Raw genomic sequence first — 138,475 nt, forward strand, 5'->3', positions numbered from 1 at the left:
GGCCCCATCAACAACATGTAGCTCTTAGCCCTGGGTCTCCCCTTGGCTCTGTGCTGATGTTCCTGCGGACACAAAATATAATTTCCATTTGTTTTCATTTTTAAATGTTTGCAGTAATACAAGGCCTGTGTTGCAACCCCTAGAGCTCCTACAGGGTGGGAGCAGAGCTCCTACAGCTCCTATTGCACGGTGTGCTGCCGTCCCTGAGGTGCGGCACGGGGACATGGGGGTCACTGACACACAGCCTGCAGTGCTGGGTGGCTGCAGAGGTGGGGGGAAACCAAAACTGGCTCAGCTCCCATGAGTGGGAGCTTCCTGCACTACAGCCAGTCCCCACAAACCACATAGAGGCACTTTGTTGGTGTGGCCCAAATCAGAGCCAAGGAGTGAACTCAGCAGTCAGCAGAGTGGACATTAGGACTCCAATCCTTGGGTTTATGCCCCGGCCCTCTTATTGAGCAGCATAGATGCACATAGTCTTGCAGTCTATGTATTTTTTCCAACTGTCAATATCTATTTCAAATTTGTATTTCTTAGCATATAACTAATGTCAATCAAATTTATGGCTAGACAAAATGGTGGAATTTTACAATTTAATTCAGCACAATCAATGCTTAGTTGTGACTTGGTGGTCATGAATTCAGTGGAAAGATTTTTTGTCTGACAATGTACTAAAAGACCAAATACTTCATCACTTCATCCACAGTGATTACACAGTTACCTATGTACATTTTTTTCTTGCCTTCTTTTTTTTTGTTTGAAATAAAACACACATGATATGCTATTTTTTATTTCCAAATATCAAGTATTCAAGAGTTTGTTTTGTAAACACATGTTTACAACAGATGCTGACAGTAGATTTCATTAAGTCATGGGTTATACAGCTACAAAATTATTCTAAGCTCTGCTGAGAAATAAATATCAATTAAAAAAACCCCAAACCATACAGAAGCTTAAAGTATGCAAAAAAACCAGCATAAACCAATTATTCTCTTTTTACCACAGCACAGCACACACACACTCATACGGTCAGACATACCCTACAAATTTCCCTAATACTCTACACATTTGCTTAATAATGAGTTTTTTAAAAACTAACCAGTTACAGGCAGTGTGCCCACTCCATGCTCTTAAGATACTACCCAGACTGTTGCTCTTCTGCATAAGTCATTTGGTAGAGGTATGCACTGCAGCCAAGGGCAAAACTCCCATGTGCTCAACTGGGGAAAAGGACAGGTCTTCCTTCTTTTGAGGAAAGCCTTCACTTAACCATGGATCTCACTGACACAAAATTATTTTCTTCTTTTTTTTTATTGAAACTCAGCTCTGGATCATTTTGTACTTCTTGTTTGTTTGTTTTATTTTGAAACTTCCCTCCACAATTTCAAATACAGAGTTTGTTACAGAGGTAAAATTTCTGGCTTGTCAGCCAGAAGTGTAATTAGTGCTATTAGTGCTCTTAGTGCTATTTAGGATACAGATACGTCCTTCTGCATGAGTAGTCCAGGCACAATAACACAAAATAATTGCAATTCAAAATGGGAGGGAAAAAATTTTGTGTTCAAGATTTTAAGCCCCAAACCGTCTGTTTTAAATCGTAGCTCACCTTATAGTCAACCAGATTTGGCCTTTTCCCATTGCTAGAGATAGAATTTACTCTTATTCTATCCCTCCTTTCTGGTATTCCATGAAAGAACATTCATATTTCAGATCTGAATCCTCATTTTAATTCAAACCCTTACTAACATTGTTTGGTTAAGGGGTGCCAGAATTTAGCCTAGTGTTTCTTGCCATTACTATAGAATTTATATTTAGCCTTTGCTTAAGCAAAGCAACTAAATACAGTAATATGCTACAGCAGGATGAATACATTCTACATAGATTTCTGTGGCCTATATAGCTTTTACCTTAGTTATTAGTGCTGGGCCAAATCCTACACTGCCTCCTGAAATTACTCTCCCACAGAAGAGCTAGGTAGGAATTGGCCCACCAGGAATTACAAACACTGTCTTTGCTGGAATAGTCCAGACTTTAAGAACAAAAACACATGCAGTTGCATCACTGACATGCCTTGAACATGTCATTTAAGTCATAGTGAATACATCATAAAATACTTCAGTACCTATTAGCACCACAGTGTTGTTTAGTCATTTGTCCAAAGATTATCAAGCTGTCTTTACCCTTCTCAAGGTGAACAATGTTTTGGATGCTTTTTGTAGCCCTTCATGAATTCCACAGCTTTTCACCTATTCTATATAACAAACAAAACATTGTTACAGAATAACATTGTGACAACTGGTTTGAGATTGAAAAACTAAGAGAATATAGTATACACAACGGGTAATGCAATAATTAGAACAGTAGAATGGAACCCAGATAAATAAGCATCTATTTTGTACCACTTGAAGTCAAGAAAACTTTGGAGCTACTTTGAAATTGTAGAGCTACCTCTGTGTTTAAAAGGCAGTAATAATAGAAAAGAAAAAGCATGCCTTAAGGACTGGAGGGGCGACTGCTAAAAACCGCAGGCATTAACTGTAGTTTAATGTAATGGATATGGCTGCAGGATATGGGTAACTCTGTGACAATGTTTACATGTAACCTTTTTGAATTGCTATTTGTAAAACGAGATGGTAAAAGAAGAAAAAAGAAAGCCCTAATTCTCTACCAAAGAACAAGTCTACCACCATTATATTGACTGCCCATCTTCTAAGCACTTTAAAGTCATAAAAGTGTCCATAAAATCAAGTCCAGTATGTGAAGAACCTGAAATGTGTTGATACAGGTTTAATCTACAAGGGGCAAACACTCTGCCCAAAGCAACTGTGATTCAGATTGCAGTCCAGGTAAATCTCTGTTACCAGGTATTTTAAGCCCTTGGAAAGCAACCACAGCTGGATGGATTCAGCTGGGGGAACCCAGATACTGAAGCAATGCAGCATTGCATCTCCTATGCCATTATAAAAGACACATTATTGAGAAAACAGAAAAGGATAAACTTATTTAGGAAGTTTTTTGTATTTGATCTCTGAAAATATTAGTAGCAACCAGTGAATAGAGTATAAAAGCTAAACAAGCACTTGCTAAAGCTCCAACTTGTTAAATTCCAACTGAAAGTATGGCCCAGTTTTTCAGCCTCAACATTGGACTGATGAGGCTGAGAATCTGGCTCCAAAATAGCAGTAAGACACTTTGGACCTATTTATTTATCTTCAGTTTTATGTCAATAGAACACCATGAAGAGCTGTGGTATTACACACACAGGAAGTGTAGTAAGGCAGCAATTATTCAGGCCTTTTGGGGCAAAACCCCAAAAGAACAGTACAGCAGGTGTTGACCCCTCTCCCAGACATGCTCTCTGGAGTTACACTGAGCAGGCAGTGCTCTGCTCCACTTGTGCGGGATATTGAAAATCTGTCACCTCAACCTCTAGGTCCAAATTCTGTGAAAGGGCACAATTCAAACTTACAGCATCACTTGAGAAATTTCATTGGCTCTAAGGTCAGAAAGATGCCCTTATTTAATCTGTCTCCCCATGTAACACACAGGTTTTCAGCCGGATATTCATAAAATAAGTGAATGGCTGGAAGAACTGGAATGTATCTTGGAGTATGTCCACAAAATATTTTTAATTTGAATTCTACTTGAAAATGAAAACTTTCCTCCATTGCCAGATATATAAGTAGCCACACGTGAATGCCACAGGAGAGTACTCAAGTGCTACTTTGTGCTGTTCTGGTTACAATTATCACTAAATCCATGGGGAAAAAGCTCATCATGGAAAATACTCTTTGGGTAATGGAATTCCTTTTTTAATGCAGATGGGACTCAGTCCCATACTTACATACATACATCATTTTTAAGTGCATTACTTAAGTATATAAATTTACATACATATTAAAGTGTTCTGCTGGATCAGAGCCATAATGAATTAGTGGTTAATAAAAAAACCCAAACAAACGTATTTTTGAAAACAGTATACTCAAGTGTTTGTAACTAGTTTAGGGCCTCTCAAACTTACATTTCCAATACCTAGTAGGAGATCTGTGCCCCTACTCTGCTTACATAACAGCAAGTTCTGAGAAACTGCATGTTACTACACATACTTTTAAAAATACATAGGCTGTCCAAAGAACTAAAAGTTTCCAAATAAATATAAATTGCACCATAATATTCAACGTTTCTTGCAGCTGCTCACACTGTACTGAAAGGATATAAAATGTCACCAGTTCCAAATTATATCCTATTACATCCACTATGCTCATGGAGAAGAAGGGGAACCAAAACCACAGCACTTTTGCCTAAAACGGGAGAAAGAGTCCCACTCTCCAGATTATTCCAGACCCAGAAAGATCTAGGAACCATCTCTGGAGGGTGCTGCACTCTTGAGCACCCAAGGCCATGACTACACATTTACCATTCTGAAGTTTTCTCCTTTTTGAGGAAACAAGGATGAATGGGAGGCTATGCAGGGACGATTATCTGTTCAGTCAAGTCCATATATTTGGGCTACTTCTCCTCTCATGTTCCTCACTCTAAATCAGGAATAAGTGGGGTAAAAGGGAATTAAGTCTGTTCCTGTGAGGGCATGATGGCACTTTGTGGACTTGTAGTAGATCACCAGACATTGTTGTTCCATATTACCACTGGCTGGTTAAGTGCAGGTAGGTGACTTGGGTTTGCTACCAACAGCAGCCTGTGGGTGAACAGGACACCTGCTTTACCTTTTTTTGTACTCACTGCTACCAAACCTTATGTATTTTGGGGTAGAGAGGGAAGGTGGTGGAAATTAATGGAATTTTATATTCTATGGTGAGAGGATTTCACAGTGGGAAGACAGCATGGGCCCCTTCACTGGATGACAGGCAAAGTTCTTTTTTAGTTACTGTGAAGTTGGTTTAGCACCACATGTTGATCATGACTGCTGCTAGGGAGGCACTCAACTTCTCTGGCAATTCTGCTTCCTTCAGCAATGACAACCTCAGAAAATAGTGTTTGTTCAGCAGGTCTCAGTCCATATTTCAGTCAATTACAATGTTGGAATTGACTTCTCTAGGAAGTTAATGTGTTTCCCCTACATGCCTTTATTGGGTTAGTTTAGACTGTTATAGCTTACTCACAAATAAACCCTCCTTCAGGAATGAATCAAAAACTGGCCACAGTTTGGGTTTTCTTTCTTTCAGAGGATGCCAATTTAATTAAGTGATTTTGTAGAAATTTATTCGAATTGTCAAAATTATCTATATCCAAAAATAGTAACAAATTTTTTGAAAAGTAAAGAATTTTGTTTTGCATATAATTTTCAAAGAAAAAGTAAAAAATTCCAGTTTCTCAGACATTTCAAAATATGAATCTTTTTAGAAGTTAAAGGGTCAGGATTTCCTAAAAAAATCAGTGGTCTCCATCCCAACAAGCTCTGAATTCCCTTGAAATAAACTCAGAAGCAGCAGCTGCAGATGTGTCACTTCTCTCATTCTTTGGCATCAATGCCGTTAGTTCCTGACAATCCTAATCTGCTCTCTCTTGTTATTCATGGAACAGAAGCGCACACACAAGGCATGAAATAGAAAAGATCAGGATAAATGATTCATTTCTAGTCTTTTACAATTCCCTAAATGCTCTGTTTCTGAGGTATTTGAAAAGATTGTCACTCCTCACCTCACCCTATGATCATTAAAATGGGGAAGTGATTAAAATGGATGGGTGATGGGCTGCAATTACACTTCGTCCCACTACTTTGCCTCAAATTTTGTCATGGCAGGAAATTCCTGGTGCAACAAGCATTTGAGACTGGAGCAGAAGGAAACATTTATATCATCTATTCTGATCTCCTATAGCAAAAAAAGAAAATTATACCCAACACCTTTGAACCAAGGAAATTTATTTCTCGGGATAAGAAGTGTAGAAAGCCAACATCTCAGGTGGCATGTGCTGACTGAGGACGCATACCTGGTGGCTGCATAAGAGACAAAAACATTTTCAGGCTTCACCCCAAAAACCTGTTAATATGGACAGAATAGTAGGAAATTATAAAAACAATATTCCTCTATGTTGTAATTCAGGGTAGAAAAATCTGAGTTTGCCTACAGAAAGAGTGAGAATTGTTACAAACTACATAAATGGACTAAGACATTCTGAAATAAGCAGCCACCATTTCAAGCAGGGCAAGCAGCCCTGTGGGTAGTCTTATGTGCTGCTCAAGAAGAACCAGGAGATGACAAAAGGCAGTCAGCAAAGGTGGAAGGGGAAACCTACTCTTCCCAGGACAACTCTGTGGATGCCAAGGAGAGTACTGCCTTTAATTTCAAGGACTTGGTTCCATACAATGTTTGATCAATTTACATATTATAAATTGAAAACTTAAATCAGGAATAACTCTGTTCAAAAATATGTAGAAATTATGCTCTATTTATTTTCACACAAGCTCTCTACATGGCAAAATCCAAACCTGACTATCACCGATTCATCTGTAAAGATTGCTTTTAATTTCCTACATTTCTAAGACTTCCCCTACAGGGTACAATACAGCTTTGACTTCCTATTGTCCACCTGAAATCATTCTCTGCCCTTTGAGACATCATTAGTACATCATAAGCATGGTACTACAAAGCCTTCAGAACAAGAAATGAAATGCCAAGCACATTTGATTAGAAAGTCTCAGCGTCTCTCAGGGAGAAAACATGCTACAGTAATTTGGAATAGCCAAAGGCCACAGCAGTTCTTGTGAGTCCACACCTGCTGATAATTTCTATTCTTAGCTCTTCTCCTGGAAGGCCAAAGGAGAGCTAAACTTTGCCTTCCCAGAAGCTCTCAATGAAGTTGAGAAAAGGAAAGGCAGCCACATGTGGGACAAACCACAAAACCAGGACCTCCAGGCCTGTGCAACCAGCCTGCCCAGCACCGGGCAGCTGCAGAGGCAGAAGTGTGGCAGAAATGAGAGGGTCTGAGCCGGAACCCCCTCCCCAGCTGTCCTGGATGGCAGGGTGCACAGTGCCCCAGTGGTGCCAGGAGAGGAGGGAGAGCCTCGTACCCAGCACCACGGTGGGTGGTGCTCTCAGCTCTCTTGAAGGGTTTCTCTACTCACTCCTGCAGCAAGTGCAAACAGCACCAGCCTGAACTGTGTGCCACTGCTGGCTGCAAGGGACCTGTCAGGTCCCAGACTGCCACCCAGACAAGAGACAAGGCCATTAGCTCCCCCTCAGGACTTTTCCACTGAAGCTGAATTATACACAAAATTCTGAAGGACAGCCTAACTCTTCCTATCAAGCTACAACTGGTTGGTTTTTTCTTCAGGAAAGTATGGATTTGGTGCTAGTAACGGCCACCCAAATAACATTACAGAAACATGCACATATCCACTCTGGTATGTGTGTATGATTCCTACATCTTAATGTTACTATAAATTAATACTGAAGTTTTTTACTTCAAGCATTACAGTTTCCTAGCCTGTGTACTTTGTGAAGAATGACTACATCCCATCAAACGAAAATTAATGCACATTTTGACAGGAAAAAGATGTTACAACTCAACATTTGCAAACATTACCTGATGCATAATTCTTGTATGGCTTGACATGATATTAACAGTACTTTAAACCTCATGTTATTTTTTAATTTAATGATTATGTTTGAAAATAGCCCCTTTCAAATTCGGTTGCAGTAATGTCTTTAAAAGCAAACTTTAAACTTATTTTGCTGCACATACAATTATCCAAATAAGTTGCATAGTTTAAATAAGTTCAGTTGTGCTTCATAGCAGAACTCACAGTAACTACTCTCTTAAAAATACAATTTGCGGATATGAAGTTGACAATACATTTAAGCATTCTTGTGAGTCTAGACATCAACAATATGAGTTTTTGTCAGTCTTCCGCTGACTTCTGCTGTTCATAACACCTCATCTTTACAATGATATTAGATCAGAGCACGGACATCTAATGGACACATCTGAAATAATTACAAACACCATTTTTAAAACTCCATTGTTGGGAGGGGAGGAATAAGAACCTGGTTTGGTTTGAGGTATCCAGCCCTCAGGAACATATTATGGTTGTTTGCATCAAGCTTTGTTGGTTTTATCACGTTACATTTAGATTAAAAATAGAAGGCACAGGTGTTTTACAAGGCGCCGTAATTAAGTCAACCAACAAAATTAAATATTACATTACCAAGCCAGGGGTCTATATCTCAGCAGTGACTTCTTCCAACACATTTTCATTTGAGGAATTTATTGCTTCTGAAAAAGGGCCGGGGTATGTCTGTTCTAAGCAGTTCATTCCTTGTGCCACATTGGTGTCTCCTCGGGAACTGAAGGTAGGGCAGGATCTAGTCCGTGCATAGTTTTGTTGGGGTCCAGCTTGTCCAACCATCTCACTCACAGTGTTCACCAGTGAAGCCCTCCATCTCTGTCTCTGCTGTTGTTCTTCTTTACACTTAATGGAATACCAGGCCAGGAAAATAAAAAGGAATCCCACGAACTTGAGAGCAGCTGCCAACCCAAAGTAGACAAAACGAAAGGAGGTGACATCGTATTCCCAGCAAGATCCTTGTACGCCGCAATCCTGTTGCCAAAGCATGCATGTGGTGTCAATAACAGCCCCAAAATAAATCGGAGTGGGAATGTAAGCTGAAATAAAAATAGCAAGAGAAATAATATGTGTTAGTACATTGTGGAAAACTTCTAAAAGAACTATATGCCTTAGCCAAACAGTGTAGGTCGAAAATTTTTGAGATTTCTACACTGCTGTTCTTACACGAAATGTAAAACATGGAAAACTGGTCAGCCAGTCTTTGCACCAACACTACTTTATACACATGAAACCTACCACAAATGGGAGAGAATTTAAACAAAGAAAACAATGCAGGTACAGCTTCAATCTGCTGTCCCCAGATAGCTCCCAAACTAAGTGCACCTCAAAGAAAATTCAGTTTTGCTCTCAGGAAGGGTAAAATACATTATCTCTGTAGCATTACTTGATGAACTTCCACTGCCTGTGAGCTGGGAAAGGTGCTGCTTTTAGATTAAGGAGAAAAAGCACCAAAGACCACAAAATCATTTTCTTACTGAAGATGGATGGAAGTGGTGAGACCACTAAGATTTTCAATTTTCTTTTGAACAGATCTTCCTCAGAAACAGACCTTAACTTCCAAGGCAGCTAAAAATGCAGTCAGTCCACTGAATGTTCCTGCTTTCTCCAGAAATACACCACCTTTAAGACAAGATTGAAATTCCTTCCTCAAACAAAACTTCCAGATGCAGCTATATGGGCTTCTCTTTCTGTTCTCTTAGAATAGTCCTTGCTTGCTCTAGTCATATATTTCGTAGTGGCTGAACACCTGGATTGTTCTTAATAGGCAGGATTTTAGAAGTTCAAGAGCTTGAAAGAAGCTGCTTTGTTGAATAAAGACTTTTAACATGCATCTCTTTTTGCTTTGAAGTACTTGAAATTAAGACATTAAGTAATGAATGCTCCTTATTTTAAAAATGACAAAAACTACTGTTATTGCTGAAAGCAACAAAAATCAGTTTCTAAACAAGAAAAAATTCTAGTAACTATTAATTTTTACGTACAGTTTGAAACTGGAAAAATGTATCTTTTTGGGACAAAAATGTTGTTCTAGGAAGTCAGTAACAAAAAAAAAAGAGAAATAACTGCATTTTCAGATACGATGTTTTCAGAAACTATCAATTTTAGGTTCCTAATACAGTAATCAGGCAATTAGTTCCAGATTTATGGAAGTTTAGTATTTTTATAGTACATTTAAGCTGAACATGGTGAGCTTTTATGGAAATGCTGAGCTACTGTAATACTTACCAAGAGTTCGTAATAAAACAAACTGCATTCCTAGTGCAAAGGGCCGCTCTCCATCTTCCACAGACCTAGCAGGCAAAAAGAAAACTCCACTATAGAAACATCCACAACAGATAGTCATCATGGTATGATCTGGCTCTACCCCATGGGTTTTTTCTGAGCTATGGAAAATTTTTGTCTAAATTTCTTCTATTTAGCTTCTACTATCGTTAACTCTTCTTGCTAGGAAAAAATACTGCCAACCGCTCCTGAACTTGTTTAATCAAAATCGCAATCATGCCTTTTAACCTTTCTTTACATAAGGCCTGAAGAATTTGATCCAAACCCATTAAGGAAATTTAGAGAATCCACCCAAAATGTTTATGGCTTCATATGATAGCTTTCTATTATTTCATATGTCTTAATTTATTTTTCTTAATCTTTTTGATGTAAATTTCAATTAATGGATAACTAAATTTCTGAAAGCTGGACTCAGTTTCTGAATTTAACAGATCTCTGCGTAGCTTTGGAGCTACTTTATGAAAAGTATCAGTAGAAACATCCAAACAGTCTCCTTAAACACTGTTCCTTTTCGATAGAAGTAATATAAGATTCTTTCAATTGGTTTCAAAGGAAAAATGTCTAGCTTACAAAAGACTAAATACAAAGTAACAAGATTCCACAGTGCAACTACAATTTTAATAAACCACAAATTATCTACTGATTTAAAAAATATTTTCAATTCTTAACCTAAAGGTCTGAAATTAAGATAGACAGCTTCTAATGACATTGAAAACATAAGACAAAAAACAACAAAAAGTCTGCAGTCAACGAGGTGCAGCTGTAAAATCAAGGTTTGAAGTCAAGCAATTGAGAAATTGGAGATACAACTTGGACCACAAACCTTGGACTGATGTACTAAGCACAATATGACTGTTCATGTGTGTGGGCCACCATTTTTTTACTGAACACTACAAAATCCTGCTGGAGATCTCCCTTATGCACCTCACTATTGTGAGGCTCACTGCAATATTAATGCTCACTGATTGCAGTTTGCCTTTGTGTGACTGCAATGCAACGACAACATTTTTTTATTAGGATTACTTTATAGGTGGAAAACCCAGAGACAGAAGGAATTAAGTCAGAAGTCTCTGAATTATAATGGTGCTGTGCACACAGTAGTTGAGGTAAAGCTGCATGAGCAACTGGAAGTCTGACATGCCCACCCCCAAGTGCCTGGCTTCACTGTCCTAAGAGTGATCTTTGAACCCATTTTGTAGACTTTTTGAAAAGAAACTGAAAGACAAATTCCGCAGTGTGACATTGCACGTGCCCTCCATGTGTCAGCAGCAGGCTTCTGTATAAACCTTAGCCCTTTGAGCTGAGAAAAAGCAAAAGACTGCTTGTCCTTGAGGGGGATGAGACAAAGATGTCTGCCAGAGGGTTTCTCAGCTGTGCTCACAACTGAGCCTAAGGATAGCAAAGCAAAGTCCTGACCTGCCTCACATTTTCCAAGGTTCCATGACCTATTACAAAGATTTGCCATTATTAGTATTTTATAGAGGACTATTTGTGAGCAGCAGCAGAACATCAGCGGTCTCAGAATATCCAAGTGAAGCTCTTAAAAGACAACACTACCCGGAGAAAATTCCACTGGCTTGGGAAGACCATTCTCACAGTAAGAAAAGGCCCAAGACTGGTTTAAAGAAAAGCTCAATTTGAAGACAAATTTTACACAAAAACAGGACAAAAGGTGTCTCTATGTTAGCAATTAATGCAGCTAAACAGCTAGTGATGAAGACCTGACATGTACACCACAAGCATTTCAGGTTTTGTAGGGATTTACTTCAGATCAGCTCTAACCTGGTCCCAGGGACAGCATGCCCATTTGCATCTGGATCATTTTGGATGTGCTTCTGAAGAGCATCTGAAACACTGGAAGAGGCTTCCTAGAGATGTGGTTGATGCCCAGTGCCTGTCAGTATTTGGCCAATGCCCTTATTAACAGGTTTTCATTTCTGCTCAGTCCTGGAGTGTCAGCAGTTGGATGATTAGAGAGACTATTTACAAGAGCATGTAGTGACAGGACAAGGGGAAATGGCTTCAAACTGAAAGAGAGTAGGTTTAGATTAGATTAGACTGTGAGGGTGATGGAACAGGTTGCCCAGAGAAACTCTGGCTGCCCCATCCCTGGAAGTGTTCAAGGCTAGTTTGTATTGGGCTCTGAGCAACCTGGTCTAGTGAAAGGTGTCCCTGTCCATGACAGGGCAGTTGGAACTGATGATCTTTAAGGTCCCTTCCAACCCAGGCCATTCTATGATTCTATGATCATTGTAGGTCCCTTCCAACTAACTATTCTATTCTATTCTATTCTATTCTATTCTATTCTATTCTATTCTATTCTATTCTATCCTATCCTATCCTATCCTATTCTATTCTATCTTCCAGCTCATCTCCATCTGAAAGGAACTTACTTTCTGAACTCTGAGATCTTCAGCTTCAGATCCCAAACCAAACAGACATCTTCAAACCATTCCCTTTGTCCTTCTGTTACCAGCAGAAGCAATGCTTATCGGTGTGCTTTGTAAATTCTAGTAAGTAATTTTCCTCTAATTCTTTTTCCTTCTCTTTAAACAGCAGCAACATATAATATACAAATTTACTTTAGCAGTATAGCATACTATGTTTTCTCAGCTCGCTTGTCTTTAAAAATCAGGAGAACTTCACTTACAGGTGCCGTATTTTAAATGGACTAAGATGTTATAGGGAATGATTATGTCTATTAAACTAGATGGCAAAGATGGGAAAAGCCAATCCAAAAATCCAAATGCTTTTTTTCAAACTGAAAAATAAATGCCACTGCCTTTTCCTACAAAGACTGTATTGCTCTTTATCCTTAAACGACCACAGTGATGACACCACTACTACAGTAGAAGTTCAAAATTCTGGTGAAGGAAAAAAAGGGAAGACTCAAAAACAGGCATGTGGTAGGAATGAACAATTTTAGGAGAGAGAAAAAGATAATTTTAAATAGTAACCTTTTTTATTTGCATTTGAGAATCCAGACCATTGCTCTAAGAAAACTGAAAATTTTTCAGGAGTAATAATTTTCTTACATGATGTGTTACTTGTTTTTAATTTATAACACCTGGAATTCACTGGTTGCTTCTTATTTCCTAAAGTGGGTTATCATGTTACATATTCTAAATACAAGCAAGTTTCACCCTATCCCTGTCAGCTTTATCCTATCTACTTTTTAAGGATACACGAGCTTGACAGGCACTGGTGACAGCGGGCACAGCAAAAATACTTCAAGACCATCACTGAGTTCTCACCTGAGTGTCACTATAATTGCTGATGGCTGGGCACATGCTGTTATGAGGGTAACAATGAAGAGAAATATCAGGAAGGGGATAAGCGTGTTGCAGGTTCTATCACATTTCCCAGAAACAGCGTAGCCATTCTCATTCAGGTAGGTTTTGACAATCACCAGCCGGAGCTGACTGCGCTGGCCCACTGTGGGTGGAGTGATCACCTGGCGACTCTGGACACAGGCACATTCTGTGTAATTTCTTACCTAGGGAGAGCAGAAAAGAACATTTTCATATGAAAAAACCCACGTAAGAAAGACATTGCACAGAGACATGGTATGACAGTCCATAGTATTTCTCAATCTTGTGCCTTGAGCACTATTACACCAAGTACAAGCGAAGTTACCTCTCCAACTAATTTTAAAGCTGATCGGGACTCTCCATGATGAGATTGTTTTCTATTGCTTTATTTAGTCTGAGCTTTAAAAAAAAAAATCTGGAATATTTTTTGAAAATTCTGCCAAGACAATTTAATTACTTCTGACAGGGAGGCTAGAGAAAAATATTGTTTCTGCTGTACTACAAAAACTGTGAGGAAACACTCTTTAGGCAGCACTGACAATGATGTATTCTGAAATTTGGCAGGCTGCTGACTTTCATATTCAGGCAGCATCTTCTGCCATCTTAATGGAAAGCTACCCAGATCTGGCCAAAGAGCAACGAGCTGCACTTCATGCTCGAAGTCCAGGACCTTCCATCTGGATGTAGGTGTGGATCTGGACAGCAGCAAAAACACAGAATAAGGGGAAAGCAGAGACTCAAACAGTGAGACTGAAGGATATGATGGATTCCTAAAGGGACAAAGAGAATGAAATTAAGAGGCTGAATAAAGAAGTAGCATTTCACAGGCAAAGGGGATTTGATCAAGGTGAGGAAGAGCTAGATCAGAAATAGTCTTCTTTCACATTTATTTTACTTCTGTTTTCATCTAATCTAATGCAAAGGGGTGTGCAGCAGATCAGAATATTCCAGTGGTAGAGAAGAAATAGTTCAGGACCTATAAGATGTTACAGGAAGGAGCTTTTTGTGTCAATTTTTGCATTCATCAAATAGTAGACCACACATGCACAGAAGCTACGAAACCCTCTTAAGTTTGCAAATTTAAGCACTTGGATATCAGGACATATTCAAATCACAGTTGTTTGTCAATTTTAGTGTATACCTTTGTATGCATCCATGCTATGATATAGCCTAACATTTCTTCCCATGGGATTTAGCTGAACATCTTAATATATCTATTTATCCAGGATTTTACCTCCCATTTTCAAAATGTGACTCTAGGTATTTTTTTCCTCACACTAAACAAATTCCACTACAAAGACAGAATGACTCATATTTCACATGCATTTTTCTATCCCACTCACTATTATAGCTTAGCTTTTTCAGAAAGTATCATTTATCTTCAAAACAGTTATGAGATGAGGTATTGATGTTGTTATCTCTATTTTGTAGCAAAGTAACTGAAACAGATCAAAAGTTTCACAAACATGGGTGACTAATTTGAGACAACTGGAATCCTTTTTTTCAAAACGTTTTCCATTAAATACAACTAAATATATTCTAAATGTAAATTTTCATGCCCTCAAATACAAATTTAGGCACTCAGTGCATCTACAAATGGTACTTCTGTTTTCTGTTCATGTTCATCATCCAGAACATGAAGAATTCACCATTAGCTGCTGAGTTAAGACTTCAGGCCATGAAGCATCTTTTCTTAAATCATAGGAGGAGATAGTATGTTTCAAAATCTGTACTGAAGAGCACATACTCCTAAAGTATTTCCCTACTAAATTACTTGGCGCCAGTTTGATATCAAGTGAAATGCAGCAAAGATCAAACCTATATCTTAATCCAGGAAAGCACAAATTAGGTTTATACAGAAACTGAAAGTTAACCACAGGCTCACATCACAGGCTTTTCCATATTGGGCCAAAGCAATTTTCTACTAAAAACCAGTAAGATAATCTAAAAAGAAAAAAAAACTTTAAAGGAAACTAATCTGTTCTCAGTGACATCTATATATGAACCTGCTTTTTCAGATCTGACAAAGCTTAGTGGTGGACCTAACATCCTCCTGCTTCACAGGCTGGCTCAGGACTGCAAATCAGAAGACTGATACTTTATAAAGTAAGCTTTCTGGAAAGCACAATCAAGCCCCGAGAAAATCAATGTTTATATTACTTCTTGTCTTTCTTAATTATCCTTTTTTAAAGGATAGTTCTGAAACAGAAGAATTTAAGAGTTCCTTTTTTTTATGAAACTAGCATGACTATAATGCTCTGTTGATATTTAAGTCAGATTCTACTTTTCAACTGTTTTCTTGTGCCCAGTCCTCAAAACTGCCAAATTTTCATGGCTTGATTTTACCATCAGGATGTCCTTCTCCAGTCCAGCATAATTGAAATACCGGGCTGTAACAGAAAATATATTTCACAGAAAGAAAATGGATTATTAGCATCTTTTAAGTTCTGGTTATTTGAGTTTGATGACAGCCCCTTCCTTTAGCCTGGATGAGGTTTAGAAAAAGGACATGGGAATGGTCAAACTGCTTTACAAGAGCAGAATACATGGGCAGTCTTCACCCAGCTGGACAAACAACAGACCTATCAGTACACTGGTGCAGGTTCAAGAGCTGCTTGTGCAAAATGATGAGGCTGACACAAACACCAATGACATTAAACAGGCCCTAACTAAATTTAAATAGAAGTTTAAATCAATTCCAACAATCTGAAGAGTGAAGTTCTTCCTTCAGTTCAGAGAGGGAGTCAAAAAAAATCCCCAAACTGCTCTAAAAGGTAACACTGAGCTTGAAGAAAGACAGTATGACATGGCCACCCACATTCAGAGAAAGGTGAATTAGATGACACTTACTCAAGGTCCCCTCTCCAAGCCCTGCAGGAACATCAGAAATGCAGGCCACTGCCCTCAGGGATTTTGGGGTCTGTACTGGAAACACCAGCCCTCTCCACCCCATGGCACTCTCTCATTTGGAGGGGTTCACTTGGTACAAATGAACTTGTGCCTCAAATTTGTACACAACTGAATGGAAGAGGGATGAGACCATACAATAGTAGCATTACTAGCCTTTCAGAACATGGAAAGACTCAGAGATGGACAAGTCAGCTGTAGAGCAATGTATCTGAAGCTTAGAGGAGAGATGCTTGAGCCAGAAACTGAGCAGTCTTTGATCTGCACCAGTCCTGTGGTGTTACTCGCGGGTGTGAAGCACTTACCCCTGTGCTGTGGTTTCCACCACTGATGCAGCCAGCTAGACAAGGATTAAAATATGTTATTCCATCTGATCCACAGACAGGCTCGTACTCATGAATCTTACATCCGCAGTTAACATTACAGCTTCCAGTCAGATTCCTGTGGGCCATGGCAAGAGTGGGACTGAAGAAAGGAAAAAGAACATGCTAGTAGAGCAAGCACAGACATCCATATCCTCCTGTACAGAGGGAGCAAACATCCTACTCATTAGCTCTGGAACTTAAGAGTTGATTATCAGAAAAAAACTGCATTAACTCTAGGTTATGCACATGACTTAAACAATATAGAAGAATACTAAAGTCATTCCTGCCATCAACTAAAAACACGATGAAAGATATAATAATAAAGTTTCAAATTTGTATCATATTTGCCTAGGTAATAGCTGTATTTTTCCCCTGTTTTTTTTTCCTTTAAGAGTTAAGACACCGCTATTTTATATGCCTATCCTAAGCTGTTGATTACTAGCGAAAGGCTCAGTGACAAGATGTAAGCATTCTGTGAACTAATGTGAACTAACAGGCATCTCTTCCCACGTACCAACAACTGTTTAGAAAAATTATTGCTTATATTATTCATATGTACACGTGAAATCTACATGAAGCTCTCAAGATCTGGGAGACTGTTCTGCTTTTACTAAAGGTCTGTAAAAGAACCAATGCTCCATTTGCACTAGACCATTCCCCAAAATCTGGCCAAAGCTCAACTTTCTAGGTGCTCCCCTGAAGGGTTTGGTGATATAGAATGAAGGAACTAAAAGGAATTTCAAAGCTGAAGGAGATGTACACACCAAAGAGCAGGTTCTTCACTATTACTGCTCTAGTGAAATCCTGTAGTTGCAATTCAATAAGCCACATCTAATACTAATTAATATAATCACATCTAGTATTACCTGAAGGCATCGTGTCAGAAGGTACCTGAAGGTATAGGAATAAAGTACTATCTTTTATCCTTGCTATTTCTGAACACGCTAGTTCAGGTACCAAAAAGAAAATAACTGTTCCACTTCAATATACATACAGACACACCCTGAAACCTAAGTTATTTGCTGCTGTCATTATGCAGCCAAATTACAAGTGAGATTTTTTAAATGGCCCATATTATATTTTAATCTATTTTTACTACACTTTTCACATTCTCTGACTTGTTTCAGGTTGCTAAATTAATTTTAATAAGTGGTAAAGCAAGACTCCGCAGCGTGGTTTATTGCTGGTTCAATTTTCTGCATCTCATTTGTAATTTCACCTTGGTTTAAAATGCTGTCAGCAACATGAATGCATTAAGGCAATGGAAAAGTTACCTGAATGATCTTATTCATACCAATCTATTGCCAGGTGATGGGGTTGGCTGAAGCTAAGGGCCAAGGGATTTCCTAAATCCCTTTCTGTGTAAAGAAATCATGGCTCCCGAATTCATGGCACCCACACTCCCTCTTCACTGCACAAAGTGATTCCAAGCCACTGAAAACTGAAAAGCAGCTGATATCAGCATTTTCAGGTGAAGCTTCTCCTATTACTTAGGACCCCCTCCACTTTATTAGGTTACTGTCATAGCTGCACTCTAGGATTTTAAGTGCTAAACAGCTGGAGAGAGGGTACCACACAGAAGGTGAGCAATTTTTGTAGCAACCAATTTCCTGACTTCCTAGCAAAAACACTCTGTCAGGCAGTTCTTATCTCCTCCACAATAACTGTTAAACACACTGGCCAATGCTAATAAAGCAGGTATCAGTGGGAAACACACATACATGCTTTATGGATTCAGACATCTTTCAAATGTTTCCTTCCCATCTTTGAGTCACAGCAGTTTAAATACCTGCACCAACATGGCTCCCTAAAACTTCACAAGAGTCTGTGCTTAGTCTCAGAGAGCTCTGGCCAAAATAAAAACAGTAGCTTACTTCACTTCAGTAGTCCTTGAGAATAGGTATGATACTCACGTCTGAGATTCAAGAGTTAAAAATATGCTTAATGTGGGTTTTGGAAAGAATTCACATTATTTCAAACATGTCCCAAAGCTTTCTTCAGCCAATGCACTCCTCTACATTCTCCACAATAATCATAATGTCAGAGACCTAGTTTAGGTCAGAAGACAGGGCCATGCAGTCTGTCATCCGCATGGATTCGTGACTTTCCATAGCTAAAGTGCATAGTAGTTGAACAGGGAAGAAGGTGGTGCTTTGAGAAGGCGGTTTTGGATAATTTTTTATCTTGTGGGTTTTATTACACTGGTATCAGAACCCTTCAGTCTGTCATTACGTTAGTTTGAGAGATTAAATACTTCATGTGTTACCTTTCACCAGTGTTTCAGAGACTGCAAGATGCTGCAGCTCATGGCTACAATCCCTGGTCTCAATCCACAGAGGGGTACAGCTTCTGGATCCACTCCCACAAGACTGGATTTGCCCAGCTCTGTGTCACAAGGCTGTCCCTCCTTCATCTTCCTGCCCAATACTTTTAAACTAGTTGACAGTCTTTTCACAAATGAAGTGTCCACTGCATCATTTTTCCAGCAGTTCACTGATTAGATATAAAAACTCAGTTCTAAAGAATACTGAAGCAATCCATGCAAGACTGAATGCGATAAAGAGGAGAAGTTGCAGGAGTGAAATTTAAAGGCCTTTTCCAGAAATTAGAATGTATGTATGAAAATTCCCAACTCCAGAAGACTCTGCCCTTTGCCTTCTCACACCTGAGTGGTAAGCAGAACTGCAGGCTCCATTGTATTTCTGCCTGCGGTGCATGTGAAGTCCAGTCCAGAAGACCTGAGTTTCTGAGAACAAAAGCCAGTATGATCCCTGCAGAATCTGCAAAACCAGATAGAGCTAAGTACTGAGTTCTGTTGGGGCATGAGTATTTGCACATGCACCATAAGCTAAAATATTGCCTTGGAAAATTACACCGGTATGCACAACCACTCCACACCAGGCACCACACTGTAATATTGAATTAACTGCTCTCAGTACTGCTCAATGGCCATTGCTGTTTAAAACTACCTCAAGTACCTCTACTCTAAGCAGATCAGTAGATACCAAGGGAATTTCAGCACCTCCTCACCCAGGCAGGAGCTGAACAGGAATCTGGATCCTCAAGATCCTGTACACATGCTCACAGCTTGCCATGGCTGCAGAGCCTCACAAGGGCTGCTGTTATCTCGTCTTCGCATCTGTGATGCATGAGCAAGACCACTGTGAAGATAAACAGCTAACATCAGACTTACTGCATTCCAGCTACCCCATGGACCACAGGGGATGTTCTCCTGCTCCCATCTTCTACACCTGACTAGACCAGGCTCAGCTCGGGAGCCACTCTTCGCACAGCAATTGTCATCATGTTGTCTGTCATCTCACCTCCTGTCAGCAGTGACACTAAGTAGTACAACTGCTGCTTAGAGCATTCCACTTGACTGGTTTTCTTGTATTTATATACTACTATTTGCTTGTCTTTCCAGCTGTGCACTTTTGCAGTCAATTAAATATTACTATGTAGCTTTTAAATATTTATTGATTGTCTACTGAGCACACAAACCAGGTTCACAAATTTAGCTCCTGCAGCTACTTTACACTTTATGGTCTAGTTGGATGTTAACCAACTACAGTCTTTCTTGTGCTACAAACAAATAAGGCACACTTTTAGCAACAAATTGCAGCTTGAGCAGGAAATTAAATATCCAAGACTAATATTGGTTATGTTGCCTTCTCAGCTATCAGCTGAAACTTGTCTTATTATATTGGTTATGTTGCCTTCTCAGCTATCAGCTGAAACTTGTCTTATTATATCACACTGGATTTCAGTAAGCAATATGCAGCAACACGTCATGTAGCAACAGACAAGACTTTTCCAGTAATCTCTCAACAGAAATTTTTTTCCGATGGAAAACACCAAATCATCAAAACATTCCTCAGGAACATATGGATTTCAGCAGCACAGTGACAGAAGTTTTTCACACCAACAGGAGAGGCAGCATTTTTGGAGTTTTACAAGATCCTAGTCTGCTTTCTGAGCTGGATGTCCCAAATGCCTGAATATTTGAGGTAAGAAGGGACTCCATGACCTGCCTGGGAGACCCTTGCGCCCACATCCCTGCTGACAACAGGGCTTTACCACACTGCACAGGGACAGGTCCAGGGGCAGGCCAGACTGCCGGGAAAGGTACAGCTCAGATTTCCCTCTTCAACCTATCCCAACCCGTGGGGCACATTCTTCTGACCTCTTATCCCTCCATCACCTAAAACCCTTCCAGCAGCAGATGAGTTGGGTTGTTCCACAGTCAGGAGAGCCCATTCCCTGTCTTGGTCTGCTTATGTAGCTAACTCGATTCAGCTGCACTGCTGAGAATTAACATGACACAGAGGTTAGGAAATCAGCTTAAAAAAAAAGAGATGAATGAAATCAGGCATGCAAGAAATGAGAAGCATGAAACTGGGAACTGAAGTGAGACCACTGTGATAATTTAATCTCAGGGGCATTTTTTTGTTTGGCCCAGAAGAAGACTTAAGTTTACAGATATGCAAAGCAAATATGCTCAAATTAATAACAAGCTACTACATGCTGTGTCTCTCCAGCTTTCACCACCTTTTATACTTCAGCATATCAGTGTAAGGTTTATGTGGGGGATTTCTTTTTGTTGTTTAGAGCAAATGTCTTTAACACAAAGAGGCTTGGTTTTTTGCATGCTTTCAAGAACATGTAATACACAAAATCATATATTAACTGCATTTCCAAAAGTTCATTATAAGACAGTTGTAAGAGGTTCATGATTTCATCTTTTTACCTTCTCTATTCACTCACTGTTCACTCCTCTTTCAATGATGGGAAACTCTCTATTAACACATATCTACATAACTCCATTTTCATCATATAGGATCTACCATATAGCACATATTATAACAGATTTCTTGAACACTTCTTTCAGGAAGGGATCGGGTTTTTTCTTGAAGGTATGTATTTTTCCAGAAGTAAGCTGAACCAAAGTACTCTACTAATCCTGCCTTCTGACGCTGGGAGGCTGCCTACTCTCCACAAAGGAAAATAGAGCATTGATCCCTGAATGACTGCACAGTACATCACAGATTTACCTGCATCAGTCATAAAGATCGGGCTCTTATGGAAATTGCACCAAAGCTACTAAATCCTGCTCATGAGTATTCTAGTTTCACTGCACCAACTGCTTTAGATACACACAGGATGTCTGAGAAACAGCCACTTTGCTTGTTTCAGTGGGTGCAGATGCTGACAACTTGCAACACTGCTGCACCTGAGCTGCCAAGGACAGCTATCATGCACGAGCACACTGACAGAAACCAGCCCCAAACAGAAGCATTTCCTGAACTATTCTTTCAATTACAAACAATGATGCCACTCCTTTCATTAATAAGATCGAACTGCAAGTTTGCTAAATGTGTGCTGGGACAAAACCCAGAATCCCATCTGACAAATTGCACTTATTCACTTCTCAAGGAGACTGTTCTGTGTCTCCATGACACAATACTAGTAAAGCTAATAAAGAGAAGACCTTTATTAGACATGACTAACAATGAAAGGGACTCCAGTTTCTAACATTTTTTTCTAAATCCTAGTCTTCTCTCCAACTATTACTCTGTGGAAGGCTTGTGGTATAGGAGTGAAGTAAGAAAAGCGAAAATAAAAGGTGAGATTTATTTTAGAGCTGTGGTGTTTTTAGAGCTGTGATCTGTTATTTCACATACTCGGACTGAAACCTCATCGTGCCGGCAGTCAATGCACATACATCGGGGCAAAAAAAAGGTGGACCCTCTTCCCATGAGGCTACAATCTAAATGAAAAGCAGTTAAAAAAAAAAGCAAACCAAGCATGTCTGACTATATTTTGGTAACATCTAAACAAAGAATTGGCTTGCACGTGGTTTTATTCATGTTTATTCAGATCACTGTAGTAACCTACAGGACCAAGAAAATACAAAGGAAAGGAGATCACCACATAATTTCTATAATATTAACATTGGGCTATATGATAAAAAGGATTATATTAATTTGATAGCAATACTTTTAGTTTGGTATTGAAGGACATTCTGGATGGCAGAGATCTGCAGTCTCCTTGTTGGCAAGCAGCTGGAATTGAAGCAATGATGCAATTTTTGTGTAGCTGTAAAACAAGGGACCCTCTGACTATGTTAGCTGGAATCTTTCTTTGTGTTATTGTTCTGATCCAATTAGTCACTGCCTTCAAGTTAAGGGAACCCACTGGCTGATTGGACTGAAATAGATACAAAAACTCAAACTGGTGGTACTAGAAGAAGAATACAATTTTTTTTTTATAGAAAATGCCTCAGTAAGTCAATCACATCCTGTAACTACACCTTAATTGCACCAAAACAACAGAAAGCAATCAAAAAGGGTCTGTTTTGATTCATTACATATCAGAAATGTGAGAGATGGAACTGTACTAACCCAGGAATCTGTCACTATGAGTAAGCTCCCCATGGAGCTTGTTTTAGCTGCCTTATACCATAAAAGATGGAAGAGACAGGTCTGAAACAACCAAAGTAGCTGATCTCTGCTATTTCCCCTTTATCCAGCTCTGATGAGGCCACACCTGCAGTTCTGAGTCCAGTTCTGGCTCCCCAGTAAAAGAGAGATATGGATACACTGGAGAGAGACCAGTGAATATCCACTAAGATGATGAAAGGACTGAAGCATCTCTCTTCTGAGGAAAAGCTGAGACTGTGCAGCCTAGAGAAGGCTCAGGGGGATTTCATCAATGCCCATAAATACCTGAAGGGAGGGTACAAAGAGGACAGAGTCAGGCTCTTTTCAGTAGTGTCCAGTACCAGGACCAGAGGTAATGGTCACAACCTGAAATACAGAAGGTTCCCTATAAACACCAGGAAACACTTTTTCACTGTGAAAGTGACAGTGCTGACCAGGCAGGCTGCAGAGCTTCCCTCCTTGGAGCTATTCAAAAACCATCTGGACAAGGAGGCAATTCACTGACTCAGGACTTCCCATCTGGATACTGGTTATGGTGCAAGAGAAGGGATGCCATATTATGGTTTGACATAAGACTCCTTGCGCTGCGTTCAAATATCAAACATGCCCTCAGAGACAAGGTTGGGGCATGGAACACCAGATTCTAAAATGCTGAGATGTATAATACAGAGGTGCCCTTGATCTTCCTGATAACAGAAATGCTGATGACACACCAACAAAAGCAAAACTGCGTGTGCCCAACATAAAACAGCAGAAAATCCTTTCTAATGTATTCTAATCTGTGCATGCCTCCAGGTCCCATCCACTTCCTCACAGCTGGTATAGTTGGAAAAATACTGAGTTATGAAACATACTGAATTATGAAATGTCATTGCCTACTTTACTGAGTACTGGTATGCACATACTTCTGTGTTAACTGAAACCCAGCTTGTCCTTCTCCTCTGTATTGGTTTATGGCTCAATTCATCAGATTAAAACCCCCTACTTTTTAAATGTATAAGAAATCAACAATAGAAAGAACCACATTTGTCCAGAGATTATCCTGCAAGGTATGTCTGCACTGCCAAATGCAGTTGAGCTCTCTGGGTTGCTGCCAGTGCAGGTAGTTCACACATCAGACCCGGCACTGGAGTGTTAAGGTAGAGCATCATGCAGTACATTTATTCCGAACTATGTAGCTGTACTGCTTTTTCTATCTGATCTAGCCTGTTGAACTGGCTTTGATGTCCGTATACTGCACTACACTGGAACCACAGAATGAAGTATGTGTTTTATTAAACCTCAAAATGAAAGCATGCTTTTTTATTACATGAACAATAACATTTTTTGATGTCTGAGCTAAGTTGCCTACTAAGTAAATGATTTGAAACTATCAAATTATTGACCATGAGGATTAAGAGAATGTTTATCATGTCAGATATTCAAGATAAATTTATGTGTAGTGCTGCCTTTTTACTATCATTTTGATAATAAATCTGGATTTGACCTCCATGTTTAAAAAAATCTGGCTGAAACTCCTGAACTATGCTTTATAGCATGCTGATAATTCTCAATTTCTCATGACATCACAGTCTAATTATATTAATTTTTATACTCATTTCAAAGAGTTTATATACATCAACACTTGTGAGAATTTTGCCATTACCATTTCTCACCTCTTTTCTCAATAAGAACAATTAGATGAAGGTAAAGAAGTAATGCTACTGCAGATTTTCACACCACCTGTGAATAGATGCCTATTTCAATTCATGTTATGTATTTATTGCAAGTGTTATTACTTACTGACAAAAAAAATATTAGATACTCTTACAATTCCAGCATGACGGCTATGTGTTACATAGAATAGTATGCTCTGTCTTCAGTTTAGAAATAGATTTGAATCAAATAGGATTTTTTCCCCCAGCAGAAAGATACAGTTTTCTCATTAGCCAGGCAGGGACATTCTGACTTGCCACACAGATCAACTAATTGTTATCTGGAATTTATATTTTCATTCCTAATAATTTTCAGTTTTTCGTCTACACCCACAGGCTGTCACAAACATTAACAGCAGGTGGACACTCAAAGCATTCCACCCGCTTCTTTCCCATCCCTATTCTCTCCTTCAGCCCACTATGCAGATGAGGATATATCACCATGCTACTCCCTTCTACAGACAGCCCCCCATCATCAAGCTTTAACTCTAGATACTAAGAATACAAAGGAGTAAACCAGCTTTCTATCAGCTCATGATTTTCAGTTCCTGGTTTTCTTTGCCCTAAGATTAAGGTTTGACAGCAACGTAGTAACACCCAGAAACAATCCATGCAAAACATTCTCAGTGTAAACAATGTCTATTTTCTTCCTCCCTTGATTCCCACTTTGACTCTTTGTTTTTCACTTCCTAGATCATGGCAACACTTTTTTTTTCTCCATTTGATCATCTCTTTTCCTGCTCCACACTTCTACACTCTCTTCAAAATGTTAAAAGAGTTCAGAGCTGAGCCTTAAAAAGAAGGTAAACAAATGGATCTGATACCCAGTACCTGGTCACAAATAAAAGGCAGATGCATCTCAGATGTAAAAGCAAAGAGAAAAATTGCTTCAGATAGGTTCACACTCCTCAAACACTTACTCTGTTCTTGTTTTTAACCTATATGAAGAAGGCAATTTTGGGGAAAATTTAATGTACAAAATAAGAAAAAATAAAAGCTCATTATAGGGCTTCCAAGGAATCACCTCTGAGTGAAACTCTCAGAACTTTTAGCACACTGTCTTCCCTCCAAATACCCCTTATTTTTTTTAAAATGCCTTTCCGTGCATTTCCTAATGTCACGGATTAAATTCCTCACTCCCAAGTCTTTCCTACATCCACATCTTTTTTCTCATTACAGCCTTCTTCACTTTCAGTGTAACTTTAGGAGACATGATCTGGTCACTGTCTTGATGATGACCCAGCAAGAACTGGAGGGCATTCATACAACTAGTAAGTGCACCAATAATGTTGATAGCACATCCGCTAAGGTTCATCCTCTCAAACAGGGACTGTAGATCTAAGACACCATTATGGTGATAATAAACCCATTCAGAAATAATTTTTATAATCCCTTTAGTATTCTCACAATTTTCATGATAAGAAAATATTTTGAAACATCAACTAAATTCTAAGTAATCTGGAGAGGATCCTATTCTTATTTTTCTGCAACAATCACTGAAGTTCACTCTAATGCATTTCCCCACTCCTCAAAAGGGTGGGTTACTACGTAACCTTCATTATAAAGCAGATGTAAAAAAGAAGTGCCACACAGTAACAGCATGTGTTTATATCACAATACTCACTGAATTCTCATTTGAATATGCGGCTTCTTCAGTACATCAGCTATCAGCATTTTTTACATTTCTAGATCAGGCTTATTGGAAAAAGCTGGGTTTGCCACAGATACTTACCCAGTTGTGTAAGGTATATTTATTCCCCCTAAATTAATGCTTTCACATCCAACAATGAAGAGTGTCGAAAAGCACAGCAGAGATACACCACTGCAGATCATAGCCAACTTTGCAGACTCTCTTGCACCAAGTTTAAGTTTTTTTATAATGTAGCCACCTAGGACAATACCAACACCAGCACTTGGGACAATAATCACACCTGCCGGGAAAAAATTCAAACATTAAAACAGGACCTACAGAAATGGTATAAAACATAAATATTGGTTTCATGCCCTAATTAGATGACTGCTCCATTGTCTGATTCTCTGCTAGCAAACTGAGTCAGACTTTTCAAACCTTTGGAGTGTTGTCAAAGAATCTATAAAAGCCTCCTTATGATATTAGCAGCAGCCAAAGCACTATAAGAGAACTATTGTAGTTCCAAGCAGAAACATTGCTTTGTATTTATTTTAGAATGGGGAGAAAGACTACATATTGGTCCAGTTTAACTCCTGAAAATTTTAAGAAATCTGGACTTGGACATGAATTTTCCTCCTCCTACTCTCATGATTAATTCCAGCGAAGCACAAGTGCTAACCTCAGGCAGGACCCCAGAAGCCTGCCCACCCTGGAGTGCACATGTGAGCCTGGCTGCAAATTCTGCCTTCTGGATACTTTGAACAGCACCTTCCCAGCCAACTAGCAACAGCACAAGAGGAAATGGCCTCAAGCTGCACCACGAAGGTTCAGCTTGGACATCAGGAAGAATTTCTTCACTGAAAAGGGGGTTAAGTATTAGATCAGTCTCCATCCCTGGTTCAAGACATGACGAGATGCGGCACTTAGCGCTCTGGTTTACTGACGTGGTGGTGTTCAGCCAACAGTTGGACTTGATGATCTTGGAGGTCTTTTTCAACCTTAGTGATTCTATGATTCTACGATTCCTACATCAGCACTCCAATTCATCTCAGCACAGAAATGCGGAGTGTAAACTGATCAAATGCAATTAAAGAAATTAGGATTGCATTAGGATAGAATTAGGGTAAGTTTAAGACACAAAAGATGCGCCTATGAAATTTCTGCTGCTCTACTGCTGCAGTTATAAGGTGGCAGTTCAGCAACACATCCCTGGGTTGTCCTCACTTGTCGGGTCCTGAGGTCACGTTAAGTCAGCAAATGTCTTGCACTTTTCTTCCCTCAGCTTTTGCTTCTCACTGACATTTGAGAAGGTCTTTAAAGTAAGGCTTTGCTAATAAAGATGCATTCCACATAAACATGGAATTTGAACTACTTTAGGCAGCTGCATCTACAGAGAAGCTAAACTATATAATCCAAATTCTTAGAAACGTTGGTCTTTCTAAAGAATCCAGTAAGACTATTGCTTACAAATACTTTTAATATTACTGCAAAGCATACTCATTCTCTGTTAATTCATCTAAGTTCAATGGGACATTACATTTATAAAAATGTGGAGATTGTGAAAGTAAGAATAAGAGGTAAAAATAGCTGGCACCTTATTTATATTGCCATCATCAATGGCATTATTGAATAAAATATCATTTCATGAGGAAGATTCTAAACAATAACCCTTCACAGAATCAAAAATATCTTTCTCATAAGAGCAGAAATTAAATGTATAAGCTGCACAGGTTCAAGACATGAAGTCTGGCACATGGTATTTTTGATGATGATTAATGTCAGGTTTGTTTAAAAACAGAAAGAAATTGAGACTTAAATAAAGAATTGCTGCTTAAGAGACAAAAAATTACCAACAAAACCTTTAGATGAAGAGATTCAAGAAGCACATGTACTCAGCCAGCAATGAATGTATTAAGCATAGATGTATAATGTAAATAACATGTAAATTCTCCTTTTGCTAATCAGAAAATTTTTAAACTTGACATGTCTTTTACTATATTAGCCAGTAGCAATCTAATACAAAATCTCTAAGTATCCCTCTCCCTTTTAACCTACCAAAAATATTTATAAAATTAACAACTGTTGACTTTAATACTACATTTAGGAGTTGGGATTGTGTAAGCAGCTCTCACTTGTTCATGTTGCACATCCAGCCTGAGATACTTCTTCTCGTTCATTATAATACTCTTTATCAAGTGATTTATAACAGGGAAAACAACAGACATTAATAACTTCACACCCTGGACAGGGTGACACCAGTTTTACCTCTTTTAATGTACTGGTTGTTAAATATTTTTTCTGGCAAGAATGTTTCCAGTTTATCCTGAGAATGAAGCAAGTCGTGGAGTAGCAATCCTACCAAGACTCATTATAGTAAAACTCCTGTGAGTGTGTAGCTACTCAAAGCTTCAGAGAGCATCACCATCCCATCAACCAATGTTTCTTCCTTATACACATAACACAAGGATTTCACGCCCTGAAGAAAATCTCATCCCAGAAAGCTCTCAAATAGAAAGCACCACATGGTGCTTCTCCGACTTTTCCCCTCCACACTCCAGAAAGATTCCTTGCATTTCTTCCAGCCACTGCAGGTGACAAGTGATTCCCACTTGAAGTCTATGTGTCTTCCCTCTTTCTTCTGCTACTTTTTATCTTTTTCTTGACTGATGCCCCTGGGCAGCTTCACCCCTGTCCCCACAACTCACTCCACTCCATTGCTTCTTCTCCTGCACAGTATCTGAAAGTATGGGGGAGCAAAGAACTACCCAGTCTACCAATTAGCAGCTATCCTATATGGTAAGCACTATGGAGAAGTTAAAAAGATGCTTATAAAGACAAATGTCTTTCATGCAGCTAGAAGAGGAGGAACCTCATCTGCATGACACAGGCCCTGATTCTGCACAATATTTTGGCCTCTTTTCCTAGGAAAGTTGCAACCTCATCCACTCACAGAGCAGCATAAAGCTTAAAAATTTGTGGTTTGTAGCTCTGTTAAAAGTTGGACGTGGCTGTACACTGCTGTGGCAGCAGGGGAAGCGCCACACCTGCAAATAGAGGTCTCCTGAAATGACAGGTGTGAGAGGATTTAGGGAGTTCTCCTTACTAGACCAGATTGTTGTGCACACAGTGTCAATAAGTAAATAAGGAGAAAACCAACAGCCTGGAGGGGAGAGATAACTGAAGGATAGGACAGATAAACAACTTGTCACTGGGGGGAATAAAAAAAGATAAGGATATGTTAAAGATCAAAGAGGAAGTAAAATTCACAGAAAATAAGAACAGCTTTAAGAGATCTTTTAAGGCACACAAATTGCAGCAATGTCTATGGGTTTTCTAACTTGTTTTTGTTCAGTTTTTTTCCCCTTGGAAATATTTTTGGTTCATTCCTACATTGATTCATTCCATTAGTCAAAGCTAACCCTTGCAAGATTACATTACGTGGCAAAACCTTACCAGTGTAGATGCTGGCATTGGAAGCTGGGATGCCAAACTGTGACTCGATGAACTTGGGAATGAAGGTAATAAAAGCTGTGACAATGGCACTCTCAGCTGTGTATGACAAACTCACAAAAAGGAATGTCATGTTGCTTAAGATCCTGACAGCTGCTCTTGGAAGCTCTATAAAATGACAAAAATGACAAACGAATGTTATAAACAATGAGTGAGAAACAAAAGCAAACTGAAACAAGACCAATTGATTTTCCTTGAGACACACTGGCAATAATGGCTTGCTAGCATCTGGTTACATTTGCTAAGCAGAGGGGGAGAGTGCATACTTGGGAGGGCAGCCCTCACTGTCTGCTCTTACCCTATCTCACTGCACTGCCCCAGGGCTGCAGTCCCACTTTGCACAAACACAACTGAGGTCTGTTTTAACAAAACCATCTCAAGAAACAGGGCTTACATAGTAACACTATAATGGAAAGGAAAACAGCAATAAAATGTAGTGATTTGGGAATTATTCTGATGTCTTATTTTGAAATTTTCTATGAGTTAACATATATCACATTGCTGAACTGACAGTACCCTGTTTTGTACTCCATAGGAGGAAAACAGATCCATATACTGCCCCCTGAACCCTCTGCTTCAAAGACCATGCTCGGAAACCTGGGGTAATAAAACTCTCATTTGAAAAAGAACCAAAATATTTTAGCTAAATATTTTTCTACATGATTCAAAAGCATTTACAAAGATGCAGACAAAGCATAATGAAAAAATTACATCAATGATATTAGTGAACCTCAACATATATTACATACAACTTAATATTCTCAGAAGGGATAAAGCAATCAATTAAAAATGAGAGCACATCATTAACTTAAATTGAAAAAGTATTCATAGATGCTGCAATTATTCTCAAATCAAATATCAAACCCCCATGAAATTCAACACTGCATTTAATGAAATACATATTTTTAATTCAGTCCTGTAGTGATGTCAAATTATCATCACAAGATGATGATAACTCTATTCAGCACTTAATTTTTTTCAAATTAATGGTGTAATTTTAAACATGGGGTTTTTTAACTTGGGGCTTCTACCAAGATCAGATTTTCTGTTCAAGTGTTATATCTAGCCTATAATAGTTTAGGTTTTTTTCATTTGCTTTTCACCTGGTACAAAACCGGAATGGTGCTTCAATCAAAGCCGACTGAATTCAAAGAGCACCCATTAGAAATACAACATGTTGATCAAGAACAACTGAGTGAGAATTTTATTGATGCTATAAGTTGTCAAGACAAAAATCTGTCTCACTTTCTCCACTGACTCCAGTAGGTTATCTGTATAAAAGTGAACAGAACTTAGACTCTCGTCTTGTCAAAACTTGTCAGGTTACAAATTAGCACTTAAGTTGTCTGACTCCATCCAGTCTTAGCTTATGCCAGTTGTCAAAATTTATACTGAATTCATTATCAGTACAGGGTTTATAATTTTAATGTAGTCAAATGCTCTCCTGCTGCCTCGATGAAGAAACATATTAAATGTTAAATACAAAATTTGATGGAAATAACTAATGAATAAATCATATTAAGAAGCACTCATATATTTGAATCTTAATGGTTTTTACCACCTACAGGTTTTTTGTTGTGGTTTTTTTTAAAGAGTGGCACTGTTTGCAGTAGAAGGAATAGGAGCAAGCAGTTATGACCATGCTGATGTTGCTGTGAGAAAGGAGTCAGAAAGCAGAAAGAGGGAGTACCAGGATCAGTCCTCCTGGAAACTGAGCTATTTGGCAGCAGCTGCTCACCTGGGCTGCAAACGTGGAAGAAAAATAATAAGGTATCCTCACTGAGAGAAATATCATTTTATTAGGATGATGAAAGGTGTGCTCTTTGTAGAAAGCCCTTGGCCAAGAGCTGAACTGAAGATCTTTGCTAAATCCATTATTTTAAAGAGCCTGATTCAAATATCACAATAGCTGGTACAGTTAAGCCCTTTCTGATAGAACTGAGCTATAGGAAAATGTCTGCTTTAGAATTTTCAATCTAAAGATACTGAAGAATTAATTAGGCAAAGAACTGCAGAGCTAATGAACATTTTGCTCTGGTTTTCATATGTAGAGCTGTACTTTCTGTTGACTCCCACTTGCATCTCATCTGAGCACTCAGGCTAAAGGTCATTATTCATTTCAAAACTAATTAGTATTTTGAAATTGGATTTCTACTGATAAACAGATAAAACTTAGTGCCTTGGAATAAGCACAAGTTCTCTTACATCCATGTGAAGGATTCTTCAAGGAACAGCTTTGCTGATTACTGTAAATTTTGGCATGAAATAAGAGATTATTTCTTCATACCGCACTAATACATGCCACCTGAGAGTTGAAGCTCTTTGTGATTTATAAAGAGCAACTGTCTGGCATACAAGGAAAAGCTGCTATAAAGTAAGAAACTTGGAAATAAAAACACACATTCAGAGTCAAGTTTTCCCTGATTTACTCCTATGATCACCGTCAAATCCTGTGTGACAGCATCTATACTACACTTCTGAATTTAAAAACCTGTGATAAAAAGGCACTATAACTCATATCCTTCAACAAAAAGCAAGAATGCTAAAAACTTTAAGGATCCTTTGTACTACACAATCAATCTTGCTTTTAAAACATTTCAATGTCAGATTACTTTTGTGTGACTAGTCACAGGCCTAGGCTTTGATTTCAAGGCCATTATTAAACCTGTCAGGTTTGATTTTTATGAGGTCTTCAAAAGACATTGCCTGTTTTTGCAAGTGTGCATCAGAAACAAACCTATGAGACCTTGCAGTGGTCCTTCATTCTGTCATTTAAAGAAATAAATCTTTATCAATTACATTCCTAAAACTAAAACAATCTTTTAGTATGGCTGCAAACATATTTACACTTCTGTACAGTAACTCAAATCTTAAACATCCTCATCTTTCTTTTTTTTTTCCAATAACCTAATATATAACTAAGACATATATAAGTATATAAACTAAACTGAAACCTGCCTTGCTGGACTGATTTGTTAGTCTACTGCCAATTTTCATACTTTCACGATCTTTGACAATATTTTTTCTCTAGTCAGCACACATTTTCTTTCACTCGTGTGCTGGACCACTGCTTGATTCGTGGTAAGGGAAAAGCATAAGAAAAATCTGCAAATAATACGAGTATTCATAAATACTGTTCTAAACAAAAAATTTAAAGCACTGTAAACAGAATTTCAATAGAAACTCCAATAATTCCGACTTCACCTCCTTTTTCATCATTTAATGTATTTTCTTTTATCCCTTTTCCTATGCACCTAGCCCAAGGCAATGCAATGCATACAATCAGTGGAATAAGTCATCCCAGTCTATAGCACCGTCCTTTTGCAGTCCATCAGTGAAGTCCCTTGTAAGCGTGAGAGAGATATTAGCTAGAGGATTCTGCTGGTGCTCCAAGCCTGGACAGCACTACCCAAGCTTGCAGCTTTGAAGGAGGCTGCCTCCACACTGAGGTCTCAGGGGCAGCTTCCCCATCATGTGCAGTACAAAGCAGAGCAAATATTTGTGACAGAATTTCCAATTTGTTTATCAGAATGGAAACTAGCAAAGTCACACACAACTACTTCAAATATATACTGCATGGAGCTAATCATTAAACTCTAGAATAGTACTTTATATTTAATAGTATTTTATATTTAGGTATTTCATTTAATTACTTGTGCACCATATAAACAACTTCATTCCACTCTCAGGACGTGCCTTAAGCACCTGGGTGGTGGCTAGATAGTTGGAGAGCCCCTAACATCCTATCAAGTGTAGAGGGATTCAGTACCAGTTTGATATGATTATTCTTTTCGTTAACTTCATTTAGAAGAGCTCCTTGAGGCTCCAGCTAACACTGCTAATCACTGCAGGGAGCCATGCCAGCCAACCTTTTCTATTTTGAGCTCTTCAGGATGGCCTAAGAAAGGATGAGAGGGGAGCAACTTGCTCAAGGTCAGTGGTATGGCAGGATCTCCAGCCCACAGTCTGCTGAACCCTCTGACATTTACAGTGCCACCAAGAACCCTCACACACAGACCACCGTTTCCTCCTATTCTTCCAATCCCTGCCAACTAATCTTCAGGTAGTACAGAACCCCCAGTCCAGATCCTTGGGGAAGCACTGCAGTGGGCTTATCCTGCAGCCACGAGTCCCTCAGGAATTTATTTTATCTTTGCTGATGTTCTGGCAGTCATTATTATCCTGTGTCTGTCCCTCATAGGGACTGACTGGGAAAAGCATACAACAGCTGGTAGATATGAAAACGCGGATAGGAATATTCTACATTTGAGAAAGGGCTGTACATATGGACCAAAAAAAAATCCTAAAGGCTACAAAATACATGTAATTAATTAGATTAATTATTTAATTCATATTAGATTAGTATATTTTAGGTAATATATACATTTACTTTCTTTACATTGCTCCTTTATTCAATTGCACAGTAAGTTTCATTATAGTGGTAAGTGAAAGGGACTGCAGATACAATTTCCATGGCACAAAACCTTAGGGGTATCTAGGTAATAAATGAGAACAGTAGTTTTGTCTGCTCAGATTCACGTGATTATCTCCATGTATGGGATTGAATTGTGGTTTCTTCATTATAGATCTCCTCTAGCTCATGCTATCTACACTGCCCCTATTTCACCCAATAAATTACATCCAGTTTTCTTCCTCCTGTGACCTACTTAATGTTTTCTTCAATACTTTTGATAACTGACTCAGAAGCATTCTCCAACTCACATTTTCTCCTGGAAAAATAAATAAGAAAAGAAAGATGATTCCAAGCCATTGCAACTCAAAACATGTGAAAAAGCAAAGATGTATCTGTATTTTTATCTGATCTCAGCTCTACCATGGGGCAAAATAAAGATCAGGTCACTGAAGTTGGAAGCTACTTGCAGATGAAGGCAGTTTAGGTTTATTTCTTCAGCCTATAAGGGCAGCCATTGCAGAAAAAAAAAACTGGTTCTCTCTCATTATGCCTTTTTGATACCTTTTCATTCATCTAGAGAGCTAACTAGGAAATTAGGACATGTTACAACAAGACAAGAATCACTCTGCGAGGCTTTCTAGGTAAGATGACATCTTATTGGAAGAACAAAACAGTTACTTTCCTACCAAAGCTGCATGGATTTCACAGATCTGATGTTACTGACCTGCGTCATGGCAGACTTTGATATCATTGATATTTATTAGTACAGAACAGAAGATATGACCTAATAAATCATCAGTCTCCCAGCTACTGCCTAAGTGGAGTTTCTGCCCATCGTGCTATAAAAAGATGAAGCTCTGAAGTTCAATGGGAAGTATAAAATGTTCATTGCATCTCAGAAGAAGCAATGCTAAATGACTTAGACACATGCAATCCTTTTTTCCTTCCCATTATAAACAAAATAACCTCAACTGAGAAGCCTGAGCCATGATCTCATTCCATAAAGCCCACTAAAACCTGAAAAATAATTAAATGATAGTGCATTCCTGCTGCAGGCCTTCTTTGCTAGGGTAAATGACACCGAATGGGAAAGCTATTATCAGCCTATATAGCAAAATACTTTTCTCTGCATTATCTCCACTCGCTTGGTATCATTCTGACATGTTTCTTTTCACTGTTCTACATGGTGAAATTTCTACTCTAGAGAAAATGAAAAGTTTTGTATAGCAAAAGCTGAATTAATATAGGATTTTATGGAAGGTATGGTACACATTTAGGCAGGTACCAAAGAAACGCATGCTAAAATGAGACATACAGAAGTTTTCATTTCTGGAAAAAAAAGCATTAGGAAACATTCTCCCAAGCAAATACTTGTTTTCTCTGTATCTGTTCTGCCTGCAGGTACATGACCTAGAAGGTGAAATTATGTACCAAACCAGAGAACTAGCATCAGCAAACTCATCCAGATGTATCTTTACCAGGCACAATAACAGGGTGAAGCAGTCCCTCTGCTGTGACATTGCCTGAAATGATCAGGAAGGAGTCAAGCAAAGACTGGACTCCCCTTTCTCAATTCCCTAAGTTACTGAGAAAATCTTGACAGAAGTAACCTAACCTACTTTCACTAATCAGAAGCCAGTAGGTTTGAAGGCAAACAAAACCCACAACTAGTTTTATGGATTGAGGAGAAAATATTATATATGGGGACTCACAAATACAGAGAACAAAGAGTCTTCAAATAAAGAAGGAGCAGGCTTTTCTTGCTTCACCAACTACTGTGCTAGCAAAGGGAGAGCATGGTCTGAAAGAGCTGATATTTGAGGTTCACCATGCTTGCTCTGTGCTTGTTTTTTGCCTTGATTAAAATGCTGGTTTGTCAGCTAATAAAATCACCCCAAGGAACTTCTGGTCTCTTCTTTTTTCTTTACTTCCTTTGAAATTAACAGTAGCTTCAGGTATCCTGAGAGAGCCCGTGTAAATGCAATGTAGAGCAAACCAGTATGTAGATGTGCAAACATTACTTAGAATGACACTTGTTTTAGTCTAAAACCAGCTGGTTTTGCTAAGCTTTATCTACTCAACATAGTGATCATAAAAGTGTCATTGAAAAGTCTGCCAATTATTATATCCTGGACTGATATCCAATTAAAAAGTAACACTAATGTCTATGTCAACAAACAAACATTTAGAAGTTTTGAGTTAAAATTACATCTAATGGTACAAAAGACATTTCATGATTTCTCCCAGTCCCATTGCATTCACCAGGCTACCACAAAACGGCACAACCAGCATTTGCATCATGGAATCTCAGGAGGACTCACTGACAACACAATGGTCATTCATTTTTCTCCTATACTATTCAATATTATGATACTGTTAGGTATATATAATCAATTTAAATTCTATGTGCTTCATATTAATTAATTTTTAGCAATACTGCCCTTCTTCCCCTGGAAATCTGTCAATTACTACTTATTACATTTTACATTAATGATTTACTTCTTGAATAAAACAAAAATCTCTATTACTTGTCAATCTTTTGATCTTTTCTTGTTTCAAAATTAGCATAGGTTTTATTTGTCCTAACCTTCTGAAAATAAATAGCCTGCCATATAAAACAGACAGGAAACGCATATGAAACAAATAATCTTTCTCAATTCAATTACCCAAATGCATGAATGCAATTGAACTCACATACCACAATTTTTTTTTACTTGTTTCACTTATATTGTAGAAGAGCACTTTATTCTATGAAGGACAGCTTATAAAGTATGACAGCTACACATTGTAAGATGCATAAATACATCTGGTAATAGGGTCCCATAACCATAGGAAGTAGCCTACCTGTTTGTTACAGGCACACGAACACATCAAAAATTCAAGAAAACTGATGTCAAGAAAATTGTCATTTTAGAGGATGACTATTTAATAAAATCACAATAGCAAAACATATTATTAAATACAGAATGTCAAAACTCTGCCTTCAATTACACTCATACAATCCTAGCATACAAAATTTAAAGCATTTAAAAACAAACTTCACCTTTAACATTCTTTCCAAATCCCATAGAGGCAGGAACTGCACTGTCTGCTTGTATTTTGCTATTTGTCTTCTCTTTCATCACATCATCATCACTTGAAACATCATCAGAGTTCATTTTCTTTTTCTTTTTCTTTTTTTTATGCCGAGGAGGGAGCTTTTTCGGAAAGGTAAACATGGGAAATATCACAAGGAGCATTGCAATGGCACAAAGGAGAAATCCACTCCACCTAATGCAGGAGACAGGAATAGAAATAAAAGTCAACATGTTATATGAAATTAAAATTCAAAGCTATTATTAGAGGCTGCACTGGCTGGAAAGACATATTCTCAAAATATGAAATATGCTAAGAGTAAAGGACTGGAGTGGGGGACAGCCTTCACTGCACTAAACCCCTAAATTAGAAGAAGTTTCTGTTGGCTTGTCTACTGATAAGGGGATTTATCCAGAATCCACCAAATATGAAATAGTGTCAGCTCTAAGTTTTTTGGTAATTGTTCAGTACCAAGTGCTGAAAAGTGGATACTCACTTTTACTTTGCCTTTCTTGGATAACTCCCAGTAAAGCAACACAGTATTCCTTTGGAGAACATGAAAATAAGTTATCCAGGGCATGAGAAGATAAAATGTCCAGACAGGGTTAAATCTGTTCTGCTTTCTAGTGCCTACCTCTCACTGCCCTGACTGTCCAATTCTCTCCCTTCACAATTAAGAGCTCCCAAAGCCTGACTGTAAACAACTGATGTGTTACAACTCATGCCAGGGTTTATGCCCCAAACTCTGCAGCTCTGTTCTGCGACCACAACCCGAAATAGCCATTCACAAAGAATCTCCTCTTCTCTCTCTCTGTCTTATAAGAACAGGATATAAAAACAACCCTGAAACTATTCCTTAGCTCCCAGGGAATGACTTGGGATGTTCCCACAGAAAGGACAACATATGGGATACAGGACAGAGCTCTTCAGGCTGCAGGCATACAGTTATCCTGCCTGCAGCCAAAAAGCTTCATGAACTTTACCACAGTATCACAGACGGGCAAAAGGGCCTTACTAGAAAGTACTCGAGAGTAACTAGAGCCAGCAGCCAGAAGGCTGACAGTAGAGTATCAGATAACATAATTTCCCCTCTGAATTCTAGCAATGAAAGACTAAGGGAAACGCGGATAACCTCACACAGATGATTCCACAAAGAAGAACAACCTAAGAATCCCCTCACAGAGTGTCACCCACTGAAAGTGCAGTTTTCACTATAGACTAATCTTATTGTACTGGGTTTACATGGCAAGGTTTTGGTAGCAGGGTGGGGGGCTGCAGGGGTGCTTCTGTGAGATGACACCATGAGTTGTCCCCATGTCCCATGAGAGGGAGCTCCAGAAGCTTCAAAACAGATACACCACTGCCCAATGCTGAGCCCACCAGCAATGCTGGTGGCACCTCTATGGTAACTTATTTAAGGAAGGAGAACAAACACTGCACATCAACTGTGTGAGCAGAGTGAGAAAATACCAAAGGAACAGCCCTGCAGGCCCAAGGTGAGAGAAGGAAGGGAGAAGGTGCTGCAGGTGCAGAGATCCCCCTGTAGGCCCATGCTATCCACCTGCAGCCTGTGGAGAACCCACACAGGAGCAAGCTCCTGGCAGAAACTGTGGCCTGTGGAGAAAAGCCCCCAAAAGAGCAGGTTTTCAGACAGGACGTGCGACCCATGGGGGACCCACATTGGAGCATTCTGTTTCTGAAGGACTGCACCATGTGGAAAGGACCCATTCTGGAGCAGTCAATGACAGACTGTCTTCCATGGAAGGAACCCCATGCTGAAGCAGCGGAAGAGTGTTCAGAGGAAGGAGCAACAGAGACAAAGTGTTATGAACTGACCCAGCCCCCTGTATTCCTCTTAAAGGAGGATGTAGAACAGTCTCTTCTGACTACTTCTGGTGTTGCACAGGTTTTTTTTCCCCCCTTCTTAAATATGCTATCCCAAAGATGCTACCATATCACTAGTGGTCTCAATCTTGGCCAGTCTCCTCTTGGAACCAGCTAGCATTGGCTCCCTTGGACATAGCAGAAGCTTCCAGCAGCTTCTCACAGAAGCCACCCCTGTAGGTCCTCCACTACCAAAACCTTGCCATGCAAACCCAATACAAGAACAATTTTTACATATTTTTGTACAACCTTTACAATACTGATTATATATATGTTCAAACTTTTAACATTTAAAAGTTCTGAGTAGACAGGATTACTTGCACAAAAAATAAAAAGCTTTTGGCCTCATATCTGTAATGCAAAGATATTGCAACTGTATTTTTCAATGAAGGCAAATTCATATGCATGTGTAATGCTTTGTATGGCAAACGGTTACAAGACAGGCTAACAACAAACAAACAGCCATGTGTAACACCATTTTTGTTAGAAGAAGCTTACAGGAAGCTTTTGCAAGGCAAATATAAGTGACTGAAAGTTTTGACTAATTTTGATATTATGTAAACAGAAAATCCTCTATTCATTTATTTTAGCTGATAACATACATGGATTAGAAAGCAGACTTTTAGGAGGATTAGTCAGCACTGTCAGACAGAATAAATCGGCAGACTGTATATAAATGTAGTAACATCCCTTTCAGGATCTCAAAGGCATAAGCTGCAAAGGCACTGATCAAAGAAACAATCTGTGGCAATAGTAAGCAGAAATCTGCAACCACCCACTCAGGAGGAAACAGCAGAGGAGACAGGGCTTGTAATGTAGCATGAGATGAAATTTAAATCCAAAGGGACCATTATGATAGCATACCAAATGCTAGAGATGTCACAAGTGCAGCACTGGATGCAATTATATGCACCGTCTACATTTCACGACTTCCTCAAGATATATCAAAGAATTGGAAAACAGACAAAAGGTGGTATCAAAAATAATAAGGACACCTACAATGGGAAATTGAGAGGTCAGAACAGGATCTGTGTTAATTAAAAAGCCCTTGATTTTCTGCCTTCTAAAGTCAAAGAAAATATGCAGAAGAATACCTCAAAGGCATCTCCACAAGCCCTAGGACCTCAAATAAAAGCAATTAAAGTTAAGGAAGAACCAGACAGTGCTTGAGGAATTCCTTTAAACTTCTTGTGTGGAATGTTGATGAAAGACTATATAGAAAGATCCGAGTATTAAACAGATTCAGTACTAGGAAAACACTCAGAAAAGCATCAGAAAAAGAAAATTTGATTCAAAGCACCTGACAGATCGCCAAGGGCGACTCCACAACTAATGAGGTCCCTGTATAGCACATTAACAGCTCTGAAAGACAACAACATGATGAATGATTTCTAACAGATATACCTACAGTAACCACATTTGAATAAAAAGCAGTTTTAAACATTTGATGGGCTGGCATTGACAGCTGGCCTGTAACTTAGCCCAGAGCATCTACAGAAAGCCCGGGTGTGCAAAACCCAGGAGCACAAACCCAAGTCCTGTGACACTCAAGGAAGAATCAGATCAGAAATAACACTGAAAAGTAATCACTTGCTTTATCAAGTTTCATGAGAGAGAAACCGAATTACATGTCCTCTGATAAACCTCCTAGAAAGGAACAGCTTAAGTAAAAAATAGGCTATACTGCTTTTATATTGGCCACATATCATAGTTATTGTACTCACTATTTTGTCTGTAGTCATTACTTCCTTTAACAATGGAAATTTTTCACAGGGTCCTGTGATAAGTTACAATAGAAACCTTATAATAAAGAAAAGATAGGAATCAAAGACACTAATTCACTTCAAAGGAGATAAGACTCAGAAAATCTCATATATGACTTCCCATGAACTTAACTGAACCCTACTTTTAAAAAGTGTGTCAGCTGAAGTAAGTGCTAGACTACTCTTACATTTCAAATTGTTAAATTGCATAAATAAAAATAAACTTGACTATGCAGCACTTCTCCACAAGGAGAAAATGTCACAGTCCCAGAAAATAGATTTCAGTGGAATGAAAGTCTACACTTCCAGAATTATCTACAGCCAGGCAGTCAGTGAGTGGCAAGGGAAAAAGGTTTAACCCTCACACCATGCGAATCTTCATTTTAATTGGTAGACACAGCTTCAGAAAGAGAAAAGAGAATGAGATGCAGATGCTATGAATGCCACTAAACTTTTATGAGAGGCCACCACAGATTGTGCAACAAATCACCAGAGATCTGATAGCAGGGGATACTCCTCAGAAATTTAAGAGAGAAAAAACTGAGATAGTCAAAAATGAAAAAGTAATAAAAGGACTCGGAACACCCTTTGGAGAAAGTCATACTTTAATCAACATGATGGAGTAAGGAAACTTTGAATGACTTTTACTTTTCTATGCTGCCTAGAATACAACTCGCCTGCTGAGATCCTATGACAGCTGACTTCCTGCTGTTGCTTCAGTCATATTTGCATCACCTCTGCTGGCACCCCTGTACAAAGTTGAAATCGCCAAGATACTCATTCAAGTGACATTAAACTTTAGAGATACATAAAATCTATTTAGCAATTTGACCTGAAATCTTCTGAACACAGAAACTAGACTTTTTCTCCTATTTTGCTTTCAATGCCTGGTACAGTAGATGTTCTCAAAGCCTGCCCACAGAATGGTTGTCATAGGCGACTTATCACCAGTTCTGCCATGGAGCTTGGTAGTTACAACATTCCCACAGGGTACCAGGGATCCATCCCTGGCACTGTGCATCTATTCCTGCCACTCTTTTGAGGATGGATGGTTAAACTTGTAATTCATGAGCAAGAACAGGGTTGTTTTTTTTTGCCTGACCTCTCTTACACACGTGGCTACACCAACACTGCATATATATCCAAGCTAGTTTTAAACCAGCAGTGGCCATCCACCTGTTGTGACACAGAGCCTGGTAAAAGTGGCCTTAGAAGCAGCAAACTGATGTGTCTGTGCTGCTTTGGCTATTTTACTTTTGCTGGAGCTGTATGAGTTAAAACTCATGCAGGTATACCCACACAATAAAGCAGTTATATCAGTGCTTGAGTTATAAATTAAAAAAAGTTTATCCCACAATCATACAGCTCCACTGATTTCAATTAACAAATATATTTATGGGCCTGCTCATGATTTCTGTCAAAAAGTATTAATCAGATGCTGATTACCAGTTCTGACATGTCCTTAAAAACACATGAAACATAACAGTTTTGCAAAGAATGTATAATATTTTGCTTTGGTTTCAAATCTTTTATCCTAGAATACTCTAAGCAAGCTTTTGACACAGAAGCACATTCACAGGACAAATCTTTTCAGTGGGATAAGCCAGTGGATACACAAGAAAACAGAGTCATTAACCCCAAGACCACACTTAGTACTCAGCTTTGCCCTCCTCTTGCTGAAAATTCGGCTAGACAGTCCTGTGCAGCTGTTGGACTAAGACAAATAAAGCAGGACTAAATCTCCAAAGGTTCAAGAAGACTCCAACAAGAGAATTTTTCATATCAAACCTTCAGGAGAGATCACTGCAGAATAAATAGAAACAGCTACAGACTGACTGCAATGACGCAGTGACAAACAGTAACCCAGGGCATGAGAACTGACACACTGCGCCTTACACCTACAAAGTAAAAGTCTCTTCCTGGGATAGTGAACTTCAGTCCTTTCTGGGCTTCAATGAAAACTTCAAGGAAGATTTATGAATTATCTGAGAAAAGGCAGTTAAAGCCCCCTCAAGATCTGCTTCCTCAAAGAGACATTTCCAAGGAGGCCACATCTCAAAGTCTGCCTGAAGACATCAGTTAATAATTACAGCTGTTACACCTCCGTGCTGCTGGAAGCTTACTCTTTACTAGACAACAATGTGATGGTTTACATCGTCTGCTGCCTAAACAGAAGCCATCACCCTGGGAAACAAAGACTGGAACGGGCACGTTCTGACTCCATCCCACCTCCTTCTCCTGGACTGGGGTAAATGACATCTACTGTTTCTCATCTAGCCATCCAGAGCTCAGTGTTTCATGCTGCCCCCGCTGAAAAACTAAAGAAGGGATTAATCCACCTTCCAGCAGGAAGGGGTTGGTTCTGGGCAGCAATGATCCTCGACGCTCTCCTGCAATATTGATATCCCGCCCCACCATCCCCGAGCATTGTCAGCCAGAGCACACTGTGGTCAGAGACAATCCTGGAGCAGCCAAAGTAGGGGAGCTTCCATGCAATGTTCCTGTGCAATTCTGTGGCAAACTTCTCCTCTCTGCCAGAGGCTAGTGTGCAGTAATTGACAGAAACATCATCTTCCTTAGCCTCCTTCTACAACCTAAATCCTCTAGGGATACAATTTTCCAACCTGTTTGAATTCCCTACCAGAAATTTAGAGAGTAGTTTTGATAAATGCTTGATTCTTACCAGTTTCCAATGAATCGGGGATCACTCTGATCAATATAAACAGTTGTCCTAGGATCGACATAGAAACCAATAAGAAGTCCTCCTAGCAAGTATCCAGCTGCAGGTCCGAGTGCTCCCATTACGTACATGATGGCTGAGGAAATAAAAGGTCAGTCATACATCAATAAAATTGATGTTTCATTAGTTATCTACACATAAAATCCACAAGTAAATGATGCTTCTTAAAGCAGCAAGTTTTGCACCCAAAAACTTTCAGGGGTCCTTTCTGCAACCAAGGCAGCAAGTTATGTAGAAGTCACATATTGGTAAGAAAATTGCTGCTTTCTGTATGCTTTCAGTCAAATTATAGAAGTATACAGTACTTTGGCATTCTGAATGGAAAGCATATTTGACTTGGATAAAATTTTTCATATCTGGTAACATTTCCTCTAAATCAAATAAAAATTAAACACATAAATAGAAAAAATCTAACTAATGTTAGCAAAGGATAAAAATTTTATGAAACATCAAAGAGCAAAGTACAACATTCCAACTTAGCTACCATCAGTCTAATACTGTGTTTAAAAATGACTGAAATTAAGAAATGAAATACTTCTATTTCAGAGATTAACAGAGCAGTGGTTCACTAAAGGAAGGTTCTATTTAACTAATTTGACATCCTTTTATGACAAGGTCACCCATCCAGTGGATGAAGGGAAGGTGATGGATGTGGTTTTTCGTAATGCTTTAGATACTGTCCCTCACAGCATCCTTCCAGACAATTTGTCCAGATGTGGGATGAGGGGGTTCACAGTGTGCTGGGTGAAGAACTGGCTGAAGGGCAGAGCTCAAAGGGTTGTAGTGAATGGGGCTACATCTGGTTGGTGATCAGACACCAGAGGTGTTCCTCAGGGCTCAATTTTAGGGCCAGTTCTGTTCAATACATTTATCAACAACCTGCAGGCAGGAGTTGAATGCACCATTCCTAAGTTTGCTGATGATACCAAACTGGGAGGTGCTGCTGACTCTCCTGAAAGACAAGAGGTCTTGCAGAGGGATCTAGATAGATTGGAGCATCGAGCAGTGATTAATGGCATGAAGTTTAACAAGCTGAAATACCAGATTCTGCACCTGGGACAGATTAAAGTCAGGCACAAGTATAAACTGGGAGAGGAGTGGCTGGAGAGCATCCCTGAAGAAAGGGATCTGGGGATGCTGGTCAGCAGCAGGCTCGGTAGGAGTTGGCAGTGTGTCCTGAAGCCAAGAGGGCAAACCCCGTCCTGGAGTCCATCAAACACAGCGTTGCCAGCCACTCAAAAGAGGTGATTATCCTGCTGTGTTCAGTATTGGTGCAGCCTCACCTGAAACACTGTGTGCAGTTCTCGGCCCCACAATTTAAGAAGCTTGTGAAGGTCTTTGAACATTTCCAGAGGAGAGCAACAAAGTTGATGAAAGGGCTGGCAGGCATGTCCTATGAGGAGCATCTAAAAAATTTGGGCCTGTCTAGTTTGGAGAGAAGGACGCTGAGGGGTGATCTCATTGCTCCCTGCAGCTTCCTGAGGAGGGGAAGTGAAGAGGGAGGTGTGAATTTCTTCTCTCTGGTATCCAGTGACAGGTCACATGGGAATGGTTCAAAGTTGCACCAGGGGAAGTTTAGACTGGACATTAGGAAGAATTTCTTTATGGAGAGGGTGGTCAAAGACTTGTAAAGGCTTCCTAGGGAGGTGGTTGATGCCCCAGGCCTGGCAGTGTTAAAGAGTTATTTGGACAATGCTCTTAATAACAGGCTTTAACTCCTGACCAGCCCCAAGGTGGTCAGGCAGTTGGACTAGGTGATCACTGTAGGTCACTTCCAACAGAAATGCTCTGTTCTATTCTGTTCTGTTCTATTCTATTCTATTCCATTCCATTCTCCTAATCCATCTTCCTTCCTTAATGCATTCTGCATCCTTTTAACTTGCTTATGCCCTGCTTCCCATACTGTCTTATTGTAAGTATGAAAGGCAAGGGGGTGGAAAGGATGGTCTCTGCTGTCCACTCATGTGCCTTGCACCACTGAAACCTGAGCTGCAGCAGCACAACATCACTTGCTCAGCTGTTGCAGATCCTCCAGTAGCACATGAAAAAACGACTGATTATCTAATTCTCTGTAATATTCTCTCCATGTCCACATGGTTACTGTGGACCAGTCACTCCCCATGGCAGTATGTAGATTCCATCCTTTTTGGTCCCACCCTCAATCAGGCATGCTGAATCCTAGACTGCAGCAGCTGAAGAAGCATAAGTGAGTTGTTAAAGCTTGAGTTTTCATGTTACCAATTACAGTAAATTATATTTCATGGATAAAATAAGCAAAAAGAAATCACTAAATCTGCCTGATTAAACCAAAGTAACTTGCATATTTTCATCTTAGGCTTTGAAATAATGAAAAATGAAGAAAAAGAACATTCTCACAAGTAAAAAGGGACTGCTGAGAGCTACATTGCAGAGAAAAAAAGTCACAGAAGCTGCCATAAAAGGTAAAACTGCCTATAGTAAAAAATGCTTCAAGATGACAAATTGATTACAGAGTTTTATCACTTTTAAGGTTACATTTTTGTAAACACATTTTTGGGGTTTATGAAACTGCAATTTTAAATAATTGGATTTTGCTGAAGTCCTTTTTGCATAATTGTTTTCAGAACCATGTTCACTGTTTAAATTTATTCCAGCTATGTTCCCTACTGGACTGATTGTAAACAATTTTTGATATGCCCAAAATGCTCCATCAGACATTGAACACTGCTCCTTAGCAGCAAGTGGTTAGATAAATGCCACAGTAACTGTTATTTGCAAAATTCACATCATGAGGAGGGGAAAATAAACCAACCTCCACATTCCCACAACATCCATCCACTATAATAAATTTTTTTCTACAAATGTTTGCTTGAAAAATTGAATCAAATAACTACAGCAAACTCAGATCTCTAAAAATTTTACAGAGGAAACACAAAGGGAGTAAAAGAGTGACCTAATCCATTCATTTCAGTATTCAGAAAAAATACTTAATACTGCATTAATTCAGCTTTAGTTCCACCACTGAAACCAGCAGAATGAAGCAACTGCTTAGGCTTCAAAGCACTACCCAAGCAGTGTATTTTATACACCTGAAAACTTCAGAGTATTTTCTTTGTAAGCAGACACACTTTACAGTAAAGATAAAAGTGACAGTGTACATTGTGCTCCTTTAGAAGCAGAAATGCTGTAGACAATTTCAGGAGTATTTTTAAATTACTGTAAGCTGTTCAGGCTTCAAGATATTTTTCAAATATAACTTACAGACAAAGTGTAACTTTCAGAATCTTTCAGAAAACACAGAGCCTCCATGTTCCTCATCAACAGCAGGAGGAAACGTGAGCCGACAAGTTCCACAGTTGTGATTTTAAGCTACACTGCAGCATCTTTCTCAGCACGTAGTAATAAGCACTATCAGAAACTGGGCACCAAGTGCAAGAAAGTGATTTGGACTTCTAAGTGGGACTAAAGATAGAGCACGGCAAATATAAGATTTTGATATTTCAAAAATAGGTACTTGAAAAAATCTGCCACAAACTTCCAAATCTTGCAGTGGACGTGGAGGGAGAGCCACCTCCACGCATCAAGCTGGCAGGCTACTCCAGCATCTTGGACCCTTGAAATTCTGATCACAGCCCTCAGAGCTACGTTTAGGAATAAAGATGTTTTTGATTCCCAAGTAGGCCACCAGGATTACTGGGTGATATGGAAAGGAAACAGATTCAATCAAAACACTGGAAACAGATTCAATCAAAACTGTACCTGCTTCCCAAATAAAAAATTCTATGGAGAACTGTTTCATATTTTTTTCCACCAGAACACTAGAAGGTCTCCGGCTTCTGAATGAAAAAGGTTCTAAAACATCTAAAAGGTGTAGGAGCACCTTCCTGGGATTTCAGATAGCTCTTTTTGGTCCACCTGCTTTGGGTCATGATCTGGGATCTTGATCTACAGAATTGCACTGATTTAACAGCTGAGAGGTTTCAACAGAAGTAACAAACATTTTTATGAGGGGACAAGCTGGAGTACTGTGATGCTGAGGCAGGACACATAGTATCCAGATGATTTTTTAAACTGCACCTAAGGAAATACAGGATTTGTCTTTTATGACTGATGCTTGGATTTGCAAATTGTCTTCCAATAAGAAATTGTCTTCCAATTTCTTACGTGTGCTGTAGCTTGCTGCTCCTGTGATGTAGGATCCTAAGTCCTCAAAGCAAAGCACAGGTTGGTTTACTAAAATTACATGGCTCTTAAACAAAACAATTTCAAAGACCAAAGACCTTGCAGATTTTTAAAGTTTCCCTTTTCTCTGAAGATCTCAGTGTTAGATCTCTGTTGTGGGGAGAAGTTTGCACTACCAATCATACCTCTTCCTCTGGATCTACCTTCTCTTCAGTGATGAGGGAGAGCCTCTACCTCTGACATTGACTGTAGATAAGTAAAAACTGTAGATAAGTAAAAACTCATTCAGAGTTAGTTGTCTGTTTTCCCCCATGATATCTATCCATAACTATTTTAATTCTTTTTAAGTTTTGTACCTGAGGAGCTTCTCTGCCTCAGTGAGCATGTCCTTGGCATGACATACTGTCTAAGGCACAACACCAAACTAGCAAGGTTGTCTAGTTTCAAAACTGCAGCTGACTGTGGCTAGCCAGGCTTAGCCACAAACTGCCATCACAGCTAAGATGATGTTGGATGGAAGAGAGAAAGGGAGTCAAAGAAACAGTAACCTAATTACACATGGAATTTACGTACCAATGAGAAATAAGATTAAACGATGTCATTCTTCTCCACCAAAAAGTTTATCCTGGGACACGTTGCAATGAACGCTGCCATTCAACCTTTGACAAAATTATTATATCGTCTACTGCTTTTATTCATAGAGATTCTTCTTCAACAGGAGAAAGCTTTATGTAGAACCTATTGCAGCATAGTCCTTATGACTACAATAAAATGGGCTGAATCCTCTACTGGTCCGAAAATCTCTGTTCACACCACATGCATGAAACAACTTTGTTGCCAAAGATTTTTTTTTTTTTTACAGAAGTATAATGAGACAGAGGTCATAAAAATACCGTGAATGTCCTTTTCCTCTTCTAGTCACACCAAATGACATCTTCAATAGGCTCTACATATGGGATCATATAACATATGTTGCTGTGGTACCATCAAATGAGTAAGTTAACCCTCTGACTGTGCCTCTTTATATTAGCCACGTTAGTACCAATTAAAGTCACAAGTCACATATTGTGCTCAGATGAACAGAAACTACACATTAGTGAGCTACCACAGGCCCTCTGGCTTCTGGGTTCTAAAAAATCCACTTTGGTTTAAAAAGTAAAAAAAAAAAGGCATATATTGCTCAGATCCTCTCATCTCCTCTGTGTGCACACACATGTCACCACACAGAGCTTATCACTGGAGGAGGAGGAACATTTCTGAAAGACCCCATTGTTCAAATCTTGGCAGCACATCACCATAGTACAACTGTTCATTTCATACATGTGTAAGGCAGAATTTGACCTTTATTCTATTTTCAATGGAAGTTTAGAATTTGCAAAATCCTGCAAAAGCCACAGTGTGCATTCTGAAGGTATATTTTATATATATACACATGTATTTATATGCATGTTTTTCCTGTCAGAATAGTACAGCAATTTTAATAGATTTTGCAGGATACAAAATGAATCCTCTATAGTTGTGAAGTAGAGTGGGAAGTCCAGAAGTATAATTTACTTCATTGAAGCAATAACTCAGTTTCCTACTTGCTGAAGAACATTCATTCTGAAAGAACAGCACAAAGTAGAATAAAAACAACAACAACAAAAAAATTCATGTGAATTTGCAGGAAAAGCCCTGCGTTTACAGGCTACTTGTTTACAACTTGAGGCATGAACTTCAACAGAAATGCAAGTTCAACTTTATATAATCCTTCATCTTTATGAGTCAGGAAATTTAGAGGGCTACATGTTAAAAACAGTAGTCACAGGGTTACTGTCTGGGATTTTGCAAGGAAAAGAAGCACTAGCATGCTATGGTACCGAGCAGCACATTTCCTTAGGGAAGCTGTACTATGCTGTCACTGGAAAATAAGTAGCACTATATTTTCTCTAGGGTAAAGAGCAGGTTTTGGTTTCCCCACACTAAAAAGCTGACAGGCACAGATTTCAATGGGGAACATGTCTCAGCTCTCCCCTGTTCCTCTCATGTCCCTCACACCGTGATGGGGTAACAAAGAACAAACATAAAGGAGCTTTCAAAGAAGCATTGCTCCCATTCATAAAGGCATATTTACCTCATTCTGTCTAAATTCACCCAGACAGAAGCTACCCAAAAAACATTGGGTTTAACCACTCTTTTGAGCCTGAGGACATAGAACTCAGTTGTAAGCAGAAGCCAGGCAGACTTCTCAGAAGCTTTTAAGTCAGGAAACTGGTTCATTTCCTCCTTTTCTTCATGAACACACAACCAAGCCTATCTATACATGCTTTAGGATTTTTTCTTTAATGTGGTTATTTGCTCAGGAAAAAACAATGCTTTGAGCATTACTGCAGTTCGGATAACAATGTACAGTTCAAATCTTTAAATCACTTCCCTTCAAACTGTATTAGTGTTACTACGACTTTAAGTCTCTCAGATCCAGTGCTCCACTCAAAACAATAAACAGAGCGACAAAACTGCTCTGTAGCCTCCCTTGATCTTTGTATGGAATATATTTGTCACTATTTTCACAAGCAGATTCCACAGATCTGGAAGACAAATTTTATAGAGAAGCATAACTAAACTTTACATGCCTACTATGCAAACAAAAATGAATGGTCCAGCTTACCACTCCACTAAAAAGTGCTGGAAGTCAAATTAAATAAAATATGTCCACTGACTTGCCAATGCCAGATGAAAAGCATTGGATTTTTACTTTTCTCTTACACCTTTATAACTCAGGTATCATTTGTATCAAAATGGACATCATTCCCTGGCTTGAACAGTTAAGGTTCTTCATGCTTTGTACTCTCCATTTGTGGTCATATTCCAAAACTTACAATCCTTTTCACTGGAACCAATTCTAATATTGCCATAAAACCCCAGAAAAATAAGCCCAAAGAAAACAAGCTAAAATAGGCTATCTATCCCAAAGTATGCCTCTTGTATACACTGTCACTGCAACGCTGCTCCAAGTCACTTGACATGCTGTGGAGCCACAGTGCCTACAAAGCAATTCAATTTACACCAAACTTTCACAGACTCAGTGCTTGTCTTTTGGTTACATTACCAACAGGTGTGTGCATCCAATCCAAAAGCTGAAGAAAACTGAAAATAACGAAGAAGAAAGGCTTACACTTGTACCATGTTATTTCAGCCTTAGAGATACTTGGCTTAAGAAATTACTGCCTCAAGAAAAACTACTCCAGTGCTTAAAATGGGAGTCTTCATTTCTTTATTCCTAACACCTGGGAACTATGGAAGTAGAAAACCATGGAGATTGTCCCATTCTTTAGAGACAAGTGTTTTGTTTGGAGCACACAAATATTATTTGGGGGTTTTCTTCAAAAACTGTCTTTTTTCTCTTTATATTCACCTTTAAATAAACACATGCTGATAATATTACCAAGCATGACTTGTGGTTAGCAAGTAAACATGACAAAGACACATCTGCTGTAAGAGATTAATAAAAACAGCTGCAATTTCTGAGTGCAATTTCTTATCAGTGTGGTTAACTGAATTTAGACACCATGGATGAGGAAGTTCTTAGATCGGATAATAAAGCAAATCAGGTTTTCTCAGCTTTATCAGTTTTTAAACCTATTCTAACACAAGAACCTTCTGGTGATGGTATTCCAAAAGCACATACAACTATCTTGGACTTCAAGCATATGGGAAGTCCCCACTGACGTGAACTGTTTGCATGACCAAAGATAAACATGTCTATACTTGCATGATAAGAACCTAAACTGAAAACAAAGATGCTCTGACATTCTTTCTGTGGACTCAGAGGCATCGGTTCCCTAAATAGATAGGGTTTTTTTAAAAAACAGAAGTGTCAATGGCTGCTTAAATGCATAAAAGAGCAATCAAAACTGTCTTTCTTAACACTGTCATTTTCTTCTTCCATACAGAGGAATTTTTGATATAGAAAAGTGTTGTTATTGAAATTTAGGTCTCAGAGAGATGCACACACTACTTGTGCTGAACACAGTCAGAGCGTCCAAAGATGCAACAAAAGGTAAAACTCTGCTCTTGGCTGCTATTTTCTGGAAATCAGTTCTCAAAAAAGCTCCGCATCTTCAAGTTTTTCAAGTTTCTTTTGGTATCTTGCATTACAAATACAAGATAACATATCCCAAGAAGTTCACTAAGTGTGAATTCCCAAACCCTGACTTTTCAAAAGAGCATGTTTCTCAAAGATGGGGTTTTTTTGTGAATATCTTTAACTAAGGGAACTAGAGAGATGTTGACCATTCATGTTAACACCTATTGAGGGACTCCTCGGTCCCTTGTGAATTCCTAATCTGTCAGCTTTCCAAAGTTTTGATTTCCCCACAGAACAAAGCAATGAAATGTCATTAAAGTAGTGTTCATTTCCATACAGAAAATTATCTGTGGGATATAACTATTAACCTAAATCCTAAGCAAGCTACTACTCCAAATTATTTTAAAAACCTTTAACATCCCAAATTCAAGAAGTAACTACTTAGATAATTTCACTGTATTATTTCCTATTCATTCAAACACCGAGAGTTAAATCCACAGCAGTGGATTTAACATTTGCATTAGGAGTATTCTTGAAGTCATTGTGGCTACTCTTGTGAAGCAGGCAGGATTTGGCACTTCTGTGCTATTACTCAGTGATGTTCCTAATACAAGGACATTGAAGCTGTTGGCTGTCTTTAGGGTACTGAAGCAGCCTCTTGACTCAGAGTCATTCTTTCCGTTAAGTCATGTCAAATGGGAATATCTCATCTCTACCTTTTAATTGCTTGGCTTTGGAGTTTTTTATAATGGTCTGGCAGTGGAGGCAACACATTTAATTTTCACTAGGGATTATCCCCAGGCATGTGCTTACAGACTCTGTTGATCTCAACTTCTTAAAACTAATTTTAATTTCTTTAGCACTACTTCTAACTAAACTAGAGTGAGGCTGGGTTGTTCACTTGTATGTCATCCCCTTTTCTTTAGGCTATCATAACTGAAAAATATCAAGCTGTGAAAGCTGAAATTTGGCCTTCAAGCAGACCTCACCAGGTAGATCACAAATAATAATAATAATAAAAAAAGGAGATCAAATTTTAAATCACAGCAATAAAGCCCATGTCCACAGCTACAAAACCAGCAGAACCTAGCCCAGAAGAGTATTTCAAAATATTTGTATTGTGCTTTATTTATTGGTTTATATCATCTTCAGGTAGTCCAAGAGCGCAAGCCAACAGGAATATATTGTTCAGGTCCTCTCATTTCTCCGAACTGGGAGAATGTACCCACTCCACTCCTGGAGGAAAAGTAGGGTAAGGTTTATCTGGCACAGGATCAGATATTTCGAGTATGCCATCATGCACCATGGGAAGAACCAGAAATAAGAACCAAGTCCTTAGCAAAATCTACATACACTACATACACTAAATACACTAAATACCCAATGTCTATGGATCTGGGCTTTACCAGTTATTGTGCACAAACCAGCTAATGGAATGCAAATATCTGTTTTTCAGAGGCAGGTCTGACATGTATTCTTGCATACTTCATCATTATTCAAAACCAGATCTTTTGTGCCTAGGAAAGAAAATGTGAGGAAGCAGCGAAAATAGACAAAATCTCTGCTGATATGGAAGGTGCTGATAGTAAAAGAATATATTCACATTTTCTTTGTCCCACCAGCAAGACAACAGAACAAAAAAGTAAAGGGCAAAATTACTTCAATCATATTCTCTCAGAATTAATTTCCTTTCAAAAATTGGTTTCTGCCTAGGAGGCACAGGTTAATTATTGAAAATGTTGGTGATCATTTTTCCCTTCACTACTTCTTGCTAACAGACTGCAAAGGAAGGGCAAGTCAAACAGCATTTCTTCTTATTTTCTTTGTAAATTGCACTTACATTTTCATCTTTCAACTGAAACAACAGGAATTACAGTTCATTACTCATATCTGACTGAAAATTTGCCTGTAAGCAAAAGCACATTATTCCAGTAATTTGCAGATGACCCTGTTAGTTTTATTAACATTTATTGTATTGCTAAAGAAGTTATTTTTCTACATTGAGAAAGGCTAAAAGCTGCAATAGCTCCAATAAACAAATATATTTAATGACAGTTGGCAAAGTGAAATGCAGAGAAATGTATAGTCATATTTGAAACAATATTGAAAATATTATTACAAGTCAAGAGTCTGAAAAACATTTCCATCCATGTGTAACAGTTATAAACAGCAGAGGCTATTTATTTTAGCTAAAGGACAACACCACCATTTTATGAAAACCTCCAAAGCTTCAAAATGTGGTCTTTATCCTCATAGGAACAATATTGTTTGGGCACTTTCGTGAAACTGGAATTATGCAGATGTTTGATTCTGGAAAAAAAACTTGAGCTTTCAGTTCTGGGTAAGGGTCTCTCCTTCTCTGTTTTCCACAAAGGAATCGTAAGATAGATGTGATAGATTCAACTCCATGTTCTGCTTGGGGACAAAAGAGTTTCTTACTGCAACACCAAACTTCACCATTCAAGCACAGTTTCCTTATCAACAACAGACAGGTGATGAAAACAACAGCCTTTCCCTGTCTTCTCCATCATTGACCACTATAAAAAAAGCTTTTGGTTTGGATGCAACAGCAAAACATTCTTAATGGCTCTAATCACAACTTCTAATAAAATCAGGGCAGGAAAAATAAAACCACCTAGAAGGAAAAGGTGCTTAGCCAGATCTTCAACAGCCTGGTCTTAGATCAATACTATGCAAATAAAAGGCCTTTGCAGTGAACCCAGGTCATCACAAGCCTGACCTGGGTCTACATGTCCTTATGTACCACATTTGTGTGGCAAGGTTTTGCTAGCAGAGGGTCTACAAGAGTGGCTTCTGTGAGGAGCTGCTAGAAGTTTTCCCCGTGTCCTACACAGCCAACGTCAGATAGCTCCAAGACAGACTCACCGCTAGCCAAGGCAAAGCCACACTGGTAATGTCTCTGGGATAACATATTTAAGGAGGAAAAAAAAAACAAACTTGTGCAACACCCGCAGCAGTTAGAAGAGAGAGGAGCGAGAATATGTAAAAGAAACAGCCCTGCAGACACCCAGGTCAGTGAAGGAGGGTGAGGAGTTGCTCCAAGTGCCAGAGCAGAGATTCCCCTGTGGTTTGTAGTGAAGACCATGGTCAGGCAGGATGTCCCCCTGCAGCCCATTTCTCATTATCCCACTCTAATTTGATTGGTAATAAATTCAGGTAATTTCCCCAAGTTGAGTCTGTTTTGCCCATGATGGCAATTGCTGTGTGATCTCTCCTGGTCCTTATCTCAACACACAGTTTTTCATTATATTTTTCTCTCCCCTGTACAGCTGAGGAGGGGATTGATGGAGCCATTTTGGTGGGCACCTGGCATCCATCCACAGTCAACCCACCACACCACAGCATCAGCAAAGCAGAAGAAGCTTCTGTGGCAACGCCAAATACCAGGACCACTGTGAGCTACCTAGGCCTTGACTTTTCTTCACTGAACTAAAATATTCCTGGGACTTAATACCTTGAATTAAAGAGGAAACAACCCTGAGCTAGGGAAAGACATCCCTGAGCTAGGGAAAGACCCCTTGTGAAGACATCCCATCTACAGAGAAATGCCATCAAGCAATGCCCCAGCAACTCCTTCCTTCTCCATGGTTAAGGTGCCCCATGGAGAAACAAACTGTTCCCAAATGACCCTGACACTCTTGACACAGTCCCATGAAATAGGACACAGAAGCACAGAGCTGCTGCTGTAGATCCCTGAAAAGGTCCTGCTAAACCCCATAAAAAGACATGAATTGTCAGAGATATAGGAGAAATTTAGAAAAAATGAAACAGAACTCAGAGAGTCACCAAAAAAGAGGGGAATACAGTTTTGTAAGAAACCAAAAAGAAGGAAATTCATTTATATTTTTACTTTGAACAGAAAACCATCACAGACACCATTTGTTAGTAACAAACTGATTCTATAAATAAATATGATTCTATAAATACATATGCTTAGACAGTTTTAGTCAGGGTCCTGAAAGAAATGAACGTATGCCTCACAGGGAAAAGTCGATACTGACATGCAAAACCAATAATAAAATAAATTATGAAAACATTTTCATTTGACATCATTAAGTAATGTGTTTTACATGGTTTGGTTTGCTTTGCTTTGGTTTGCTTTTGTCCCTAAGTCAAGCAAAAAAAAATTGATTTTTTTTTTTTAATGCTAACCAGTAGTTCTACATAAAGGTCAAAATAATGCAATATAAGTTAAATATTTGAACATGATCAAAAATAAATAATTTCTTCTACAAAAAGAAAAATATATCTCTATAATCAAGACTTAATTGTAATTTGCCAGAGCAAAACCACCACAACGTCTTTATCAGTGCTACTAAATGGCACTTTAAACACCAAGTGTAGCTTTAAAAAATAATTACTCTTACAGAAGGTTTTCCTTAATGATAATATTATAATTACATTTGTCTTTCTTTTTAAGATATAAATCATCGCTGTGATTTAGGGCTCCATTTGCAGCTTATTCCCAGTTCCAATAAGATACATTAATATGTTAATAAAACACAGAAGTATTACTAACTTGAAGTGTTGGCATTTCCAAGGGAAAATTATTTAGATTACAGTGATCCTTCTAAGATATTTCAAAACACCATATATGGTTGATTTACAAAACCTGAAAAATTTCAAATCAGCTATAGTTACTTTCACTAATTAGGTAATTTAATTATTCAGCTGACATGTTTTGGGGAAAACTGGCCAATATTCTTTCATTTGGTCTGCAATTTTTTAAAATAAAGATTGTTCATTCTGGCTTTTTCTCTTCTGTGAGTAGAACTGACGTGACAGCTTTGTTTCTCAACTACTTAGATTAGCAGACTATTAAGCACATTCTTATTCTCCAATAGTAAAAGATGTTTTCACAGACATGAAAAATGTGGTGGCTAGAGGCTACATAGAAATGACTTTCTGCCAAATTTAGACACGCTTTCATAGCAGTAACTTTTTTAACAGGACAGTTAACTATATTATACTCTTAAGGATGTGGCAGACTCTGTGTAGCTGCGAGTGCTTCATTTTAAGCCAAATGGTTTTATATAAACAGAGCTTTGCATAGGGATAACACTGTAATGAAATCTGATTCAACACAGATGTCAGAGTAAATGAACATAACAGTCTTTTCTGGCCCAATAAAGCACAAAATTATCCCACCCATTCTCTTTTCGCATCTAGCACAGTAGATCTTGCAGAAATCGCCATCACCCTTGCCAAAGAAGGATGCCAAAAGACAAGAAGCTTCTTCACCTTTCCTTTCTGGCCATGCTGCATCAAGACATCTCCAGAGCCCTTACCCAGGTAAGGGAAGGACCAGAGCTGGCCCCGTGCCCTTTACTATTTCACCCGTGTGTCAGCTGAGCAGATAGTCCCAGCCTGGGCGGTGGCCTCGAAACTGGTTGTGGCAGCCGAGGACCTCCAGGCTGTCCTGAGCCACTCTTGGGCACCCTCTCTGCTAGACTGACTCCAAAAGCACCAAAGAGCAAGAACACCCCGGAAAAGCAGGAGATGGTACTGATGCCTGAACACATAGAAACTGCTCAAGCAGGCTTAGGAAATAAGGTATTAAGTACCAATGAGAATAAAATATATTTTACGGCTTAGATTTTTCTGACTTAAGCAACTCAGTGACCTTTTTTCCTAGTGTCTGTGTCCACTTGCATCCCTTCTCAGAGGGAACATGATTTCAGTTATTTACAGTAGGAAGATTCAATTGGGAGATTACACTTATGTACACAATCTGCAAACTATCACAGCTTTCAATCAGTTTACCACAAATAAGCTATTTGTTGAAACTTCAGGCTTATGTTTGCAAAGAAAATTAAATTTGAGCCCTAAATCCCACTGAAATTCACTGAAAGTCAGATCTCTTGACTTCCTTAGGCTCCTTGGGAAATCTTAACCTCAGTTATTAAACTATTCTGACAGAGTAAGAGAGAGAAAGAGATTGACAGGGAAGTCCTCAAGGAATGATACTGGAGTTGCTTGGAATAACCAAGATAGCAAGTGTTACCAGTGGTCTCTGCTGCTGTCAGAGCTTTTCCAAGTCTAATGAAAATTGATCTGGCATCTTTCCACTCTACAGGAGTTTTCTACAACATGTGACAGAAGAGAGATGTCTTCACACACTGCTGGATCCTTAACTACATTTTCAGATTCATACTGATAAATCTGCCAGCGGAACAAGTGGAAGCACACAGCTCATAGACAGAGAAAAAGAGTAAAAATGTCAATCACTAAAAAGCTTAAATCCCTCATACTCCTTCAAAGAGAAAATATAAAGCATGTAATGCATTTCTATATTGCATGTTATACCTAACAGCAATTGTAATCTATTGTAATGATAATTTTAACAAACTATATTGTCATGAGATTAATTTATGACAGTATAGATTGAGTTTCAACATAGCACTCAAAAATATTTATTAAACATATACATTTGAAGGCATAGTGCAAGCCTTAGTCTGGTCTCTTGTAAAATGACTAAATTTATAATGTGAAAGTTAAAAGAATCAAATGCAAGAGCACAAGTAAGAAAGCTCTTAAATCTTCCATCACTGTTTATATCATACTTGTTCCTAATAAACTCCATGAATAAAACAATCTAAAATAAAAAAATTGCCTTAAGAACAAATATATCTCTATCAATTACCTTGAATGTTATATAGATTTTGCTTTATATATTTATACATTATTTATATATGCTAATGAACATGCTTAGAGCTATATGTTTATATCATTACACAGATAATTGTATGACATATTCCTATCCCTAATCTAAATTGCAAGTCTGTGATAAAATTTAAAAAATATCCAAAGATTACAAATCTACTTCTGCAATCAGTGCTGACACTACACTCAGACTACAAATGGCCCAGACAAAACAGAACAGGTTAAAAAAGGGTCTCTGCAGAACTTCTGAGAAATGCAGACCTTCATCTACTGTAACCTCTTACACAGGTGAAGTTCTTCAGCTGCTTTTACAAAGTACATCATGATAACACATACACAGAATACAGGACTCAACCACCACACAGTAAATTCAGCTTGGAGATTTCTCATGGTAATTTACTCCTCCATCAAGCAGCTCAGCCACTGCATCACTGAGGTCACTGTATGTGTACTGGAGTTACACATCCTTGCCTAGAGGCCAATTCTAACCCCTAGAACTGTGTAAACCCTTGTCAAACATGTCATGGCTGCTCCATTTGTGCTCCCAAATGGAACTAGCATAGCTACTTCTACTTTGCTCATCACTCTGTGAAGTTCTTTTTGGAGATTTTCTGAGCCAGAGAAGTACTTACAGAACCAAGACTCTTGCTGGTTCAAGTGCATTTAAATCACCATCTGCTAACTCATATAATAAACCACTCAGGCAAATGTTTCTTTCAGAACAGATAAATGATAGTAACACAGCATTATGCTTTTCAAACACTAAAACTGTTGGGAAAAGATTAGCAACTGAAAGATGAAAACACTACAGTGACAACACCAGCAGAGATATGGCAGCAGGATCAGACACTTGTTTGTAGCAAACATAGCTGAATACCCACACTAAAATGTTACTTCTCAGTTTCATTTATGTAGATAACTCTAACACCATTTATCTCCTTTTCCAGTGGAAGAACAATTCAGAGGTACCACCCTAAGCTTTTTGGGATATTCAGCACACAGCTAATGGACACTGCCTTCCCAAGCCATTTTTGTGAATACATCCCTTCATTTCTGATCCACCTTTACAAGCGTACAGATAGAAAATCTTTTATTTAACATAGTAATTTTTTTTGTTTCTTTCCATATAATCACAGAAAATATGTAATGTTTCAATTATAGAACTAACTCAGAAGATGCGCTAAAAAACTACTGGCAGAGTTTTAAAAGAAAACAAAAAGTAAAAAGCTTAGATGACACTATGTTCTCCTTTATATTCACAAGAAGAAAAAAAATTAAAAAACAACCTTCTCCCCTTATTGTCCTGTTTCAAGAATATCCTGAAGACTCTTAGGTGGAAAATAGGAGCACTGATTTGTGCAACTGTTTAGCACTTAGCTGTTCAGTAAACCCACCTCAGTCATTTGTTTTACGTGCTATCTTCACTGTCGCTATTTTATTCCACTCAAAAGAAAATAAAAAAATAGAAGGTTTTCGTTTCTGTAAAGATTTTGTTCTAGGAAATAAACATTTTCAACAATTCTAGAATATTTTAGTTATTACTATTGACTAGTTTGTTTAATTTCCTCTCCAAGGTCCTCCACCAGTATGGCACCACTTCACAGTCTTCTGGAGGTCCTCCTGTCGGTCACCCATACAACAGTTCTCCTGTGCCACAGGCCAAGGATGTCATCACTCAATTAATATAACTTCAGATATCTGTGGCCAGGAAAGAGGTAAAGGAAGGTCAAACAATCAAGTTTTAATCTTAAAGAACAGAGCTTTTCCCCCTCTTGCATTTATAATAAATAACATAATACCAAGCTAAAAACATATGCATAAATGTTCACAGCTGGCCCTGGAGATACTGACTTCTGCAGAGACCCATCAGGTTTATTTATGAGGGGAAAGAGAAAAGCCAGGATTGAAAACAAGCCCATCGCCTTTGTGGGGTTCAGCAGAAGTTCCCTTTAGCACTGGCGTGTGGTGGTGTCCTGCCTTGTGCCTTCACACACCTTTTTCAGCTAACATTTCTGCAGGATCACCTACTTCCACTTACGGCCATTTTTAAAAAATAGAATACATTACTCTGTCTTCCTATTTTATTCATTTTTAAATGAAAATTCTTTGACGTCTCCTTGTAAGAATAATGTATCTGTAATCAAAAGAAATACTTTATTGGGCTGTAACATCCATCTCTCTATGTGCTACCCAGCCAAAGGACAGCACTTAATCACAAAGGTTATTCTACTCTATTTATTTATTTTTTTTTAGATCAGATTCATCATTGCAGTATCCGAAAGCAGACTGCAAACATTTCAGCATGAATTTGATTTTTCCTGGTTTTAAGAAAATGAAGTATTTGAGATAAAGGAGAAGAAGGTGAGTTTGGCAGCACCCTGAGGAGATGTCTGCTTGTCTGTTTGAATTGCTGGGAGAGAAATTCCTACTGCAAAGGAAAGAAAGGTAATATGTCTATTACTGGGGGTGATCAACCCTCATTATCATTTTTCATATATCATTTTCATTCATCATTTGTTTTCAATATCCAATTCTGCGTAAAACCAAATGGCTTTTATATTTGGCTTCTATTCTACATAAGCATATTTATGAACAATGTACTACTATTCATTACAACATTACCTTGAAAATTTGTATTTACAAGTGTGTAAGAAGCTTACCAATGGATAATATAATTGTTAGCTACAGTGTGGGAGTTTCAAATGTTCGCAATAATAGAAGGAAAAAACATTTAGAGAAAATATTCCACTGAAAGATGTGCAATGAGGAAGTCATCATTCCAAATATGATATTAAAGAAAAATCCTCTCTTCCAAAATATTAAAAATTCATGAGCTATTCAGCTAAACACCTCTCATTTCAAGAAAGTCTCTGACTAAAGGAATGAAATTTTCAGGCGGTTGTTAATTAGACGTTTGTTACAGCTGCCTCTTCTGTGGTTCAGATGCTGTGTGGGGTTTCATCCATGTGTCTGCAGGCTGCTACCCCAGGTGCTTCTGACAGCCACCCACTGCCCAGCTGCCCTTGATGTCCCACTCCATCCCATGAAACCTGACAGACATAGACAAGCTGCAAGACCTGGGACGAACCTGGCCCTGCCAGTAGTGATGATGGAGTTTTATGTCAGAGCAGTTGGAGTTCTGATCCATGCCCTAGTCACAAAACCCTCGAATCCAGCACCAGGGAAGTGCAGCAACACATACCTACAAGAACAGGGAAACGAGTAGTGCAAAGACCTCTGTCCAGGCAGCATGCCACATGAAAACACATCTGCTGCTGCCAAAAACTAAGAGAGCTTTCAGGGAAAACAGCCTCCAGAACCAAGTCAAGTTAACACTAACCTAGCACTGCAGTGCCAAGTTAACGGTTGGGATCAATGATCTTAAAGTCTTTTCCACTCTGAGTGATTCCATGATTCTATGTACAAGACATATAAGCTACTACCTCAGTACTAACAATGTTCAGCTGGGGAGTCTCAGAAACAAAGTGTCAAAATGGGAAAATCCAAACATTTCTGTTCAGCTTTCTTCTTCTGACACAATTATCAAACACTGTGACTCTAATCCAGTACTTTTCCCTTATTCCTTGGAGAAAGTATAGACTAATTACCTTGATAGGTAACTCCTGGACAGTACAGTAATATGCAATAAGAATAATTTAATCACACAAAAACTGCAGTACAGGCAATTAGCGTCATGTAACAATATATTAATTGCAATGGGATATGGCAGTTTGCTCCCAAAATGGAATAATAAAGCTGCTTAACTATTGATAGAAGAGGTGACACAGGGCTACCTAAACACAGGCAATCTCTAAACAAAACTGAAGTTTGCAGATTACAGGTCAAAATGGATATTAGTGCTCCTGCACAAAGAGTAAATCATCATAGAGATCATCCTTTTATTAAAACACACTGCTGAAACTCATCAGGAAAACATTTATAAAATGCCAAAACTGGTAAGCCTGAAGCCACAGAGCTGGTATCCTCAGGAGAAGCAAATGGAAAATGTAATCCTCTCCAGCCTGCTGGAGTCTAGCTGTGTCTTGAATGATGTACAAGACGAAAACAGAAGCAAAGTTATCTGGAGAGTGGTTTTCAAACCAAATGGGAAGTTACTTGTATTTTTCACCCAAGAATGAATGGAAGTTGAAATGAATAAAAATTGAGAATTGAAGAGCAAAATGCATCTCCAAATGTTAAGCTATGCCAATAAGTATATGGTGATGGCTAAACAGTTTTCCATCAAAAGTAGTTTTGCCATCAAATGCATATTAATAAAAATTCTACCTGTTCAAAACTCTTTTCACAATGGAAAAAAAAAGGGGTTATTTTTCTGTCATTGGTTTAGTGACTTGAGAAAAGTTTAATAAATGACATGCATTTCCATTCCTTCAGATTACTTAAATAAATGCGGTACAAAAAATCCCAAGAGGACTTATTATCTGTTTAAAAATGAAAAAGCTTTACAGACCAGATCCTGCTCCCATTCGGTATCAGGTGTACCTCATTGCCTTCAGGGGGAATGTGCCAGTTAGTTGTGATTTATTAACTTCTCTTGAAAGCTTTGCTAAATTTTATGTTCATTATATACCAGGCTTGAGAAACACAAGAACAAGGCAGCAGTGACCTACCATGACTCTGGTCCTCACAAGCACAAAAGCATTAGTATTAATTAAACACCTCCAGACCTTCCTTTCTGCTCTGACTGCACTTGTGTTGAGCTAATTGCGTCTCTCCTCTAGCACATGCTTATCATGTCTGCCCTCCTACACAGCAGCCAAATTCAAGTTTTCTAAATGGGATCAACACCCTGCAGGCAGTAACTCTGATTGCTTCAGATCTTCTCAGGGTTCCCCAAAAGACAATTGAAAAGTTTTATGCAGACTAAATGATCTTACAATTTTTCTTCATCTGAAGTTTTTACATTAGTAAATAAGTTGAACTCAAAATCTCTGTGGCCTTTTTAAATCAAGTGCATCAATTAGAAAGATGGATAGGAAGGTCTTGATAGCAGCTTACATTACTATTGTGAAACACGAACATTTTCAGCTGGAGAAGACAACTCAGTTAATATAAAGATTAAGAAGTACTAAAGAATCTAGGAGACACAAATGACAAATATGTTTATCAAAAAAAACCAGCTCTGAACTGATGGCACTGACTTGTGCTCTATTATTACTTGCTTCATAATCCCACGTAAGAGGATTACTGTCTATTTTGGCACTACGTATAACAAGACTACACAGCATATCACCAAGGGGTTGTATGAAGAGGCTGTCTTATATCATCACACCCAGACATACACTCTTCAAGTCAAATCTCCCACATCAGAAAACCACCAGCTGTCAGTTTCCTGAGCTCCACACCATTTTGTTACTCAAGAATATTAGGGGAAAAAAGAAAAAAAGTCAAGATTTTTTTTTAACAGGAGTGCGACACTGCCTAAATTAAGGGCAGAATTGTTGTATCATTTTTCAGCCCTCTGCATACAAAAATAACCATGCTGCTCCTCACACTCCGTATCCTGATTCAGTAGAAAAGCACCAGATAGCAGTCCTAACTAAGAGCATCCAGAGACTCTCTGACAGAGTCACAAGGGTTACATCACCCTCTCTCCTAATGCTATGCTACTAATTCTTCCAATATCTCCAAACAAGCCATGAAAACTGAGATAAATCCAGTGCTGGAAGAGTTGCTTAGCCCAGCAGTTATACTTTGGAGAAATTCTAATGCTCAGACCACAAAATAACTGATCTGAGCATCTTATAAAACTAGACAAGGGAAATTACTACACTTCTAATATACTGCACTATTTTTTTCCTTTCAGGCTCAATTCAAACAAAAAGCAGCTGGCTCATAGTGTAGGATGCCCACCTGCTAATATAAACCTTATGGCTATCAAATTCTTCTACCATGACCTTCAGCAGTCCTCTCACTTTCTGGACCCATTACATCTACTCCTCCTCAGGAAAATGGTCAACCTTGATCTTGCCATCAGTAAAAGATTTCAGTATGCCAACTTGGGCAAAACATGAGATGTCATTTCTCACATACCCTGAAACTGTGACATATGATAGATCCCTTCCTCAGTCTTTGTAATACTCAAGTACAAATACACAGTACAAATCTGAGAATTAAAATGTGGAGTATTCTTCAAAACATTGCACTACATCAGACCACAGTAAGCTCTTCTTTATGGAGGATTTAAATTTGGAGTGTGGGGATGCCAGAGGGGATGAAGAGGGGGATAAAGATGGAGGGAAGTTAATTACAGATCTATGTGATCATAAACAGCTCTCTTTCACCTTATCCAAATACTTAAAATTACTAGTTACCTAAAGGAGTCATAACTGTTTTAATGACAGTGTAGGAACACTTAAAATTGTATTAGTTCATATAGTCCTCTATTTTTCTCCGGTAAATTGAATCTCTTATCCTTATGGAGGCTGAGAAGGCACATACATACCCAACGCTCCTGACTCACTGGGGTTAAAAGCCTTTTTCAAGTTATTTCCCACTAGCTGGCTTGGTCAATTTTAGTCAATTGGTTTTACCTCATTTCTCATAGAAGGCTATCTTCTTTTAATTATCACAAACATATGGGGACAGTTGCCTTAGCCACTTTTTTTATTTTGCCTTTAAAGGCCAAATGCCTCCCTATTTGCTGTGTCCTACTTGCTTCTGAGTGTCCAAAGCTAGTGCAATTACCCATAACTCAATAAACAAAATAAGTGACCACATCTAACCAAAAATCAATTGCAAACAAACATTGAGTAAGACCAGAAGCAAAGGCTAATGAGGAAAGGTCTTTTTTAATAGTTCTCCATAGGTTCAGTCACAAGAGGTACTCACTCCTAAATGCAGAGGGTACTCTGAGAGGTGCTAATTAATCTTCCTTCTCCCAGAACTTCTAGAGAAGCCACGGGAGTAAACACATGGATACTATTGCCCACTTTGCTTCTGCAGTTAAAGAAATTTACACCAGCCAGCTCTATCTTTGACATTGTAACCACAATCCCATTAAACTATTCAGTCACTGAGGTCAATGAATATATAGAGCTTCCACATATCAAAATAGTACAATTGCTACTTAGGAGCTATAACTTAGAGTAGAGCTCTTCCTTCAAGCATCAATTCAGTCCTCAGCTATGCTTTTGGAATATTATTTACAGTATGGCATTACATTACAGTGATGTAGTGCTGAGTTTAGTCTTTTTACTCTCGTGTGACAGGACTAATATTCCTACAGCAATACAACACAGGTGTGGTAAGAAACTAACACTTACTTGTTTCAGACAGCCCCAAAATCCCATTTCTTTCCTTCAGTCATGCTATTTGCAGAAGAAACATAGTTTTCTGAAATTCTTGTTTTAGGCCAATTATATAACTTACCAGATAAATACCTAAATTGGTGTGTATCAGCACTACTATACTGCAGACTCAAGAAGCTCATGTGCTATCTATTTCCTCCTGTGACTATAAAATTTCCCTAGGGATACTTTCGCTATTTCTGTCACTAGACAGCTGTATTAAATCAAGTTGATATACACTGCCCATCATGTTTACAGAAATTACAGACTCTAAGATTATGTAGCAATTTTTTTACCTTTTTTAAATGGAAGGATTATTATTGACACTATTTGCACTCTAGAAGGTTACATTCTCCATTAAATCTTTTTCACTCACTGGGATGAAGTAACAAACACAAACATAATTTTAGATTAAAAATCACAAAGTGAAAAACTGGTTTGCTACTATTTTTTAAACTCTAGCTACTGAAATAGCAGGGATCAATGAATGACATGGAGAGGCACACCAAGCAAAAGTGGAAAATGCTGTTCTGGGAGGAAGAAAAGCATGGGCAGAAGCGAAGCTTCTCTGTTCTCTGCATTGTCAAAACTCCCTAGCCTTGTCAGGGACTCTCCTGTACTCTACAGACACTTAACAGCAGCATTTTCAGCCCTTCCCATGGGCTCCACCCAGAACCCACTCTGGCTTTGTCCCTCCCCACCTTAGACTACACAAAAGAGGCACTGCCAGTCCCACACTGCTGCACTAAACCTCCTCTTCTCCTTCACATTTCCCGGTTTTAGTTCAGCTGAAAATTCCCACCTAAACAGAATCCTTAAGGTATTCTGCTCATAAATTTCACATGGGTTTGACCTTCGAGCCTATAAGCTGATCTCTTTGGGACCTTTCATGGAAAAGGTAGTGTTTTCAATTGTATTATACATAGCAAAATTTACCGTGTCAACAGCTCAGCTGAATACAACAATTTCTCTTTAAGTACAGGGAAAGCTTAACACACAGCAACATCAGATAGTATCTTCAGAGTATTTCCTTTAGATATTTCTAGAAGGAAATAAGGGTTGCTTGACACATTCAGTTTGAGTAATCACAGGTTAGTAGTGGTCACAACTATTTCCCTGTCTACTTTGAGTTATCTACAAAAATACATTACTTAAAATTACTTCTGAGGAGGTTGGGTATTCAGAATTTAATCTAACCAGATACTGAAAAAAGTAGAAGTAGGAACCAAGGTGTGATTGAAAGCTCCTGACTTCAGGAGCACACCAGTACCTTTGAGTGCCTACATGACACTTTAAGTCAACAGCTGTGAACAAACTGATGACAAACAGTTAAACTGATGGGTTAAACAACAACTTAAGTATGAAACAGCAAATCAGAAGATACCAGAAGATACACTCAACTAATATATGGACTATTCAAAATACTCTAACTCTAGAGGATAGGTTTAATTAATACAGAAAGAAAAGGGTACAATCATGGGAAAACCCTTCCAGGATGTAATTTTTGTCACTTCAAAGAAGTTGCCTGAATATGGAAAGTAGTCGCTATCTACAAAAGCTTGCTAAATTCAAACAACTGAAGAGCTGGTAGCTGGTTTCAGAGCAGCACTGGATTTTAAGAAAATCAATGCTGAGACACTCTTGAGGATTTCATTCTAACCTGGTAAACATCAAAAATAAGAAGTGCAGAAGGACCTCAGATTGAGTTCCTACTGTGCATGGTGCAATGCAAGTAAAGTGTTAAGGTCCATATAAGCAAGAAAAAAAGTGAGGGCACTCAAAAAAATATCGTGACAAGCTAATGAAAAGGAAGCAAGCTGATGAAAAGGAACCTGTATTGAAAATGGGGAAGAGAATCTAGGAGGAATGGCACAGGAGCATACAATTAGTGGACACGCAGTACTGCTTTGCATACTTCACACAACACAGTTCATGTTTGTTTTTCTTTGAATAATTTTTGTATCTGCTTGTTCAAATTACAAGGAAAAATATATATATTTTTCCAACAGTATCTCCTCCAAACTCACCATAAAATGTAATTCATACCAGAGCATAATGCTTTTCACTGGTGTAATTTGTATTTGCTGCCAAGTAAGCTGTTTACCTACATGAGGGTTAGTGCTTTCAGATTAGACTATCGGGTCTAATGGCAGCATAAAATAGCACTCTAGTTTTTGTGTTCACACTTCCTGATTTCTCAGGTAAGGACAAATTCCTTGTGGCAGAAGAGAAGCGGACAGGTTCATTCACTATCCCATTAATGCTGAGCAGCGTGTCTGAATTTCTGGCCTTGTGACAGTGTAACAGATGCCCAAACTCCCAACTGTTCAGTGGCAATGCAGGACAGAGCCTATACGTCTCCATGCTGCCAGGTACTGATATATTCTTCCTGATCATAGGAAATGTCTTATTTTTTTCTGAGCACTTTGGAACAGTTGGGGTATGGATTTGGCTGACTCAGGTGAAATTAGCCTACATGCCCACTGCAGAGCTGTCTGCTGTCATAACTTTGCTAGCTCCAGCACATGTACCCAGGTTGTCCAACTGAGTTGCAAAAGCACCAAGGTGCTCGACTAAAATCATGGACACCAAGAATCAGAATGCCAATAGAGCTTTTTGCTCCCTGTGCAGAACCCTTACTTCTAGAGATTCCCCAGGGAAAACGCTGCCCTCTTCCAACTGTGCTGTTTCAGCACTTTACAATTACAACCCTAATGAGTCCCACCATCCCTGTAGCTGCGGAGGGGGGTTGCAGAGACACCTTGGACTTGGAGCTCAAATTCTGACAGCTCTGCAGACAATTTATAGGAAGGCAGGCAACTGGCTTGCCCTGCCCTCGGAGTCCACGTGACAATGCTCAATCCATCAGCAGTCAAGTCAGTGCTAGCCCTTACTTCGACCCTTATAGTCAAGAGAGGCAACAACTGCCAGAGGGGACCAGCTGAAATATGTGCCATTTTTGCATGGTAACTTCTCAACTGTTTTCAAAATAAATGGGAAAGGCATGTTAAAACAACAAAAAGGAAAACTGAGTTAATTCTTCACATGAAACAACGGTTTTAAAAGTGCTATCAGGCTAAAAAAGACTTAATAGAACTAAAAAGAGAGCATGAGACTTAACAGTTTAATATGATTGAGCTACTTTTCCATTCTCTTAAAATCCATGGATTAATTCCATTCATCTACTTTAAAAATCAGAATTTTTAGATGCCGGCCTTCAGGATGAAACAGCAGGTCATTTATATAATTGCCTGTGCTCCCTGCACAGTCGAAACAGAAACCGATGGTAGAGAGAAATCCAGTCCCTTCTCTTTTGACCGAATAAGCACTTTCACAGCAATTAAGTCCTCCCAGGTGAGGCAGCCACCGAATGAAAGTTAAGGGAAAATGGATGAAACACAAAGCATCTCTAATCCACCTGCAATAGGAGTAGTTACAGTGACTCTTTAGAAAACAGTCAGGGAAAGCAGACAGCTAAAGTTTCCAGCCCCCAGGTAATCAGACACTAGATCCCAAGCCTTCAGTTCCTGGCAGGAGGTACAAACAAGCTGTTACTTAAAGGCCACTTTCATGTCTAGGATTCCAAGCTGCTCTGGGACCACAGCAGGTGGAGACACCTGTCTGCCCAAAACAACCCCTGCAGCAGAGCTCAACAGAGAAGGGAGCTGCTCTCCAAGAAAACACTATTCACAAGCTCAAGCAGGTGAAAAGGGCACTGTCAGCCTCAGAAACAAAATGCTAACCATTTTGACAAATGCTAAGCAAGGAAAACAACTCAGTGAGTTTTAGAACCCCGAATCCAACCCAGTTTTTGTCCTTTAATATAAAAGGAAAGAGACAATCAAGGAAGTGTGTGCCTAAGCCTCTTCTCGCTCCTAAGAAGGGCAAAGTGCATTCTGCCAGTTACTGCAAGTGATGCTTTGTCAATACAGCTGCTTGTGAACAATGTCATAGCTCATGGCAACGACACAACAAGAGAGATGCAGAAAGCACCCTTAAGGGACACAACAATGGCAGAGCAAGTGAAGGTGTATCACTCATGACATTAAATCCCACAGGCAGAAAACTTCAGACCTATGGCTGCCCCCACCCCTGACATACCCATTGTATGTAGACACTGCTTGCATCGACAAAAAAAAAACATTTTCTCTAAATGCTCTAGAAAATTATCTCTAGGATTAGAGTATGAAAAAAATATCAGTCCACCCATGGAGTATGAAACAAAAGTGGAGAAGAAAATTAAAATTTATCTTTCTATTTCCTCAATAAAGGGCAATGAAACTGCAGTGCTACTTTAAGTAATTACTAGGAACCATGCCTGCTGCCTGATCAGCATTTTAACAAAAGATTCTACAGAAGGCCAGGGAAGCACAATACCATATCTTCTGAGTGCTAAATCATCTCTGTGAGAAAGCACTATAATTCATACGCACAAACAGACCTGCAGTCACTTCACCTGCATCCCAAGATGCTCTCTACATCCAGCCGAGAGTACACTGAGGTCAGCCTTATGCTAGTGCTACCCAGCTGAATGTGCAAACAAAATAAGCATGTGTTTGTACAAAAAAAAAAGACTGCTGATGGGTCAAGTCTCAGTGTTAGCTTCTGGGTAAAACAAGATGTGGCCTTCACTCAGATAAACTGAGATCCTGTAGTTGAGAAATAAGCTCAGTATGCTTCCTCTTTGCAAGGAAAATAGAGCAAGCAATAAAAAATATTGGCGAACATGCCCTTTTGCTTCAATTTTTGATTCATAAAATTCTGCCTCCTCACAGGGATGCTGTAAAAATAAATGTACTATTTCTGTAGGGTTTACCAAATACAGGGATCAACGCTGAGAAAAGCCCCTAGGAAACTAGCCTTTTTGGATATCAGGAAGCGGGAAGTATATTCCATGTGAACCACAAGTGGTCATAGGCTGAACGGTGAGAATAAAATGAAACGCTGATCAGCTGTTTCACTGCTTCTAGATGGTCCCTCCTGCTCAGCTATAAAGTTGATCCTGTCTTGGAAAACCTCGGTGATCTTGTAGCATCCATACAGATGACCTGATGCCCTCTGCAGGCTCCAGTTCCTGTCCTCCAGTGACATCCGTAATCCCAGAAGTGGCCAGACCAAAACGAATCAATCAAAGCAGCATAAAAATCCAGTTTTTCCAGTGCCAACATCCAAGCAATGGCATGTTACAGAGATCTAGCGTGTTAGGCAGCTGGACTCTGCCCTGGGACCCAGAAGGCAGAGGTGGTGGGTTTCTGATTGAGTATGTGAAGCTATTCCTCCTGCCCTCTCCTTCCAAGTGGGATGTGGATATAGCAGTAGATTTCACCAGAAATACAACAAATAAACTCACCATACATACATACATATATATATGTGTGTGTATATATATAAATACATAAAGGCTTTGGGGAAGCTTGTAAAAGATATGAGAGGTACACAGAGCATCCATCTGTAAAACACTGGTAAGAAGGTGTTTCGCAAACAGAATATAGTCACAGTGAAGTGGTTCACCTAATACTAGAAACAGCAACCAACAAATGATCCCCATGAAAACAAAGCAGAAGTCTAAAGTATTTTTGAAACTAGTCTAAATATTTAGACTAGTGGAAAAAACCTTAGGAAATTATTTTACTTCCCTGGCTCTCAAGCCATTATCTGTACCAAGCCCATTTGCACAGGTTTATCCAATTTTTCAGCCATTCACTCATAAAGCCTTTATCTCTGTATTTTGGAATTACAGTTTGTCACCAAAACTATGGGCAGTCTGTATGAAATTAAACTGACTTAAGACACCTTTCTCATATCATATCCTAACCAGCATATAGTATCCTGAAAACAGAAATAAAACATCCTTAGTACAATGACTAATTCATCCACTAGTCGTTTTGGGGGGGTACTGGTGAAAGCCATTCCTGAATATTTTCACTAATGCAATATTTCTGTAAAACCTAATATTGCCTTTCTGTGTGTGAATTTTTGAGGTGAATTCCTTTTTTATTACAATATCCACTTTCAAGAGAAGAAAAACATTTAAAAATTATTCCAGCAATGTAATGCCACTAATAAAACTTCTAAGTGCCACACAATATTAAGGAACTGCTTTTAAAAATCCAGTAAATCACATTCATGACAAATTACTGGATCCCTACAAAAAAACGCACAGTGTTCAGAAAAAACAGACTGTGCTTAAAGTGGTAAAATTTTACAAGAAGCAGAAACACCTTCAAGAGTACAAAACAAAACTCATGAAGTCCAATTCAACTACAAATTGAACTGCAATTAATTTAATTGAATAAAGAATTAAAAGGAGAAACCGCACACATCAGGCCCTGAAAACAGACATGCCACAGTACATACAGCTGTTTACAGAAAGGAGAGACTTTGGAGAAGACAAAGACCACTTAGTGACTGCCCAGTTTTTACATAAAGTGTGTAACTTCCCTTTTGGATTATCTGTGATTAAGGGAACCAGTTCTTATATTTCCTAGGCACCTGTTACAATCACGATTTGTTTCCTAGCCTGATGTCATACATTTTCTCAAAGTTAGCATCAGGGCACCAAAGTACCATCAGGTTTAAGGGGTAGGAGAACCCGGAGGTGGTAGTGCCTTCACAAGGAAGAAACATCCCACGGAAGACCTCACACATTGCTATGCAGGCAGCCCAAATCATATCCCTGCTTGGCACCTTTGTCCTACTAAAAACAACACAGCACCTCGTAAACTGGCACCATGCCACTCTGACAGATGGACTTAAGTGTAGGCAGCCAAGAGACTACATATAAGCATCAAATATGTTTTTTGAGAGCAGGACTTCCAGTCAGGAATGTTAAAACAGCTGTCCACATTGAGCTGGCATGCCTACACTTAAGAGGATATGCTATTGCCACTCAAGCCCTGAGCTGGATTAACTTGGAAAATAAATAAGATAGCTTCCACAGCCACATAAGGTGAGTTTTTGCAGAATCAGGATTAGTGATACTCAGGGGGGCTTTACTGACCTACTATTAGTGGGCACAGTTGCACGATCAAAAAGCTCTTCATTTCTGCAGCTTGGAGAAACATTTATCTGGTGCATGCTTATATATAAATATATATATTTATTTTTCTTTGGAAGAAAATTTAGAATGCAATACCAGCATGATTATGAACAAACACGTTAGTGACCTTCTGTTTTGTGTTAGAGGATGCTTTTTTTGTGAACTGTCCTCACTCAGACTCTTGTATCCGTGTGAATAGGATCTGTTTCACTGGTTTTTTCCTCTTTTCAAAACTTCAACTCCCAACGGCCCATGCCAAGACTTTTTGTTAGCTCATGCCTACATGCACATATACATTTTACATTTTGACATCACTTGCATAGTTTATCCCAGTAATAAAATCATACTGCCTGGAGAAACAGGCATTGCATAACACAGGATGTGAGGTGGCTGGCCTGCAGAGCCATGCCCTGTCCACCTCTATCCCATTCCTGCAACTGGCTGGTCTGTACGCTGCCCACAAATCCCTCTCCTCTAGGACACAAAACATTCCAAACCACTGAGAAGTTCCAACAAAAACAGGTTTGCTCACATCAATGTGCCAAACAAACCACATGCTCTTTTTCCTTTTCCCCCACAAACTCAGATTTTACTCCTGCCCCTCAAAAAGTCACTGGCCTAAGTCTGAAGTGAGAAAAATATTCAAACATTAACAAGTTAAAGGTTTCCTCAGAATTCCACACTATTTAAAAAAGATAATACCAAGATTTCCAACAGCAGGCAACATTCCTCCTAGCCCTGAGTAGCTTAAAGACTGAAAAGAGGTGATGATACATTTTTACTCAATGTTTAAACATGCTTTGTGTTCATTTTAATTCTCCCTGTGGTCACAATCAAATCACAGCCATAAATTTTCCATGTACGCTGTAGCTGAGTGTAGTCATCTTTACTCTTCTGAATCACTAAAAATGAACTTCAACTCTACAAGGATACTCCCAGTATAGATCAAAGCTGCCTTCAGTGCCTGGCGGGTACAGGGTCATATACAGTCTACCAACAGCTGCTGGTGTCTTTTACCTTTGTTAACTTTAAGGTTGATCTTTGCTGCAATTAAAAGTTACCTGAGTCACTTCATTATGATTTCCTGTGCTAGACGCGTGTCAGTGGTAGCTATCGTTTTTCCTGCACAGTGAGAATTTCCCTCCACTGACCTTGCTTCCCCCTCTGGTGAAGACTTCCTTCTCTCACACCCTTCACCTCTTTTACCCTTCATTCCTCACCTGCAGCCTTTCCATTTCCTTTCTTTTCCCATGTTTTTGAGGACTGTGTGAAATCACCTACTTGCAAGTTTCAGCCACCTCTCTGCTGTTCCAAATAACAATTACTAACCTCAGTAAGGAGATGCTTTGCTTTTTCATACTGCCAATAAAGTTGCTAGATTAATCTAAATTTCCATACCACTTAACCTTTCTCAGAGGGGATGAGAGAGGGAAAACACTTTGTCAAATACTTCATCAGGCAGATCAGCAATGCTGTAAATACCTCTCCCTCCTTCCGAAAACCAGCAGTGCCTCAGGCTTTCTCAAGGCACTGCACAGACTGCGCATGGCTTTAAAACAATTCAGGGAATAGTCAAACTGCCAAAGAACAGGTCATAAGGAATAAAAATACTGATCTGGATCACTAACGTTTGCTTAATAAAGTAGTTACACACACACAGCCCAAGAGTACTACTTTCATGCATGTCTACTTTACATGGAATTACTACCTCCAAGGCTCTTGTAAAGCCAAAGTAAACTGAACTGCAAATGGTAATGCTGAGCATCCAAAACCCCTTGGCAGCTCTCTCACCCCATAAGTGCCTCTCTTTGTTTGAAAACAATTTGAAGGGGTACATGATTCTTACAGAATTAGTATCTTACAGAATCTTACTGATTCTTCATCATCATCATCATGTAAGATACTAATGCAAAGTCAAAGAGCAGCCAATCTTATTACATATTACTCAAACTAACAAAAATGTATGGTGTTCACTATCGTGATCAAACGCCAATAAAGTTTAGTAGCCAGTTATCTGAGATACCCCTTCCTCCCACCAGGGAAGACTATCAGGTAGACCTGTCTGTACCTGCCGAAAGCCATGAGAATACAATGTACCAGACCGGACTCTTACTTTGTTGTGCCCCTTGAGCTCCCCCATCTGAGCTTTTAACCCTGAAGGTTTTACTTGCTGGTTTATCAATGGGTTTTTAACTCTTTCTGAGATGCCAGATGATGTATCAATGCCAGTCAAAATTCATTGCTAGTTAAAGCCAAATGAATGCTGGAAAAGTAAAATGAAGCATGCCAAGAATCTCTCTAAGTGCTTTTTGAACATCAACATTATAGAGACTCTAGGCTAAAGGCATTAACCAAAATTCAGAAATATACAGCTTCTGTGTTAGCTAAAAAACTTGAAGGGGCACGGCAAATTTTAACACTTCTTTCTGAAAAAATCCCCGGCTAACACCAAGTGCTGAAAAGCATTAGAGAAGCTCTCTGCTGTCCCATTCCCCGTGCTGGACGGTGTGAGCACAGCTGCTTTTACGCACACTGCATTAGCTTCACCCGTTACTACTGTTCACCAGTCCACAAAACATGGAAATTTTACTTCAAAAGTTCACTTCAGAAGGAAAGCTTAGCACGGACGTTGTTCCGCAGGACCAGGGCAGAAGTACCCGCAACTGGTCCGTCAGAGAGATCTGAGGTTCAGCATTCGAAGCACCCTAGTACTTAGATGCCTTACCTAGGTAAAGCGAGGCGTTTTCTTTCTTGACATTGTCATCTAAGTAGGTTGGTCCCAAGGTATAGATGGGTGTCGAGCCCATGCCAATGAGGATTTGGGCACAAATGAATAAAGCTACATAGAGAGAGTGGTCATTTCCACCAGAGTCCTTGAAACAGGCCGGCGAGTCCCAACTCTCTTTGGCGGTGCCATTGCCAGCCACGCACAAGCCCTCGTTACTGACGGAGGAGTTCAGTTCCTGGATCTGGTACGGCGGAGAGATGAAGTGAGGTAAGGAGAAGAGCGAAGCCCCCAGAGCGATGAAAAGCCCCCCTACGGCCAGCCAGAGCGGCCTCCGCCCGCGCCCCCCGAAGTAGCTGATGAAGACCACCACCACCAGGCTCCCGATGTCGAAGCAGCTGACTAGCAGCCCCGACTCCGAGCTCTTGAGGCTGTATCTCCGCTCGATGGTGGTGATGACGCTGCTCAGGTAGCCGGAGACCATGAGGGACTGGATGAAGGTCAGGAAGCACATGCACACCAGGAAGAAGCGAGAGTCCGCCAGCACTGCCCGCAGGCACTCTCTGCCCGGGGGGCCCGCCAGCAGCAGCGCCGGCGGCGGCGGCAGCAGCAGCAGCCGGGGGGCCGGGGACACCCCTCGGCCGGGCGCCGCGGGCTGGCCAAGCTCCGTCCCTCGGGGGAAGCTCCCGCTGCCGGCGCCGGGCGGCTGGGCAGCCCCGGCCACGGCTGCGGCGCCCCCGCCCCGCTCGGCCTCGGGAGCCGGTCCCGCCGCGGGGCCCGGGCCGCCGCCGCCGCCCCCCCCGGCCGCCAGGGGGGAGCCGAGCGCGGGCAGACTGCGGCACCGCGGCGCCTCCGCCCGGCCCCCCGCCGCCGGCCGCTCCGCCCCGGGGCGCCGCTGCGCCGGGGTCCCCGCCGAGGCCATGCTGGGTCCGGCGGCGGCCTCACAGGAGCCCGGCCGGCTCCATCGCCGCCGTGCGTCGAGCGCGCTGAGGGGCCCGGCGGGCGCGCAGCATAGCGAGGAGGGGAGGAGGCAGGGGAGGGGGGTGGCCCTAGCCGCGGCCGCCAGCCGGCCCGCCGCACGTGTCAGCCGAAGTCCTTTGTGGCTCCATCCACCCTCAGTCTCGCTCGAGGGGCCGCCCGCCCGCCGGGGCGCCCGCGCTGCCGGCGGCTCCCGCTCCCAGCCGCCGCATGCCAGCGCCGCCGGGCTCAGCAGCCGCCCGCCGGGGCCCCGCGGACAGCCAGCCCGCCGCGGGGCAGCGCCGCCCGCTCCGCCGCCCGCATCCTCCGCTGTCCTCGCCGCCGACGCTGGTGACAGAGGTCCGGGGGATTGCTGCCGATCTGCGGGGCGGAGAGCAAGCACGGGAGGTCAACGGCGCCCGCCCCAGCGGTCCCGTCCCTCCCCGCCTCCCCGGGCTCTGCCCGCCCGACCCCGCGGTCTGCCCTGAGCTCCTGGGAGCGCCCGTCGTCCCCGTCCCCGCGGGGGTGGATCACGGCAGCGCCCCGGGAACCGCGCGTCCTTGGGGACGGCACATGGATTTACATAAGAGCTGGGGCGGCCTCGGCCAGAGCGCGACCCTTTTATTTGGCGCCGGATGCGACAGCCAAAGGTCGCCGTGCCAAGCCTTTTATTTTCCAGCCTAAAAATAAATGCGCTGAAATAAATACTCCGCTACAACTCGGCGGCCCGGGGAGCGGCGGCGGGCGGAGGGAAGGGTAACAAAGCTGGAGGCGGGCAGCGGCGGCGGGCACCCTGAGAGCCGGCACCCCGGCACCGACCCCGCCGCCCCAGCTCGCGCTGTTGCCACCCGGGACCGCCGAGCGCAGAGCAGTGCCCAGACATCCCTACCCCGGCAGCGGAACACGCCTTTTGCCTTCTTTGTCCGCTTTTGTCTCCCCGCCGCCTCCTGCTCGTTGCGGCCGCGCGGAGGGGCGGGCGGGGGAAGCAGCGGCACCCGGGCAACCGCGCCCCGGCGGCGGATCCCTCCCCACCCGCAGCGGGTGGGCAGCGGAGCCGGCGGGGCGCTTCGGGATCCTTCCTCCCGGCCGCCGCGAAGGAGAACGACGGGGCTACTCACCGAGCGTGCGGCGCGGGAGGGGGGGGGGACGGCCGGCCCGTGCCCTGCGCCCCCGCCCCGCCTGTCACCCAACGCCGGGTCCCCCCGGGCCGCCTCCGCCTCTCGGGCGGCGCGGCGGAGCGCAGGCGCGCCCGCGGCAGCGCCGGCCCGGGCGATACCGCCGGGCGCTCCCGTGCCCTCCGACCTCCCCTGGCCCCCGCGCAGGGAGCGACCCCGGACCCCCCGCGCCGTGCACCGACAGGGCAGAGCGGCGGCCCGCAGTACCCGGGCTACACCCCCTCGCCAGAGTCTCCGGAGCCCTGGCGGGAGGGTGAGCCCGGCGGCGGCACACGCTTTGGGGGGCTGCCCGGTCGGTGCCTTTGCTCAACCGTGGAGCTGCCGAGTGCTTGCAACTCGGCGCCCGTGGTTGAGAAAGTCCGTGGAGCACCACGGTTGGCAGCTCCGGGCGGTGTTTAGGATGCTTAGGATGGTGGTGCATCGCTTTGTGTAACAGGCAATGAAATATTCGGAAGACAGGACCTCAGTTACAGCATCTGCTGAAAAGTGAGAAGAAAGAACTAAGGGTTGATTTTTTAAAATTTTTATTTTAAGAAAAATAGATAGCCGGACCACTCGATGATCCTTTTTGTCCGGGGTCTTGTGTCCAATGTAAACCATCTCCAAAAGTGGGAAGCACACGTGAAACCTGGGAAAAGTAGTTCGGAGTTTCCTCCTCATATAATTTCCTCCTAATCCCCTGCTCTCGGTTTGTGGAGTGTCTTGAATTGCACTGGTTTGTTTTCCTCTGAAGTCCCTTTTTTAAAGCCCTAGTACTAAGATAAGTCTAGATAATCCTGCAAATTATTATATTTGTTGTGGCTTGATAGAGGGTGAACTATTGAGGTATTCCTCTTTTTGCCTGAAGTTTTTCCATAAAATAATACCAAGGAATACACCAAAGAAGTATAATATTCTACACATTTCTGAATAATTAGTGCTTTTCTGGCAGGGTAGAGGATTTAACTTTGATTTGTTTCCACTCCTTAAAAAAAGTGTTTAAAACTTACTTACCACATTTGTTTACTTATTTATAGTCTTGATCAATAAGATAGTCTTATAGGATACCATTTTCAAATTTTATTAAGCTATTATCAAGAAGTATTTTGATAACTCTTTGTACTTGCTTGTAACTCAAACAGCTCAAACTCAACACAGCCAAATCAATAGGGTTTTTTTCCTTTGGTTTTCAACCACATTTCTCCTGTTGATAATGCGCCCCAAGTTTAGTGCTTGTCTAGGCCTGTAGTTTTAGTATTTTCTTCAATTCAGTTAGGTTTTCAAGGATTCTTGAAAAACTTTTCTCAGTGATTCTTTCTTTCTACATAAGGTCCTTAACGCAATTTCTTCTGTTTCATCATCCCACAGCTTGTTGTTACTGCAGCTCCTCTCTCCTTCTTCTTCCACTGTCAGTCCCCCATGGCCACAGCTTCCTTCACTGCAGCTCTGGCACTCACCTCAATGCTCAGTAAGCTGAATAAACTCACTGAGGCAGCAGAAAACCAATCCAAGAGAAAAAAAAAAAAAAAAAAAAAAAAAAAACAAAAAACTGAAAAACGTGTTTTGCCAGTTTTATGAGCTGATTCACTTCACCAAGGATGTGAGCACAAGAACTTGGAAAAAAAAATAAAGGGAAGAAGAGAGAGGAGGTCCACAGTTAAAGAGGAAGAGAGGATAACCCATTTCAACAAGGACAAGCTTTTAATTCAACTCAGTCATCTCACTGAGCCATCCCTAAGAACATACGTGTAATTCACCTGGTAGGCAGTATCCCATTAAACTTCATTAACTCCATTGCACTTGAACTAGTACACGAACCAGTAACTGCGGTTTGTGAGTCTAATGGATCATGTGTATGGCACCTGAGTGCTGATTTCAGCCCTTGGTTCACGACAACCCCGTGCAGCACTACAGGCCTGGGCCAGAGTGGCTGGAAAGCTGCCTGACAGAAAAGGACCTGGGGGTGCTGTTTGACAGCTGGAAAAACATGAGTGGGCAGTGTGCCCACGTGGCCAAGAAGGCCAATGGCATCCTGGCTTGTATCAGGAATAGTGTGGCTAGCAGGACCAGGACACTGATCATCCCCCTGTTTTCAGCACTGATGAGTCTGCACCTCGAGTACTGTGTCTGGTTCAGGGCCCCTCACTACAAGAAAAACATTGAGGTGCTGGAGCATGTCCAGAGAAGGACAACAGATCTAGTGAAGGGTCTGGAGCACAAGTCTTACGAGAAGCAGCTGAGGGACCTGGCAGTGTTCACAGCCTGGAAAAAAGGAGGCTTACGGGAGACCTTATCACTCTCTACAACTACCTGAAAGGAGGATGTAGCCAGGTGGGGGTGGGTCTCTTCTCCCAAGTAACAAATGATAGGATGAGAGGAAATGGCCTCAAGTTGCACAAGGGGAGGTTTAGACTGGATATTATGAAAAATTTCTTTGCCAAAAGGATTGTCAAGCACTGGAATAGACTGCTCAGGGAAGTGGTGGAGTCACCATTCCTGGAGGGATTTAAAAGATGTGTAGATGTGGCCTTTTGGGACATGGTTTCATGGTGGACTTGGCAGTGCTGGGTTAACGGTTGGACTCGATGATCTTAAAGGTCTTTTCCAACCTCAACAATGCTATGATTCTATGATTTTTACATCAGTTTTGGAATCCTTTCCTATGACAAGGATTCCTAACCATTGTTGTATAAAATCAACAACAATTTTCATGAGATTGCAGAATAACCATAGATACACCAAAGCGTTCTCCAGTCCCATGGGAAAATATAAGGGCACAGCATTCCCAGCCTTCACAACATTTGCAAACAGTACAGCCTGTAAACAGGCACAATTTCAATTCTTTCCACAGTGGCAAACCTGTCAAGAGATAAAATTATTCTTAGGACTACATGAAGATGTTTGTTTTGGAAAGTTACTCCAGCTGACTACAGCTTCTAAAATGCTTGACTTCCCTGCTTACTTTTGGATCTGAATAACAGGTTAGCCGAGCAAAGAGAGTATTTGTAGTCTGCAGTTGGTATGAGCATCCTGCCCCTTATTTATTACTCTCTTCACTTGACAAGTTGATTGCAGAAGGTGCAACAATGGTACCCAAGTTCACAATAAAATACGAATATATATGACTTACTATGCAAACCTTCTGCTTTTAAATTTTCACCATAGTGAATTTAAAGTACATGGTATCCCTCAAGCACGAAGCAATCAATTGGTGTTGCAAACCAGTCTGTTTATGGCTACAACTGCAAAAGAACATAATTCCCAATTTGCCAGATTAAGGACAAGGGCTGACATCCTATTTTTGATTTATCTGTGTTAGTGAAAGACATAAAGTCAGGACTAGTGAAATCAGGCCCTTCATCTTAAGAGTTCCTAAGTTCTCAGCTGACAACCTCCTCCCCTCATGGGCTGCCCCTGCTGCAGTGGTGAGCTCTCACACAGCCCTCTTGGCTGCTGTTCTTTGAGGGACACAACCTCCTGGCAGAGAAATGGTAACCATTAGCAGAGGGGAAGAGCGGGACCTTAACTCACAGCTTGGTCTCCTAAGCTGATCAGTTTCAGAGGAGAAGGCAGCAGAGCTACCACGGTGCCATCTTTTTAAGGTCACACTTTAGCTGGTGATAGTTTGGAGGCTTTACGTGTCCTTGCTAGTTCAGGGAGCTGGTGATGTCCAGTGAGGTACCTCAGCCCAGTCTATTTCAAGCCACAGAGGAAAGAACTCAGCTGAAGGGTGGCATGAGTTTATAGCTCTGCTTTTCCTTCAGTTTTTCACATTTCTAGCCAGGTTTTCCACTTGATGAAATGCCATGAATGCAATAAATTGACACCCTTGTCTTCCTTCCCATTTTCCCTCATGCTGCTGCCATTTTTGGGCAACATCTGCTCTTCATTCCCAGCCCAGTATTAATAAAGCAATAAGCAAAACAGGATGTGCATTAGGAGGCTAATGGGCTTTAGGTCCTCCTGGAGTGTGAGCATTGGGAAGCATAAAGCGAAAGGACAAGAAGTATCACTCCCCAGGGACCCTCACCGAGCTAGTGTCCTAATGAACACCCAAGGGCAGCTCACTGCTGGGAGAGAACAGCTTATTATTTTTATTTGAGATGTCAGAGAGAGCATTTATAACAGCAGATCCTAAACTAAAGAGCTCATTTAGTAAAAGAAATGAGCTTAACCACAGTCAGATACTGTTGAGCTATATCCACCTTAACATTTGTAGGTCTCCAGGGAAGAGCTAGCTACAGGTTCATGAATGAAATAAAGGAACTTTATATGCCAGGGAGGTCCAAAGTAATAGAGGAAAAGGAAAGGAAGAAAAGAGAAAGACAGTGTTAGAAATAATGGTTAAACTTAGGGGTGAGAGCTATCAGTATTAAAATTGTACATGTCAGAGAAGAAAGGACTACCTTTCCTCACTGAGGTCACATTATTCTACAGTCTTCCCTCTGCCATGTGCTCCCATCCAGGGAGCAGAACCATGATCTGCAGTGGGGCCAGGGCAGTGGGAGCCGTGGGTTCAGTTGGCTGCCACCAGGCACAGAGAGGTAGTGAACGGGGCTTGCATCAGTCAGAAGCAACAGGTGATACGGACGCCTGCAAAGGGTAGGGCAGAGAAGGCTTCTGACATTCTATGCTCATTGCAGAGCTGAATCCAGCACCATGCCTATAAACATGGGCTCCTGTCTGGGTGCCTAGTAGCAAGATAAAGCCCATGCCACCTATATTTGTCGTAGTGGTGGTTCTATATGGCTTACTGTTTCATTTTAGAAGACACCAAGTCTCAGGAGGTAAGTTACAGTGAATCTACTTTAGATAATTTTAACAGTTGTGTTCAAAATTAGACTTTCCTTCGCAAGCAAAAGCCCAATGCCTAAGAGGGTCTAAAAAAGCTAGGTAAGCATCTAAAAAGTGGGACTGACTCTCAGTTATTTATGTCTGTCTCCTATGCAAGTACACACAGAAAACCTCTAATTTTGAAAAATAAACTGAAGTGTAAAAAGTTGCAGTTTTTATACATAAGGAGCGTAAAGAATAAAATAAAATTTAAAAAAACCTGAAGAAGATAAAGCATAAAAGACACAAGGAGAAGCTAAAACAGGTTTTCTTTTTATACATACCAGTAACCTCTGGAGATCATATTGATAAATGCTAAGTGACGAAATAGGAGGCAAGGACAGGCAGAGGCTCTAATTCCCAAACTTGCAACACATCAGACTGTGCTAGGACTTTGTCTAGTGGGGAAAAGTAAGAGGGATGATGCAAGAAGCTTTCAGAGTCAGCACAGGACCTTCATATGGGCTGGGGTTTGAGGAAAGCAGTGAGGACTTCCTCCAGAAGCAGAGAGGAGCCAGCCCTTTCCTCCCCTCTGGAGCCAGCCAGGCTGGAACCCCTCACTCAAGCACCACAGGCTCTGGGCAGCTTTGAGCCACCACTCATTCTGCAGCTCGGTGCTCTAAGTGCTGCACTCTAGCCCCAAGCAAGAAATATCTAAAGGCAGATAATTCATCAGCTAATCATCAAAGATATCTTTTTTTCTGAGTTACTTACAAGCAAGACATACCAGATTATTAAACACCAGGATACTTTGTTAGGAATGTATACAGGGCTGTGGTAGCCTAGCAGCAATAAGATGAGATATGATATATGCAAAGACATATTTAATGCTTTATAAAACCTATACCTCTGTTTTTAAGCTTTTTTTTCCTACTGCCACAGAAGTATCAGGCAATAAGGAGACATGAGATACTCATACAGTTTACATGGGAGAGGAAGAAGGGAGTTGTACTGTGCCTTTCTATGTAATTTCATTCTTTAAATTCACATTTTTTTCCCCAAAAGTCCTAGTTCTTCTACTACATCCTGATTTTAAAATGATATAAACATTCATCCAAAATTGTGAAAGCATCGTTTGAACACAGGATCAAAGCCATGAACAAAGACTAAACCAGATTTCCTTCTCACTCTCATTCACAGAGGTCTCATTTCTCAGCATCTGCTGCTTTATTTCAGTGTCACCTTTCAGCAGCCTTTTGGCAAGGATTCTGTATTTATGTATAAGCTAATGCATTTATGTTTGGCTAGTATATGCATTATGACATTAACCACCTCAAACATTATTCTTCTCTCTAAACTTATGTGCCTCTATATGTGATAGTTTTAAATGTGAAGTGACAAAGTCAAAATACTTTGAAATAACTATCTGAATCTGTTTGAATTCTTTGCCCATAGGCAAATTCAAAATTCCGTATTAAAATAGAACATTTGCTCATTGTTCTTTCCCCCCACCTGATCATTAGTTTCTCTCAGGGAAAACACACTGGCAAAATCACAAGATATCAGTGCCACAATAGAAGATACATGGAAAAAAGCCACTGAGTAAAAATATCCTCCCCAAAAGTCAGTACACAGGAACGTAAATACATCTGGGAACTCCTGGGTCATCATCCCCAGAGCTCAGTTAGCAGGACACGGTAGGCTTTTAGTCTGCTGTGGGCCACAGTGTGGCCTGACCACAAACATCAGTAACTGCGAAACTTAGGGGGTTTAGTACAAAACACAGAAAAAACCACAAAATCTATAATGCGCCATTAAACAGAGAGCAAGAAAAAAAATCAATGCCATTGCCAGCTTCTAAGTAAATCTACTGTGTGTCTAGAAGTAAACACATCAAAGACACCTTTCTGGACCCTGCTAGTGTCTGAATTGGTGCTCCAAGGTGTCATCCAGCCAGTCATCTCAGATGGGAGTCAGCAATGTGCCACCTAGAATCGTCACTTCAGCCTTCACGCAAAGAGAAACAGCATTTGACCAGGCAAAGTGCATATCATTCAGAACCAATATCTTTCAATAAAATCATGAGTAAGTTTAATTAGTGAGTAGCAATAAAGTAATTGAACAGCGATGAATATAGGGAAAGGCAGCACAAAATAAGAGTAACGCAAGAAAGAGTGATGAGAATAGATTCTCATGAAACACACTGCCATGTAAAATGTGAGTCAATATAATCAGTTCGGTAAACCTGAGAATATTAAATACATTCTTCAGTTGCCAGTACGGAAACTAGCTCCCTCCTGTTTCAGTAGACCTGAAAAGGGAGAGAACTGCTGAAATGAGGAGAATTATACTCTGAGATAAGTCCATAAGACTTCTGCTCCCTGCCTCTGGAATGGTAAAACCATTTCAAAGCCCTGAGGCTACTGTACATCTCCACACTTAGGCCAAATTCTCTACCTAGAATATGAAAACCAGAAAGGAATGTAGTGAGCTACTTACAATTACCTACTCTGAAGCAATACGGTGTAAAAAGCAGAGATACAAAAAAGTAGCCAGGAAAGCAGCTGGTAAACATGAACCAATCTCCAAAACAAATTTAGGCCAGATATGAGAGCAGGGCTTTGTTGATTTTCAGGAAGAATAATTTGCCCAGCAAGGCATATTTTATATCCTTAGGGTCCCTATACAAATAAAACTAGCAGATCTCTTAGAGGAATGCATGCAAAATTGTCCCAAAGTTATGTATTTATTATTATAAAGCTGAAAAAAGAACCAAAGGAAATACTCTAAGAGGAACCATATGCTGAAGCATTATTCACCTTTTGTCCACAAAAACATGGTTTTAATGTGGGCACTCTGAAGGCTCATCTCAGCAAGCAGTAGCCTCTGTAGCTGCTGACCCAAGAAAGCTTTTAGGCATGGCAGTCATAGAGGCTTATATATGAAATTCAATAGTAAATTTAAAAACTACCCCACTATTGCCCTGAGCTCTAACCTCTGTGGCCCAAATTCTCTTCTGAGTTAAGGGAAAAAGCAATTCCCCTGTGTTCAGGAAAATACCTTTGGGTTTGTTCTACCCATAGGACTGAGATCCAGCCACTTAGCTGCCACTGAGGATGAACACAGACTTTAATCCAGTATTCATCATTTGGGCAGGAACTGGGGAACCTTGCTGCACTGGAGCTGAAGTGAGAGGCACCAGCGCAGAGCTGTGGTGACTGTTGATCTGATTGGTCCTACACACCACAGGAGTTGGTGTTTCTAGTGTATCCTGGGTATCACCAGGGACAGGTGGACATGTAGTGGCCTGAGAGGACACCTTCTCAAAGGAGGAAAAGCAAGCTAGCCCTGTTTCCCCCCCCCAGTGAATTCCCTGCCCTCAGTGTCATACTGCAGGCTCTACTGCTGCCTCCAGGTGTGATCCAGCTACCAGCAGATCCGGCTGCTGTCAAGAAGAGCAAAGTTACTGTTGTAGTGCTTCTTTAAATGATAACAACCTTTAAAAGCTAAGCTAAGACACCAGGCTTGTGCAGCTCTTCAGCTTAGGGTCACAGACACTTGTAAAATATTTATTGTCATGACATTTTGGGGAAGACCTATTCTAATTTTAGCTTTATCTAGCGGGTTAAATCCTAGCAGTAGGATAGGAGATTTTCATTAAAAATACTGTCCAGAATAGCGAGGCATTGCTAGAAGTGGAATTTTAAGAGGGGCTGAGAAATTCAGCTCTTCTGCAAATACAGTTTCCAGTCCACTGTGGAGGTAGGAGGCTTTATCTGCTCTCTTCCTCCACTCACTCCAGCTGGCAACATGGTCCTGGCCTGGATACTAAGTAAATGTTGTTTTGTATGTTATATCTATGATCAATAATACAACTTGCAAAAACGTTAGGAACAGAGCAGTGTATGAAGGCTGTTGACTCAAGTGTGCCCCTGAGCATGTGTCCTCTCAGCCAAACCCAGACACTACAGCCTTCCCTTCAGCCAGATGGTAATCTTGAATTCTCTTATTTACAAAAATGCTTTGTATTAATTGCTAAGTTATTATTAGATGTCTGTAGGGACCATTAAAGACCTGGGTGTTCTGCAGTGCACAAGGACGCACTGCAGAACATTACCTCAAGGTTCTCATGGTAATCTTGACTTCATATAGGACATCACTGGAACTGCTACTGCCGTTGCCAGCAGGAGCAAACATTGAGTTTCTCATTGTCTTTATTAGTCCTCGGAAACCCTTCAGTTCCAGGAGGACAAAGCTTCTGTTTGTACAAGAAATATTGCAGTGCATCCACTTTTAATATGCAACATTACCTGTGGTGAATGGAATTGAATAATTTTACATATAAAATGGCTATGTAAAATTAATTGTCAATAGTTTTAAAAGAAAATTCTGCCTATAATGTAGTTCATAAACCAGATTTTCACTCAGATGTTTTTAGTCTGTCATTGTTGCCCCTGCAGCTACTATTGTTGGATCTGAAATGTCAGAAAATAGGCTTTCTATCTGTCACCTAAAGGAACAGTTACTCCCAGCGTGAGGACAAGACAAAGTAAGTAAAGCTTCAAGGGCAGTGTTAGCGTATTTCTTTGAGTATTAAAAATCTTATTTAGAAATATTACTCAACAAAGAAAAGACAAGACCAGTAAAAGCTTATTACTTATGTGCACACATGCATGCTCATACACAGAGACTACACTCACACAAGTAACAAATAAAGGGAAAGAGCTGAAAACTGCAAGAATGGGTGTAGATTCAGTGGAGCTGTATAAAATCACTGGAGAAGGCAATCCAAGTTGCAACAAGAATTTCAACTTTCTCCTTATATGGTGTCCAGTGCTAACTCTTGTACTGCTCATTGTGCAAGCAGAAATTCCCACTGATATTTTGGGTTGTGTTATATGAATTAGTAGATAAGGACAGTGTTGAATTCAACGAGAGTTTTTTTCTAGCTACACCCAAGAGATGAAATGCTATCCAAAGTCAAAGGGTAAAATCCTGGCCCCACAAAACTCAGTGGTAAAATTTCCTTTTCCAGGCACACTTATTCTGCAGGTTATAACCACCTTTAACCCATTATATTGTCTTCTGAGAAACAAAGAGCCTACATGCCTCTGAAACCTCTTTTTGTGAGTCTTTGACTCCCTATGGGTTCCAGTAGGAGCCTGGTAAGAGGGGTCCTGTTCTGAGAAGTGTGACACCCCCATCCCCCACTGGCCTTGGGTCAGCAATTACATTTCAGCAACAAGCATACAGTTCAAACAAGAAGAGAAATATAGCTCCCAGAAGGATGGCTGGACAGCAAAGAGCCAAAATAACCTCTGCAATTTTCAACTGTTTAAAGATGGTAGGAGTCTGGGTTTTATGCAGGGCCTGCGGAATAAGAAATCACATCATCCAGCAATCCTTGGAAAGATTAAATCCTTAAATTTAGCGGTATTTTGAAATATTTTGCATTGTTCAGACATGTAAGGTAAATTTTCTGTCTCTCAACACATAGCCATTTACACCCAGCCATTTCTACCTCAGGGGAGAAGTTTTGTGTGTGGTGTCCTCAGACAGAAATAAAACTATAGTCTTCAAGTGCAAATGCTTTCCTCAGAATGCTGCACTCTCAAGCTCCATCATTTACAATTTATCATATCTTCCTGCATAATCCCTACTTTTCTACCTTGTCCCCACAAAAAGGTCCCCATAAAAGAGGTGTTAAGGAAACTTTGCCGTCTGACCATCCAGGAGCCACTCTGGCAGTCACGCTCAGACCATCAGAGCTGAGACCGAGGCCCTTTCACAACTACACAACCCACATTCACACAGTCAGACTAGGTTTCCTTATGGGCTCGACCCTAGGTTTCTCATAGCAGAGTCTCAGACGTCTCGATCCTTAAAATAATTTAATCATGGCGAAATAACAAGATAACAGCTCGAGCAGAGTGCCTCCAAGGAAGGACCCCAAACAAAGGAAACCATGGGCTTTTATACCTTCACAGTCTAAGGGCTAGGGGTCATCAGGTCCTGCTGTGTCTCGGAGTGTCCGGTCACCAGGCCAGCCCACAAGTCCCTGTGCCCTTTTTTATGCAAGGGCCCCTTGCCTGAGGCTCCCAGCACCCAGAGCTCAGTCTGCAGCTGCACACCCAGCTACCAGCACTAAATGTCTTCCTCAGCAGAGTGGACCCCTTGCACCAATAAAGACAAGTCCCCAGCTTTCAAATACTCCGTCTTGGAAGACCAATAGCAATTTTGGAACAGAGGACATGATAATATGCCCCTCATTCACAATCTAAATTGTGCAGCATCAGCTTTTAAATGTCAAGGTCATTTGTGGTATTTCTATTTTGAGTAAAATGGCTCCTACTGTTTCCATGGTTTCACCTGAAATATGTACTGAGCCTCATTGTTAAGAACCTTGAAACCCAACCATTCTAATGAAAAATAGACATCCCCTAATGTAGGTAGTCAATTTAACTCTTAAACGTAAAGCAGTCTGTATTTACCCTGGATGGATTTATGGATCTCTGCACTGCATTTGTGAACAAAACCAGATGTTTGGATTATCCAATTTACCCTTCTTTTTGGCATATTGCATGATAATAGCTTTAATTATTTCTACAGCATAGATTTTTTTCTGCAGTGGAAAGATTGTCTTTATTGTTTACTACACATAATGAAATATCAGCTTTATTAAAATAAACTATTGAGAAAACATAATAACTCAGTCGTAATGAAAATGCAAAAGGAATACAATATGCTTTAGACAGAGATTTTAAAAGTTTAGCATTGCTTCAGATTGTATTCTGTATTTTCACATTCAACTGTGGAAATAGTAACAGTTATTAGAACTGCTAAATTTTCCAAGAAAAGATAGTAATTTTTCCATTATTGCTGTTACTTAATAACTATTAATCAGAAACAGAATGCTGGAAGGAGATTGAAGAATGACTCAGATGAATAAAGCGAGAAATAGTTTAATGAATTTTAAAACCTCAAAATGCAGAATTAAAGCTGTGGATACTAAAAGACAGTAGATTTCCATATTAAGGCCTCCAGTACTGTTTTTGTTGAGTTGCCATTTCAGAATGCTCATCTATGAAATATTGCTGGCATAAACACTATATTTTGTCACCAAAATGAGGTTACAGTGAAGTAGCTCCACTGATTTAGACAGGATTAGAGCAGACACTGCATAGCAAGGAAGTCCATTGTCTCAATAAATGGACACCTTTACGTCCCAATTCTAAGCAGAATATGGACCCAGGTTATTATTTAAACTTGTCCTTCTTTCTCCCTTCTTTTCTTTCTTTCTTTTGAAACACATTTGTTGGTAGACTGTCAGCTGAAGCTGTCATCATTCATGTGACATCAATCTGTGGTATTTTTCTCATTTGCTAGTTACTCTTTTTACAGCTGTAGTAAACACAGAAAATGTAAGTACACAGAGGAAAAATGCCATTTTATCCCTGATAAATCGTAGTTTCATGTTATGTAAAGGCTGTTCATTTTCCCCTTACCAGGCCAAGAAATTTTAAAGGCAGTGAATGGGATACAACTCACTTAACTGTAGTTGTCTAAAATGCAACCATCCATGCTGGGTTCATGGCCTAGGCTCTATATTAAGCAATACAGAGGGAATTCAGTGATTGACCTCTAGATATCTTTTGCTCTTTATACACATACAATGAGTTAGTTACTACATTGTGAAAATGCTTAGAACATCTGTACAATGACATGGCTCTGAACAGTTTTGCTTAGTGTCAACAGGATGTTACACAAAATCAAAACGTGTGAGACTAAAGACTTTGGTTACCAGTTTTGTATTATCTAGAGAGCTTACATATAGCTCTATACTCTTCAGTGTTATTTCTTCATATGTGCAATTTTAAAGTTGCTATGATTTTAGTTATTAGCGGGGGGAAGAAAAGAAAAAATTTGTACACCTTGTATATTTTCCTACTCTTATTTAGTTAGAAATTCTAAGGAAAATCATAAAAAAGTTAACTAATTAGTGTCAGGCTTTCTTATATTCTCTATTCCTCCTATCCATCTGTATTGCATTCCTCATCCATCCTTCCAAAAACATCTGTCCCATTGTTCTGCTAGCTATGCTAGAAGTCACCTAGTAGATGTGCAGAAGGACATCCAGCTCCTACAGTGTGTGGTCTCTGCATCACAAGGGAGAGGGTACAGACCACAGAAGGATGATTTGCTCCTACCAGCCTCACTTTGGTATGAGGGCACAGCTTTGTACTCTCCTCATCTTGTTCAGCCAAACAAGCTGGCCTGAACCTAGCTTTCAGAGTAAAACTGAATTGCTCAGGCAGAGCTTGTGTTAGTTCATCAATTTCCCAGAAATTAGACTCTTCAAATTCCTTCACGGCTTTAATACCTGGGAGGTTAATGGCTGTAAAACACTGTCTACAGTGCTCTAAATGAACAAAATTGACTAAAGGCTGCCATATCCTAGCACATCCAAATAAAAGCATAGGATGTTACAACCAATTAAGACTATGAGAATAGTATGAATGTTTCACAGACTACCTTAGGCAAGATTACATTTGGAGCAGGGTGCTCAGAAATATTTTTTTCCTTCTTTTTACATTTTCTTCACTCTTCAATTGCAAAACCTCCTTCAGATCTGTCTTAAAGCTCAGGATATGCATGGCACATCAGTATTATCTTTGCTGGTTTTGCAGAAGGCTACACATGGGCTTCTTTTGATCAGAATTACTGGGAGAAAGAGAGAATTTCTACAGCCACTTGGCCTATCTTGCCTGCAAAATAAAATCTGCGTAGTCAAGAGTTTCGGGCAAGAATTTATAGGGAAAGCTTCAAAGCACTGTAGACACAGAAAAATTTAGAACACCTCTTAGCTAAGAGCCCCCTTACTCTTCCTTCAAAGCCCATACGGTCGATGCTCTGCTGCCAATTCAGAGAGCAGTGAGGAAACACAGATTTTTAATCAGCTGTGTTAAAACTCAAGCAATATTCTGTTGCTGATTTTAGCATTAAAGAATGTAAATATTTTGGAATAGATTTTGTATGAATGAGAATACTTTAAAAAAAAAAGTTGATGCGTTTAAGTGTCTAAATCGTAGAATCATAGAATGATTTGGATTGGAAGGGACCTTAAAGATCATCTAGCACTAATACACAATGATTGTGTCTACATCTAATCCAAGTGTAGAAGTTTCTTCTCTAGTCACTGAAGATAAACTTCTTGACTCATTTGCCAAGTATAGATAACAAGTGCCATCAGAAATGTCACAGGATACATGAGAGTACTGCACAAAGGTGACAGATGTGCCACAAGTTACAGAGGAGACTCATGACTTTTCAAACTCCAGCAGAACATCAGGCAGGATGCTCAAAGGGTATTAGACAAACTCAGTAGATTTTGGAGCTCCTTGTGTAGACTTCTGTTTGAGGGTGACTTGAAGACCTCAGAGCAGTGAGTAGTCTGTCAGCTCCCTCAGTTAGGTTTCCATTACAGAATCACAGAATCATAGAATATGCCAAGTTGGAAGGAACCCCCAAGGATCATTGAGTCCAACTCCTCACCCTGCACAGGACCATCCCAAAGAGTCACACCATGCAGCTGAGAGTATCATCCAAATGATGATACTCTCTTCCTGAGCTTTGTCAGGCGTGGTGATGTGACCACTTCCCTGGGGAGCCTGATCCAGCACCCAACCACCTTCTGGGTAAAGAACCTTTTTCTAATATCCAACATAAACATGCCCTGACACAACTTCAGGCCATTCCCTCAGGTCCTGTCTCTGATCACCAGAGAGAAGAGATCAGTGCCTGCCCCTCCTCTTCCTCTCACGAGGAAGTTGTAGACTGCAATGAAGTTTGAGTGTAACAAAGTTTAAACACCTAGTTCCCATGTTGTTACCTACATCTAGGTACCTAAATTTTAATGTGACCTGCTGCTGAGTCTCACCATGGATGTGCTGATAAGAACATAAAGATCTTGGGAACTGCAGATACATAAATAAAATGTGCTGGTCATCATGTAACATTGATGTTTTAGGGACCAGCAATTTCCGGAATAAAACACTACCTGGAATAGGTTGATGGATAAGGTCCCTCTCCAGCAAAGTATTTCCCATTAAGTAAGCAACAAGTTTTGTCTTTATTCAATGAAACATTGCAAATTATTCTGGGAATTTAGTATGTGCTTAATAGGTCTTCTGATTCAGGATCAAAGCGCCATCTATATATATGCATCCTACATTAAATCTCGTGCTTGTGCACAAGGCTTTGCAACCCCTGCCTACAGTGCATTAACCTGAGCAGAAATGTGAAAAAAATTAAAGTCAAATAAGTGGATTTCTGAACACAACCATGAGATAACTAAGAAATCACATCATCAGCGTGTTCAAGTACTCACAGTAGCTTCCAGTTTGCTGGGATATATCAGATGGTGAATTTTTTTTTGTCTAAGCAACAGAGGGTTTTGCCTTTAGGTGCATGGCCTTAGTTCTGCAGTACACATGCAATTCAGGTACATGTCTTTGAGTAAGGAGTATTTGAAGTTGAATTCAGTTTTAAGAAGCCTGCAGACCACAGCTGATTGGCAAAAGAGATAGACAATATCTTTTACCAAGAGTTTTTTGGTGGTAGAGTCTATGAAATTGGCTTTTACAAAACAAAAAAAATTATGGGCATAAAGAGGTATTTGACTATTGGATGCTTCTATAGCCAATGGGAACTTTGTAATAAAAATGTTAATTTATTCTTAGTTCACCCAGAATTTCACTATTGTGAACTTAGATGAAACTCATATTTCTTCACTCCTAGGCTGAACTGAAAGATTAGAAAAATAAATGGTCATGTTCTCATGAAAAAAACAATTTCTGGTATAAAATATGTGGAAAGAAGAAAATATTAGTAATTTGACCTCATTAAAAAAAAACAAAACCAAAAAAACAAAACAAACTCCCAAACAAACAAACAAAAAAACCAAACTAGTTTTATTGTCTAACCTAAGTATGGCTCCTTATCAAAGCTGGAAGGATCCTTTTCTTGAATAGGTTCTCTGGGTCTGCGTGTGGAGTTTTAGATCTGACTTACTTTTTCAGGATCTGTGTAATTAGATTAAATTTGGGTGAGGAGGAGATGATGGGACACACAGGATGACACATGATGGGCACACATGCCACTGGCAAACTTCAAGTAGTGGTATTTTATTTTAGGTTAAAAAAATCCATTCCTTAGTAAAACATCTTAACAAAAATGTCAATCTTCCCAAATCAAAGGTGTGTCTGATTTTTAAACTTGCTTTTTAAACTAAAGCCAAGCTTAGCTTAATTTAGTTTCCACCAATATTTTTCTACACTCAACTGAAAAATGTGTGCCAAATGTATTTTCATTTAATAAATTATTGACCCGAACTTTGCTGATAATTCTACAGAAATGACAAGAGGATGGTGATCTGCTCATCTTGTCAGTATGCTCTCCAGATGGCTTTTGTCCAAACCCTCATTAAGAAATAGTTTCTTTAATTCCCCTGTTATAGTGAAATATCAGGTTGTTTCTCAGATTTTATTATTATCCTAAGCCATCAACTCCGTATGCATGAGAACAACCATCAATACAACGGTTCTGCACTTCATGACTGTGTTAAATCAGTAAAACACTCTTAATACAACCTAGAAATACACTATCAGTTGATGTGCAAAAGCACAAGTGCACCTGATAGAGCTAGCAGGAACCAAACGCTGGTACTATCCACTGAGGTTCAAATACCTAAGGGGATCTTGTTACTTGTGCTGTGTTGTCTACTCTATTTGATTAAATCCTGGTCCTGTAGCTGTGGCTCTGGCATTTTCAAGACAAATCCTTCATTAGTGTTAAAAAATTGGGCTAAACTGTCTGACAGTCTGATCCAAACTAATCCTACAGAAACATTAGTAAGTCCCAAAAGCAGTAGGAGATGCTGTTGCTATTAGTAGCTGATCTGTTTGAGGCAGGATGGACCAAGTATGAAGAAGAGGTTAAAAATAAGTTAAACAACCTGCATGCTTGGCCACTCTGCTTTCTGTCCCTGTTATCTAACATGCTCACCTCAGAAGAAATCTCTGATTTAATTAGAAGTACCAATCTGGGATTCGTGCACTTACATAACAAATCACCTTGGGAAAGAATTTTAAAAGAGACCTTTTTACCAATAATACTTTCCCCAAATATTAATTATTCATGTTTATAATAATTACAGCATGGCACTGCACAACTAGCCAGCTCACAGTTTTGTCTACGATGAATTAAAATAGTTGCAGGTAATTTAGGGCCAGAACCTGAGTGATGCTGATCAAACTGCAGAAATATTATGTGTTTCCTCTAGCTTTCTTAATTCACTGCTATAATGGAATTTTTTCTGTTCTCTGAAATATATTTTTGCCATAGTATTTTTATTATTTTTTTCTCACCAGACAATCTGATCTACTGTCTAGCCGGAAAGTTTAGCTTCTATTTTTAAGTCTCTGCATTTGAAAGAGGTTTTGTTTGTTTGTTTGTTTGCTTGTTTGTTTGTTTTTAACTCACATCTGCCACTTTAAAAAAAAAAAAAGCAAAGGCCATGGTTCACTTCATTTCAGTGGATTTATCTCAAATCCTGGCAGGTTAGCTTGACGTGTTTTTAGAGAACGGGTAGGACATTTGAGATTAAAGTTACTTCTTCTAACTGTGTCATTAGCATTGTAGCAGCATGCAGGCGCTGATCATGTTCTCTCTGTCTCGCTTCCACACCTCTAATCTCAGAGCTGACCCAATTTATATCACTAGCTTTACATGGGCCTGTGCATATTGAAATCCAGGAAAGGGGAAAGGGATGAGACTCCCTGAAAATAAACTCAGTTGGCAAAAAGATTAATCCATTTTTAAATGCATTTTTGCCTGCTGCTAAGTGTGCAGAGTTTCATCTATTTAAGGATCATAGGCCTAAATCCAGATACTGACACTGCTTGGGAAGGTACAAGAAAGAAAAAGATGAATTGGTATTTCAAATTGATCTGTCACCAGCACAAATGATTTGGGAATCTTCTGAGAGAGAGGGAAGTAGGAAGACAGAATAATGAAGTTGGAGCCAACACCTCATAGCGATCATTGGCAGTAGTTGGTATAAGAAACTATTCTTTTCCATTCCAAGTATCACTCATCATCGGTAACTCTGGAAAACCTGATGTCCTCTTAAAAGCATTCCCGAAGTAGGTACAATCAGTCATCAGTGGCAGAGGTTTATGTAATCTCACATTTACAGTGAGGAAAACAATTTATGGAGAAGCAAAACATGAGACACAGCATCCCTCAGGCCTTTGTCAAAGGATTCCCAGAAAACAACTTAGCTGACACAGAAATTAACCACTTCATAATTGTACTCGTACCCCTCTGAGCATGAAGAGTTTTACCCATTTGATGATCCCAAGTCTAACTCCAGATTCTTCTAAGCTTGAAAATACAGAACACCATTTATTCCTAACAAGAGCATTTTCTGCACATTAAAGGCTTCTGCTGAAGCATCAAATACACAGGACTAGGTTTAAAAACAGTGCTTTGAGAATTGCATTCACTCATAATACTGGAAATATCAAGACATGCAAGATGTCTTATGCCAGACATGGGTGGATGAGATGTGTGGATGCCAGATGCGTGCATGAGACCTCTTTGCACATGGAGACCTCGATAAGTGGGGAACCATGACTGGGCAGGCAGAGCATCCATGGAGTTCAGCTGGGCTTCTGGGGTTTCAGCTCACTCGCACCTCTGACTCTGTGTCCCTCCTCTGACTGAAGGCAAGTCCCAAACACTTATAGCTCTAAACAGTAATTTGGGCACCATAATGTCATCCCCAGGAGCACACCTGGCTGTAGAACTTGAACACTTGCTTGATAAGCCAAGGTGCATCTTCCAAGCTTGTGGATGAGAGTAGTGGATGAGCTTAGATGTGACCAAATAAACAAGCAAAAAGAAGAAATGGAGTAGGAGACCAGGTAACAATCTCATTCAGATACTTTGTCATGTGTTCATAGCCAAAGGTTTTTTCAGACACTTCCTTCATATATAAATGTTAATATTCAATAAATATAAATATTATATGGTCTCTGAGGGGTAATAGAAGAGACATTCAGGACAGTACCATGATCAGTTCAGAAATCTATTCTACATTTAAGTGGATTTAAGGTTGAAAGCACTTGTCAATAATTCAAGGGTAAAATACATTAAGGGACTACTGTCCAAAGCTCAGGCAATATAAACTGGGAAACTGAGAATCAAGGAACTGATTATAAAACATCCGGCCATGCAATCATCAGGATTTTGTGGTTACTTGATAATAATATGACAGAGCAGAGTTAAGGCTAGCTGACAGTCTTGTTGTGCCTGCTTTGTCTACATGTATCTTGATCATTTTCAATGTAAAATAACATATATTTAGATGTAGTTATTTGCTGACCCCAGTGCCTCTACTAAGAGGCAATCAGCCAGCCCCTCCAGAAAAGCAGCACAGTGACTGTCAGAACACAAATAAGGTTATTCCCCTATCCATGCAAACATAAACAACATACTTCAGTGAATTAGAGCAAGAAAGATTAAATTAAAAGACAACTCCTGGTCCCTGACAGCTGTGTCTCCTTTCCTGCACACAGTTGAGAACAGGATATCTTGTGCATTTGAAAATAGCCTAGAAGAAAGTGATCTGTGTGTAAAATCAAGGAAAACAGGCTGAAAGGGATCTCAGGAGTCCTTCTTAACATACTGCTACATCCTAACCCCATGTAATGATGCTTTCACTAAGTCTGTGTCAAGGATAGCAGCAAAAAGGATTCAGTATTTAAAAGGAAATTACTGTTTCTGTTTGACCTTCTTGCTAATGCTTTGCCTTCTTAGCTATGACTAGACCTGTGAAGTAATAAGTGTTCATTTAGGAAAAAAAATATCCTTTAAATATAAAGAAGTGAAGTTCCCTAAGGAAAGTGCTGAAACTACAGATGACACAATCAAATGTAATAAAACCTGTGTTATGGGCATTAGTCACCCATTCTGCATGTGTCCAGGCTGTTCAAAATGACAGAGAATGCCTCTGGCACACTTTGGCATTAGAAAAGAATTGTGATTCCACTTTTGACTTGTTTTCTTCATCAGATGGTCTACATACCCTCAAACAAATCTGAACAGCTGAAAGAAAAAAAAGGGAGAAATAATAAACAGCTTTTTTCTCTGTCCACTACCACTAACTGTGCATCTCAAATCAAAGCTAATTAATTCTCACAATTCATGTTTTCTTCCTGGAGAATGTGCTGCCAGATCAGATCAAAACAAAGAAACAAAAAATCTCCACCTGAAATGCAGCCTCATTCAACCAACACTGACACAGATTGTCTCTGCACAGTGCCACAACAGCTGTGTGCCTTATGCAGAGCACACAGCTGATGGCAAAACAGAAACAGGAGGGACACAAATTGAAAACCATCCACTCTCTTTAGTCTATGGTTGTATGATTATCAGGATAAAAGTATTTTGGATGCTTCTCTCCCTGCCATCTTCACCCAGGAATTTTTAATGATTGCTCCAAAGCAGGTTCTTACAATAATGGATGCCCTCGATGTCTTCCAACCTCTTACTGCTTGCTGAAGAGCCAGTCCCTGATGCCTGCCAAGGACAGGTTCCCTCTTGGCAGTGGACAGCTGACCTTACCAGTCCCCAAGCCACCCTAGCAGCCTGACAAAAAGTGTTTTCACTTTGTCCCTCTCTGCCCCAGGGTAGATGGTAGGAAGTTTGCAATAGGCCAGCTTGGCTGTAGATAGGCTGCTCCTGTCATGTTTGTTACAATACTTTGAGAATACTTTTATTGCTAGATTTTCTACGAACAGACTAAATCAAACTTGTTCTATTAAAGCACTGGGCTAAGGACTGGGCTGCAAAACTGGATGCTGAATCATAAAGAGGTCAAGCAACCAAATGGATTATGAATTACTAGCTAGTATATTGGCTTCATCTCTGGCCCTTGACAAGCCACAGTCATGGTAGTAAACGGATCCTTAGTCAGCATTTCCTTTATTTTGTAATTTATTTTGTATTCCTCCTAATACAATGAGTTCAAAAAAGCACAAAGATAAATCTCAACAGTTCATGGTCCTTTGGGGACAGGAGAGCATTCTAGCTTCACTTGTGTCTTCTTCTGTCCTTGCTCTTCTGCTCAGGGAGTTTGTTGTGTGTTAATAGGAATGGAAATGGAGCAATTTTTTCCTCCTAGATCAGGCAATCTGAGTAATGCTTAACCTCTAATCTAAGTGCTGGCAAAGGATTCTTGATACTTCATTGTGCTTCTTAAACTAGTTCATTAGCCAGAGTTCTTTATTTCCTTATAGAACATCAGAAAACATATAGGGTTTTCCTAAGCCTTACCCCACTGGGCTTTCCCATCCCAATGGCGTTCAGCTCTGGGTCTCAGAAAATCGATAAGCAGATAGCAGAAACTACGTCCACTGTAAAACCTCTTGAACAAAAAGGAGAGTTGAACCACTTGTGTGAGTAAATAGGCTGGAATCAAAGGTGTAGTTGTAGCCCCTTCCATTACAACTATGTAGCACGGTATGTGCAAAGTTCTTGGCAGGCTACCACAGCTGAGCACCTCCACAATCACTGCTGAGGCTTAATCCTGGCCTATCGGTATGTGTGTTACTTGTATTGACAGTATTAACACAAAACCCTTCCACCTAAGGCTGACCAACACTTTCTGTTACAAGCCCCATGTGCAAGCGTGTATAAATTTACATAAAGAGCATACGAAAAATATTTGTATGGGGTTTTCCATTTAATTCAGAACAAAAAAAATAAACTAATAAAAAATATCATGTCATTGGCAATAAAAAATCATGATGCAGGAAAACGTTTGAAAAGTGAGTGTATGGAACTAGATGTAAGTTACCTAAAGGATGAACTTGGATGGTTGGCTTTGAAGATCAGTTCATTCAATTCAAAGAATGGTATTGCTGCTTTAGAAAATATTCAGCAAAACATGCCTACCAATTTAACCTCCCAAAGGAGACAGATTGATTAACATTACAGGCAGGAAGTCAAGAGAGTGTAGTAAGGCTTTGCTTCTGGGCACCTATCACAGCTGCAGTCACAGTGCAGAGTAGCCTGAGGCTGCTCCTCCTCCCCAAAACAGAGGTTCAGGAACTAGGTAGGAATATCAGAGTTTGGGCTGAGTCTGACTGCTGCTCCTCAGGTACCCATGCCCGGAGTGGGGGTACCAGGAATGACAACATGATTGAGAGACACAGCAGAACTTACTCCATGCTCACAGCAGTGACAATCTCCCCATTAAATCTGGTGATTAAAAATAGCATTTGTATTGATTGCAGGTAATGATCAAAGTTACACTTCAAAAATATTCCTTAGTTTGACTGTCTGGTGGTACAAACTTGACTGAGATTATAGGAGCTCTGTCAATCAATTAAGCTATAAATCTAGCCTTTCCACTACCAGTAACCCAAATATTGAGTAAACAGAGAAACTCTATTAATGCAGAGTCACAACATTCAGAAATGCAGAGAAACACCTGAGTCCAATTGCAGCCAGTTTTTTCCTCTGTAACTTCTCTAACATGTTCTGTTCTTCAGTTCTGCCGCACATCATTTTGAAAGTTTACCCTATGCCCTTAGCTCTTACCGCACTGTTTAATCCCACAGCCTCATCTCCAGGAACAAGGAAAAGTAGTTTAAAAGAGACCCCCATCTAATGTAACCATTAAGGGTATTAGTCATACATTGTTTAATGGGCAGTGCATTTCACCAGTGCCACAGAGATGCTGCTAGAAACACAACAGGGTTGATGCTATAAGATGCTCTCATTTCCAAGAACAGCATTTGAGATAATCTGTTCCAACAGCAGCCAGAAAATGTTTAGTAGCTGTGAATACTCTTTGTGCTTGTCTGAAGGTACGTTATAAGAGCTCACAAGACTGATTCAGTGAGTGATACCCTCAGGGATGATGCTTTCCAGAAGACATTCACTTCAGCTGTGATAATAAAGGACACAAATAAACCAGTGACTGCATAACCCTGAACCTGCACTAAAGACACAAAGCAACCAAGCAGAAAAGAATCCACTGCTGAAAATAAGACAAACATAAAACTGAGAAGTTCCAAATGGGAATTTTCTCTGTAACTGCATGTCCTGATAATAGATCCAAAGTCCACAGGCCAGAAGCTGCACAGGTAAGGTTGAACCACCTGCAGCTCTGAGATGGGTTTGCCTGATCAGGTTTGATTGAATAACTGTGTCCCCTTTTCTGCATGTGATTAAGCTCTCAGAAATGGGATTTACATGGTCATGAGACCTCATGCACTGCGAGGCCCGTGTCTGCCTCCCTTCCTTACTCTTTTCCATCCCTACTCTGGCAGTTACTCATTTAGTTTTCCCCATGCAGACTCCAGTTTCATGTCCACAGATACTCAGAGTGCCAGTCTCTAGCAAACCCTCGGCCTGGGGCCCACAGAGGCATTTGTGGGGGACATGGGGACTTTTTCTGCACTGTGCCCAACTTTATGCCCTATTCTCTGTGGTCAGATAACACAAGCCTCCACTATGAGAAAGCAACTGGTTTGCATTTTTAACTCATTGCTAATATAGGAATGTACCACCTATATACCAGTGAAAGTTGTTTCTCAGATCTCTGAGCAGAATTAGTCCCAACATTTATCCCAGGTCACGTAACAGCCTTTTGTGGTGCTCTGTCATGTTTCATCAACCACATAACACAGGTTGTCTAACCATAATGGATAAAGCAGACTGAAATGTGGCATATTAGTAGATCTGCTATGAGTCCAAAATTCATAGGTCTGTTCTGAGCGATGTGATGCTGCCTAGAGTGCTCAAACCAGATCTGGCATCAAATGTCATCTAGATCCATAGCAACCATTTTTTACCTATGCTTTTCTATCCTAGTCCTCAGATAAAAAATAGTACCCAAAATCCTTCCCAAGTAATACACGAGGAGCAAAGAGATTTAGGAAGTGTTTGTTCAAGTTTGGGGAGGCCAGCATGGTACAACAGTAGCAGAGTTAATGCTCCTAGCACAGACTCCTTAAGGATCACCTGTACAAATAAGATGGTGAAGGATCTGGGCCTTTGGGACAGCTCCAGCATCACCAGCTCCAACAGAAAGATCCTACTCATCTCAATGGATTCTAAATTAAGCCCTCAGGCCCTGAAAGGCAGCTGCTCAGAGAATTATGCTAGATCATGGCTAGAGACCAGGCATTGCAGTCCCAGGGATTAATGAATATTTTATGATTCAGTTATTAAAAAACATGTGTATCAGACATCTATCTGGTGGGGCATCCATAACCCTGGCTGCTCCTGGGGAACTGAGGGAGGATATTAGCAGAAGAGCTATTTCAGGATTGCAGGAGTCTGCTTTCAATAAGCCAATACTTTTGTGCAGTGAGGGACTTTGCTGGATATTCTTGTAGCTGTAGGTGTGGGGCTGACTCACGCTCTGCTGCAGCAAATAGCCATAACAGATTATTCAGGGGCGAGCTACCCTGTGCATATCTCCAGCCTCCTGGGGACAGATCAGGGCAGGGTCAGGGCAGACACCTGAGAACAACCACCTCCTCCCAGGCTTGTATGCACACGGGGTTGAGGCCTTCTGGGTGTAAAGCAAAAGGGAAAAGCTTCTGGAAAGAGAATGGCTGCAGGGAGCCGGGCACGGTGAGGGCAGGTTTCTACAGGCATCTCAGGGTACAGCTGTGATTTCAGCACTCAGTTCATCCAAACAGAAGCAAGCTGTTTCCAACACAACCTTAGAGGTATTACCATTAAAGAGCAGCTGGATAACAATCTACTTTGAAATTAGCATCAACAATAGCAGTTTCATAGCATTTCTTCAAAACAATAGGTAAACAAACCAAATCACTGTTAATTATTTTTTAATGATTGTTGAAGCCTGCTGTGACATGGAATGCCAATCAGTTTGCTGCTTCTCAGACTCTTGACGAGAATAGCAATGCCTACTTGATTAATTCTAGTCCTATGCTAGCTGATCCAAGGTGGATAGCAAAGAATATGTGTGATAAAGTCTGTATTGGAAAAAAAAAAAAAAAAAGAAAAAGAAAAAAAAAGCTTGTACAGTCTTTAATTACAACAACTGGTCAATTTTTACAGTTTTAGTCTTTATGCCTCTTATATCAATGTTTTCTAAGGCAATGAAAGGTTTCACATGTAGGTGGATGCAGTCAAAGATAAGTGCTGAAAGTACACCAGAGCAGTAAAGTGCCTCTGATTTCTTTCCCCATCCGACTCACTGAAAATAGAAAGTTTTGGGATAAATCTCACAAGAACAACTAAAACTCCACCTTGAGTTGGTCTGTAGGAAAGCCCCATGTTCCTGAGAAAAGTGGTTTAGATTGTAATCCACTGATCTGCAATGTTCACTAAACCAAAAGTGCCAGTGCCAGTGACAAACAGACTTTAATATCTGGTAACATTTGTCTGACTTCTGACTTCCTCTTCTGCTCAGGAACTGTTACTGCAACCACTGATACTTTGGAAATTGTGACTAGAAGGAGTGGGTCAGACTGAGGGCAACATACCAACAGAAGCAGGCATTGTTTTCTTCTAGTGCTACGAGAGAGAGGAATCTGGCACAGTATCTTTATTATAAATAGTATTAATGCTATGCACTCTGGTTCAAATGTATCACTAGAGCACTGCAGTCATCCCTATATTGTCTGCCTGAAAGGCAAAGGGCAGAGAAAGCAAATAGGGTCAGATTCTACTCCCAAGTGCTCTACTTTGCAACCTGTTTTGGTTCATTACATTTATTCAGCCCCACTCCTCTGAGGACTACGTGCTTTTATCAACAAAAGAAAGTGTTCAGACAAACCTTGCAGTGCCATTGCAGCTGGTGGTCCTGTTCCCCTCCCATGTCACAAGGCAAAAAAACCTGAACAGAAGCTACGGCACTGAGCTCTCTCTATACACCGGTGTGCATGTGCAAGGGAAAACAAAATATGCTTCCTGTGCACTTGTTGAACAAGCCAGTCCCACACTGCCACCAGCCTCCATGCTACCTTTAGACAAGGTTCCCCCCTGGATGTGGTGCCCAGCATGGCTACAGACTCCTGGGATGGTGGTCCTCTGCCACCCCAGCACAGAGGAAGCTGAGAGCCTCTCTAAAAACACGTGGTAAGAGGCTTGTCCTACCTCAGCAAGGGCAGGCAAACCTAAGTCAGGATTCTGTTATCTCCAGATGAGGGAAAGCTCTGGGTGCCCAAGTGTTGGTTTCACACCCACTGAACCAAGGTGAGAAGTGATAACAGCCTGTGATTGCATGGTGCTGTGTCTCAGTAACTAAACCTCTGGATACAAATAGACTCGGTGTTCAACTTAATTAAACTGTGTTTTAAAGGTCAGACAGTATAGTTGCTATGTGTAACTCCTGGATGTCAAAGCTCATCCTCTAGAAATCAATCCCTTAATGACCTCCCTCAGCACCGGTTACTGCCCTCACGCAAGTTCCCCGGCTGTTCCGGCTGGCTGAGATGAGACAGATAGCTCATCCATCTGGACACCATCTGCCTCACAGGAGCACCGAGTCATGCTAGTGAGGGCTGAAGCGACCCGACCCCGTACAAGCTGTGATGTGAAGAGCACACACAGGGAAAGAAAATCCGTCTGCAATCCCTGCAAGGACACCACAGACTTTGTCCTAAATCTCTGCTGTAACAGGTGGTTACACTGACCCAGCACACCCACAGAGCCTTGCCCCCTGTTTTGCATTTTTTGTGTGGTTCACTGTGTGCATCTCTTCTGGATGACAGTCTGGTGTCTGCCTCACAGCTGACAGAAAGGAGATTTGTTTATTTGTCAGGTGAAAAAAGCAACAGTGATCCTCTCTTGAAGTCTCTAAAGAGTTCAAGAGGTAGTGTGTGCTCTTAATTATAGCCTCCAAACTATACCTGAGAAGCAGAGAGCAACATTATACATGTCCATATATGTATACATATACATATGCACATGCAGATACATATACATATACTTGTAAGTCACTCTTGAAGTGACTCCTAAAGTAACTCAAGGGCCTTTCTGAAGAAAAAAAAAAAACCAAAACAAACAAACAAAAACCCTCCAAGCAAACAAACAAAGCAAAACAAACAACAAAAACAAAGCCCCCCAAAAAAGTGTAAGCTAACATGGCACCACTGTACATTTTACTCACTGTAGCCTGCATTTCACTGTGCATCTGATGTGCAAGAGCCATGTAGAAAGGATTTCCAGAAAAACATCTCTCTCTCAACTGGCATTTGGCATCTCAGTGCTGTGATGCCTCTCACCGTGTCACACACAGGTAGGGAACTTTGACCACCCTGCACAACACAAATCTCAACCTGACCCAGTGAGGTGAAGAGAAGGAAATCAGAAATGAACACATTTGGCAAGTCTGGATATTTTCAGCTGGTTGTGTTAAAGAAAATGAAATGTTTTCAAAGGATATTTTTAAAGCTTGTTAAAAATAAAAACCTCTATGATCTTTTAAAGGGCAGTGTTGTGTGGTAGACATAACTGGTCAATAACTGCAATGGCAAAACAGAGTCCTTGTAAACGCTATGAATCATTTAAATCAACATTAAAAAATAGCATTATAGCAACACTTCCTACTTATGGAAATATTAATGAGGAAGGAACTTAAAGTGCAGTTAACTGTCTGCTGGACTGTAGCCAGGGACCTGGTTGTCCTGGAACAGGAATTGATGAACCTTTTGCCAGTATTTTCTGCAAGCTTTGCAATCCCTGCAAGAAGGGTCTGTGCCCCACAGTCAGTCCCTGACTTTGACGGACAACCTAAAGAGGATCTAACTCACCTAATTCAATCCATCTATAAGTCAAGGTTGCAGCCTAAGCTGGCTTTGTGAACTTCTTTGTAAGGCAGTGGAAAGAAACAGGCATTTGGGGAACGCAGTTCATCTTACTTTAGGCACTCAGTTTAAGATAGTTTAAGATTACACATCCTGTGGAGATGTTTATCTGCTTCTGATTTTAGGATCTAAATGCTCCTACTGACTTTAAGGGGAGAGATGAACTAGGTAAGACGAGAACCTTCCCTTCATAACCTTGCAAAATGGAAGGAATCACAAGAACCACAGGCACAAATGGACACAGCAGCAGTGCTCAGCTGGACAACTCATACCTCAGTACCTTCTGCCTTGCTCTGGTTTCTCCTGCCAGCCCTGTGGTAAGCCCAAAAACTGAGTCACCGGTAGCGTTATTCCATGATGCCTACAGAGCCTTCTCTCCTATCTTCTTGGCTGACCTCTGAGCTTTGTATCAGGGCAATTGTTTTGACAGTCCCTTACTGAAATACAGTGCCTTGCACAAGGAGCACTGAGAAGACAGCTGATTTACTGGTTCCCTTGCCTAAGTCAAAATTTAAATTATTGTTTTCATGTTAGAAAAGTGTTGGTGTCTTTTTCTTAGTGAACTGACTTCCTTAGAATTTAGATCTTACATGTGAAAAATATTCAACGTCAAAAAAGTGAGTGCTGACTTATCTTCAACTGCCTCTAAGTCATTTTCACTTATGGGTTCCCCATGAAAGTAAACAGCACAGCTTTTTTGTCTTCAGACTTCCCTAGACAATACCTGTCTTCATAACCTCTGAGATCACTACCTGGCCAAAATCATGATGGGATTCAAAAGCTGCTAGGGAGAACATGAGGGAAGCATGAATACACACACTCATATGATTACATCATTAATAAAGCTTTGCTTGATTTATTGTAGGACAGGGTGAAAGTTAATTTCAGAAGATCTAAATAAAATTCTGCCTCAACAGAAAAAAATCTGATATGTTGTTCTGTAAACATGCAATTCTTTTTTTTATGAGACCTTTGCTAGATGGTCTTAAAAATGTAAATAGTCTAACATGATTTTATGAGTTCAAATATACATTTTTTCAGAATGAAAGGAAAGAGAAATATCTGAGCAGTTTTCTTCCAGTTCTAGCTTATATCCTAGTTTTTCATCTGAATTTCAGATTGAATGCACAAGCAAACCCACTCCAAGCAAAAACAACCATCTCTATAATTACACTACAGCTGGTCTCACTCAAATGCTAACATGGCACAAGAGGGACACAGTAACATGTTTCACCTGGCACTTGATGTCCAGATTTACAGCAGAACAGACCTATGTTCATGATCAGAAACAGCCAGTCAGAAAAGAGATCCTGAACATGCCCCAAGGTGTCATGTCTGTTTACAGTGTATTGTTTGCATATATACTCTATCTCATCTTGGAACTGAATGTATAGATCTGCCTCACCATTCTCATCCTTTGCCTGCCCAAACATATATTCTGAATCCCTGTCAATGTTTTCATTGTGCATATATTGCACATGAATGGGCAAATTATTTGGTACAATTGTTGTTTTTACATACATTTTATAGCTAAATTGGAAAAATATTTTGTTCATTATAAAACTTTCCCCTCTCTGTGCTTAAATGGTGGGTGATTTTCATCATTCTGATGTATAACCATCTTAATTACTTTGACAGGTCTCTTCTATCAACATTTACATTGTTGCGCCATTTTTTCATTTGTTTTAAATTTATACTTTGCTGGGGTCCAGAAACATGATGCTTCTTCATGTTTGAGTGTGCACTGTTGAGCAGGGCAGAACAGAAGGAAGAGAACAACCCCAATTTTCTGCTCTATTTTAGAAAGCGCTGGTGTCCTTTCAACCCCTCTTCCTGCTGATTGGTAAGAAACAATGATAAATTCTTTAAATAGATTTGAAAATTGATTGCACTGCATTAAATATATCCTTCCTACCCCACCTGCAGTTGTACCTGCAGCTAAATACTTGAACCATCTGGTCTGCATTGACTAAGAAAATGAAGACATGAAGAGACATGTTGACAAAATTAGCAGCTGCTCTTATTGGGGCCATTTCTTTGCAATTGTTGACTGTTATTGAAAGATGTGCAAAATCTGATGTTTTCACTAGAGCTAACACCATTCAGGAATATGTACCAGACACAATTCTAGCTATTATAATATTTTGCCATTTACTAGATCTAGGGTGTTGGGCACCTGGTCCAGAAGTCTGAAAGATGTGGATGTGTACTACACCATACTGCTATACTGTAGTAACAGAGCTCTCAGCAAACCATTTAGACAGCAGATTTCCACTCTGTTACCTGGAATGTTAGTTATATGCAATTCACTTGGAAGTATTGACCTCAGAATATGGTATATGCAGGAAGGATGTCATAAACAACAACAAATAGAAAAAAATAGCTACACGTTGTTCTGGTGTTTGAAGAATATGAACACTTTTTTCTGTAGGTCTGCTGTCTTACCTAGATCTGTTATCCATACCATTGAGTCAATCGAAGTTTCTGTTGAAGTCATGCACCAAAGTTAACCTTGGAGTCACATCATGCTGATCAGTTGGAGTGAAAAGAAATCTTCAACTGGTTCTGGGCAGAGAGAGGACTAGACTCCTAATGTTCACCAAAAGAAAAAAGAATATATGGAGATGTGCAGTGACCCTATCCACCTGCATAGAAAGGATACCATCTTATTGAAACAGATACTGCAAGTAAACATTTTACATCAGACTAAACAGGTCAGCGAAGGTTGAATTATTTTTTAAAGGTGAATACTCCAAGAGTGCCATACATTAAGTTCCTGGCTTAGAGACCATATACCTTTAGCAACAGGTTGCCACATAACCAGTTCAAACAGTGCTGTCAGGCTCATGGCCATCTTCAAAATAGTATCATTACTACAAATGTGCCATGGTTTCAGGATAAACTGAAACTTCTGAAGAATCAGGGTATTAAATATCCTGGCCCTTATGACTCTGAGGAGTGAAAGTTCACACAATAACAGAATGGCTGAGGTGGGAAGGGATCTCTGGAGATGATCTGGTCCAAGTCTCCTGCTCAAGCAGCCATGTCCAAATTTGGATCATGTCCAAATGGCCTATGAGTTTCTCTAAGGATGGAGACTCTACAACCTCTCTGTGCAAACTTTGCCGGTGCTTGGTCACCCTCACACTGAAGAAGTATTTCCTGATGTTCAGAGGAACCTCCTGTGTTTCAGTTTGTGACCATTGCCTCTGGTCCTGACACAGGGCACCACTAAAAAGAGCCTGGCTCCATTCCCTTTTCACCTTCCCTTCAGGTATTTATATACATTGATGAGATCCCCTGAGCATTCCCTTCTCCAAACAGCACAGTCCAAGCTCTCTCAGTCCTTCCTTACAGCAGAGATGCTCCAGTCCCTTCATCACCTTAGCTGTCCTTTGCTGGACTCTCTCCAGTGTGTCCATGCCTCTCCTGTGCTGACAAATCCTTGGTAACAGCAGGGCAGCATCCCTCTGCGAGATGCAGGAACCTCAGCGTCTCCTTCAGCATCTTGGTGGCACTGGCTGTTTGACTACAACACTGGAAGGAATCCTAGATTTGCTTCCTCACTAGGAGAGGACTTCCTTCTTCAGCTCATTGCAGAATGGCTCCAGTCCAAAGTAAACATCTGCTGCACCTGAGTTCTGTTTTCAAGCTGTACTCTGCTGCTGCAGTGATAAAAACTGGTCTTTTTGTAACCAAACATTTGAATTATGCTATATACTCCAGAAGTGAGACACAAATCAGAAATTTATCTTCATTCATCCAGACTAGCATATTTTACAGCATGCAATAGCAAATATTTTCCATAGAATATTTTCCTGTAAACTTAAAAAATCCCAACTAACGAGGGGGAATTTAGTTATGAGCTATAATGGGCTCCACCGCATTTCAGAAATAGCCCCTGTGTGGGTTGTGCATATTAAATATAAGCATAATCTTGAAAAAAGGAGAGTATGTTCAGCATTCCGCAGTCCAGGGCTAGGGGACAGACAAGGGAATGGACAAGGACAAACTGACCTCAAGTGTAACTGAGTAGCTTGGGTGTTTTAATAATGTAGATCATGCTGTCAATTTTCCCAAATTTAATGCAAGTCTCAAGATTTTATTTTATTCATAAAGACCCATCTGTTGAAAACAAGTTCACATTCTGAACTTTTTTTTTTCTTATGGAAGTACAAGATCTTTTCTATTAAAAGTTTAGGATTTTTTTTTTAATAGAAGTGTACCTTAGAAAATGGACTTAAAAAACAGAAGACAGAAGAAGAAAATACCCTCAGTTTGTCACTGTCCTGATTTTGTGGCACTTAACTTAGACTACCCATCAGTTGCCTTAGGTCCAGCAACATTAATTTGTGGTTATTTGCAACACGTACTTGCATTCATGCATAGGAAAACCATTGCGCGGTCCATTCTCAGTTATCTAAACCCTGGATTTGCGAGGCTGAGGAAAATCAGTGCGTGGGCTGAGGAGTTACCAGCGCTTGCTACTTCCAGCCGCAGGGAGATCGGGGAGTACCTGCTGTGTTGCTTCCACGCAGCACTGCGACACGCGGGGACACAGAGCTGCGGCTGCTGCTCTGCACTGTGCTGATGTCACAGAGCTCCCTCCAGCCTCACTGACCGCGACTGGCGTTTGGTGCCTGCTCCCACCCGAGCCATCCCACTTTCTCGCAGGAGCAAGGCTTGACTGTAGTCCTGAACCCCAACAAACCAAAAAAACCATTTCCCCATTTGGCCGGCAGAGGGCAATATTACGTTACCTAAAACTCGCAGATATCGGGCTAACTCCGCGCAGGCGAGGGAGGAGGGAATAGAGAGTCATAGAATCACAGAATCCTAGAATGGTTTGGGTTGGAAGGGACCTCTAAAGGCCATCTAGTCCAACCCCCTGCAATGATCAGAGATGTCTTCAACTCTGTCAGGTCACTGAGAGTCCCGTCCAACCTGACCTTGGATATTTCCAGGGATGAAGCATATCCAGCCTCTCTGGGCAACCTGTTCTAGTGTTTCACCACCCTAGCAAAAATCTACCCTCTTTCAGTTTAAAACCTTTAGGTCTTGTCCTTTCGCAACAGGCCCTGCTAAAACGTCTGTCCCCATTTTTCTTATAAGCTCCCTTTAGGTACTGAAAGACTCCTATGAGGTCTCCCCAGAGCCTTCTCTTCCTCCAGGCTGAACAAACCCAACTCTCTCAGCCTGTCTTCACAGCATTTTATACCAATATAACATAGCTTTCCTACTCCTTTTTTTATACCTCCATTGTATTTTGCCGCTTTATATAGTTCAGAAGCGGGTGCCATTAGGCCCCCTACTCACCATAGGACCCCTCAGCCTCCCAACCCCAAGCCTGCTGAAGCTGCCACCTGAGGATCTGAAGCTCAGTAACATCCTCAGAGAACAGGGATTAATGCAAAGCATATGTGCAAATACACTTGAAGAAAGGCAGAAACAAGCAAATAGCTTTATTTTAGGTTTTTGAAAGTTCAGAAAAGGGAGAACAGTGGTCTGTGTAGAGCAGTTCAGCTCTTGTGCTGCTGAACTCATGCTGCTCTGCACCAGGAGTGCAGACCTACATGTGTGTGAGAGGCAGTGGCCACACTCCTGCAGCCAGCATAGCATCCTCCCACCATTCCCCGTCTCTCTTTTCTGTCTCTTCGGCTTTCTGCCCTCCATTTCCAACCAGTTTGTCCTGCTGATCTTCCTGTCACAGGCTTATGTTTACGCTGGGTGCCTCTATGTTCCCCTCCACATCCAGTTTGAGCACTTTCAGCACTTGTGAACTTTAAGCCTGTGGACATCGGGGGAGTCTATTGCACTGTGCTTCTTCCTGACCCTTCTGCTTCCCTGCTTCAAAGTTTTGGGGAAAATATCTCTCTCATAGACCCTGAGGAACAGGCTCTAAGCCATAAAGCCACCATGGGGGTATCCTCTTAAAGGTTTTTCTCAAACCCTCTGGGTAGTATCAATGTACAATTTTGTGAGAACTTTTGGCAGCTCAGAAAATCTCCATTCACGGAACTAGAAAAATGAGTAAAGTAATTTCTATTCATGTTCTCAGTGCTTTTCAGGTGCAACGAGGGCCAAGGGGAGGTTCCCACTGTGAAGCCAGCGGTCAGGAAGGCAGCCAAATGGCATAGAGGAGAACCCAAGTGTTCCTGTGGAAGCACCTCACATTCAAATTTTTGCCAAATCTGGGGAAAGTTTCCTGGCAGATTGTGCCAGGGTTTCGGTCTAACATTCACCCACCACAGATGATCTTTATCAAGATTACCCCAGGGAAGTGCAGACAGACAGCATCCTCCAAACAATGTACTGGTTTCCGTCTGTCTAATATTTTTTCATATCAAAAAGTCAAATCTTGCACAATTTGACATTTCCTACAGAAATGTTGCTTGCTGACTAACTAACTATAAGCAAAATACCATGGCTAGATTCTTCTAAAAATTGTTTCATATGACCTTCAGTTTTCCTTAGTAACAAGAAACGAAGTAGCCTACCCCTGCAGAAACACTGCACACAATTAACAGCCATGGCTCGAGTGATTAGCACCTTGTGTGCCTCAAAGAGCTGACAAGAGTTTTACAGACACTAAATAATGAAGTACACTGTCTAATACAACCGAGGAAAAAGAAGGCTCAGCTGACACACCACAGAAATCCAGCTCTGAAGAATACAGCAACTGCACATTGGTTCAAGACAAAGAGAAAAAAATTGTATCACTCCTTAAAAATTAAAAGAGACTTCAGTTAGTCCAAACACATGTAGTTTGACCTAGATTCTCCTGTGAATAGCTCCTTGGTCTTTTAACAATTGTAAAAGCAAGAACTTATTCACTTTCATCCCATCGGACTGACCAAAGGGGTCATTGTGATCCGGTGGTTTACACGGAGGAGAGCTGCCTATTGTGTCACCAGCTGCCACGGCATCTCAGCGAACACATGGAGTCTAACTAGGATTGGCTTTGCTAATCCAAGTGCTCTCATGAGGTCACAGCATGGGCAATAAGGCTGCCGTCCAGAACTTGGGACAGCATTGGTATCAGCAAACATTTCCTTGAGCACAGTACTTGTCATGGAACAAGGCTACAGAATTTAAACTGTCAGCAAAGTCAGGTCACACCGTAATCAGTTATCCTGTTGTCCCTCCAGTATTCATGGGAATGCCTTTATAGGTAACAATATGTTGCTGTATTTATGCACTTGCACCTGCACAAAAAAAGGACTGAAGAAATGAGGGCTAGTTATGAACCACACTAATAGAAATCATGGCATATCCCTGGCAAGGTTTGCACTACCAGAAAACTCAAAGTAATCTCAACAAATCCTAGTTCTACCACCTACACATAAGGAGAGGATGAGAGCGCTCAATAGGAACTTGTCAGCATTCTCATGACAGCACATCTGGAGCAGACAGTGCAAGAGGAGAGATCTCCTGGAAATTGTGTCAGCAGCAGCACTCCTGTGTCCTGTGCAGGAGATAGCTATGGAAGGTTGAACAGTCTGCTGGTCATTCTGGCAGATCAGCCCACACATCTTATGCATGTTTCATCATTTTCCATGTACCAAGAGCTGCAGTTGCCTGGATTTGTGCTGTTGTTACACAGCTGCATAAGAAGGTTCAGTCACTTGGTGAGAAGAAAAACATGATCTCTAGGCAGAGCTAGTAAGCTATTCTCTGATTTATTTTATACTTCCTCTTTTTCTAGAGGCAGGAGGCGTAGTACAACTGCAGTGTCTTTCCTTCTGTCAGTCCTCTCACTTCTAGTGATGTCTGAACTTCTTGATCAATTGATCAAAAGTCCTCGTAGACTGAGAGAAGTAAAAGCCTCAAAGATTTTATGTTGCTGCAGTTTGTGCAAGAACTGCAGGGGCTAGAGGAAAAAGCCCCAAACAATTCTCCCACAGAGGAAAGGCAGCACCCAGCAGCTCCTGCCCAGTCAGAGGCACTGCCCTCACTTGGCAAGCATGGACTCAGTGCAGCAACAGCATGGGAGGTGGACAGTATTGGACTTGGAAGATTGGAAGACCCACATCACACCTCCACTAGAAAGCAGGCTTAGAGCTATTTATAAAACTTCATCATCCTTAGAAACACTGTTCTGTTTGTCTCTGGCTGATAGAATTTACACATTTTTATTGGTTTCTTGCATTTTGCTTTCTTTATCCTGACATCCAGCACCAGAAATCTACTTTACTATGTTTTATCTCCTAGTGCAATAAACCTCTATTAAATTTACTGAAATCATGAAAGTCAAGTTTGCCTGAAATATCTCAACTCCACCTTTTTTACTGCTTTGAGGCTGTTTTGTGGCTTTATATGCATGATTAACTGGCCAGCCATATTAACACAGCCTTGTGTGATTCAGTGGTGCACTGAGTATTTTTGGGGCTTTGAAAGACAAAGCTAACATTTTGTATACATTGCAAATTACTCCTTACCACTGCTGATTGCTCTTCTTCTGGTTGGAGACACCTACGTTTTTTTTTCTTATCCATAAATTTCAAAGCAGAAAATCATTAGTTTTTCTGAAGTAGTTCAATGATTTTGAGCCACCCAAAACAAAGAACATAAAACCCAGCACCCTGATCACAGGTCACCGGAGTGTATAGGGCTTCGTTTGCAGTTTGTTCACATGAAAGGTGTGGCAACAGGGGGCTCATGAGACTCCCTCCTCTGTACATCATAATTGCTCCTTAAGACTCTGCAGTGTCAACCTGAGGGACCTGCTAAAGATTAAATGATAATTTCTTTGCACCTGAAAGGGGTAAGATATTGTTAGAACCTCCATATGGGGTGTAGCTGAAAACAAATTGGTTAACTGATAGCAGACAGACTATTATACTATAAAACATTCAGGAGAGAAAAAAAAACATATACAAGTGAAAAACACCATTAACATTCAAGTCGTTTTCTGCAAAACTGAGATAATAATGCAACTTAAGCAATTACAGGATGAAATCTTCAAATCCAACTGGCCAAAATTAATGAAAGTTAAACCCTTTGGTTTTTCCTTGGCTTTTTTAACATTTTTTGCATACGTATCAATATAGATGTACAATTGCTGGTTTATCATGGCATGATAGCCACGACAGCTAATAATTATTTCACAGATTGAAAAATATGAGGCATCCTGGCGTAGTGGTTTGTGGGAGCCAGGAAAGTGCTAAGTCTGATCACACAGAACCATTGACCAATGTCTGCGGTCAGATCACTTGACCTTCTCTTTCTTCGGTCATCCTGGCTGGAAAGCGTATTAAATGCATCGTCCCTGGAAAACGACAGCGCGCGTTCATGCAGTAATGTGTGTTTTACCACGTATAGGATGTTGCACTTCTCCTTCCCCTTCAGCTTGTAGTTTCTGGTTTCCTAAAGTGTTATGCAGAATCCTGTGCAAGTGATATTTTACATTTCCTAAACCTTTTATATCCTTGAAGTTTAAGAAATTAGGTAGTATTAGCTTTCCTCTCTTGGATTTCTAAAGACATTACAGGCTTGTTTTTTATCTAAATCATTTTATGGCCCATTAATTGACTAGATAATGTTTCTCAGCAAAGTCTGAAGGATCATATAGCATTTTCAGCATGACACAGTGTATTTTCAGCCAGGGATGACATTTTCTTTAAGGATTTAACACCAGCAAGTGAGCCAGCCTTTAATATCCACTATTCTTCATACATGTGCTGAAATTTAATCAGAAGAAATAGGACTTTGGTTAAAATGGCATGTCATCTAACACCATGGTTAAAAATTCTGAGAGGCCAAGGGAGACATGAACTACTGTTTTTAATAAAACAGAATAAAATCCCCCACAGGCCTAACCACTAGTTCCCATAAAATTCAGAGAAAGTTTTAATATACTAAGTAGTAAGATATGTGTTTTCAAAGAAAAATCTAGTTATATTACACATTTCAACTCAAAGTCAATTTTGTAAGCCAGTTGAATCTCTGCTAAAGACCTTTGTTAATCATCCAGCTGAAAGCATTGCTCAAGGAATTACAGTCATAGAAAGTCAAACAGATAAGTCAAATTTCTTACAATTATTGGTAGTGTTCTAAACACTGGGCAGTATTCAAAACAGTCAGCCTAAGCTAAGTGTAGTCTACTGAGCCATTAGGTTGCACCACATACCAAGGAAAGGGGAATGTGCATCCTCCTTGGGGTTCTGCCACTGCAAACTGGGACCCAGTCCTGTAAGGTCTTGGAAACCTAAGTGTATGTGCTAAGCTGCACACACTCTTTCCAGACAGACATGGACAGGAAGATAAAATCCTCTTGACTGACTAGTTGGATATTTTATGTTTGGAGTCTGTAAGGCTTCTTGGCTTTTGGAAAAATTGAAGGAAAACTAGGCTTAGGGGTTCAAAAAGGTCTGCAAATCTAGCATCAGACCTTTGGTTAATCATAGAATCATAGAAAGGTTTGGTTTGGAAGAGACCTTAAAGATCATCTAGTTCCAATCCCCAAGCATGGGCAGGGACACTTTCCACTAGACAAGATTGCTCAAATAATTACGCATTCTAAAGTTAATGAGACTAATAACATTCCATAGTATTGCTTCTGTGGGCAATCTTTACACCTGAGTTGGCATAATTTGTGGTGGGTCTTTAATTTCTTAATTATTTAGTAGCTACTTATGTGGAGGATATTTTTAGTGAGGTTGAACAGGGGAGGGAGAAGAGAGCTTGTCATCCATACAAATATATATTTATATATATATTCATATAAATACCTATAAGTAATAGTTATCAGCTACTTAAAATCTTTAGTGGCCACACTCAACAACTACAGCCTAAGACTATGGCAGATAATAGTCCATTATACAATTTTAAGTCATGATAACTTCAGACTGTATGTTGTATTGGTGAATAACAAGTAACTGCACTTCATTTCTAGAATTAGTCTCTATTGTTGCAATTCAGGTGGAAGAGATCATTCGTGTGTACTCACATGTTAATTACTCCTCTTTATGGTACAGTGCTCCAGGGACTACTTTTGAATTCATAGTAAGTGTTTATTAAACAGACCACTTAGAGCTTGCAACTTCTATTTCACTTTCTGCCTTATCACAAAGAAACAACAGAGCAAAACAGGGAAGAAGCATCATAAGCCATGTAAAGTTATTTTCTCACGCATGAGCTGCACGTGCTACATAGGGATTAGATTCTCTGTGAAATGAGAATAGTAGATCAATAAGTTGTGCCAAGAGGCGTCAGATGTGCCAAAAAAAAAAAAATCCATTGACTTATGATCTTGTAGAAATAATTAGGGCATTCAGAAGAAATAATCAGCTTTTAAAGTCATCTCTGATCTTCAAATTACTGCAGACCCTGAAATTAACTTTAGAAGGGTGTATCCTGCACATCTGTCCTTGATGAGCAAAAGGACAAAAAAAGGACAAAAAAGGACACAAAAGGAGAACCTCAAAGGAGCCTTTGCCCCACATGGTCACAAATTCTAATACAGTAAAAATACCCAGAAGACTTGTGTGAATAAGGGCCCTGTGTATTTCTTTTTACTCTGAAAGTATTACTTACCTCCCAAGGGATAGGAAAGTCTCATATTTTTTAAATACTAGATAAACGACTGCATGCTCAAGTTGGAAGCTGTGCAGTCCATCCTCAAACAGTGAGCCCACCAAAAGAGCTGTCTCCCCATCAGTTCTTGCTCCAGCCATAAAAGACATCAAGTAACAAGTTATAGAAGGGGTGGTTGTAGCCAACACTGCCTGAGGATGACATGGGGCAGATTCTCTATGAATAAATGTTCCTGATTTCTTATGAATGAATGACAGCTGGTTGCATGTAGGATTTAATGCCCAGGTGATAAAGGAATTCAGCATCCAACAAAAAGTAAGTTAGAGTCTATGCTAGTCCTTTTAGAAATGTGATTTCAGCAATGTAATCATTGAGAGAACTGGGAGACTGAATATGTCCTAGCTTTGTAAAGCTATAAAATGGTGCATTTTTAATGTTTTAAACAAAACTTCATGTATAGTATGGCTTAATACAATCTAAGAAGAAGAAACAACAAAGATATCACGCAGACTACACAAGGTGCTGCCTATGTGAGTAAGCAGGACCTTCTGAACAAGGACAGTGTCCTAATGCCAAGCAAATAGATGCTTCCCAGAGGGAACATAAAAAGTCAAAGGAAAGAAAGACTAGTGGGAGGAGGAGGGTAAAAAAAAGCATTTGCAGACTCCTGCATCCATTTTACAAGCAGTACAAAATGTGATGCATCTTCCTTTACTCATATTGCATGACTTGGGGTAAAACTAAGATTCAAGTGGTAGAAGGAATCACAAAAGCAGCTAAAGCAGGGGTCACTAAACATCCAGAGACATATGGATGTGCATATTTTCAACTGTGTGCATATTTTTACTTCTTTCAGCTTTGGCTGTTTGTTCTAATCCTCTTTTTTTCACTCTCTCATTTTCTTCCTCTCTGCTTTGCTCCCCTCAAGCCACTGCACCTAAGAATGTTTGCTGCCATCCCACAGCTAACTGTGCTGCCTCATGATTTCCTTTTTCTGCTTGTGCACTTATCTCACCCATTTGCATTGAAAGGTCTCTGGGACAAGGGCCACTCAAGTATTGTCTTTTCCCAATACCTTTAGGCCAACTCTGGTTCCTGTACTGATTTATAAGGTGCTAATCTACTCAATATAAGAACCCATAGAGTATCTTAACCTACAGCACTTTTAAAGTAGATTATAGCCACACACTGCTGAGTTTGAGACCAAAATAACACCGTATACCTACTTCTTGTGACAGTCATGAGAATACTTGCAATGTATCTTTTAAATGCCAAAACAAAACAGGCTCTTTTCTCATAATTTATAATTATGATGGAATCCTTTTTTTTTTTTTTTTTCAATGAACATAGAGGACCGAAGCCCTCGTAGGGAAATATTTCTACTGTGAAATGAAACTCCTCTCTGCTTCTGATCAGGCACATTAGCAAGGTGTCTGGGTGTACTTTTTTCAAAAATTAAATAGGTGGATGGCTTCTTGGCAGTGGGGTAAAGACTTGCGAGTCTACATTAAACATTTTGGTGGGAAAAAGGCTGTGAAACAAGTCAGAATCAACTTACTGATTACTTGGAGGAAGCTTGTGGCCTCCTGGTGAATACCCAGGGAGGTCCTGCTCTCAGTGGAAGCAGGAAGAAGATCCTACTGTAAGTAGGTAAAATTAAATTAGAGATGAGCAGTAGATAAATTAGATGAGAGAGACACAATCTGAGATAAATGATTAAATAAGTAAACCCATTCCATTAAGAATATGAAACTAAAAATTACGGGCTCAAGTGCAGCTTCCTTTCTAAGGATAAATCTGTTCTTCAATCAAAATTGTGACTTCAGCAGCATGCATAGACCTATACCTTTAAACTAGCCAGTGCAGATGTTGATATCTGTGGAGTCAGCAGGAGCCACCAAACACCCAGGACAACACTGAGTTCACATTTATTGGTTACACCAGTGGTCTAAGCTAACACAACACTGAGTTCTCATTCATTGGTTACAGCACTTGTCTAAGCTAAGGCAGCTATCTATAGCTAAGACATTTGACAAAACAGGGTGTTGTCCTACAGACTCTTCAGGTTCTTCCACACTGGAACTTCTGCCCCTGCAGGCAGAGGATGAGAGCAGAGAAGGAATGGATGGGGAGAGCAGCTGTGCAATTAATATCAAACTGTGAATGCATTTTCTCTGGGGGCAAAAAGGTCTTGAGAAGTTTTTGGTTCTCAGTTTTTCACCCCTCTTACCTTCATACAATTTGCTTCTGGTGCTGCAGATTAGAGCCCACTACAGTGTGCTCATGCAACTCTGTGAGGCAGTGCTGCGAACAAAATCACCATGAGGAAGAATTCCAAAATCACACAAGGAGGAAGTTTCCTGAACTGGCTTTGAGAGCAGGCAAAGTAGAGTAGCTATCAAGAGAAAGCAGAGTACCTATACTATATGTGTAACTTCTCCTACCACACTTGTTGCACTCATATGAGTGGGATTTAAAATCAGGTTCTCTCTTATTGTGAGAGCCAGGGTAGGAAATCTTGATCCCTACATTGGATCACTACTGCAGATGAACTTGAAGCTTCTGTAGTCTTATTCGTACTTACCTTAACCAAGTTTGCAAGCTGAGCCTTGCCTGTCTTATTTTCCTCAGTCTGAGAACGGTAATTCAAACATTTGCCAGAGAACAGTGTATCAGGAAAAATCAATGAAGACCTCGGAAGTGCAGTACTCTACTCCAGGATTTTGCATATGTTAATTCATCAGAAACATTTTAAATAAACAAGACCTCTGTATGCACTCACTCCTCCTCTATATTTAAAATATGTTCTTGTTTTTATAATTGTATTTCTATATTATTGTTCGACCGTATCTTCCAGCTCCTAGAAGAAGCTAAATTGCATAAGTCCGTGTAACCAAAAATTTATCTCACTGATATTTATGTAAGTATATTGGGTAAAGCTAGGCCGTACACAAGCTTTATGATAAAACCATTTGTGTCCTGTCCTTATTTAAATTTCCGTATTTACTTAACAAAAGGTTTCGCTGGGGCTTTTCAGTCCTTATTTACATAGATCCATCAAGGATGGCATAGTTAGACGCAGGATGTAGCTAAAAGTAGACAATAGCGCAGCAGGGTTAAGGTATTGCGCTGCAGTTAAAGTGTTTTGTTAGGAAGATCTGATAAGTGCTTAGACTTTTTGCTAAAATAAAGACCCTAACAACAGTGGGAATTCAACAGGGTAATCACACAATGCAGACTGTTTAGCGCAATTAGAGGTGATTGGCAGTGTCTTAAAGCCCTTAAACAGAAACAACATATAAAAAGAACTGACCTCAACTGGATTTCAGCTCCCTTGCCAGTTTCAGTCTAATGCATTATATAAACTGGTTAATGCACATATTGGTTCTATGATTGTAAAGCATAGGTACTGAGACTTCTGTGCCATGGAGATACCAAAACGCTCCATGTGATATGCAGCCCTATCAGTAGGCAGTGTAAATAAAGAGTTTGTACTTGCCAAAGGATAAATCTCTCTTCTCTGATATCCATGAGGTGTTTATCAATGAATTGATCAGGAATGCCGAAGGGAAGGCAGGGAGACAGTGACAGATGATCCAAGAGCAGAATGGACTGCAAAGTGTATTTTTAATGCAAAACCAAAGTTTGCAAAGACTCATTTACAAACAACTGTGCATTTGTGCTTATAAATAACGCACAGATATTTAACCTACAGTGGATGCAATACTCTGCTTTAAATCTATGCTGACACACTAAAGTCACTGAAATAAGGCTGACTTTCCATTTCCTAATGATTTAGCTCATAGGTCTGAATGGAACTAGCTGATGCAATGAATCACCAAGGTAGCTACACACACTTCAGGAGCCTTGGCAGGATACATTTCTGTGATAGTGTCTTTAGGCCAAAATTTGCTAAGGCATGGCACCACTGACAATGCCAAATGTTGAGTAATAGTCTGAGCTTGGTAGAAGAGCTGTTTGAAATAAAGTCGCACTTATCCAGAGAGAGTATGGCCAGAAAGACAAGACATCTACCTGGAACAGTTTAAATTATGTTGATCCAGGTCAGAATTGCCACACTCTCGGCTGAGATGCAGGGCTAGAGTAGTTGTATGCTCCTAAGTTGTTGCAATGCAGAAGCTGGGTAGCTTAAAAGTGAAAACCTTAATTTAGGAGGCAGTACCTTCTTAAAACATGCTGCCCAAGTCCCCTTTGAACCTCTAATGCTACAGAAGTTTTTATAAGTTTTTATATTTATATTATTTATAGTTATACAGTGGTTGTGTGTATAAGATGTCTTGTGTTGGTCCAACTTAACCTGTTCCCAAAAGATCGGTATCACCATCATTGTAGCAATATCTCTATAACTGGGGGTGTTGGAATGGCTCTGAAGAGATGCAGCAAGGGATCAATCATACCATCATGACAGTCACCTCAACCAGTGCTTTTTGGTCTCTAAGAGGAGGAGGCAGTGCTGAAATCCACAGCTAGATACACTGCTTTAGCAGCAGAATTTATGCCATATAATTTGTGTATTTCCACAAGTTCAAAGTAATGACCAAAGGGAACAATAATCCTCTGCTAGTTTGAATGCACAGTGAGGTGAGTATATACCAAGAACCTTCCTCTGAATAAAATATACAGAAAATGAAGATTTGCTCACAGACTTTGCATCCAGCAAAGAAAGCTGCTGGATTAGCTTTCTTAATCAGAGCTGTAGGTTTAATCAGTAGTTTTAGTAATCCAATCTACACAAGGCTGGGAATTGCCTCAGTTCAGCCACCCAAGAGATAAGCTTTTTTTATCTGACCCACTCACCTGGACTACCTCCACAGCCAGTGAAGACAGAATAGGCACCTTCATCGAAGGACACACACGATTAACTCATCCCAGGTACTTAGCTTTCAGTGATTAAAGTTCAGATGAATGTTTGCACAAAGTGTCTAGCACAGTCAGATTCGGTCAGACACTGAGGTCGGTAGAATAGTGCCCATCTTCAGTGAAAAGATCTGCCCTTCAGGGCTCCTGAACATCACACCCACACAGATCCCTGATCCTGCAGCTATAGATACCGAAAAGTCTCTCCTCTGCTTTCAGATCCACTAGGACCAGAGTCTTTTTTTGCAGTTACACACAAACCTCCCTGCACACATGTAACTCGTTAGCCAGTTGCTTGTTTCGCTTTGTTCCTTACTAGTCATAAGCAATATGTCTGAAATCTCTGCTTATGTACACATTTTACCAATAACAGAACAGGTAATAAACATTTCACATAGTTTCTACATTAGAATAAATAATGTACCATTATTTTATTACTTAAGAGACAAAAAAAAGTGAAATTAAAATAATCTTCCAAAGGCAAGCTCTCAAAAATAGAGAAACATCATAATTTTGTTTGCTTGGCTAGTAGCACAATTTTGAAGCTTTTTGCTACTCAAGCAACTTTTGTTTCCATTTTTAAAATATTAACTGGAGGCAGAGGCTTATGGCTACTTAGAATGTTAGTTAATTTAAAAAGCATTAAATTACCATCCTTCCCCTTGCCATGGGGAGCAAACAGCCAGAGTATAATGAGTTTTATTAACCCTCATAATATCAGTGTTGACTGCCTCCAAATATTGGATCCATTATTTGTCAGTCCCCAAAGAACCACGTAGAGAGGTAAATGGGTCAAGGATTAATTGATTGGTGCAAGGTTCTCTCCTTCCGGTCACAGTTTTGCTACTGTGTCATTTATATGTGCAGGAGAGGAGAATCAAGGTATTTTGACTCTCCAGCACATCACCCTCCTTTTGCCTGGCTTCTTGAGTCAGTCACACTACTGCAACCTTTCAGCAGCTGCCAAATATCTTTACAAAAAGCACTGGTCTCAACTGGAAACTACTGAGGAATATTCTAACAAAACTTTTGGATTTTTTTGTTTTGCTTTGTTTTTTAAACCTCATGTTAATTTGTGGATTTGTAGTCCTTACCTGAGAATGTACCCCTGCAGTCAGTGTAATAAACTTTGTGCTTGCTTCTTCTCAAGAGCCTCAGCAAAACTTCCACTTAATACAGGAAGCCAACCTCTGTTTAAAATAGGAGATGTTGCTGGATATTAACACTCAAAGCCATCTGCAACTTGGAAAGCTGCATGTGTTTTAGACCAAACAATCCTCCCAAGTAGCCTTGTTTTGTAAAAAAGGATAGAGAAGCATGTTAAAGGGTCTGAAGATAAATAATAAATGAGTGAGAGCTTAAGACCACAATTAGGCCAACATTAATAAGCATCAATTCCAAAGGATAAGGGATTTATCTTTAGAAGTAACCACCACACAATAAATGTCCTTCTACACCTTAATGGATAAACTCACTTGGTATTACGGTTGATTACAAAACAGGAAAAGGGTTATACATAGCAAAAGCCCAAATAAAAGTCAAATGACTAACAACCTTTCTTAAAGCCAGGCAGTCAGGTTTTTGTTTCCCTTCTTCACTGTATGCACTTCCAGTGCACCTAGAGAATGCTACAAACAATTACAAGACACATCTGCAAATGTTTTTTCTCACTTTCTTTTTTCCTTGCACTGCCTCAGCAACAGCCTCACAATCATTCCCACAAGGAAAAAAATACCTGTGCATTTGTCCATCTTCCTGTCACACAACTCTAACCTTCAGGAAGGGGTCTTTAAGGCATAACTAGCTTTGCCCTGCGTACTATTGGCACCCCATTCTCAGTCCAAAGGGGAACTCCTTTCTGTGACAATTTAAAATTTGCTAATTAATAGGAACTATGCTAAATACTAAATGTTCCAGCTAGACTGGTAGATCTTCTCATGGCAGCTGAAGCAACCCGTAGAACATAACATTTCCAAAGCAAAAATAGTTACATTGTTTGTTTGTTTATTGGCTTGTTTTCTTCCTCTCTCCTATTCTTACTGTTTATTTGATCAAACTGTACTGAATGGCAAAACATCCCTCTGATTCGTCTGGCTCCTGCTGAGCATACTAGCTTATCTGTCCCTTGATCACATCTTTTAGAAAATTAAGTGCTGTGACAAATCACAGCATTTCAAACTATTTTAAGTTTCTCAGCTCTAAGTGTTATTCTATTGTTACTGTTACCTTTGTTAAAAACCTCAGTTCTTAGAGACTAGATAAGGACATGATATCAACATACAACAAATAATGACTTGTAAGAAACAGAAATTTAATACATGATTATAACAACAAAAATGCAAATCACATAATTAGTCATAACTGACTTTATGCCTTGTCAATCCTACAGAAGTGGAAGTTTAACTTACCTCCAATGTGTTAGAGTACTTCAGCCAAGTGCAGGTTTTCATTATGCTGACTCCAAAAAAGTCAATTCCATGGTCCTGCCACGACTGTGGTTTACCAGAAGTTGATGGAGTTATCCTTCAAACTCACACTTTGGATCTAGGAGGTATCAACGTAATTTTTTACATGAAGCATTGGAGTTGGGAAGAATAGCCCATAAGGTACAATATTGCATCATTTATATGGGTATCTCACAGCCCAAGTACCTTGTTTTACTGATGGAAAATAGCAATGCTTAAGTAATGCAGATGTTCTTTTACCTACCAGATAGCCAGGAAGAGATTTGCTCTCTACTCGTGAAGGTGTCTTTGCCTAAAACATTTGGAATAAAGAGACTGAATAAGAGACTGTATAACCTGTTCCCTTAAGGAAAAGTAGTGCTAGGAGTAATATATAAGTGTGATCAGATGCTTTAAGAAAATTATATTTTCAAACTATCAAGAATTTAAGAGATGAACATTTTTCTTATTAAAAAAAATTACTTCATAAAACTGCAAGCTCCATATCAGCCCTGGAGTATAATACTAAGGGTAATGCTAATACTTATTCTAAAATCAACAGTAGCAACTTTCCTGAAGTCATTCAAGCAACCACTGTTACTGCAGTTATTATTTCTGTTGCTCGAAGCAATGGAGGAGATTGTGGAGGAGCTAATACACCTCTTTAAGTGAAAACAGTCTTGTCAAGGACCTGGCACAAAACTGTTATGCTACTGGCACCTCCAGAGAAATACCAGGTGGTATCAGCTCAGGTAACCAACATATCTCAGCTGAGTGATTAAATGGATTATGGCCTCATTTAACAAACAAGAGGGATATTTACCCAACCCCCAGTGACTCAGAGAAATTTCAGTTTCCACTCTGTTAGAAGCCTAGTGATTCTAAAACACAAATTAATACTGGAGACCTATTTTTTCACATATTTAAGTGTAAAATTCTTCCCAAGATAATAAATAATTACAGGAAAAAGCATTAACCCCATGTTATAAGCACTGCATATTTCCAAAACAACAAAGCAAGTAGTAACTGGATATAATTTTGAGAGGCTAACTCTAAAACTACTTTGGCAGTGAATGATTAACCTGGCCTAATTTCCCTGCTCGTTGTAGGGGGGTTGGAACAAGATGACCTTTAAAGGTCCCTTCTCACTCAAACCATTCTATGATCGTATGATTGTATGATTCTATTCAAAGCCTGCTTAATGTTAAATAGCTCTGCTTCTCACTGTTGTTCCAAGTTTCCCGTTCTCCTAGCTCACACCAGTGTGCCCTGTCTGCCTGAGACAGAAGACTGCGGCAATTATTGGTGATTACCATGATAAACTCAGCATTAATGATGTACGATGTGTCAGCACTTATGTTCATGTATCAGATACCTATAGATCCTGCACACTTCCAACAACAGCAATTATGTTCATGATTGATACATTTGCTTTCTATCCTTTTAGATCAATTTGAACTGCAAACACCTATTGGTCATCTTTACTATAAACCTTGGTAATGCAAATCTTGCTGGTGTTCTCTGAGCTTAATATTTCCTCATGCCAGTTTTCTTTTCTCCAGGTCCTTGAGCAATGGTTTTGCATTAGGCCATATATCCTTCATACCAGGAAGAATGAACATATGGGCAATACCCTACTACATGAACCTACTACTCTATCTGCAGGCTGAAATTCAAAACACCTCCACCCTGTCTCCAGTTTTTATACTACTGAAATTCTAAAAAAAAATCAGTTGGAGTTTTCCTTCAAATGAGGGCACGAAAAGTGCATGCAAGGATTTGGCCCCACTTGAGAGATCCTTTGGGTGAAGATTGTGCACATTAGGGTTACTCACCATCATCATCATCATGTTCATGGCTGGGCTTCGCGAACGAAGATTTGGGAAGGCTCTATCCACATTTGCTACAGGCACGCTGGTGGCTTATGAGGCCAATACATGACAGACATATCCGATTGCAAAAGGCACAGCAGAAAGACTCCTTAGGTGGTATATTCTGCAAGGCACAATTCTTTCTGCGTTGTCTTTTCTCCTCAAGGGTGATCCTGCATGCGTTCTCAAAAGCATCAGAGGCATTATAGATGGCGTGTCTCCAGGCGTCCCGATTGGAGGCCAGAGTAGATCAATGTTGATCAATATGGCCAAGGCTGAGATATTGTTTCAGGGAGTCCTTGTATCTTCTCTTCAGGGCTCCTCTCTTGCCAGTGGCAAGTTCACCATAGAGCAAGATCTTAGGGAGGCGGTGGTCCTTCATCCTGGAGACGTGCCCTGCCCAGCGCAGCTGTGTTCTCATCAACATGGCCTCAATACTTGTGATAGCTGCTTGCTCTAGAACAGACGTGTTGGTCACATAATCTGACCAGTGGATGTTTAGGATTGTATGGAGACAGCATTGATGGAAGCGTTCTAGGAGACGCAGGTGGTGGTGGCAGATGACCCATGATTCAGAACCATATAAGAAAGTAGACAACACTATGGCTCTGTAAACACTGATCTTTGTGCTTCTCTTCAAGTGTTTATTTTGCCAAACTCTTTTATGAAGCTTTCCGAAGGCACTATATGCCTTTGCTAACCTGTTGTCTATCTCTCCGTCAATCTTACCATCCGAGGAGATGAGGTAATTAAGCTGCTGGACTGCGGTTACTCACCAACTGGTGAAATAATTCAGGGACTGCTAATGTCTTGCTAAGGTTTTCAGTTCTGGGTTACTGCTGTCTAGAATATGACTCATGGTGGCACCAGGTGCCAGCTGTTCAGTGGCCCATAAAAGATGAGCCGGTAGTAGATGGAAAATCCTTGGGGGCCAGACATCCAAGCAGAAAAGATGAGTGGTGATGGTACCAAACCCATCAGAGCCCTGATGAGTGAATCTTTAGTGTGAACTCCCGAAGTGATTGCTTCAAGAGACCGGGAGGGCCTGGCACACCACAAAAGAATTACACTAATTGCAATTACTACTTTTTGTTTCTCAGTGCTGGTGGAAACCTGTGCTGTTAATGAATCTGTCATTTACAGCTGTTGAAACAGTTACTTTGTTGCTGTGGGGACATAGGTGTGGGCACACTGCCCCTATGTGATGTGAAATTTGGTGAAGTCACACAAACCTTGGTATTACCTCCCTGTACCACATGTGGTTTGAAGTATATTATTCAGTTTCTTTTAAAATTCCATTGTTAAGTAGCAGGTTTAAAATGCAGTAACAAGAAAAACCCTTCCCACAGGGTGTAATTACACGTATTGCTGTGGTGGGTTTTTTTGGGGTGGCAGCAGTAGAAATTGCTCCAAAAACAACTTGATAAAGTCACAGTAGAAATGTTGCTTCAAGGACCGTGTCAATAAAAAAGCTGAATACAAACTCTCCTCATGAAATCCTTAAAATGTAGGTGGCAGGAAATGTGAAGAAGCATTAGGAGTAGTAGTTTTTTTATATGTCTTCTTCTCATATTTTCACTAAACATTGAGAAATGATCACTCAGAGATATAATTTCTTTAACCTTCAACCTGAACCAGTACTTATATTCGTGTACTAGTTCCCAAGAAAGACAAAAATGATCTTATATTCTTTATATGATGGCGACCTGAATTATGTCCAGATGTTACATTTGTTTGAACTTTGAGATATAAACATACAGGCTTTTTCTTCCTTATTTTCCCTACCTTTGAAAGGTATCAAGGATGCTTCATGAAAGATGTAACACTTCACATGAAAGAGATATTGATGTATTTCCTTTATTTTCACTAAAATGTTAGCTAGTAGACTTGGTATTTATTATGGACTTTTTCCAAAATATTGACCAGCAGAGCTGATGCCATTTTCTACAGACTTTCTCCAAAGAGTTAGTCAGCAGTGTATGTAAAGATGTCTTCATTTTTAATCATATTTTCCAGTATGTATCACTGTTGCTCTCTGGTTCATACTGTGGTATTCCTAGGCAAATAGGATTTGAAATGCATATGACTGTACATGTCTAGAACAGAAGGACATCTTTAAAGGGAGCAAGCATGCTCTTTACAGAGAGATAGTAAAGATAATTGGATTTTCCTTTTTGGTTTCAGTAACATTTTATTCTTAATTTCAGTGATTGTGCATTAACAGGTTCATTTCATCTTACAAGGAACACGTATTAGAAAGGCATGTTTCAATAACATCCTGATGAAGTCCATCCAAAGAAATACTGTTTAGTTCGGGTTAAAAATCCGGATGTGGAAAACTGCATGCTGTTCACTGATATCTTGAAGTCATTGTTTGTTAGTGAACGATTGGACAAGGCACTATCAAACTTGGCTACATGACATATGACAGGTTTTGGCATGACTTTCCTTTCTTTTTAATGGACAAGCCTGTCTGTGCTCATGACTGTCAACTGCTCATCAAAACACAGAGCTTAAATCCAAAATTTGACATAAGCACTACAGCTCTAGCACTTTTCCCCTTTCAGTTCCATCTGAAAACATAGACAAAGATTACCTGAACATTTTTCTTTAATACACAAAATACTCGCTACAGGCTAAATTTATAAATCAGAATCATTCAAACATATGGATTTAATACCCTACTACAGAAATAGGTACAGTCTAATTTTGTCTCTCTCCAAAGCTGAAAATAAAATAGACAAGAAAATTAGCATCTGAATCCCATATATCAGGCCCTAGGTATAGTTAAATATATATACATATATATAAATATATGTACATGAACAGAATTTAATTTCCTAAACTGTTGTATTCCGAAATACATATTTAAAGATCATTACTTAATTACTGATGCACACTTGGTCTATACATATTTCCTAGCTCACTATTTTTCTATGTCATAAATATTTTACTACATTGTTTGGGGTTTATTTTACTAGGCACTTGCAAAATCAAAATCCCCTCAGGTAAGAACATAGGATGAGAATGTCAGCTCATGAAAATTTAAATGCTTCACTTACTCCTTTACTACACTCATTTCTTCAATGTCAGTTTCTTTAAATACTTATCTGAATTTTCCCCAAATTATTATTTTATTTATTTTTATAATAAAAGCCTTAAAATGTATTTTAGTCTTGAAAGGAGAATTAAACTAACCATAAATTACTGAAATAAAATATTTTTTTCTGAAATTTCTAGTGAAATAACATGTAGATTGACAGTGGATGTTAGTGAGCTGCTGCTTCATCTCACTGTGGCTAGCTGCCATCAAATATTAGATCCATCACTGGCTATCAATGTGTTATTTTTAGGCCTCTAGTGGTTATTTCTTGTATGGTCTTTACCAAAAATACTTGCCTGAATTATTGTTAATACGACAGAATATAAGCAGAAAGGCTATAAGACCTGTTTCTTAATGAAACTAAGTTTTTTTGTGGGGCTTAGATTACTTTCAGCAAAGCAATTGAGTAAAGACAGTTTGAGATTTGGCCTTCTATAGTAAGCAGTCAATAGGCTACAGAATAATGCTTTTACATTAATCAATTTTGCCTTAACAAATATATACTTTCTGTAAAAATAGGTTTATAAGCCATGTTGCTTTATTCCATATCCAACAACCTTGGGATAACAGTCCCAGGCAGTATGAGATTGTGCTGTAGGCCTTGATATTGCAAAAAACCTCAGCTTCTACAAGCAAACATAGATTTCTTGGCAATTAGACTAGCTGGACTAAATTCCTCTCTGACATGATTTATAAATTCATCCAATTTAATTTGCTGATAGGAAGCTGAGCACTGTACCCGGGTCATTTGATCTGATTTATATCAGAAAAGTGTGCAAAAGAAAATGGAGCTTCTCTACCTTGCTCTTGTCCTCTCCTAGATTCCTGTTACTATATAACAGGCATCCTTTTCCTTTAATTACCTTCTTCACGGCTTGAGAGCTTTGATGACTTGATTAAGCCTTGCAGTGCAGTTCCAGTCCCTACCCATCTGATTAATTAGCCCAAACCTTATTAACTTACTAATTCCAATCAATAATGCACTGATGCTGAACTGTGCAAGGGCAAACTAAGGATAGCAATTTTATTCGAAGACACAGAGCCACATATGCTGTGTTCTTTTACTTCCTCATAGCTGCAAAATTAAAACTACACATCAAGAACATATTTGCTCAGGGATGAATTTGTCATCACCTGTCTTACCTGAACTACATCTGCAATAAAACTTATAGTGACAGAGGTGGCACCCCTGTGCTGGACAGTCTTTTCCCAAATATTTAGCTGTTGCTAGTGCAAAATGGCATCCAGCATTTTGGGGTTGAATTCTCCTGCACAAAATTCTAACGGCACTTGGAAGGCATGGCAGACCTCTACCCTCTCCTGTACACCCTCCCTAAACCTGGTGCATTGTACTTCATTTTAAGAATGCCAGTGGATATATTTCAATGCTGAAAGATTATTTCAGCAACTACCAGCATAGTCAAAACAGCACCCAGATGAGTCAATGCAAGTTTAACTGTGGGTAGCTAAAACAGAGATGATAGGTGATGGCATTCTGTGGCTCTCAGCTACTCTGCCCCAAACGCTGTCATGCACTGGTGCAAGAGACCTGATATATTAGTAGAGAATTCAGCATGGCTGGGGCAGCCGTGAACTGTCAGGCAACTCCAATTCTCAAGCTGCCGCTTTCCCACTCAGTGATTGACCATTGCCACCATTTCACATATTTTCATTACAAGTAGGTGCTAGACCCAACTTTCACAGTCAGTAGTGGTTGTGTCTTTTTTTTTCTTATTATTTTCCTGCAGGAGGGATAGCACATTAAAGTAGCTCTACCTGTTGTTATGAAAAATACTGCTCTTGTCTAAGCGCATTTGAGTTGGACTAGCTTTCTTCAACTACTAGAAGGGGAAAAATCATAGAATCATAGAATAACCTGAGTTGGAAGGGACCCACAAGGATCACCAAATCCAACTCCTAGCTCTCTACACAGGACAAACCCAAAAATCACACATTGGTTTTAAAAGTGAAGCAGTACAAGAAAAAGTACAAAAAAGTATGACAAAAAGACTTCTCAATCATTCTTTCACCTGTAGTAGATAGTCCTGGCAATAGCAAAGATAGTAAAAGGTACAACTCACAGTACACTTCTTAGCAATGCACACTGGTTTGCATAAATGGAATTTAGGATAAGAGTCAGTACCTAAGGTTGATGCTTGATGCTAACTATTCACCACTTATTCTCCAAATAGAAACATCTTCCAGACCAAACATATATGAATAACAAACCTTTAAAGCACTGTGCTAAGACTGTCTGTACGAGGAGACCTGCACAGGTAGGATGTGTGGGAGGACACAAGGGCTCCTCATTAAATGCCATTGTTATTCTTATTTTCACTGGGTTTCCATTTTCTGATCACATAAGCAGCTTTTTTGTTCTCATTAACAACGGCCTTTGTAAACAATCTATAGTGCCGAGTACCTCCATTATGCTTTCCACAGGCCACTGACAACAAACCACAATTCTCTAAACAATACATTTTCTGGGAGATAGTGGGTATCAAGGACTCTTAATAGTGCTATGGCGAGAGGATCAATTTTTCAGCTCTATAGTGCAGGAGTGTCTCCTGAGCCCCTCAGTGCCTGCCTTTGTGTACAATATCACTGATGGGGAGTGACATTTCTTTCTCAGGAAACCTTCCATTAGACAGGCTGCTTTCAGGCAAATCCAGTGGTGGAGTGTTTGAAAAACAAAGCATGGGTAGAAATGGGCTTTTAGCACATTTGACCATGTGATTGATAAGGAATCAAGACACTTTTCCTGCTGCTCAATAAGAAACTCTGCGAATGCATCTTAATTACTGAAGTGTTACTATTTCTCTGAAGTTTTAAATATAAATACCTGGTACCTCACAATTAGGGCACATTTCCTAAAACAAAATTTAAGACAAATTCAGAGAATTCCTTTGTGTCTGCATTTGCTAGAAGGTTTATATTAGCAACTAGTATTTGGGTACAATGGCTTCAAGCTACCTCCTACAGTTTCCTAAAGGTATGAAATCACATTTTTCATATGTTTGCACCAAGTTAGGCCAGGATAGTAATTATGCAAAGGGTTATATTGAAACAAAGTTGTACATGAAGTTTCTACCCCATGAAAACCATATTTACACTGCAAGCAGATCTGGTTTTGAACAACTCCTTCTATCATACTCATGTAAAATCCTTCTGCACATGTGCTTGTGAGTTTTGAGTCCAGCATCACGCTAGGAGTGCCAAGTAAGTCATGAAGATTTCATCTTTACTGATTATGACCTTTCCTGAAGAAGTAGAATGTGGTGGTTTTTTCTTGAATTAACAGCCCTCCAAAGCCATACCACAAATCCTCGATTCCTAGCTTCTCCTGGGATATTAGGAGAAATCAAGCTGTAGCTGAGATCAACAATTGATATGCAAGATATGGGACTGCTCATTTGTTAGAATTCGGAGTCACACTGCCCTGGAAGGAACTTATGAGGAGCCTAACATCCTAGCCTTGGTGGCTAAACACCAGGGGTCAGGAAGAGTCATCTGCATGAGAGAGACCATACAGCCTTGCTGTGCCTCAGCTTCCTGTCTGCAAGCCAAAATGGAGCAGTGTGCTGATAAATCCTAACAAAGGACAATGAACTCCAAGAAGGAGGTGACCAACATAACCTGGCTTCACTAGGCGGTGGTTCTGCACAGCTAGAGAAGGTGTGAGGAAGTTATATTGTGGCAGAATTGAGATACAAGTGGAATTCCACATTAGCCCAAATTATGAACGCTCCATCATGCTAAGGTGCTCATGAACACATGAGCCCAATCAGGAAGATTTTAAGCCAGTTTGCTACTGGCAACCAAGCTTTGCAGGGGAGTCTCATGCACTGTCACTGCCAGCACAAGATCCCAAGGGTCTGCCAGGCTGGATGCACTACCCAACCTGGCTGGTCTCCCAGGGCTGGCACAGGACAGGGGAGGCATACTTCATTGGTCAAGATAAGCACTTAAGCTGCTTCCAATAATCATTTCATTCATTAAACCACGCCAAGCAGATTTGCTTGGTCTTCAAAATTAAGTCAAACTTGGAGAAAGGAAAGTGCACCTAAGCTGATTGTACAAAGTTAGGCACAGGTCCGCCTGCCAGGGACACACACAGAGGTGCAAGGCTGGCTGCAGCAGTGTATCCATGCTGAAACAGGTCACACAGGCTTAATGAACATCCAACATCCATTGTCCCCTGTCACCAAAGGGCGTGTAGAAGTGATGTGACTACAGGGATGTGATTGCAGGGCTCTTAGGACTCATAGCTTATAGAGAAGTGCACAGGTCTCCAGACACTTCTGGCTTGTGTTTCTACTGTGCTCAGGGCCAGTCAAAAAGTTCATGCAGCCAAGTCTTAACACCTGTTGAGATTCCAATTCACCTCACCCAATTATTCCCACCACCCCATCTCCCTTCTGTTTTCTGAAACATGCTCTTCACTTGTCCTCTCCATTCCTCTCCTCTTACTGTCTTTTCTTTCCTTCCCACACTCCATTACCTTCTTGACTTTTACCTTGCTCTGATAAGATCCCTGAGAAAAAATTCCCGTTTTCACAGATATTCATGTAGCAACTGACACCTTCTACCTGTTCTTGTTTTCCACTACTTGTTCTTCTCCCATTCCCATTGCCCCTCACCCCACTCATAAACATGCAAGCCAGATAACCATCACAGGACACAGACAGCAATCCTGATGGCAGACAGCATTGAAAGAACAATCAGCTCCTGTTTCCAAGCCCTTACATACATTATCAGATGCTGTGAAGCTGAGTACAATTGGCTATAGCAAGATGAGAGGACAACACGGGTTTGGTCAGGTATATAGAGACTGACATTCCTTCCCTAAAGTCACCCAGTGAGAGGCTGTTTCACCGTGTTCTCCTTCCCTTTTATGCAGACACAAATTTGTAGGGATGCTGGTTTTGTCCAGCTACTGCCACCAGAGTGGTGGCCACCACTTCTGACATCGGGCTATATTGTGTCTTGAGTGATCCATGCCCTCAGAGATCCATACCCCCAAGGACTATAGGGTGAGGCTCTTCCTAAACATTGTCTGGGCAAATGCTCCTGACATCACGAATGGCATTGTTTGATGTGGTATGCATTTCCCTGCAATGCAACCAGACCTGCCAGGTCTGGTAGAAAAGTCTTAGGTTAGGTCATGTGGAAGATGTCTATCTAGTGTACTGGGGGAAGGAACAGCTCAGGAGAAGGCTTCAAGGGCAACCTATTTTCTGCATGGTAAAAACCACAACAAGGGACTGACTCTGCTGGCCTAGCCCTTCCTCTAGGCATCCCTGGACTGCACAACAATCTAAGTAATACCCATTATAAGTAATTACTTAGAAGCTACTCAGTAAAATGGGGTATTATTATATTACATCTGTTCTCATGATACTCTTATCATAAACTATATATCCCATTCTAATCCATGTCACCCTGTTTCAATAGTAGCTGCTGAATATTCTTTCCTTGTGTTCCTTGGGACAGCAACAACAGGCTACTTAAAAGCTGCCTGGACCTATAACACTAAAGCTCCTTCTCGAATTATACATTTTCATAACATGTAGTTAGCCTGCCAAAGCACAACAGGAGTGAATCTGCTCATAAATATGGGAACTCCATGTTTTGTTAAAATATTTGTCATTCTTCTGGTGTGCTGAGAAGGGGAGAAAAAACCACAAGTGGTTATATATTAAAAAAAGGGGGGAAAGTCTTTATTTATTTATTCCTATATTCTTTCCTTTAACTATATGGAAATGTTATTTAAAATACATATAAGGGATGAGATTAAAAAAAAATGCAGCAAGAAGGAAAGATCTGATGATCTGGTATCACCCTAAAAACAAATGAAATATTTCAGGTTAGGATCCATCTCAGCATATATTTTAATGAATGGATTGCAGTGCAGAGAGGACAGTGAAATTCACGTGCTCCAAATATCCCTGAGCTTTCATTCTAGAACATTAATGGAAGATTCCTAGCCAGGCTGAGTTTACTAAAGCAAAAACAGCTCAAGGTCACACTTCTTAGTATATGTTCAATAGAACCACTGAAAAGGGCACATATGTTCCATGCAGATATATGTCAATCATATATGTTCTTACTTTTTGAAACCTGAAGTGTAATGGGACTATATTCATGTTAAAGGCATTTAAAAAATCAAGAAATCAATTTCTGGTAAGAAGCCTTCATATGAGGAAGAGGGAATTTTTTTTCCATCTCCTTTTCTTTTCTTTTATTTCATTTTACATATATCAAACTACTGATTAAAAGCTATCAGTGTACCTACTTACCAAAAGTAAATCCTGTGTACTGCAAAACATGAAGGGAAGTGTAATAGTTCATTTAATTTGAGGTTTCACTTCAGACTTTAGGCACATAATTTGTTTTTCTGTTATTACAAGTTCAGGCTTTTAAATCAGGTAATTCAAAATGTTGTGTATTTTGCATAGTTCTGGTGAACTGTAAACCTGAAAATATATAACATTCTCATTGTAACTTATAAATTTTTACTGTCTTTACCTCTACATGCCTTTCTAAATACACACATACGCACATTTACACACAAGAGAATTAACAAATTGGTCAGGACCAACTAATAGCAACTACTGATTATGCTGGATGCAGAGCTAAATCCTGCAATATTAGCACCTAGAGAAGCGTCTGAGCCCCTCTACCCCAGGCGATACTCCTTTCAGTGGCTGAAGTGAAGAAAACACTTGAAGAAAGTGTTTTTGCAATGTATTTTGTTCACCTATCTGCCTTTCCATCAAGCCCTTAAGAGTGAGGGCAGACAAAGAGAGTAGCTGTTGAGTATTACTAGGGAAAAAAGAGGTATAACAGACAATAGTTAAATATTAGGGGTTGGTGGTGGTGGGTTTCTTTTCGGTTTTTTTTGGGGTTTGTTTTTTAAGAACTGGTTAGTAAAGGAGCAAATTCTAAGTAGCATAATTGACACAGCAGACGGTAGGGTTTTAATCAAGCAATCCATACATCTTTCCTTCTAAAAATTGCAGTCTTTCTTGGATCGTTTCCCATATATGTGCTAATTATAATCTTGAAAATTTAAGTAGGTACAATGTTCTGTCAATTTGTTCACTATTTAAAATAACAAAAGGGCTTCATCTCCAAGAAGAAAGTCTGCACAAAAGGAAATTCAGCAATGCAAGAGAAGGAAATTCCAAGTAAAAGCCTATAATAATAACTTCATTAAAGAGGGGGGAAAATGCAACTGAAAGCAACCTGCCTGCGATATTCTGAACAGCGCAATGGGGGTAGATGCCCTTCACTGACCAATTCCATTGGAGGGAGAGATATAAACTAAGCAGATTATTAGAGGGGTTCCTGAACATCGTTACAGAGGTACATATGCAGTGTTCCAACAAAGGGCATCATCAGGCATGTAAATTCAAGCTCTACCCATGGGAAGCGAAAAGGAGCTGAACAAATGGAATTAGGAAGGCATTGGTAGCAGGACAAAGACAAGGACCTGCCAGAGACTAGCACACCAAAATGTTCAAGAGGGAAACTTTTATTGCATTAGATTGAGCCAGTGAAGAAATAGTAAACAGTGGTTACAAATGTGTTAATCTGCTGCTTAGGACACAGATTTAGAGCAGCTCATTTGCACTGGTGATGTTCCTTTATTGCTCTTCCCCCCACTCGCACCCCCCCCCTCATACACTGCGAGGAGCAACATGTTGTACAGCACATACAGCAAAGGCTGGAACCCTGCAGGCTGTGGAGGGTGCAGCTGACGCATGCTGCAGCTCCCTTCGAGGCCACGCACTGAGACTCTTTCCCTTAGAGAATAAGTCATAAGGAGGAGGACAAGCTGGATGTGGGAAATACATGTTTGTATCTTAATTCTGTATAATAATTTTTTTTCGAGATCAATTAACATGGATTTGGGCTCTACGTTTGGCATCAGTAAAGTAATTTAACTGATCTGGGGTTCTTTTTTTTCCCACTTGGAAAATAAGAATTTGGATCCTTGTCTGTCTTTACACAAGCCTCTGAAGATCTGAGGACAAAAAGCATGAGTTAGCATCACACTGGGACATTAAAATATACCTATACCTACTTTAGCTCTCCCAAGTTTCTGGCAGTGACCATCGGCCCTGCCCCCACTTTTAGTACCTTGAGAAAACCGTCTTTCAATAAAGAAATCATTGAGTAACAAAAGGTCACCAAAATAGCTCCAACACCACCCTCTCTTGCAGACTTCCACCTTGTCCTGGTTGCTGTAACAGTGCCTTGGAGAAGGTGGCAGTCAAAAGTCAGCAAGAAAGAGGCTTGGAAGAGACCAGTCGGGACCAGAGCCTGCCTTACAGAGCTGGGAGCACGAAATGCCCCAAGAGCAGCTCAGCCGGGCCAGAAATTCCAGGATTGAGGTCATTGTACTGCAAAGGAGCCATTGTAGTGAAATCAATAGGGACGTTTTAAAATACACTTACATGACAATTCCAGTGTCAGAACAGAGCAAGTCAAAGAAGGTTGTTCCTCACAACAGGTTAAACTCCTGAGGGTGAAGATAATCTCCCAGCGGGAAGGGAAGAAAGTGCTGTGCCCGCCTGGGCCAAGATGCTTTCACACTCCCCATTGCCAGCTTTAGGCTACAGAGCCGGCCATTATCAGAGTCATTGTCATTATTATCCTAAAATCTGCTGCCTGACATTCAGGCATCTATCAGGAAAAGACCAAGACCCTATTAGCGCAGGGGATGAGCCCCCAGGAGGAGGGGAGGCAACTTGTTCGAAGAGAAATCAACACTCCTGCTGGCTACATTCCTATCAGCCCTGTTGATTCTAAAGTGACATTAATTGGTAAATCTAATTTTACCATCCTTTCCCATCAATCAGTCGAACAAGTCTCCTACCAGGGCTGTTTTTTTTTATTGCCTCACACAATAATTTTGCCTCACAGACACATGATCTACTGGCCCCGGAGGAAGCTGAGCATCAAGCCTCTGTTCGTATGTGAAAACGATGTGCTCAAAAAGCACCACTGCCAGTGTGTCCCGACTGCATGTGTGATATCTGCCTTCCTGCTCTCAAGCTGCAGTTCAGGAAATCACCATTTTCCTATTAAACATATTAATCGATTGTGAAAGAATGTCACTCCCTTTCCAAGTGATGCTTCCAAAGAACATGATGCTTAAATATTAGAAAAATCCTTTACCTGGAAGGGAAGCTTCCATTGCAAATGCACATTCGAGGTTTGAAAACAGTGGTCAGCAAAGTTCGT

The 138,475-nt window shown here is 40.2% G+C and overlaps 2 protein-coding genes across 2 annotated transcripts; one reads left to right on the forward strand and one right to left on the reverse strand.

Annotated features, from left to right (window-relative positions):
* Positions 1–571: 571 nt before the first annotated feature.
* Positions 572–76,760, reverse strand: SLCO5A1 (solute carrier organic anion transporter family member 5A1). The gene is made up of 9 exons (XM_027725415.2): positions 75,590–76,760; positions 43,548–43,680; positions 37,186–37,412; positions 29,672–29,836; positions 26,321–26,519; positions 16,395–16,554; positions 13,126–13,367; positions 9,815–9,879; positions 572–8,625 (listed from the first exon to the last, which is right to left on the reverse strand). The coding sequence occupies exons 1-9, from the start codon at positions 76,509–76,511 to the stop codon at positions 8,180–8,182; spliced, it is 2,559 nt and encodes an 852-aa protein (XP_027581216.1). The 5' UTR covers positions 76,512–76,760; the 3' UTR covers positions 572–8,179.
* Positions 76,761–76,777: 17 nt separating this feature from the next.
* Positions 76,778–79,206, forward strand: LOC120322973 (splicing factor 3A subunit 2-like). The gene is made up of 2 exons (XM_039379848.1): positions 76,778–77,196; positions 79,069–79,206. The coding sequence occupies exons 1-2, from the start codon at positions 76,778–76,780 to the stop codon at positions 79,175–79,177; spliced, it is 528 nt and encodes a 175-aa protein (XP_039235782.1). The 3' UTR covers positions 79,178–79,206.
* The last annotated feature ends 59,269 nt before the right edge of the window (positions 79,207–138,475 follow it).

The sequence above is a fragment of the Pipra filicauda genome, unplaced genomic scaffold, assembly GCF_003945595.2.
Source record: "Pipra filicauda isolate LSUMZ 115617 unplaced genomic scaffold, ASM394559v2 scaffold177_size2800117_pilon, whole genome shotgun sequence".
Lineage (NCBI taxonomy): Eukaryota > Metazoa > Chordata > Aves > Passeriformes > Pipridae > Pipra > Pipra filicauda.

Coding starts and splice junctions, on each gene's coding strand:
- SLCO5A1 (XM_027725415.2), bottom strand. CDS start 76,511: ATGGCCTCGGCGGGGACCCCGGCGCAGCGGCGCCCCGGGGCGGAGCGG. Junction 43,681..75,589: donor AAACGCCTCGCTTTACCTAG/GTAAGGCATCTA, acceptor TTATTTCCTCAG/CCATCATGTACGTAATGGGA. Junction 9,880..13,125: donor GCAATTATAGTGACACTCAG/GTGAGAACTCAG, acceptor TTTGCCTGCTAG/GTCTGTGGAAGATGGAGAGC.
- LOC120322973 (XM_039379848.1), top strand. CDS start 76,778: ATGCCAGCGCCGCCGGGCTCAGCAGCCGCCCGCCGGGGCCCCGCGGAC. Junction 77,197..79,068: donor GCCGGATGCGACAGCCAAAG/GTCGCCGTGCCA, acceptor ATCATCCCACAG/CTTGTTGTTACTGCAGCTCC.